This window comes from Somniosus microcephalus, chromosome 3 (genome assembly GCF_052327205.1).
Source record: "Somniosus microcephalus isolate GS21.2 chromosome 3, FLI_Smic_1.0, whole genome shotgun sequence".
NCBI lineage: Eukaryota > Metazoa > Chordata > Chondrichthyes > Squaliformes > Somniosidae > Somniosus > Somniosus microcephalus.
Window position 1 is genome coordinate 24,578,993 of NC_140989.1, and position 143,963 is coordinate 24,722,955.

The following is a 143,963-nucleotide window of genomic DNA, read 5'->3' on the forward strand; positions in this document are numbered from 1 at the left end:
CCTTTTCTCTTTTCTTTTTTCTCACTTTTCTTTTCTTTTTTCTCCCCTTTTCTTTTCTTCTTTTTTCTCCCACTTTTATTTTCTTTTTTTCTCCCCTTTTCTCTTTCTTTTTTTCTCCCCCTTTTCTTTTCTCTCCCCTTTTCTTTTTCTCTTTTTCTCCCTCCCCTTTCTTTCTTTTTCTCCCCTTTTCTTTTCTTTTTTCTCCCACTTTTCTTTTCTTTTTTTCTCCCCATTTCTATCTTTTCTCTTTTTTCTCCCCTCTTTTCTTTTTCTTTTTTTCTCCCCTTATCTTTTCTTCTTTTTTCTCCCCCTTTTCTTTTCTTTTTTCTCCCCCCTTTTCTTTTCTTTTTTTCTCCCCCTCTTTCTTTTTCTCCCCTTCTTTTTCTCCCCCTTTTCTTTTTCTTTTTCTTTTTCTCACCTTTTCTTTTTCTTTTTTTCTCCCCTTCTTTCTTTTTTCTCCCCTTTTCTTTCTATCTCCCCTTTTCTTTTCTTTTTTTCTCCCTTTCTCTTCTCTTTTTTCTCCCCTTTCTTTTCTTTTTCTCCCCCTTTTCTTCTCCCTCTTTCTCCCTTTCTCTTTTTTCTCCCCTTCTTTTCTTTTTCTCCCTTTCTCTTTCTTTTTCTCCCCTTCTCTTTTTCTTCTCCCCTATCTCTTTTTCTCCCCTTTCTCTCTTTTCTCTCCCCCTTTTCTTATCTTTCTCCCCTCTCTCTTTTTCTCCCCTCTTCTTCTTTCTACCCCCATCCTTTTCTATTTCTCCCCCAATCTATTCTCCCCCTCTCTTTTTCACCCCCAAACTCCCCTTACAAAACACCCCCAACCAAAACACCCCCCTACCCCAAAACACCCCACCCAAACACCCCACCACCCCAAAACACCCCCCACCCAAACACCCCCCACCCACCCAAAAACACCCACCACCCACCAACCCACACCCAAAACACCCCACCCACAAAACCCCCCCCCCACCCAAAACACAACCCACCACCAAAACCACCAAAACCCACCCCACAAAACCCCCACCAAACACCCAAAACACCCACAAAACCCCCACCCACCAAAACCCACCCACCCAAAACACCCACCCACCCCAAAACACCACCCCCACAACCCCACAAACACCCCAACCCACAAAACACCACCCCAAAACCCCCACCCAAAACACCCCCCAAAACCCCCACCCAAAACACCCCCAACCCACCACAAAAACACCCCCCACCCAAAACCCCCCAAAACCCACCACAAACCCCCACCCAAAACACCCACCCACCAAAACACCCCCACCCAAACAACCCCAAACACCCCACAAACCCACCCAAAACACCCCCCCCACCCAACACCCCAAAACCCCCACCCAAAACACCCCACCCCCAACCCCCAAAAACCCCCCCACCCCACCCCAAAACACCCCCACCCACCAAAACACCCCCCACCCACCCCAAAAACACCCCCCACCCAAAACACCCCACCCCACCAAACCACCCCCACAACCCCAACCCCACCCAAAACACCCCCCACCCCACCCAAAACACCCCCACCAAAACACCCCACCCCAAAACACCCCCACCCCACCAAAACACCCCACCCACCCCACCAAAACACCCCCACCCACAAACACCCCACCCAACACCCCACCCCACCCCCAAAAACACCCCCCACCCAAAACACCCCCCAACCACCCCCCCACCCCAAAACACCCCCCCAACCCCACCCAAACACCCCCACCCCACCCAAAACCCCCCACCCCACCCCAAAACACCCCCCACCCACCCCACACCCCAACCCCCACCCCCACCCAAACACCCACACCCACCCAAACACCCCCCACCCCAAAACCCCCCACCCCCACCCCAAACACCCCCCTCCCCACCCCAAACACCCCCCCACCCCCACCCCAAAACACCCCCCCCACCCCCACCCCAAAACACCCCCCCACCCCCACCCTAAACACCCCCCACCCCACCCAATTCACCCCCACCCCCCCCTAACACCCCCCCTCCTCCCCCCCACCCCCACCCTCCCCCCTTTCCTCCCCCCTCCCCACCCCTTACCACCCCCCCACCCCTCTTCCCCCCCTCCCCTTCCTCCCCCCCCTTTCCACCCCTCCCCCCCCTTTCTCCCCCCCTCCCCCTCCCCTTCCTCCCCCCCCCTTTCCTCCCCCCCTCCCCCTCCCCTTCCTCCCCCCCTCCCCTTTCCTCCCCCCCCTCCCCTTTCCTCCCCCCCCTCCCCCTATCCTCCCCCCCTCCCCTTTCCTCCCCCCTCCCCCTCCCCTTTCCTCCCCCCCTCCCCCTCCCCTTTCCTCCCCCCCCTCCCCCTCCCCTTTCCTCCCCCCCCTCCCCCTCCCCTTTCCTCCCCCCCTCCCCCTCCCCTTTCCTCCCCCCCCCCTCCCTCCCCTCCTCCCCCTCCCCTCCCCCTCCCTCCCCCCCTCCCCCTCCCCCTCCCTCCCCCCCTCCCCTCCCCTCCTCCCCCCTCCCCTCCCCCTCCTCCCCCCTCCCCTCCCCCTCCTCCCCCTCCCCTCCCCTCCCCCTCCTCCCCCCTCCCCTCCCTCCCCCTCCTCCCCCCTCCCTCCCCCCCTCTCCTCCCCCCTCCCCTCCCCTCCTCCCCCCCCCCCTCCTACCCTCCCCTCCCCCTCTCCCCCCCTCCCCTCCCCTTTCCTCCCCTCCCCCTCCCCTTTCCTCCCCTCCCCCTCCCCTTTCCTCCCCTCCCCCTCCCCCTTCCTCCCCTCCCCTCCCCCTTCCTCCCCTCCCCTCCCCCCTCCCCCTTCCTCCCCTCCCCCTCCCCCCCCCCTCCCCCCCCCCTTCCTCCCCCCCTCCCCCTTCCCCCTTCCTCCCCCCCTCCCCTTTGCTCCTCCCCCCTCCCTCCCCTTTGCTCCTCCCCCTCCCCTTTGCTCCTCCCCCCTCCCTCCCCTTTGCTCCTCCCCCCTCCCTCCCCTTTGCTCCTCCCCCTCCCTCCCCTTTGCTCCTCCCCCCTCCCTCCCCTTTGCTCCTCCCCCTCCCTCCCCTTTGCTCCTCCCCCCTCCCTCCCCTTTGCTCCTCCCCCCCTCCCTCCCCTTTGCTCCTCCCCCCTTTGCTCCTCCCCCTCCCTCCCCTTTGCTCCTCCCCTCCCTCCCCTTTGCTCCTCCCCTCCCCTTTGCTCCTCCCCTCCCTCCCTCCCCTTTGCTCCTCCCCTCCCTCCCTCCCCTTTGCTCCTCCCCTCCCTCCCTCCCCTTTGCTCCTCCCCTCCCTCCCTCCCTCCCCTTTGCTCCTCCCTCCCCTTTGCTCCTCCCTCCCTCCCCTTTGCTCCTCTCTCCCTCCCTCCCCTTTGCTCCTCCCTCCCTCCCTCCCCTTTGCTCCTCCCTCCCTCCCTCCCCTTTGCCCCTCCCTCCCTCCCTCCCCTTTGCCCCTCCCTCCCCTTTGCCCCCTCCCTCCCCTTTGCCCCTCCTCCCCTTTGCTCCTCCCTCCCGCTCCTCCCTCCCCTTTGCTCCTCCCTCCCCTTTGCTCCTCCCTCCCTCCCCTTTGCTCCTCCCTCCCCTTTGCTCCTCCCTCCCTCCCCTTTGCTCCTCCCTCCCCTTTGCTCCTCCCTCCCTCCCCTTTGCTCCTCCCTCCACTTTGCTCCTCCCTCCCTCCCCTTTGCTCCTCCCTCCCTCCCCTTTGCTCCTCCCTCCCTCCCCCTTTGCCCCTCCCTCCCCTTTGCTCCTCCCTCCCTCCCCTTTGCTCCTCCCTCCCTCCCCCTTTGCTCCTCCCTCCCTCCCCTTTGCTCCTCCCTCCCCTTTGCTCCTCCCTCCCTCCCCTTTGCTCCTCCCTCCCTCCCTCCCCTTTGCTCCTCCCTCCCCTTTGCTCCTCCCTCCCTCCCCTTTGCTCCTCCCTCCCTCCCCTTTGCTCCTCCTCTCTCTCCCCCTCCTCTTTGCTCCTCTCTCTACCCCTCCCCTTTGCTCCTTATCTCTCTCCCCCCTTTTTTTAATTTTTTTTTAATTTCATTTTTAATTAAATTAAAATTTGGTCATTTGGACCTATTATGCACTCCAGTCCCCGCGGCGCCCACCGGTCACGAAATTGCTCGAGCGTGCCGGCGGAGACCGCGTGCTCCATCTCCAGGGCCACCCGGGCGCGAACATGGCCGCGGAAGGGCGGGAGGCAATCAGGCCGGTCTCTCCCCCCTTTGCTCCTCTCTCTCCCCCCTTTGCTCCTCCTCTCCCCTTTGCTCCTCCTCTCTCTCCCCCCTTTGCTCCTCCTCTCCCCTTTGCTCCTCCTCTCTCTCCCCCCTTTGCTCCTCCTCTCTCTCCCCCCCTTTGCTCCTCCTCTTTCTCCCCCTCCCCTTTGCTCCTCCTCTTTCCTTTGCTCCTCCCCTCTCCCTGACGCCTGACGCCCGCGGTCGGCTGTGATTGGTGACTGGCGCCGGCCTGGGCTGCGGCCGACAGTAACCCCGCGGCCCAGCAGCGAGCGAGCGCCCTGCCCGGGGGTCGGGGCTGTGAGCGAGTGAGCGGCCGCGGGTCAGAGACACAGACCCAGAGCGCCAGAACCTTTTCACCCGGCGGGCGGGGAGGGAAGGGGCCGTGTCCATGGAGGCCGAGCTGCTGCCGATGGTGGTGATGATGATGATGGCGGCGGCGGTGGGGCTGGACGCGGCCGCCGCTGCTGCAGCTGCTGCCCAGCCGCTCGCAGTGGGCCCATGAGCGGCACTCGAGCCCCCGGCGCCGCGGTTGCCATGGATCCCTTGCAGGCCCTGTTCAGCCCGGAGGCTGCGGCGGCGGGCCGCCTGGGCTCGGAGCCCGAGCCGGACCTGGACCCCGGGCCCTTCTGGACGGCGGTCTTCGACTACGAGGCGAGCGCCGAGGACGAGCTGAGCCTGCGGCGGGGCGGCGTGCTGGAGGTGCTGTCGACGGACGCCAAGGTGTCGGGCGACGAGGGCTGGTGGACGGGCAAGCTGGGCGGGCGGGTCGGCATCTTCCCGGCCAACTACGTGACCCGGCCGCTGCCCACGGCCGTCGTCGGCGGCGGCGGCCACTCAATCGAGGCCCAGGCCCGGGCCCCGGCCACCGAGATCGAGTTCAGCCAGCTCAGCCTGCAGGAGATCATCGGCGTGGGCGGCTTCGGCAAGGTGTACCGCGGCAGCTGGCGCGGCCAGCCGGTGGCCGTCAAGGCGGCCCGCCGCGACCCCGACGAGGAGGCGGGCGCCACGGCCGAAAGCGCCCGCCGCGAAGCCCGGCTCTTCGCCATGCTGCGGCACCGCAACATCATCGCGCTGCGCGGCGTCTGCCTGCAGGAGCCCAACCTCTGCCTGGTGATGGAGTACGCGCAGGGCGGCCCGCTCAACCGGGCGCTGGCCGGCCGCCGCATCCCGCCCCGCACCCTCGTCAACTGGGCCGTGCAGATTGCCCGCGGCATGCGCTACCTGCACGCCGAGGCCATCGTGCCGATCATCCACCGCGACCTCAAGTCCAGCAACAGTGAGTAGCCTGAGGGACGGGTGGAGGGGTGCACATGCTTATAACCTGGTGTTGTGTATACAGTGTCGGGGAGAGTCGTACCTGTGTGTATTGGCCATGATGTGGAGATGCCGGTGTTGGACTGGGGTGGACAAATGTGAGAAGTCACACAACACCAGGTTATAGTCCAACAGCTTTATTTGAAATCGCAAGCTTTCGGAGCGCTGCTCCTTCCTCAGGTGAAGTGAAGAGATGCATATAGGCACAGCATATATATTTGTTCTCTGATTATATAGGCTGTGCCTATATGCATCTCTTCACTTCACCTGACGAAGGAGCAGCGTTCCGAAAGCTTGTGATTTCAAATAAAGCTGTTGGACTATAACCTGGTGTTGTGACTTCTCACACTGTGTATACAGTGTCGGGGAGAGTCGTACCTGTGTATAGAGTGTTGGGGAGAGTCGCACCTGTGTGTACGGTGTCGGGGAGAGTCGCGCCTGTGTGTACGGTGTCGGGGAGGGTCGTGCCTGTGTGTACGGTGTCGGGGAGAGTCGTGCCTGTGTGTACGGTGTCGGGGAGGGTCGTGCCTGTGTGTACGGTGTCGGGGAGAGTCGTGCCTGTGTGTACGGTGTCGGGGAGGGTCGTGCCTGTGTGTACGGTGTCGGGGAGAGTCGTGCCTGTGTGTACGGTGTCGGGGAGAGTCGCGCCTGTGTGTACGGTGTCGGGGAGAGTCGCGCCTGTGTGTACGGTGTCGGGGAGAGTCGCGCCTGTGTGTACGGTGTCGGGGAGGGTCGTGCCTGTGTGTACGGTGTCGGGGAGAGTCGTGCCTGTGTGTACGGTGTCGGGGAGAGTCGTGCCTGTGTGTACGGTGTCGGGGAGAGTCGTGCCTGTGTGTACGGTGTCGGGGAGGGTCGTGCCTGTGTGTACGGTGTCGGGGAGAGTCGTGCCTGTGTGTACGGTGTCGGGGAGAGTCGCGCCTGTGTGTACGGTGTCGGGGAGAGTCGCGCCTGTGTGTACGGTGTCGGGGAGAGTCGCGCCTGTGTGTACGGTGTCGGGGAGAGTCGTGCCTGTGTGTACGGTGTCGGGGAGAGTCGTGCCTGTGTGTACGGTGTCGGGGAGAGTCGTGCCTGTCTCTACATAGAAACATAGAAGATAGGAGCAGGGGTAGGCCATTCGGCCCCTCGAGCCTGCTCCGCCATTCAATGAGATCATGGCTGATCATCCAAATTCAGTACCCTGTCCCTGCCTTCTCCCCATATCCCTTGATCACTTTAGCCTTAAGAAATATATACAACTCCTTCTTGAATATATTTAATGAATTGGCCTCTACTGCCTTCTGTGGTAGAGAATTCCACAGGTTCACCACTCTCTGGGTGAAGTAATTCCTCCCCCCCCTCTTGTGTTAAATGGCTTACCCCTTATCCTTAGACTGTGACCCCTGGTTCTGGACACCCCGGCCATCGGGAACATGCTTCCTGCGTCCAGTCCTGTTAAAATTTTATAAGTTTAAATGAGATCCCCTCTTATTCTTCTAAACTCCAGCGAGTATAAGCCCAATCGATCCAATCTCTCCTCATACGTCATTCCTGCCATCTCGGGTATCAGTCTGGTGAATCTTCACTGCACTCCCTCCATGGCAAGAATATCCTTTCTCAGATAAGGCGACCAAAACTCCACACAATACTCAAGATGCGGCCTCACCAAGGCCCTGTACAACTGCAGCAAGACATCCTTGTTCCTGTACAGTGTCCGGGAGAGTCGTACCTGTGCGTACAGTGTCCGGGAGAGTCGTACCTGTGCGTACAGTGTCGGGGAGAGTCGTGCCTGTGCGTACGGTGTCGGGGAGAGTCGTACAACAACAACTTGAATTTATATAGCGCCTTTAATGTAATAAATCGTCCCAAGGTGCTTCACAGGCGTATTAGAAGGCAATAAATTTGACACCGAGCCACATAAGGAGGAATTAGGGCAGGTGACCAAAAGTTTGGTCGAAGAGGTAGGTTTTAAGGAGGTAGAGAGGCGGAGAGGTTTAGGGAGGGAATTCCAGAACTTGGGGCCTATGCAACAGAAGGCACGGCCACCAGTGGTTGAGCAATTATAATTAGGGATGCTCAAGGGGGCAAAATTAAAGGAGCGCAGATATCTCGTTGGGCGGTTGTGGGGCTGGAGGAGATTACAGAGATAGGGAGGGGCGAGGCCATGGAGTGATTTGTAAACAAGGATGAGAATTTTAAAATCGAGGTGTTGCTTAACCGGGAGCCAATGTAGGTCAGCGAGCACAGGGGTGATGGGTGAGCGGGACTTGGTGCGAGTTAGGACACAGGCAGCCAAGTTTTGGATGACCTCAAGTTTACGTAGGGTAGAATGTGGGAGGCCAGCCAGGCGTGCGTTGGAATAGTCAAGTCTAGAGGTAACAAAGGCATGGATGCGGATTTCAGCAGCAGATGGGCACCTGTATATACAGTGAAAGGGAGAGTCCTACCTGTATATACAGTGAAAGGGAGAGTCCTACCTGTATATACAGTGAAAGGGAGAGTCCTACCTGTATATACAGTGAAAGGGAGAGTCCTACCTGTATATACAGTGAAAGGAAGAGTCCTACCTGTATATACAGTGAAAGGGAGAGTCCTACCTGTATATACAGTGAAAGGGAGAGTCCTACCTGTATATACAGTGAAAGGGAGAGTCCTACCTGTATATACAGTGAAAGGGAGAGTCCTACCTGTATATACAGTGAAAGGAAGAGTCCTACCTGTATATACAGTGAAAGGGAGAGTCCTACCTGTATATACAGTGAAAGGGAGAGTCCTACCTGTATATACAGTGAAAGGGAGAGTCCTACCTGTATATACAGTGAAAGGGAGAGTCCTACCTGTATATAAAGTGAAAGGGAGAGTCCTACCTGTATATACAGTGAAAGGGAGAGTCCTACCTGTATATACAGTGAAAGGGAGAGTCCTACCTGTATATCCAGTGAAAGGGAGAGTCCTACCTGTATATACAGTGAAAGGGAGAGTCCTACCTGTATATACAGTGAAAGGGAGAGTCCTACCTGTATATCCAGTGAAAGGGAGAGTCCTACCTTTATATACAGTGTAAGATAGTCATACCTGTACATACAGTACTGTGGTGGAGTCATCGCTGTACAATAGGGAGTCAGCTAGATACAGTAGGGGTAGGTCAGAGCTGTATATATTGGGGCGTGTGAGAGCTATACAAGGTTTGGGGAAGCTATATTCATGGGGAGAGGAAGATGTATGTGGTGAATTACAGCTTTATGCAGTAGGTCATTTATACGTTGGGAGTAAGTTATATACAGCCACGTGGGTTATATGTTATAAATGTCTTGAGTTGTGAACAGTAATATTCTGAATGGGGCAGGGCTATGTACATGGACAAAGGGGTCATAGCTGTTAACCGTGTTATAAATGGGTGGGAGTCGTGTATAATATGTACAATAATGCTGTAAATGGTTTGGTGTTATGTACAGTGTTTTATTGGGCCAGAGCTGTATACAGGAAACTTTCGTTTAACCGGAGGTTAAATGTCCGGAAAGCTCTATCTACCGGCAAAATTCAGGAGCCGTTTCCTATATTTTTTTACTTCTCGTTGCTTTTTTTTCCCCAGTCAGGCTCTGCAAGGTCTACTTGAAGCTGTTGCTTAGCTACAGAGATGCTTTTAAGCTGCAGCCGACTGTTTTGAAGCTGTTGCTAAGCAACAGGGTTTGTTGATTCACACGGAGCTGAAAAGCTCCATATGTTTTAACATTAGCGCTGGTTTATACGGCCGTTTTGATGGGACGGCACCAACTTAGTCCCGTCCGTGCCGGATACCAGAAAGTTTCCTGTACAATTATAATTGGAGTTTTATACAATAATGTTATGACTGGGTGAAAGGTGTCTACATAGAACTTTACAGCGCAGAAACAGGCCATTCGACCCAGCAGGTCTATGCCAGTGTTTATAATCCACACAAGCCTCCTCCCACCTTACCTCATCTCACCCTTACTTTGTCTCATCCTATCAACATATCCTTCTATTCCCTTCTCCCTCATGTACTTATCTAGCTTCCCCTTAAACGCATCTATGCTATTCATCTCGACTACTTCATGCGAGCTCCACATTCTCACCACTCTCTGGGTAAAGAAGTTTTTCCTGAATTCCTTACTGAATTTACTAGTGACTATCTTATAATTATGCCCCCTAGTTTTGGACTCCTCCACAAGTGGCAACATCTTCTCTACGTCTACCCGATCGAACCCTTTCGTAATTTTAAACGGCCTACCATGTTAAAAATGAGTAGGAGTTTGATAGTTATAAATGGAACAGATTTACATAAAATAATAGAAATGGGTTCAATTTATATACAATTTTAGAAATGGGTCTGTTATATATAGTAAAAATTGAATAGCTTTATATATAACTAGTAGATCTAGGTGGGTGTTCTCACTCCTTGATCTTTGTATCTTAGTCATTCAGTCACCCTGAGCTGTCTATTGATCTGCCCTAATGGCCCAGAAATTCAGGTCGGGGGCTTCCCGTGGGTGCAAGCCCCCGACCTGCACTTACCTTGCGCGCCGGCCGTTGAGCTGTGAGCCCCTGTGGAATTGCGATCCTGGGCCTTCTCCCAACTGCCGGCGCGCAGTGCTTGCGTATCCCGGGGCGCAGTTAGTTCGATGTGTCCCCTGGGGTCACGTGGGCCATGGAGAGCCAATGGTAGCAGGGAATGCTTCATAAGTTAAACCTATAAATACTTATAAGCCCCAAAACATCACTAAATCTTCAAATAATTTTTTTTAATCACATTTTTAAAATAAACTATAAATTACATGAAATAGCTATTTTAAACAATAATTTAAATTTTTGAAAAAATGAATTACATTTTCTAACGGGGCTAAAAATAAACTTTTCTTTAAAGTATTTAAAAAATAATAAACCTGTGGAAAAAATGTTTCAATTTTAATTAATTCACCACTTACCTTGTAAAAAGCAGGCCTTGTGACTGCTTTTTACATGTCTAACTTCTGGAGACTTACCCTCCCGGGAAAACCTGTTTTAAAAAAAAAAAAGTAAGTTGGATGCGCACGCGCGTGACTTCCGTTCCCCTGAAAGAAGGGGTTCAGAAGTGCCGGTTTCCTGCGCATGCACGAAACCGGCACTTCCATTGGGCCTACGGGTGAGTACCCCATGCGTACTCACCTGTGGAGACATGAATTTCTGGGCCAATATCTTTTTCCCCCCACTTACGTGTGTGTGTGTGTGTGTGTGTGTGTGTGTGTGTGTGTGGTCTTGTTTCTAATAAATCTTTCTGTCTGATTTCTGTTTCTGCTTGTCCGACATTTCCTCCAATTAAACATTGGGAAGACTGTTATCGGTCCCGCCACAAACTCCCATCCCTAGCCACCGATTCCAACCCCCTCTGTGACCACTGTCTCGGGCTGAACCACACTGTTTGCAACTCGGCCTCCTATTTGACCCTGAGATGAGCTTCCGATCCTGTATCCTCTCCATCACCAAGACCGCCTGCTTCCACCTCTGACATCGCCCGTCTCCACCCCTGACTCAGCCCGTCTGCTGCTGAAACCCTCATCCATACTTTTGTTACCCCCAGACTCGAATATTCCAAGGCTCTCCTGATTGGCCTTCCGCCATCCATAAACGTGAGCTCATCCAAAACTCTGCTGCCTGTGTCCTAACTCGCACCAGTCCCATTCACCAATGACCCCTGTGCTCGCTGACCTACATTGGCTCCCCGTACCCAAACGCTTCAGTTTAAAATTTCTCATTCTCATGTTCAAATCCCTCCATGCCCTCGCCCCTCCCTACCTCTGTAACCTACAGCCCTCCGAGAAGTCTGCGTTCCTCCAACTCTGGCTCTTGTCCATCTCCAATTTCCTTCACCTCGCCATTGGCGGCTATGCCTTCAGCCACCTAAGCCCTGAAATTCCTTCACTAAGTTGAAGCTGGGTAGATTGGGAGATTTGCAGGGTATAATATTGATAGGTGTGTGAAATTTTCATGAAACTTTTGATTTATCGGCACCTAAATAACCGGAAATCTCGGTTAACCGGCAAAATTCAGGAGTAGGTTCAGGTAACTTTTATTACTTGCCTTCCTCCATCTGTTGCTGTGCAAGCGTGTGGCTGCAGCTGTTGCTAAGCTAGAGACGCTTGCAACTTGTGGCCATTGTTCTGAACCTGTTGCTAAGCAACAGGGTTTGTTGCTTTATACGGAGCTCTCAGCTCCGTGTTTTTTACTATAGCGTTCGGTTATCCGGAATTTTTGATGAACCGGCACCACGTCGGTCCCGTCCGTGCCGGATTAAAAAAAAGTTTCCTGTAACTGCACTGCGGGTGGATTATTTTGGTAAATTACAGTAAAGGTAGATGTGTTCGATTATTGCTGTTGCATTCTTGAACTGTGAGAAACACCTCGCAGGATGAATAGATTTTGCGTTCTATCTGGAGAGTGCATTTTGAGGTGTATAACACAACAGGAAAGTACCGGTCGTTGCAGGTTTGCTCCTGGTGGTGGGAGCAGGTTGAGATGGTAAATTAAAAGTAGCATAACACACGCGGTATTGAAGTGCGTTTGGTACAACTGCTTGTTTTCCAGTTGGTACCAATTTGTTAAATAAGCCTACTGAAGATGCACAGTGCTTCCTTGTGGTACACACTTGTAGCAAATAATTAAGCCGTCTGTTATTCGGGTTGGACCCAATAATTATGCCCATTACATGAATTCCCAAATTATGATTCAGCCCATTTTTTATGAACCAGGAACATCGACACTGCCACGCTGCAATTTTGTAGAGACGCACAGACTTATGGGCAGAGTCATCATTGAGTGCTTGCCCCACAAGTGGACAGCTGAAGGAAGCTTCATGGTGGAGGGGTGGGGGGGAGGAGGTGGTGCCGAGGATGCAGCTAATGATGCGCATCAACTCCTTTTGAACGTTATACTTTGAACGGCAGTTGTAATAAGAGTTTATATATTAACACATGCATAGAAGTTCGAGTAGAAACTGGCCATTCGGCCCAACCAGACAGTGTTGGCAATAAGCCTCCACACAGGTACATTGTTCCAATCGCATTTACCCACCCTGTTTCCCTATCCCTTCAACGCCTTTTCCTTCATCCACCTAGCCAATCTAATCTTGAATGTTGACACCGTTTCTGCCTCAACCACTAACCCTGGAAGTGAATTCCACGGCCTCACAACTTTCTGTGGCAAAGTTTTGCCTACCCTAAATTTCCTCAGTTCTAAATCTCTTGCATGTGTATATTTTTTTATTTTTATTTGTATAGATATGCAATTGTTTTGGATTTTCTATTGCGAGTTAGTGGATTTTCCATACCGATGCTTTATGGGCTGAGCTGAGGCCATAATGTGACCCAGGCGGGACTGGGTGCGGGGAGGCGGGACTGGGTGCGGGGAGGCGGGACTGGGTGCGGGGAGGCGTTGACGACCAGGTTAAGGCTGGGCTGCCGGTTGGGATGTGGGGTTGCTACAGCCAGGATGTGCACCTGGCAAGGTGGTTGGCGAGATTGGGGCTTTTGTTGGGGTGGTAGTAATGGGCTTTGATAATCGGGGGGCTGTACTGTGTGGCGGGGGCAGGTTGGTAGAGGACCTTTGTCTTATGGATGTTTAGTGTAAGGCCCATGCTCTCGTATGCTTTGTGAAGGTGTTGACGACGTGGCCGTGGACAACGTGGACGACTTTCCATACCTTGGGAGCCTACTGTCAACAAGGGCAGACGTCGACGACGAAGCCCAACACCGTCTTCAGTGTGCCAGTGCAGTCTTCGGTCGCCTGAGGAAGAGAGTGTTTGAAGACCAGGACCTCAAACCCGGCACTAAGCTCATGGTCTACAGAGCAGCAGTGATACCCGCCCTGCTGTATGCCTCAGAGACATGGACCATGTACAGCAGGCACCTCAAAGCACTGGAGAGGTACCACCAACGCGGCCTCCGCAATATCCTGCAAATCCATTGACAGGCTAGGTGCACCAACGTCAGTGTTCTTGCTCAGGCCAACATCCCCAGCATTGAAGCTTTGACCACGCTCGATTAGCTCCGATGGACAGGTCACATTGTCTGCATGCCCGATACGAGACTCCCAAAACAAGCGCTCTACTCTGAGCTCCGGCACGGCAAGAGAGCCTCAGGTAGGCAGAGGAAACGCTTCAAGGACACCCTCAAAGCCTCCTTGAAAAAGTGTAACATCCCCACCGACACCTGGGAATCCCTGGCCCAAGACCGCACAAAGTGGAGGAGAAGCATCCAGGAAGGCGCTGAACACCTCGAGTCTCTTCGCCGGAAGCCAAGCGCAAGGAGCGCACGTCAACCCAAGCACCCCACCCACCCGCCCCTTCAACCACCGTCTGCCCCACCTGTGACAGAGACTGTAGGTCCCGCATTGGACTCATCAGTCACCTGAGAACTCATTTTTCATGTGGAAGCAAGTCATCCTCGGTTCCGAGGGACTGCCTAAGAAGAAGAGTAATGGGCCAAAGTTGCAGGTCGGGGCGAGGCCCAAACTGAAGTTGGCTATGGGTCCCGTGGGAAGCTGGGTGTAGGTGGAGGCCGTTTACCAGAGCTGGGGTCATCCGCCCATTGTCTACAAAAGGAGCCAACTACAAAACAAATGTTTGTTTAGAGTGTGGCCAGATTGCACACGGCCCCACCTTGCAGGATAAATGTGCATTACATCCTTACAATACAACATTGTCCTCCGACTGATCGAAACATATAAGATTGTGAGGGGGCTTGATCGGGTGGATGCGGGGAGGATGTTTCCACTGATGGGTGAGACTAGAACTAGGGGGCATAATCTTAGAATAAGGGGCTGCCCTTTCAAAACTGAGATGAGGAGAAACTTCTTCACTCAGAGGGTAGTAAATCTATGGAATTTGCTACCCCAGAGAGCTGTGGAAGCTGCAACATTAAATAAATTTAAAATGGAGATAAACAGTTTCCTAGCAGATAAGGGAATTCGGGGTTATGGGGAGAGGGCAGGGAAGTGGACGTGAGTCTAGATTCGGATCAGCCATGATCCTATTGAATGGCGGAGCAGGCCCGAGGGGCCGTATGGCCTACTCCTGTTCTTATGTTCTTATCATGGGCATTTTACAGGAGAGAGGTATATATCTATTTTTTTTTTAAAGTGATTGTAAGCATTAGAATGTAAGGCTCGACACTAGTCTCCTGGTCCTTGACCAGTAAATTTAACAATCTCCCCTTCTTGGGCAGTCCCTCGGAACCGAGGATGACTTGCTTCCACATTAAAAATGAGTTCTCAGGTGACTGATGAGTCCAATGCGGGACCTACAGTCTCTGTCACAGGTGGGGCAGACGGTGGTTGAAGGGGCGGGTGGGGTGCTTGGGTTGACGTGCGCTGCCTGCGCTTGGCTTCCGCTTGCTCCCGGCGAAGAGACTCGAGGTGTTCGGCGCCTTCCCGGATGCTTCTCCTCCACTTTGTGCGGTCTTGGGCCAGGGATTCCCAGGTGTCGGTGGGGATGTTACACTTTTTCAAGGAGGCTTTGAGGGTGTCCTTGAAGCGTTTCCTCTGCCCACCTGGGGCTCTCTTGCCGTGCCGGAGCTCCCAGTAGAGCGCTTGTTTTGGGAGTCTCGTATCGGGCATGCGGACAATGTGACCCGTCCATCGGAGCTGATTGAGCATGGTCAGAGCTTCTATGCTGGGGAAGTTGGCCTGAGCGAGAACACTGACGTTGGTGCGCCTATCCTGCCAATGGATTTGCAGGATCTTGCGGAGGCAGCGTTGGTGGTACCTCTCCAGTGCTTTGAGGTGCCTGCTGTACATGGTCCATGTCTCTGAGGCATACAGCAGGGCGGGTATCACTGCTGCTCTGTAGACCATGAGCTTGGTGCTGGGTTTGAAATTTCGTCAATTTAACAATGGTTCAATGATAGCAGGAACAGGATGGCTCGAACAGAACAATGGGACCCCTGCAATCATTTGACAGGATCCCTGGAGTGATGAATGATTATTTCATGAATTTTGGGCCTAACCCAATGGACGATGGTGCTGTTTATTTTCATTCATAGACTGAAGGACCATTACATTAATGCTCTCCATACTGTACATTTTCAGAGTGAGGATCCCTGAGATCATCAGATTTCACCCCATCTGTCGTCTGATCTGAATTTTTCTGTATTTGTTAACTTGCTAGTTTCCCAATGAGAGACATTTTGTGCAGTGCTAACAGGAGATGCCTGATGGTGTTAGTGTTTGGGGGAAGCATGCCTGGATTTGCAGGAGGTCACTGAAAAGTTTGAAAGCGCTACTCCATGCCAGTGTTGGACTAAAGAGTCAGTAACACATGGGGGAAATAAAAAAAGACTTGCATTTATATCGCGCCTTTCATGACCTCTGGACGTCCCAAAGTGCTTTACAGCCAATGAAGTACTTTTGAAGTGTAGTCACCGTTGTAATATGGGAAACACAGCAACTATTTTGTGCACAGCAAGCTCCCACAAACAGCAATTTGATAATGACCAGAAGATATATTTTTTAGTGATGTTGATTGAGGGATACGTGTTGGTCAGGACACCAGGGATAACTCCTCTGTGCCTTGAGATTTTTTACCTCCACCTGAAGGGGTGGATAGGGCCTCGGTTTAACATCTCATCCGAAAGACGGCACTTTCTCAGTTACTGCACTGGAGTGTCAGCCTAGATTTTTGTGCTCGAGTCTCTGGAGTGGGACTTGAACCCACAACCTTCTGACTCAGACGAGAGTGCTACCAATTGAGCCACGACTGAACTGAAATGCACAGGGATTGGTTGAATAACCTGTTGACGTGCACCGTCCAGGTTCTCACGTGAAGAATAGTCACTCGGACCTGGTGCCTGTGGAAGAGTATCCTAGCAAGAATCAATACCTTAACAAAAGGACAAAGGACAAGTGTGAGATGATATACCTATCAATTCATCCAATGAAAAGCGACGAGTTAAGAAAGTAACTTTAGGTTTTTATTGGCTAAATAACAGAGCCCACCCTCATGGGTGATCGGATCCAACAAGGAGGAATACCAGCCAGTCGACCACCTTTATACCTGGGCAGGTAGGTGGAGCCATGGGCGGAGTCAGCAGTGGTCAGCCCAGGTATAACAGCGTGACAAGAGGCGACCTCGTATAGTGATACAACAGTGTGAACAGTGATAACCATAGAGTAACGATATAACAGTGATAACTATAGTGTAACGATAGTGAACGACAAAAGTGGTTTACCACATGAGATGAGTTGGGTTTGAAGACATTGGAAATTGTGGCAGTGTCTCTTTTACATTTTAATGTGACTTGCACTAAAATCTACTTTCTGGTTTCAGGTAGTCTTGTAGTGGAAAAAATCCTATTGGGCGACCTATAGATGAGAAGCTTTATACTAGAGCTATGATCTCTTTGTGCTTTTTGGAGGTATCTATGGTGATATTTGTTGATTGCTGGTTTTGTAAGGTCTCTGGCATCGCCTTGTAGCACGGTCCAGTGGGCTAGTTGAATGTTGCTGCTGGTTGTGACTAGAAATGTACAAAGCCATTCTTTCAGCCTTGATGCAACTCGAGGGATATTTATTATTGAGTCTGGTAGTCATAGTACATTGTGTCCCATTTAATTACATTCTAAATTGTGCATATAGAATTATGAATGGTTGGGAGTGAGTAATGGGTTGTAATTTAACCAGGGGGTCAAATGACTTCACAAAGCTGAGCAGTTTATAGATTTATTTTTTAAATGATCTGTTATGGACTCCAAATAAAATCTGAGCTAACGACAGTTCAAAGCAATGCCAGACTGACATCGTTGCAGAATAATGTGATGTGGTTCACAGGATGGTCTAGGGACACACTTTTTTTCCCCCCCCGCAGGTGGGAAGTAAAATGTAGTTATCGAGACTGTGATGCTGCAATAGAATCAAAATAGTCTGCACTACAGTTTAGTGACCTTTCCGTTTGTGTGCCAGGACCTTTCTTGTGCCCGGCTGCAGCAGTTTTAACTGCTGCTACCGGCTCTCGTCTCCCAACTCTGCCCAGTGCCTAGATCCTGTTCTGCACCCCTCTCCTGTTTTGCTACTGGAGGCTCCTCTGAAAAGCGTGGGTGGTTTATAATAGTCGTCTGAAGGCTGACGTGAGATTACAGCCCTGATGAGCTGTGGTAGACTCCCATGGTTCAGTACATGGCTGATTGGTTCATTGCCCAGGCCCACAAATGGAGAATGGTGACTTGGAGGAGGTGCCAGAGTCCTACTCTTGGGGAACCTTGAACCGACATGAGCCGCTGCTTTCGAGGGAGCAAGATGGCTGAGGGGGGGGGATTTCCTTTTGATTTATACTATGTTCCCTCTTCAACAAACACGTTGCTTTCTATGTTTGCCTTTCCTTGCTTCTAGCTGTCTCTCCATTTTCCTCCTGTTTGGATTGATAATGGCAGGTGTGTGTGTGTGATTGAAAGCATGGCATATGTCACTATACAGTGTCTTGGATTTTGCTTCACTCCTCTCTGATATTAAGTGTGCTTCTGGAGCGTATCACAGTCAAGCATGATTCTTTACTTATCCAATAACCCAGATAAGTACACTTCATCAGGGAACCCTGGCTGGATTTTCCCGATCCTTCTGTTTCTTGAACACTACACTGCCTGAGGTGGGCAATATCTTGATACTTTAAAAATGATCCTATAATTATTGAGGCAGGCGTGGGACATCTGAAATACTCTGTGCTCGGTAGTGCAAATTTACACCATAGTTTTCCATATATTAGGGTGCAGTTTCATGTTTTGCTGCATCACCTAATCCATATAACCACTAGTTGTGTTAATTAGGCTGTGCCTTATGTTTGATGCTATTTTGTTTTTGGATTGCGGCTTTGTAATGTCCAAAAGGTTTGTATTCAGCCCTTAACTGATTAATGAATTAAAATTGTTAATGAATTCAAATTATTTTGCCACTTCAGATTTTGTACAAGCTGCTGTCGCAGCTAATGCGCTCGCTTTCATTCACCTAAGGGGCAGAACTATTAGGAATAGGAAAATGCCATTCAGCTCAGCAATTCTGTCCCTTTTACAGAGATCAACTCCACCTACCCATCTTCTCGCCATAAGAGATATTGTACCATATCCTGTAAACCCTCTATCTCCTGAAATGCATCTACAGGAAACTTTTTTTTAATCCGGCACCGGCGTGGTGCCGGTTTATCAAAAAGTCCGGATTACAGAGAGGTATAGTAAAAGGTACGAGAGCCCCGTACACGGCCACAGATCCAGCCGTCCTTGTTGCATGGCAACAGGTGCCGGAACCCTGGCCACAGACCAAACGTCCCTGTTGCATAGCAACAGGTGCAGGAACCCCAGTTACACGGCCACAGATCCAGGAATGGCCACTAATATGAAGTAAAACTTACCTGAACCTACTCCTGAATTTTGCCAGTTAACAGATTTCTGGTTATTTAGGTGCCGGTAAATCGAGAGTTTCCTGTACTTGTTTCTTGAACCCTGCGTGTTTCCGTGGCCTTCCCGGTTAACTTATTCCATAGCTCTGCTGCCCTTTCGGTTGATCAAGGTTCTGCCTAGTTTTCCTTCTTGCTCCTCACTTCCTCATTTTTAACTCGTGTCCCCTGGTGTTTGAGCCTTTCACCCGAGTGAGCCATTGTCTTTGATCAGTTCCCGTCATGCGTATGGATTACCAGACATCTGGAAATGGCGCAAGATGCGTAAGTTGTTAATATTGGGAAATTGAAGTGTTGAACAAACTCGCTGTTGAAGTATGTCAGTGACTAATGAAGTCCATTCATATTGTTTGTTACACTGGTTCCTCTCCAAGTTATTAAAAATTCATAGTGAATTATAGACTAAATACTGGAGCCTAATCAGAACATTTTGTGGCCAAAAGTGTATAGATTTAAACTTCTTTGTGATACCCATTGATTTAGTGCAAATACATACCATTTAGTGTTTTTCATAGAATTTACAGCGCAGAAACAGGCCATTCGGCCCAACTGGTGTTCATGCTCCACATGAGCTTTCTCTGACCCTACTTCGTCTAACCCTATCTGCATAACCAATTCTTTTAGCCCTCTTGTACATATCTAGCTTACTCTTAAATGCATCTATCCTATTCACCTCAACCACTCCATGTAGAACCACTCTCTGGCTAAAGAGGTTTTTCCTGAATTCCTTATTGGATTTATATATATGTATATGTGTCCCCTAGTTTTGGACTCCCACCCCCCCCCCCCCCCCCCCCACAATCACAAGTAGAAACAACGTCTCTACGTTTACCCTATCGAACCTCTTCATAATTTTTAAATTAGCATATTGAGAAGATTTGCACTTAAGCCAGCGTGCTTTAATGCCACAACAACAGACCTTGCCAATGATGCTCTTAAGCTGCTTTAATATTTTGGGTTTAGTGCTGTGCTCGGTCTACCCGCTTATGTCGCATGGGTCTTGTGCAGCCAGCGGTAATACCAAAGTGAAGTTGCTGGGCTGACTAAGGCTGGTGGCTGGCAAGGCCTAGTAAAGGCCGTCTAAGCTGCCAGACAGTTTACTTTGGTGCAAGTTTACCTCGACCCAGGCAACAGGAGCCAGCAGCACGAACCTAGCACTCAACCCAGTATAACCGTGACTTCAATTCATCGCCTCAAATTACTGCCACCACTGCCATTAGTGAGAGAGTTTCAACCATCAGTACTTCATCTAGTGTTAAACAACTCAAAATACTTTCTCTAGGCACAGCCCAGCCTTGGACAGACAGAATCTGTAATAATACCATTGGATATTTTTTTTTTTTAACCAGTTTAAGCAGACAAGGAACAAAAATTTCACACGGCCGCCTTTTACAGAAATCTTATCAAGCAGGGAGTAGGCTGGTGCGGTGTTTTGCAGGGTAGTTAGAGAGCTGACATTAACTCTCTTTCATGTTTTTTTAAAAAAGGCAATGGTTCACCTGAGCCTAGTATAGATAGCCAAGTTTATTTTTTAAATGTTTCTCTGTTTATAAATTATTTCCCATGTTCGGTCAACCTGACCTGATGGTCTCCGCAGCCAAGTAAGCAGGTGGGCTGCCTTCTCCAAGTTGTTGCCAATGCTCCCATTGTTGGCTGTCTGGTGTGACTCTCTCCAATTTCTTCCCTGCCCCCACCCCAAAAAAAATCTGCATTAATTTAATGCTCATTGCCATTGTGCTTTGAGTCCCTTTTAATTTGGGTCTTTGTATTTCCCATCTCATGTTACAGTATTTTTCGCAATGCTATGTCAAATTCAGCTCCCAAATTAATTGGAGGGAAAGTGGATCACTTTGAAAGAAAAGTTGAGTTCCACTGCAGTTGAGTCTTCGTTTTAAATCTTAAATGTTTTTTTCTGTTTTCTGGTAATACTACATGTGAGGTCTGTCTCAGTGAACACCGTGGGAGTGGAGCTGCGTATGCAGAAATACTCTGCTCAGGCAGCAAGACCTTTTGCTGTCAAGCACGTGCTCCCATTGTTCGGATCAGGAAAATACTTAACAGGTGTGTTCTATTTGCCAAGACTGGATTCCAAGCCTTGCACATCAACCTTGGCTTCCACACTGCTCTAGCTTCTGATTGCCACACTTCTAAACACGCTCTGAATTCAAGATTGCTTAGTGCAACAGTCTACATTTTAACTCTTTTCATTTGCAAGGGAAGGCATTCTATAGGGGAACGTACTTGCACCTTGTGTCTTCTACTGTCTTTCCTCTTCGGTTTTTCTCTGCCCATCTTCGTGCGTGTCACTCCCCAGTTGATGTAGGTTGACATGTAACCTCTGTGACCTTTTCCTCCATTACAACAGTGACTACACTTCAAAAGTACTTCATTGGCTGTAAAGCGCTTTAGGATGTTCTGAGGTCGTGAAAGGCGCTATAGAAATGCAAGTCTTTCTTTATCAGTGCTGCTTCAAAACACCTCACTAGGATGTCTGGGATGACCTTTTTTTAGTTAAACACTCTCCCTCCCCCAATATGAACCCTTGTCCTACCTGTGCAATGTACATAAGAACATAAGAAATAGGAGCAGGAGTAGGCCATTTGGCCCTTCGAGCCTGCTCCGCCATTCAATAAGATCATGGCTGATCTTCTACCTCATCTCCACTCTCCTGCAATGTCCCCATCCCCTTGATTCCCTTAATATCCAAAAATCTATCGATCTCTGTCTTGAATAGACTCAACGACTGAGCCTCCACAGCCCTCTGGGGCAGAGAATTCCAAAGATTCACCACCCTCTGAGTGAAGAAATTTCTCCTCAACCCCCCTCTAATCCTTCTACTGATTACTTTAAATCTATGTCTCCTGGTTATTGACCTCCTTTCTGATTCCTATTCAGTAACTCCCCGTATTCCCCAGTTAGCAAGCGCACGTGTGTAGAAGTCAGCTGAGGACGAGGCTTGGCTGCGATGGCCTCCATAACTAAGTCTGTTGACAATCGTTGCCTCAGCTCATGTGAGGAATGGCAAATAGAGGGCGGTGCCAGAGGGCTGTTGGCACCCATTGACCCGGACCCCAGCAAGAGGAGAAAGAAAATGAGCAAAATAAGTTACAGTAATTTAAAAAAATGAGATTTAGTATTGGATCCACAGCGCACTTGAATTTTGTTTCCAGCTATAGTAATTTACGCCATGTTTTCTTGTGCATGGAGATGCTGCTGAGAGTGATTACCCTGGGCCTGGCTCGCTGAAAATTCTGTTGCGTAACTGAGCGTATTCAGAGTCATTTGGGGAGTTGCGGTTAGCCGAAAGTCTTGGGCAAATTGGACTAAATTCAGATACACAGATGTCACTAGTCAAAGGAAGAAGTGCGACTCAAACAGGAATTTGCTGCATTCTGAGGCATTGAAACCGCTGCTAAAATCGTCCTTTCAGTATTAATCACTCGGTGCACTTTTGTATGGAAAAAAAAAATGCATAATGTTCGCATCTGGTAAATTTATAGGGTCTTTTTGGAATCTCCGGGATGCAAATCTCAAGTGAATTGGAAGAACCATCCCTCCTCCATCTAGTTTAGGTAAAAGAAGAGAGCTCTTGTTAAATGCGTAATGAGAGTTGAAGCCAAGTAACCCGTGAGCTGCCGCCATTTGACGCACAAATGCCTATAACCTTGTCTTGGTGTACGGAGCTGCTGGTGTGTATGTGACTGCAAACTTTACTCCACCAAACCTCAAATGCCAAGAGAGAACAGCAGCTTTCATAGCAGCATTTTTGTGTTGCTCCCGTTAGCAGCAGGTACATGCTTCTCCCATGCCTGGCAGCTCACAAAGGATGTCCGCTCCATGCCCCTTATGTTCAGGGCCTGTTAGGGAGAGAATAGAATATTGACTTCCTATTGGGCCTCCAGTGGGAAAACTGGGAGAGCAACTTGTATACGCCGAGTCTGTGGATGAGCTCTGTGCTCTTGACAGTGTAAAACCACCCGCTAAGGTGAGCTTCACTGACCCTGATTTATAAAAATAAGAATATTTCAACACACAAGGTGGCCATTTGGCCCATTGTGACTGTGCCAGCTCTCTGAAAGAGCTATCTGCTTAGTCCCATTTCCCTGCTCTATCCCCATACTTTTTTTAACGTTTCCATTTCAAATAGTTATCCATTTCCCTTTCTACTTAAACCAATTTCAGGTAGGGCATTCCATATTCCAACATTGCTCTGCATGTAAAAATAACTTGGTGTATCGAGTTTGTGCGAGGGACAGATTTCCAGGTGGTAACACGAGGGAGCGTTCACCAGTCAGCAGAAGCAGTGTGTGAAGCTTTGCTGTTGGATTTGTGTTCAGACTTTGTGGATTGGCACAGAATGGTGACCATAAGAACATAAGAAGTAGGAGCAGGAGTAGGCCATACGGCCCCTCGGGCCTGCTCCGTCATTCAATAGGATCATGGCTGATCCGAACCTAGACTCACGTCCACTTCCCTGCCCTCTCCCCGTAACCCCTAATTCCCTTATCTGCTAGGAAACTGTCTATATCCATTTTAAATTTATTTAATGTTGCAGCTTCCACAGCTCTCTGGGGTAGCAAATTCCATAGATTTACTACCCTCTGAATGAAGAAGTTTCTCCTCATCTCAGTTTTGAAAGGGCAGCCCCTTATTCTTAGATTATGCCCCCTAGTTCTAGTCTCACCCATCAGTGGAAACATCCTCACCGCATCCACCCGATCAAGCCCCCTCACAATCTTATATGTTTCGATCAGATCGCCTCTCATTCTTCTGAACTCCAATGAGTAGAGGCCCAACCTACTCAACCTTTCCTCATACGTGAAGTGCAGCTGCAGAAGCTCTCGTGTTCCTGGCGTCAATGCGAGCTCTGATTTAAACGTTTGCTGCTTTTGTGGTGCTGCCGCAGATGTAATCTTGCTGCTGTTCCTCATCAGAACATCCTATTCGTGGGGTGTGATGATCAGCGCGACAGGAGATGGAGTGCACAATGCCACTGGCTCGTTCTGTTTTCAGGAGTCATTGACTAATCTTGCGCGGCACTTTCTCTTTGAGTCAGTGTTTCTTCTTGGGCAGTCCCTCGGAACCGAGGATGACTTGCTTCCACATTAAAAATGAGTTCTCGGGTGACTGATGAGTCCAATGCGGGACCTACAGTCTCTGTCACGGGTGCGGCAGACGGTGGTTGAAGGGGCGGGTGGGTGGGGTGCTTGGGTTGCCATGTGCTCCTTGCGCTTGCTCCCGGCAAAGAGACTCGGTGTTCGGCGCCTTCCCGGATGCTTCTCCTCCCTCCACTTTGTGCGGTCTTGGGCCAGGGATCCCCAGGTGTCGGTGGGGATGTTGCACTTTTTCAAGGAGGCTTTGAGGGTGTCCTTGAAGCGTTTCCTCTGCCCACCTGGGGCTCTCTTGCCGTGTCAGAGCTCCGAGTAGAGCGCTTGTTTTGGGAGTCTCGTATCGGGCATGCGGACAATGTGACCCGTCCATCGGAGCTGATCGAGCGTGGTCAGAGCTTCGATGCTGGGGATGTTGGCCTGAGCAAGAACACTGACGTTGGTGCGCCTATCCTGCCAATGGACTTGCAGGATCTTGCAGCGTTGGTGGTACCTCTCCAGTGCTTTGAGGTGCCTGCTGTACATGGTCCATGTCTCTGAGGCATACAGCAGGGCGAGTATCACTGCTGCTCTGTAGACCATGAGCTTTGTGTCGGGTTTGATGTCCTGGTCTTCAAACACTCTCTTCCTCAGGCGACCGAAGGCTGCACTGGCACATTGAAGGCGGTGTTGGACTTCGTCATCGATGTCTGCCCTTGTTGACAGTAGGCTCCCGAGGTATGGAAAGTGGTCCACATTGTCCAAGGCCTTGTCGTTGATTTTGATAATCAGGGGGCAGTACTGTGTGGCGGGGGCAGTTGTTAGAGGACCTTTGTCTTACGGATGTTTAGTGTAAGGCCCATGCTCTCGTACGCTTCGGTGAAGGTGTGGACGATGGTTTGGAGTCCGACCTCCGAGTGAGCGCAGACGCAAGCGTCGTCTGCATACTGTAATTCGACGACAGAGGATGGGACAACCTTGGATCTGGGCTGGAGGCGACGGAGGTTGAACAGTTTCCTGTTTGTTCTGTAGATTAGCTTCACTCCAGCGGGGAGCTTATTGAGGGTGCGATGGAGCATTGCAGCAAGGAAGATTGAGAAGAGTGTTGGTGCAATGACACAGCCTTGCTTTACCCTGGTTCGTACGTGAATTGGGTCTGTGGTGGAACCGTTGGTCAGGATCATGGCTTGCATGTTGTCGTGAAGCAGGCGGAGGATGGTGTCAAACCCTATAAAGGAGTTGAATTAAAACAGAAGCATTGAATCAACACCAGAGTTTTTTTTTTACTGTGATTTTTATCTCCTTGCCCTCTGCTGCTGATCCTCGTGCTGTAGTATGATCTGATGGATAGTCGAGGCCATGCAGTGCCTTAAATTTAAATCCTTGTGTTCAGATCCCTCTGTGGCCTCGCCCCCCCCCCCACCATCGCTAACCTCCTCCAGCTCTACAATCCTCTGAGAACTCTGCGTTCCTCCAATTCTGGCCTCTTGAGCATCCCTGATTTCCTTCGCTCCACCACTGGTGGCCGTGCCCTCAGCTGCCTAGGCCCTAAGCTCTGGCATTCCTTCCCTAAACCCCCCCTCCTCTACACCTCTCTCTCCATTAAGACACTCATTAAAACCCACCTCTTAGACCAAGCTTTCAATCACTTTTCCCAATATCTCCTTTTGTGTCAAGCCTTGTTTGATAACGCTCCTGTTAAGCACCGTGGGACGTTTTACTACATTAAAGGTGCTATATAAATGCAAGTTGATGTTAAATGGCTATTCCTTGGGTGTTAAACTGGACAGTGAGTGCTAACAGACTGATCAATCATGAAGTTAAATATTCTGTAGATTTTCATCATCTAGGCTCACAGATGAATAATGGCCATGTGAGGATATGTTGGTAGAACTATCCTAGCAAGGAGCTGGGGTGTGTGGGAGGTAATCATTTGTGTGTTTAGTGCTACCAGAGCTTTGCCATGTATTTGGTAAAAATGAGACTGAAGAAGGAAAATGTTAATACGAGAGTATGCCGTTAAGGTGGGAATAATTATGTCCAGAAAAGCCATATATTGTGGCATCCAAGATCTCGGCTTGATTCAGAGGACTTCGTGTTGTGGCTTCAAGCTCCACTACAGACATTATGGGTAATAACAGCTTGCCCCTTTGAAACTGACCGCAATGTCTGGGTTTAACACAAGCGCATCCTAACGCAAAACTCCTGAAGTTGCAGACAGTCATTCACTGCTCCGACACTGGCTGTGCTGTGGAAACCCTGCCTCTCCAGGGCAGTGTCCTAGGCCCAACCATCTTCAGCTGCTTCATCAATGACCTTCCCTCCAGCATAAGGTCAGAAATGGGGATGTTCGCTGATGACTGCACAGTGTTCAGCGCCATTCACAACTCCTCAGATAATGAAGCCGTCCATGTCCGCATGCAACAAGACCTGGACAACGTTCAGGCTTGGGCTGATAAGTGGCATGTAACATTCGCACCACAGAAGTGCCAGGCAATGACTAACTCCAACAAGTGAGAGCCTAACCACCTACTCTTGACATTCAAAGACATTACCATAGCCGAATCCCCCACCATCATAGAAACGTAGAAGATAGGAGCAGGAGTAGGCCATTCGGCCCCTCGAGCCTGCTCCGCCATTCAATGAGATCGTGGCTGATCATCCAAATTCAGTACCCTGTCCCTGCTTTCTCCCCATATCCCTTGATCCCTTTAGCCTTAAGAAATATATCCAACTCCTTCTTGAATATATTTAATGAATTGGCCTCAACTGTCTTCTGTGGTAGAGAATTCCACAGGTTCACCACTCTCTGGGTGAAGAAATTCCTCCTCATCTCTGTCCTAAATGGCTTACCCCTTATCCTTAGACTGTGACCCCTGGTTCTGGACTCCCCCGCCATCGGGAACAACCTTCCTGCATCTAGTCTGTTTCAATGAGACCCCTCTCATTCTTCTAAACTCTAGCGAATATAAGCCTAATCGACCCAATCTCTCTTCATACGTCATTCCTGCCATCCCAGGTATCAGTCTGGTGAATCTTTGCTGCACTCCCTCCATGGCAAGAACATCCTTCCTCAGATAAGGCGACCAAAACTGCATACAATACTCGAGGTGTGGTCTCACCAAGGCCCTGTACAACTGCAGCAAGACATCCTTGCTCCTGTACTCAAACCCTCTCGCTACGAAGGCCAACATACCATTTGCCTTCTTAACCGCCTGCTGTACCTGCATGCTTACCTTCAGCGACTGGTGCACAAGGACACCCAGGTCTCGTTGCACTTCCCCTTCTCCCAATCTATTGCCATTCAGATAATCTGCCTTCCTGTTTTTGCCACCAAAGTGGATAACCTCGCATTTATCCACATTATACTGCATCTGCCCAATCACCCAACCTGTCCAAATCATACTGGAGTTTCTCAGCATCCTCCTCACCGCACGCACACCCACCCAGCTTTGTGTCGTCTGCAAACCTGGAGATATTACATCTAGTTCCCTCGTCTAGATCATTAATATGTATTGTGAATAGTAGGGGTCCTAGTGCCGATCCCTGCGGTACCCCACTAGTCACTGCCTGCCACTCTGAAAAAGACCCATTTATTCCAACTCTTTGCTTCCTGTCTGCCGACCAGTTCTCTATCCAAGTCAGCACCTTACCCCCAATCCCATGTACTTTAACTTTGCACACTAATCTCTTATGCGGGACCTTATCGAAAGCCTTCTGAAAGTCCAAATACACTACATCCACTAGTTCTCCCTTATCTATTCTACCAATTACATCCTCAAAAAATTCCAGTAGATTAGTCAAGCACGATTTCGCTTTTGTAAATCCATGTTGACTTTGTCCGATCCTGTCACTGTTTTCCAAGTGCTCTGCTATTACATCTTTTATAATGGACTCTAGCATTTTCCCCACTACCGATGTCAGGCTTACCGGTCTATAATTCCCCGTTTTCTCTCTCTCACCTTTTTAAAATAGTGGGGTTACATTAGCTATCCTCCAATCTATGGGAACTGTGCCAGAATCGATAGAATTTTGGAAGATGACCAGCAATGCATCTACTGTTCCTAGGGCCACTTCCTTAAGTACCTTAGGATGTAGATTATCAGGCCCTGGGGATTTATCGGCCTTCAGTCCCGTCAATTTCCCTAACACCATTTCCCTACAAATACTGATTTCATTCAGTTCCTCCCTCTCATCAGACCCTATGTTCCCCGACATCTCTGGGAGGTTATTTGTGTCCTCCTTTTTGAAGACAGAACCAAAATATGTATTTAATTGGTCAGCCATTTCTTTGTACCCCATTATAAATTCCCCTGATTCTGACTGCAAGGGACCTACGCTTGACTCACCAATCTTTTTCTCTTCACATATCTATAGAAGCTTTTACAGTCAGTTTTATGTTCCCTGCAAGCTTGCTCTCATACTCTATTTTCCCCATCTTAATTAATTCTTTTGTCCTCCTTTGCTGCATCCTAAACTGCTCTCAATCCTCAGGTTTGCTGCTTTTTCTGGCCAATTTATATGTGCTCTCCTTGGATCTTATGCTATCCCTAATTTCCCTTGTTAGCCACGGTTGCGCCACCTTTTTTGTTTGGTTTTTATGCCAGACAGGGATGAACAAATTCTGTAGTTCATCCATGTGATTTTTAAATGTTTGCCATTGCCTATCCATTGTCAACCCTTTAAGTAACGTTCCCCAATCCATCCTAGCCAACTCACGCTTCATACCATCGTAGTTTCCTTTATTTAAATTCAGGACCCTAGTCTCTGAGTCAACTACTTCACTCTCCATCTTAATGAAGAATTTGATCATATTATGATCACTTCTCCCCAAGGGGTCTCGCACAACAAGATTGCTAATCAATCCTTTCTCATTACATAATACCCAGTCTAAGATGGCCTGATATCTAGTTGGTTCCTCGACATATGGTTCCAGGAAACCATCCCGTATGCACTCGAGGAATTCCTCCTCCACAGTATTGTTACTAATTTGGTTAGCCCAATCTATATGTAGATTAAAGTCACCCTTGATAACTGCTGTGCCCTTATTGTACGCGTCTCTAATTTCCCATTTAATGCCATTTCCAACCTCAGCATTACTGTTTGGGGGTCTGTATACAACTCCCACTAACGTTTTCTGCCCCATGGTATTTCTCGGCTCTACCCATACAGATTCCACATCATCAGCGTTAATATTCTTCCTTACTATTGTGTTAATCTCCTCTTTAACCAGCAATGCTACCCCACCTTTTCTTTTTTGCCTGTCCTTCCTGAATATTGAATACCCCTGGATGTTGAATTCCCAGCCTTGGTCACCCTGGAGCCATGTCTCCATAATCCCAATTATATCATATCCGTTTACATCTATTTGCGCAGCTAATTCATCCACCTTATTACGAATGCTCCTCGCATTAAGACACCAAGCCTTCAGGCTTGTTTTTTTTAACACTCTTAATCTTTTTAGAATTATTATTTACTGTGGCCCTGTTTGATTTACACTCTTGATTACTCTGCCTTCCACTTTTGCTTTTCTCCTTCCTGTCTTTTGCTTCTATCCTTGCTTCCCTTTCCTCTGTCTCCCTGCACAGGTTCCCAACCCCCCTGCCATTTTAGTTTAAACCCTCCCCAACAGCACTAGCAAACACTCCCCCTAGGACATCGGTCCCAGTCCCGCCCAGGTGCAAACCGTCCAGTTTGTACTGGTTCCACCTCCCCAAGAACCGGTTCCAATGTCCCAGGAATTTGAATCCTGGGGGTCACCATTGACCAGAAACTTAACTGGACCAGCCACACACATACTGTGGCAACAAGAGCAAGTCAGAGGCTAGGTATTCTGCGGCGAGTGTCTCGCCTCCTGACTCCCCGAAGCCTTTCCACCATATACAAGGCAGAAGTAAGGACTGTGATGAAATACTCACCCCTTGCCTGGCTGAGTGCACCTCCTACAACACTCAAGAAGCTCGACACCATCCAGGACAAAGCAGCCTGTTTGATTGGCACCCCATCCACCACCTTAAACATTCACTCCTCCACCACCGGCGTACCGTGGCTGCAGTGTGTACCATTTACAAGATGTACTGCAGCAACTCGCCAAGGCTTCTTCGGCAACACCTCCCAAACCCGCGACCTCTTCCACCTAGAAGGACAAGGGCAGCAGGCGCATGGGAACACCACCACCTTCAAGTTCCCCTCCAAGTCGCACATCATCCTGACTTAGAAGTATATCGCCGTTCCTTCATCGTCACTGGGTCAAAATTCTGGAACTCCCTACCTAACCGCACTGAGAGAGTGCCTTCACCACACGGACTGCAGCGGTTCAAGAAGGTGGCTCACCACCTTCTCGAGGGAAATTAGGGACGGGCAATAAATGCTGGCCTTGCCAGTGACTCCCAGATTCCATAAGCGAATAAAAAAAACTCTCCACCCACTCCCAACTGCCAGAAATCAGTGACAAACAAAAACCTGGGCTTTTCTGCAGTAATATCGTTGTTAAATACCCCATTAAATGTTAAACCCTTTTTGGTTTAGGTGTAACTGGGGCTTTAACAGCGCATTGAATGCTAAACAAATATTATGGCCCTGAAAATTTAATTTTAATTTTGTGCCGTGTCAAATTTATGCATTTTAATAAAAATTACAATAAAAAAAAAACTTTTTTAAAATTAAAAAAAAAAAGTTTTCATCTTCATTTCAGGTTTACCTTTTCCCCATGTGAGAGCCCCAATCTTTGTTTTGCTCTCTAACATTTTTAAAAAGTTCGAATAAAAGGAGCTTATTCACTTCCTGGTTCCGTGAGAATTCTGCTTTGTGGTTGGCTGCTTAGACAGCTTGTTGACATCACAGCAGCTGGTGTTGGGGATTCACCATTAACTTACACTGATCTCAACTGAATGTCGGAAAAGCCAAACTTCTCGCCACAGAGATCAGGAGATCTTTGTGGGCAGCTTACTTCGGGGCCGGTGGCGAACGCCTTTGCTTCACCGCTGGCCGCAAACATAGACACATAGAAGATAGGAGCGGGAGTAGGCCATTCGGCCCCTCGAGCCTGCTCCGCCATTCAATGTGATCATGGCTGATCATCCAAATTCAGTACCCTTTCCCTGCCTTCTCCCCATATCCCTTGATCCCTTTAGCCTTAAAAAATATATCTAACTCCTTCTTGAATATATTTAATGAATTGGCCTCAACTGTCTTCTGTGGTAGAGAATTCCACAGGTTCACCACTCTCTGGGTGAAGAAATTCCTCCATCTCAGCCCTAAATGGCTGACCCCTGGTTCTGGACTCCCCTGCCATCGGGAACAGCCTTCCTGCATCTAGTCCTGTTAGAATTTTATAAGTTTCAATGAGATCCCCTCTCATTCTTCTAAACTCTAGCGAATGTAAGCCTAATCGACCCAGTCTCTCTCCATACGTCATTCCTGCCATCCCAGGTCTCAGTCTGGTGAATCTTTGCTGCACTCCCTCCATGGCAAGAACATCCTTCCTCAGATAAGGCGACCAAAACTGCATACAATACTCGAGGTGTGGTCTCACCAAGGCCCTGTACAACTGCAGCAAGACATCCTTGCTCCTGTACTCAAACCCTCTCGCTACGAAGGCCAGCATACCATTTGCTTTCTTAACCATCTGCTGCACCTGCATGCTTACCTTCAGCGACTGGTGCACAAGGACACCCAGGTCTCGTTGCACTTCCCCTTCTCCCAATCTATTGCCGTTCAGATAATCTGCCTTCCTGTTTTTGACACCAAAGTGGATAACCTCGCATTTATTCACATTATACTGCATCTGCCATGCATCTGCCCAATCACCCAACCTGTCTAAATCATACTGGAGTTTCTCTGCATCCTCCTCGCAGCACACACACCCACCCAGCTTTGTGTCGTCTGCAAACTTGGAGATATTACATCTAGTTCCCTCGTCTAGATCATTAATATATATTGTGAATAACTGGGGTCCTAGCACCGATCCCTGCGGTACCCCACTGGTCACTGCCTTCCACTCGGAAAAAGACCCGTTTATTCCAACTTTTTAGCCAATTATGGGCCATTAGCACATAATCTAAACTGGCATTTTCATGTAGTGATGAGGGACTGCTGCACTGTCTTTTGGATGAGTCATTAAACGGGGTCCCCACCTGCCTGCTCAGGTGAATGTAAACAATCCTATTGAAGAGCCGGGAATGTTCCCATTGTTCTGGCCACAGCTCCCAGCAGGAAAAGTGGCCTAAACAGGTGGTGTTTTAAATCACATTGCTGAATTCTGGGGAAACCAAATGAATTAAGAGTAGAAGTCTAGGAACTTTAGACAACGATGTCAATGGTATAAAGAACTAAAGGGCACGGTGGCATAGTGGTTAGCACTGTTGCTTCACAGCGCCAGGGACCCGGGTTCAAATCCGGCCTCGGGCGACTGTCTGTGTGGAGTTTGCACATTCTCCCTGTGTCTGCGTGGGTTTCCTCCGGGTGCTCCGGTTTCCTCCCACAGTCCAAAGATGTGTGGGCTAGGTTGATTTGGCTATGATAAATTGACCCTTCGTGTTAGGGGATTAAGTACGTGGGGTTACGGGGATAGGGTGGGATATGTGTCGGTGCAGGCTCGATGGGCCGAAATGGCCTCTATCTGCATTGTGGGGATTCTGTGTGTCTGTCTGTGTGTGTAAATAACAAACGTATCCAGGTGCATTTAAAATCTTTTCCAATGTATTACTAATGAACTTACTAACTTTGCGAATATTATATCTTAACTTCATAGAACACCATATGAGATATTAAATTCAAGTATTGGACAGATTTATAGCCCTTCCACCTCAGTGCTATGTCAAAGAATTATCTGGAGATTTATCACTCGCGTCTAAGGGTTTTTAGAAGCTTAAAATTCTGGCTCACCTTATTACATCAACTAACCAAAGTATGTTAATAGTTAACTGAAAACAAACTAACCCCCTTGGGAACAGTGTGCACTGTTGCGAGCTAGTTAACCTCTTTCTAAAGTCATCAAAGATGTAGTCTGACACTACATCACTAACTTTGTCATGATAACATAATTATCCCTAAGCTCTGGAATTCCCTTCCTAAACCTCTCCGTGTCTCTACCTCTCTGTCCTCCTTTAAGATGCTCCTTAAATCCTACCCCTTTGACCAAGCCTGCCCTAAATTCTCCTCGTGTCTCTGTGTCAAATTTTGTTTCATAACACCCCTGCGATGCGCCTTGGGATGTTTTACTAAGTTAAAGGCAGCACGGTGGCATAGTGGTTAGCACTGTTGCCTCACAGCGCCAGGGACCCGGGTTCGAATCCGGCCTCGGGTGACTGTGCAAACTCCACACAGACATTCTCCCCGTGTTTGCGTGGGTTTCCTCCGGGTGCTCCGGTTTCCTCCCACAGTCCAAAGATGTGCGGGTTAGGATGATTGGCTATGATAAATTGACCCTTAGTGTTAGGGGGATTAAATACGTGGGGTTACGGGGATAGGGTGGGATATGTGTTGGTGTAGGGGTTACGGGGATCGGGTGGGATATGTGTCGGTGCAGGCTCGATGGGCCGAAATGGCCTCTATCTGCACTGTGGGGTTTCTGTGATTCTGTGAAAGGCGCTATATAAATACAAGTTGTTGTTGTTGTAATGCAATCACCGGCTCGGTATTTGGAAAATACACAGGATTTGGTGGACACTCTTAAATGAGAGTTTAAAATCATTGCAGGTACAAAGGTATCATGGATCACAATACCTTGGCATCAGCTGGGCCTTACTTGTATACAGTATAAAGTTATGTTGCCTGGAATAGTTTTTCTTATCTGGTACTGTCATGATTGATTGATTAAAATGAGAGAAAGAGGGACTTGTCATGACCAAAATCCAATTAGTTGCCGAGTCAACTCCTGTCTTTTTCTCTCGGGCTTTTTCAGCATGATCATAGTTTTTCTTATCTTGTACTGTTCCAGACAACCATTCAGTCAATGGCCCTGAGCAGTCTGGAAATCTTAGCTCAAGCAGTACAAGTGTTCTTTGTTCTCTCGAGCTTGTTATCTAAATTTCCCAGTATTCCAGCCGTATACTTTTGGGTTTATCAGAATTCAGCAGGGTGATTCAAAACACCACTTATTTTACTCCAAGATTTTTCCTACCATCAAAATGATTTAACCATTCATTCATGTACGTTGGCTCCCGGTTAAGCAATGCCTTGATTTTGAAATTCTCGTCCTTGTTTTCAAATCTCTCCATGGCCTCGCCCCTCCCTATCTCTGAGAGGGCTTTACTTGTATACAATATAAAGTTAAGCCCCACAGCCCTTTGAGATATCTGCGCTCCTCCAATTCTGGCCTATTGAGCATTCCTGATTTTAATCGCTCAACCATTGGTGGCTGTGCCTTCAGCTGCCTTAGGCCCTTAGCTCTGGAATTCCCTCCCTAAACCCCTCTGCTTTTCCACCTATCTTTCCTCCTTTAAGATGCTCCTTAAAACCGACCTCTTTGACCAAGCTTTTGGTCATATGCCCATATATCTCTGTGTGGCTCGGTGTCAAATTTTGTTTGCTAACGCGTCTGTGAAGCACCTTGGGACTCCTTACTATGTTAAAGGTGCTGTATAAATACAAGTTGTTATTGTGAGATCCTGCTAGGCACACACATTGGCTGCATTGTTTGCCTGTACAACATTGACTGCACTTCAGAAAGTAATCCACTAATGGTAAAGCACTTTGGAATCTCCTGAGGATGCGATGTGGTGCAATATACAAGTGCAAATTCTTTTTCTTTCTCAGTTACCCTGGATATATTATAAAGTACTCGTTAATATTGCTTACAGTTGAATGTTGCAATAAAATCAATACTGAATACTGTTATTCCATAACTATAGCAATACTACGGTCTCTCTTTGTTTACAACACACTTCCAGGCTAAAATTAAAATTCTGGAAATGCACAGAAGAGCAGCCAAAAGAGAAAAAGGGATTGTGACATTTTGGGTGGACCCTTCACTGGGACCCACCCGAGTTGGTTGCTGTTGTTTGTGACCATTCTTGAGTCGGATTCCACCCGAAATGTTAACCTATTATTCCTCTTTCCAGATGCTGACTGACCTATGATGTGCATTCCCACCACCGTGACTCTACATAGCGCTCCTCACCCAGGAGTAAATGTCTGCGTGCTTAACAGTTTGCATTTGTATAGCGCCTTTAACATAGTAAAACGTCCTGAGGCGCTTCATTGGACCAGCTGCACAGGACCTTAATCAGACAAAGATTGATACCGAGCCAAAGATGGAGACGTTGGTACAGGTGACCAAAAGCTTGACGAGGCAGGAAGGAGGAGGAAAATTTTAGGGAGAGAGAGCCTGAAAACACAGTGTTATTCAGAAGGCAGAAAAGGAGGCAGCAAGGCAAATTGGCTTTGGTGAATTCCAGAGGACACAGGGGTAATGACTGAAAGATTGGCTTCCCACAGTGGAGTGGGGAATAAGTAGGAAACGCGAGTCAGAGGGGCGTGCAGAGATCGAGGCCGTGGAGGGATTTGAAGACGAGGACCAAGATGTTGAAGGCTATTTTTTCTGGGCAGAAAGAGCCAGCGGAGCTCGATAAAGACAGAGGTGATGGGTGATTTGCAGTTTTTATTTTTAGCAGTGTTTAGTACCCCTGCTGAATACCCCTTGACACGTAGCACCATCATGTGCAGTGCTTGTGTTAGTCTGAATGTATAGATTTGCATACAAGTTCCCATATCATACCCAGTAATCAGCAGTTCATGGGAACCTGTCAGCATTTAGGCTTGTGTAAGTTGATGCGTCGAACTCCCTGAAATTCCTCTTATTAATACTGGTAGGATTTGCATTGCTAAAGTTTTCAAATGTCTCCACCTAATGCTGTCGTACATGTTGATGAACCAGTACTTTTTTAGTCGAGCTACACCTTTTGGTACCTTTCGTCCTTTTCAAATTGAATAAACTTTCAAACATTCTTCCAGTCTCCGTGCTGACAGATGGAGAACATTAGACTCATAAAGAAAACAATAATGTGTTTACGTTATATATTTGAGAGATCCGGTGGGAAAGGGGTACTTTTTTCTTCCTCCAGTTTTCTCCCTCCTGCAGTTGTTGACTCATGCTAGGGTAGAATGCTAGTCAGCATCTAGCACCTCTTCTAAGTAACCACTGAGCCTAGACATTGAGCGTCAATAGTCCATCACATCACATCATGCCCAAAAATAATACTGTCCAGTCCTCCCATCTACACACTTGGCACCTTTCAGTAGAGAACGCTACTCACCTCCTGACTCCCCAAAGCCTTTCCCCCATCTACAAGGCACAAGTCAGGAGTGTGATGGAATACTCTCCAATTGCCTGGATGAGTGCAGCTCCTACAACACTCAAGAAGTTTGACACCATCCAGGACAAAGCAGCCCGCTTGATTGGCACCCCATCCACCACCTTAAACATTCACTCCCTCCACCACCGGCGCACCGTGGCTGCAGTGTGTACCATCTACAAGATGCACTGCAGCGACTCGCCAAGGCTTCTTTGGCAGCACCTTCCAAACCTGCGACCTCTACCACCTAGAAGGACAAGGGCAGCAGGTACATGGGAACACCACCACCTCCAAGTTCCCCTCCAAGCCACACACCATCCTGACTTGGAAATATATCGCCGTTCCTTCATCGTCGCTGGGTCAAAATCCTGGAACTCCCTCCCTAACAGCACTGGGAGTACCTTCACCACACTGACTGCAGCGGTTCAAGAAGGCGGCTCACCACCACCTTCTCAAGGGCAATTAGGGATGGGCAATAAATGCTGGCCTTGCCAGTGACGCCCACATCCCATTAAAAAAAAACTAAGGTAAAGTTAGTATATGGAATAGGAGGTAAAGTATGGCACTGGTTATACAACTGGCTTAAAAACAGGAAGTGGTTAGCAATAGATGGACTCGAAGTCGGTTATAAGTGGAGTGTTTCAGGGGTCTGCCATGAGAGCCCACATTAATGACTTGGCCAAGACAATCGAAGGCAAATGCTGCAGGTTTGTAAATAACACACAAATAGAAGGAGGGCAAATAATGAGCAATAATGCAGCCAAATTCAGAAATATTTACCCACAAAGCAGCAGTGACTACCCTTCAAAAGTAATTAATTGCCTGTGAAGCATTTTGGGATATCCTGAGGATATAAAAGGTGCTAGAAAATGCAATTTATTTCACCTTCCCTTTTATTTAACCTTTTTAGCTAATTTAATCAGTTCAGTTTGGAGAACTAAAATAATCCATAATGGGAGTAAGGAATCACAAGAGGGAATGCGTACTAAATGGACTGGTGCGTTGATCAGGGAAGAGACCGAAGGATTAATATTAGCGAGTGGTTAGGATCTGGAATGCGCTGCCTGATAAGGGCGGTGGATACAGATTCAATAGTAGCCTTCAAAAGGGAATTGGATAAATACTTGAAGGAGAAAAATTGCAGGGATGTGGGGAAAGAGCGGGGGAGTGGGACTGACTGGATTGCTCTTCGAAAGAGCCGGCGCAGACTCGATGGGCCGAATGGCGGCCTCCTGTGCTGTACTATTCTAGGATTCTATTAGGCTTTCTGGATTTACATTTTTACTAAATTCGTCAAATAACTCCGTAAAGTCAGCTTTGAGCAAATCCATTCTTTTTCAAGCTTAAAAAAAAATAAGTGAAAAGTGTCCAAATTGGGGAGTCTCCTGGGTTTAATGAGCAAAACAATTTTGTATGGAGTGGTAGAATAACAAACACTTACAACTATCCTCGCAAAGTGTAATGCTAAAAGGAGTTGATGCGCATCCTCAGCGCCACCTCCCTGATGGAACGTCTTTCTGTCGTCTGTATGTGATGAGGATGACTGAAGGTGTGCTCTGTTTCTGCTGCCTGGTGGCACAGGAGATGATAATCAGGTCTCCATGCCAATGGGGAAAAGCTGCCGCTTGCATCACACCTTGCGAGCCTTCAGATTTTTGCATGTTGTGGATAAATCTACAGCAAGAAAGTCAAGGCACGCACTGGGGTGTATTTGGAGAAGAATACAGTACAGATGAAAAGAGATTGCATTGTTGCTGTATAAAGCGTTGATCAGATCTCTGTAGTTTTGCTCACCTAATTATTTGAAAGGATATCAATGTCTTTGAATAGAATACAGGGTTCAAATGAAAATAATAGAACAAGAAATACTGAGTAAGAAGGGAAGTTGGGCATAACTTTCTCAGTCAAATGACAGTAGAATATGTTACCCGGGAGCAGAAGGAATGAAGTTGCATTTCTGTAGCATCTTTCATGTCCTCCGGGTGCCTCAAAACACCTGGCAGCCAATTTATTTCCCGTGCGCAGCCCCTTTAAATTTGCTGCGTGGCCGTGCATGCATGCGCAGTATCTTTTCCAGCGACAGCAGCTAGTGAGCGGCTTGCGCTGGATCTCCTGATCGATCCGCGGCCGTGCACCTTACATGGAAACATAGAAGATAGGAGCAGGAGTAGGCCATTCGGCCCCTCGAGCCCGCTCCGCCATTCAATGTGATCATGGCTGATCATCCAAATTCAGTACAATGTCGCTGCTTTCTCCCCAGATCCCTTGATCCCTTTAGCCTTAAGAAATATATCCAACTCCTTGAATATATTTAATGAATTGGCCTCAACTGCCTTGTGTGGTAGAGAATTCCACAGGTTCACCACTCTCTGGGTGAAGAAATTCCTCCTCATCTCAGTCCTAAATGGCTTACCCCTTATCCTTAGACTGTGACCCCTGGTTCTGGACTCCCCCGCCATCGGGAACATCCTTCCTGCATCTAGTCTGTCTAGTCCTGTTAGAATTTTATAAGTTTCAATGAAATCTCCTCTCATTCTTCTAAACTCCAGTGAGTATAAGCCCAATCGACCCAATCTCTCCTCATCCGTCATTCCTGCCATCCCAGGTATCAGCCTGGTGAATCTTCGCTGCACTCCCTCCATGGCAAGAACATCCTTCCTTAGATAAGGCGACCAAGACTGCACACAATACTCAAGGTGTGGTCTCACCAAGGCCCTGTACAACTGCAGCAAGACATGCTTGCTCCTGTACCTTAGGGGGAATGTTGCTTGCAGCCAACTAGTTGCTTTTGAAGTGGACAATATATCAGTTCAGGAAAGAATTAGACATGTTTCTGGAGGGAGAAAGGATTGAGAGAAGCGGTGAGGTGGTGTGTACATGAAAAGGGATAGATTTGTTGGGCCAAATGGCCTTTTTAAAAAAAAAAAAAAAAAAATCAAATCTGATGCCCCCCCCTTTCTTCGGGTAAAAGTCGTAGGATGCTAGTCTTTTCTATGGCAGTGTCCCAGTGGGTAAGGTGACAAATTGATCCTCGTATAAAATGCAAGTGAGGTTCTGAGTTTTGGTGGGTTATGAGTTCCCTGTTTACGCTGTGGTCTTTTTTTGTGTTCTTTTGGTGGTACTTAAGCCAACAAGATGTATATTTTCCACTATTCACTAATTTTAGAGAAGAAGTGGATGTGAATAAAAAGGGACGGTGCCTGCTTTACATTTGCACCTACTTTTTTGTTAAATTAGCAAACTGATTAAACAAATGTCCGACGGGGAAATCAGCTGCTGTGATACAAATCCAGATGGGAATAATCAGTTTGGCTCTCTAATACACTGAGAAAATCCTGAGATGGTTATTCCTGGCCTACGGTAAATGTACCTCGTGGGCGAGGGGGTCAGCTGTGGCTCAGTCAGTCGCACTCTCGCCTCTGAGTCAGAAGGTTCAAGTCCCACTCCAGAGACTCGAGCACACAAAAATCCAGGCTGAGGGAGTGCTGCACTGTCAGAGGTGCCGTCTTTCAGATGAGACGATAAACCGAGGCCCTGTCGGCCCCCTCAGGTAGACATAAAAGATCTCATGAAGAAGAGCAGAGGAGTTCTCCCCAGTGTCCTGGCCAATATTTATCCTTCAATCAACATCACTAAAACAGATTATCTGGTCATTATCACATTGCTGCTTTTGGGAGCTTGCTGTGCACAAATTTGGCTGCCACGTTTCCTACATTACAACAGTGACTACACTTCAAAAGTACTTCATTGGCTGTAAAGCACTTTGGGACGTCCTGAGGTGCTATATAAATGCAAGTATTTCTTTCTAGTGACTCAGACAGTGCTGGATGGGAAAGAGATGGGTGATCGAGAAACAAAAGAGGAGCCAGTCGGAAGCAGAAACTTTGAGGCAGTGATTAAAACACTCTGGGATTGTTGTATTTTAAGTGTGAAATGAAATGGGTGCGTGCATTACGAGTTGCTGGTGAGCTCCAGGTTTTTTTTAATCGGACTTGCCTTAATACATAGTATTATTCCAACATAGTTGGAATGAAGAGAGTGCACTGAAGCATTCTCTTGAGGTCGGATAATTCTTGTACGCGCACAATGGCCCAGAAATTCGGGTCGGGGGCTTCCCGCGGGTGCAAGCCCCCGACCTGCACTTACCTAGCGTGCCAACCGTTGAGCTGTGGGCCCGCGTGGGATTCCGATCCTGGGCCTCCTCCAACTGCCGGCGCGCAGTGCTTGCGTATCCCAGGGGCGCAGTTAGTTCGATGCGTCCCCTGGGATCACGTGGGCCATGGGGAGCCAATGGTAGCAGGGAATGCTTCATTCAGAAGTTTGACAGGACCTGTCAAACCTATAAATACTATTAAGCCCCAAAACATCACTAAAACTTCAAATAATTTTTTTTTAAAAACATCACATTTTTAAAATAGCTATAAATTACATGAAATAACTATTTTAAACAATAATTTAAATTTTTGAAACAATTAATTACATTTTCTAACAGGGCTAAAAATAAACTTACCTTTCTTTAAAGTATTTAAAAATAATAAACCTGTGGAAAAGATGTTTTAATTAATTCACCACTTGTTAAAAGCAGGCCTTGTGACTGCTTTTTAAAAGTGTAACTCCTGGAGACTTACCCTCCCGGAGAAACCAGCAAAAAAAAAAGAAAGTTCGATGCGCACGCGCTGCCTCTCCGGCGCACGCGTTCCACCTGTCAACCCCTTCTTTCAGGGGAACGGAAGTGCCGGTTTCCCGCGCATGCACGAAACCGGCACTTTCGTTGGGCCTACGCGTGAGTACCCAGCGCGTACTCACCCGTGGGGACCCGAATTTCTGGGCCAATATGTTTTAAATGCCCCGTTGTTGTCACTAGGTTTATTGCAGCTGTTGGTATCATCATTATACTATAGCAAGCGTAACTAATTGAGGCAGTTTGTTTTTATAGTGTACTGCAAGCAGACAAACTGCTGGCTGTTTTCTGCAGTTCAAGCAGATATAGTGCAAAAATATTGCACACCTGCCGAAATATTTTTAAATTACTCTGGGGGTGTGGATGTTGTTGCAAGGACGTATTTATCAGCCATCCCTTGTTTTCCCGAGGGCATTTAGAGCCTTTGTAGTCTGGGACTGGAGGCATATTTAGGCCAGACTAGATAGGGTGTGGCAGGTTCCCAGTTGGGGTTTTTGTGACAATCTGGCACCTTTCCTGGTAATTTTGTTTGTGCTGATTTTTGCCATGGTGGGTTTTGAACTCCTGACCTCTGGGTCACTACACTACTATATGCCTCGTGGAAAAAAGGCCTAAAGTGTGGGAACGTGAAAATATTGTGTGTCGTCACTAAAGGACAAGCGAGGGTTTGCACTTGTATAAGCATCTTTCACATACTCAGGATCACAGGTAATGCAGTACTTCCGAAATGTAGTCACTGTTGTAATGTAGGCATTACAGAAATCAGAGTGAGAACATGAACACGAACACGCACAGACATTTTCCCTCAAATTACCTGATCTATCAAATAAATTTCAACATGTGGTCTTGCATCCGTGGGGAGAGGGCCAAGCAGAGAGCAGTTATGCAACAGTATTGCTGTAATGTTTTAACAATGGAGTGGGATTGGCGTGTGATTTTTAACAGAAACAGTTAGGCAGCCTTGCAACCTTAACGCATTGATGAGAAAAATAAAGTTTGATATGCACACACCGACTGCAGTGGTTCAAGAAGGCGGCTCACCCGCCACCTTCTCAAGGGCAATTAGGGATGGGCAATAAATGTTGGCCTTGCCAGTGACGCCTACATCCCATAAACAAATAAAAAAAACACTTGGTTACAGCACTCCTTGCATTTAAGATTTGGCTTTGAAATTAGGCCAGGCTAATGAGATTTTGTTTACTTGAGTTTGGAAAATAGTCTCCATTCCGTTCTCAAGGTCTATTACTCAAAACTGACTGACGTTTGGATGAAGTTAGCAATATCACTTTGACCTTGAGGGGGACTGGAACCAGCAGTGAATATGGTTGATATGGCAGTCGGGTTTGCTGTTCTGAGACTGAGATTAAGGCACGTTGTTGAGATAGAATAAAACTTCTGCTAGACTATGAGATGCTGGGTGCAATCAGTGAGAGAGTTCTATTCCTCAGTACTGATCATTAGCTTAATGTGTACAAATTTATTCTATTCCCCTTCCACTTGGGGGGGAAAAAAAGTTTGGGATATAGTTTGTTTTCCACATAATTGGTTCTCTTGTTCACACCAATTTGTCACTGAGTTCTGGTATTTTGAAATTCTTTTACAAACTTGAAAGAAGTCAAAGGTTTTCATTGAGTTTCAGCTCAATGAAATCAGCATTTCCTGGCCTTGAAAAATATTTTTTCACATTTAAGTTTGATTTAAGGATTGTTTGTTCGATTGACCGCAAATCTTGGTTACTTCCGCTTCAGCCAGCGATGCTACCCAAATTCAGGAATCCTTTCTAGTGATTGTGCGCCCGTATCATGCAGCGTTTGGAAATGTTCTAGGTGTAAAGCCTGTTCACGGTGAAGCAGCACTGGGGCTTGTAGTGAACATTAAATTTGTTGGAAAATCATGCAGTATACAGTGACTTCTTTCAACGTCCCACGCTCTTTGGAAATGAGCTTTCTGGAAAGAAGGCGATTTTGAGTCAGCCAAGGAATTGAGTGCAGGTAGGAGATGTTCCCAGGAATGGTCCGACTGTAAAGCACTATCTAAGTTGTGTTGTACAACTCCTTGTCTATATCCAACCTCTCCCAGCAAAATGTAGCAGTTCATTTACTCTGGAGCTACTTCAGTATCGTGGGGACTGGAGCAAAAGTCTCGAGACGTGACCTATGATGTCAATATTGAAATAACCTTTTATTGAGAATACATTGGCAATTTGCCAAACTGACTTGACTACCAAGCTGGCATCAACTGCCAATTCCGCTGCAGTCAGCATGTCACTGACCCAATATGCTGGTGCTTGCCAGTGCTGAACCGCAAGTGGAGTTTGTTAATGTCTCCTCTCCTTGTTCCCCAGACCCACAATTGGCCTTGATCGCCAATGTTTTCATAAGGGTTGAGACAAGTAAATCTACTGAAGTACACCTGGAGTACTGGGCACAGTTTTGGTCTCCTTATCTAAGGAAGGATATACTTGCCTTGGAGGCGGTGCAACGAAGGTTCACTAGATTGATTCCAGGGATGAGAGGGTTGTCCTATGATCAGAGATTGAGTAGAATGGGCCTATACTCTCTGGAGTTTAGAGGCATGAGAGGTGATCTCGTTGAAACATGTAAGGTTGTGAGGGGATTGACAGGGTAGATGCTAAGAGGTTGATTAATTAATTAAAGTACCCCAATTGCATCAGTATCTGGCAAGGTGTCAATTTATTCATTCATGGTTAATTCAAGCAGCAATTTTCAATCTCCCTATACTGCTTTACTCTTCACCTGTTTGTGACCCTCAAAAGTTGAGGGTTATTCCTACTTGTGTCATGTCACGTGCTTTTGTGATGTCCCGAATTGTATGGTGCGACAAGCAAACATTACTGTTGAGTTGTAAAGCTTCCTACCTTTGTTTTCTGTACTATTTTATCACAATTTGCATGTACGTGTAGGTTGAATGAGGCAGAATGTGAGGTGATTTACTTTTGAGGTCGCCTTCCTCCTCCCTGACATGTATTTTGACTTCAATGTGCAGCGCACTCTGCGACACTGATCTGGCTGTTGTCCTTTCAGAAGAACTCGGGTGTATTTCCAGACTGAAGCTCCATGTGTAATGATGGTGGAGAAAGAAAGTCCATGTGACAGATGTGGCTCCTGTGTGATGCCAAACTCTTAAAAGGGGCCGTGTCCAAGTGACGCCTTCTCTCGACGTTGTCCTCCCTCCGGTCTGCTGCCAGGCTATTTATCTGCATGTGGAGGTTGAGTGTGCAACGATGGGTAATTTAACAGTTCCACTGGAAAGCTCAACTGAAAGCAATAGGTTGGTTCCTTTACATTGAATGGACTTCAGTTGGAGGTGTAAGGGAAAATATCCATGATCCAAGTCTTTAATAGATCTTTCACCTCTCTTCCCCCGCGTGCCTCCTCCCCTCCGGACCAACCTCTGGATAGAAACTTAAGTAGCAATACAAGTGGTTTTTCAAAAATCCGTTTGTGTAATATTTTAACAAATTTAGTTGCTACTTTGTTCCTGCCTCGTATTCCTTATAGTACCTCTGAGCTCACCTGTGCTATAAATCTTTAGATGATGCCATCTTCACAATGCAACATAGTGACCTGCTTCAGATCGAGGAACCTTTGTGTTAATTTAAATTATAACTGCTTTGCTCGGCAACGACAATAACGCAGATCATTGACCATGTAGAGCATTAATTCTTAGTTTGGCAGTTAAGTAAATCACCCCCCGGAATGCTGTCTTGCTAGCGTGTAATGCTAATGTATGCAATTAGCAAGTAACCTTAAGATACCTATTTGGAATACACTTTTTCATTGGCTGTTACCCCAAATGTTTAGGAGTTTGGGGTTCATAGAAAGGTCATCCAAGTATGTATAATATGTGAAAATAGGTTGTGACATTAAAGCTTCTGGCTTAAACATACTAATGCAGGTTTTTTTATTCGTATTTTGAAGACCTGTATTATATACCACCTTGGAATGTAATGTGATCTATACAATGGCCCAGAAATTCAGGTCTCCACGGGTGAGTACGCATGGGGTACTCACCCGTAAGCCCAATGGAAGTGCCGGTTTCCTGCATGCACTGTGCGTGCGCGGAAACCAGCACTTCCGTTCCCCTGAACGAAGGGGTTCAGAGTTCGAACGCATGCACGGGAGAGGCAGCGTGTGTGCATCGAACTTCGTTTTTTTTTTGCAGGTTTTCCCGGGAGGGTAAGTCTCCAGAAGTTAGACATGTAAAAAGCAGTCGCAAGGCCTGCTTTTTACAAGGTAAGTGGTGAATTAATTAAAATTAAAAGATTTTTTCCACAGGTTTATTATTTTTAAATACTTTAAAGCAAGTTAGAAAATAAAATTATTTTTTTCAAAAATTTAAATTGTTTAAAATATAAATTTCATGTAATTTATAGTTTATTGAACAAATGTGATTTTTAAAAATTTATTTAAAGATTTAGTTATGTTTTGGGGCCGTAGTATTTATAAGTTTTGACAGCTCTTGCTGTCAATTTTATGAATGGAGCATTCCCTGCTACCATTGGCTCCCCATGGCCCACGAGATCCATGGGGACGCTTCGAACTAACAGCGCCCCTGGGATGCGCAAGCACTGCGCACCGTCAGTTGGAGCAGGCCCAGGATCGGAATCCCACGCGGGCCCACAGCACAACGGCCGGTGCGCAAGGTCAGTGCAGGTCGGGGGCTTGCACCCACGGGAAGCCCCCGACCCGAATTTCTGGGCCATTGTGTTCTATCCCTCTATAATGTATTCAGTGTTTTCTCTGTAACTTGCATTGAAACAAAGCTCACGAGCACTGAGCAAGTTGCTGTAGAATCATACAGCGCAGAAGGAGGCCAATTGGCCCATCGTGCCTGTGCCGGCTCCTTGAAAGAACGATCCAATTAGCCCCACTCCTCTGCTCTTTCCCCATAGCCCTGCACATTTTCCTTTTCCTGTAGTTGCATTAGTCTGCTCTGTCTGAAGTGGGTGACTGGCCCATTTTCTTTCTTTCCCATTATTTAAGGATTAAGGATAATGGAAGTGTGCTTCCAGGCAGGAACTGGGTTTAGATGGTTAATCTACTGGGAGAACATAGACGTTAACCTGAATTCCCCTTTGATATGTTACTCGCTGGCAGCACATTCCAGCCAGTTTTTGTTATGCAGACTGTCTACATGCTCTGTTGGTAGATCCGAGATTAGACTTTTTGCTGCACTGGTCATTAAATTAAACCCCCAAAAAAGTCTGTTTTTAACGAGTTGAGAAAACCTGCGGTAGCAAAACCATTGGGTGGTAAGCACCGGAGATCAAACTATTGAGCAGTACACTTACTGTTAAAGTATAACTTCATCATTGTACTAAATCATTGCACTTGATGGGGCTGGGCTGGGCCGGGCTAACTTATCAGAACTCTCACGTAAACATAATATTGGAGTAGTTCCAGACCTGATATGTGCAGTCTGCAGAAGAGAAAAGCCTCAGGAATTAGTGAATAATCAGATAATTGGACTAGGAAAGTCTAAAGGTTGATCTGTCGTCTGTGGTGAGGTAGCTCATTTCAGTTGAGGGCAAAAGTAGGAGTACTACAACCAGCCTCGGTGCGCCTTGAGCTGGGTGGTGGTCGGGGTGCTACAATTTGCCCAGTGACCAGGGTTTAGGGAGGAGATATTCAGCCAAGTGTCTGGTTATCCAGTGACCCTTGCTAAAAAGTGAACAGCTGAAGGCAAGATGGGGGCTTAAATCGATCGCTCTCCGTGATCAAATAACAGGCTCACGCATGAAGAATGGTAACTCGGGCGAAGGGTGCAAGGCACTGTAGAATCATACCCCATCATGAGTTGGAGTTTCAGGAGCGGAGAGGGGAAATTGAAGATTTAAAAAAAAAAGTTAATTGATGCCAGAATTGTAATTTCTAAAATGTTTCCTTTTTCAGCCGTGGTTCAGTGGGGAGCACTGTCGCCTCTGAGTCAGAAGGCTGTGGGTCTGAGTCCCACTCCAGAGAGTTGAGCACAAAAAGCTAGGCCTGATACTCCAGTGTAGTGCTGAGCGAGTGGTGCTGTCTTTCAGATGAGCCGTTAAACCGAGGCCCCGTCTACGCTCTCGGGTGGATGTGAAAGGTGCCGTGGCACTATTGCGAAGTTATTCCCGGTGTCCCGGCCAATATTTATCCCTCAATCAACATCACAAAAACAAATTATCTGGTCATTATCACATTGCAGCTTGTGGGAGCTTGCTGTGCGCAAATGGCTGCTGCGTTTCCCACATTACAACAATGACTACACTCCAAAAGTACCTCATTGGCTGTAAAGTGCTTTGGGATGTCCTGAGGTTGTGAAAGGCGCTATAGAAATGCAAGTCTTTTTTATAAATCTGTTAATTTTTTATATACAAAATTCTTTCTGGAACTTTAACAATTATAACCTAGTTATCTGGTTTTTGTGTTGCACTGTAGTTCTCTTGTTAAAATCTTGGGCTCCCACTTTGTAAAGTGCATTCATTATCACTCTGTACCATGTACAACAATGCATTATAATCAAGGAACATATCTTAAAAAAACATAGCCCCACTCACACTTGCACTTTCACACCTATAACTTTGCTTAGCTGCATATCTTGGGCTGGGGCTCATATAATGTTTTATATATGACAGCTGCCAGGGCTATGATGTAAATGAGGCACCTCCGGCAACCTCGAGGGCATTTTCACGGTTAGAAGACACAGGAGCAGACCATCATCCCATTAGTCTGGACTGGAGATAAACCGGGGGGTGAAAGGACAGTATCAAGCCCATTGCACCAGGCGGTGACCTTTGACTTGTATAGTTTCTTAAGGAAAAGAACGTTGTGGAGCATGAATTACATGCATATGAAATCAAAACAAATGCTGTGCCTGTGCGTGATGCTTCACTTAGTTGGGTATATTCAAGACTGAGATCGATAGATTTTTGGACACTAAGGGAACCGAGGGATATGGGGATCGGGCGGGAAAGTGGAGTCGAGGTAGAAGATCAGCCATGATCTTATTGAATGGCGGAGCAGGCTCGAGGGGCCGAATGGCCTACTCCTGCTCCTAATTCTTATGTTCTTAATTGGATTTAGATGTTGACTTATATCCACACGATATGTTCTAGATTGGGATTAATTTTCCTTTTCTGTCTACTGTACTCCCACCCACCCTTTGCTAATGGTTTGACAGCATCTGGTCCAATGTTAAACCAGATTTACAGTATGGAGCTAATTTCTACCTGGAGTTCAGTATATGTGGATTTGAGCAGGGCTAGTGAAACTTTGCCTGAATATGTTCTTTATTAATCCTACAGACTATACATTGTCTTAAGAATGCACATCATTCAAACAGATGGAACTGGGTTAGGCCAGGCTAACTTACCTGGACCAGTCACACAAATACTGTGGTACAAGAGCAGGTCAGATGCTGAGTATTCCACAGCGGGTGACTCACCCAACTCCCCAAAGTCTTGCCTTCTGACTCCCCAAAGCCTTGCCACCACCTACAAGGCACAAGTCAGGAGTGTAATGCAATACTCACCACTTGCCTGGATGAGTGCAGCGCCAACAGCACTCAAGAAGCTCGACACCATCCAGGACAAAGCAGCCCGCTTGATCGGCACCCCATCCACCACCTTAATAATTCGCCACTGGTGCACCGTGGCTGCAGTGTGTACCATCTACAAGATGCACTGTAGCAACTTGCGAAGGCTTCTTCGGCAGCACGTCCCAAACCCGCGACCTCTTCCACCTAGAAGGACAAGGGCAGCAGGCGCATGGGAACACCACCACCTCCAAGTCGCACACCATCCTGACTTGGACATACATCGCTGGGTCAAAGTCCTGGAACTCCCTCCCTAACAGCACTGTGGGAGTACCTTCACCACGCGGACTGCAGCGGTTCAGGAAGGTGACCCACAGCCACCACCTCGAGAGCAATTAGGGATGGGCAATAAATGCCGGCCTTGTCAGCAATGCCCACATCCTGTGACTGAATAAATAAAAAGATCTCTGATTCAGTTACAAAGAATTCTGATTCAATGTTCAGTTGTGTTTGGTAGCCATGTTCTGCTAATGCAGCCTAGGGAGAGACGATTTAATGCAGCAATACTGTGATCAGGCCGGGGAAAGGATCGTGGTTTTGGTTGTATATAATGTCAGAATCATGCTTGATTTTCATTCATTTTCACACTTGGAAACATCAGCTTTTAGCAGAATGCATGGACGTGTTATTTTTGCTTGATTTGTTTTTTTTTATACTGCTCCTGCATAAATGCTGAAGGGGCATGACCCCCTCCTTTGCTATTTGTCGTGAAATTGAAAATCTCTTTTATAAATAATACTGTTACGATTTTACAGCTGAGAGGGAATTTTCTCTTCCCCCTCCCCACCAGATATTGGGAAGAAAGCTCTAGAAGTTCTTTAGCTACCGTCTACATGTGATTATACAGATCGAAACCTAGTTAAATTGATTATGCACCCTTTGTTCTCTGGTCTTGCTCTCTTCCCTCCGCTCCACCGTCGGCAGCAGACCCTTTCAGCCACCACGCCCCTGCACTCTGGAACTCACTGCCCACACCCCTTCGCCACGCTACCTTCAAAAGTATGCTTATACCTTTTTACTGACTGAGACTTCCGTTTGCTTCTGTCTTACTTTCCTGGTCAGTGTCCACCATTTCCCCATAAAGTGCCTGAGGAAGACACCCTATAAATCTGTTACACATCTAGTTTAGTTTATCATTCGTGAAGGTTATACATTAAAAGTGGTGTTATTTGGTTCATTTCGTATAGTGGTACCAAAACTGGAGGAAAAGTTACTCTTGGGCTAATATGCTTGCAGTGTAGGGTTACCACCGTGTTCAGTGGGGAGACAAGAATCCTAAGGGCACCGACGTATGCTAAGGCGCTGTTCCATGGGTACGCTCTGTTATCTCCCCCAAACAGCCCTTCTCTTCATATGAGTTTAGACAGTGAGTGTTAAAAGGCTATTTGATTGTGCGGAGCCTCACAGCTGAGCTCCATCCTGTTCTCGCTCAGTGTCTTAGACACGCACGCAGGCCACTGGGCACCGATCAGGACCGGGAATGCTGGCTGATTTTCTCTCTCCACTTTCTAACCCAGGGGCACGAAGGCCAGGTGTGGCATTCCTACTGCTGGTGCAGTGTAGATAAGCTAATTCAGCACTGAAAGAAATGCAGGCGGACATTGGGCTGGGTGGTTGCAATACTAGAATAAAGATTGATGGGCCAAATGGCTTTCTGCCCCTTAAAATCGTTTGCATTATATTAGGTGGAAGGTTAGAGGACTTGTTTCCCAACACACACACAATCAACCACACAACTGTCTGCCTGGGGTCTAAATATAATTTTCTTTCTCTCCCTTCTCTTTCCCCCTCCCCTTTTCAGGCTAGTGGTGTGGGTAATTGTTGAATATTAATGAAAATAAATAATAAATGATCTCCACTGGCACCCCAACCTTGTGTGAACTTATTCCGCAGCAACCTTTCAGATGTAATGTGTGTCATTATGCTTGAACAACTTTTATTGAATTGGCACCATTGTCCATGTCCAGCGCCTCAGAAATCCTGGCAGTACACAGTGCTAAAGCTGCCCAATTCAGCCAGCCAGCCTGGAAACAATGGCTTGTTATTGTAGCACCAAGCGTTCCAGGCTGATTCTGTGACTGATGACATTTGTTTGATTCACTGTTTTGAAGGACCGTTCTTTTACCAGTCGTAGCTCTTTTCTCCAGGCCCCTGTCCAGTAGGAGTTGTTGTATTAGGATGACACAGCATATTCAGATTATTGCTGAATAAAGAATCTAGGCTGCTTCCAGAGGTGAGGCAACCGTGGGTGACCTAAAAAGAAACATCGAAACATAGAAGATAGGAGCAGGAGTAGGCCATTCGGCCCCTCGAGCCTGCTCCGCCATTCAATGCAATCACGGCTGATCATCCAAATTCCGTACCCGGTCCCTGCTTTCTCCCCATACCCCTTGATCCCTTTAGCCTTAAGAAATATATCCAACTCCTTCTTGAATATATTTAATGAATTGGCCTCTACTGCCTTCTGTGGTAGAGAATTCCACAGGTTCACCACTTTCTGGGTGAATAAATTCCTCCTCATCTCTGTCTTAAATGGCTTATCCTTAGACTGTGACCTCTGGTTCTGGACTCCCTGACCATCGGGAGCATCCTTCCTGCATCTAGTCTGTCCAGTCCTGTCAGAATTTTATAAGTTTCAATGAGATCCCCTCTCTTCTAAACTCCAGCGAGTACAAGCCCAATCATCCCAATCTCTCCTCATACGTTATTCCTGCCATCCCAGGTATCAGCCTGGTGAATCTTCGCTGAACTCCTTCCATGGCAAGAACCAAGAACATCCTCAGATAAGGCGACCAAAACTGCACACAATACTCAAGGTGCGGTCTCACCAAGGCCCTGTACAACTGCAGCAAGACATCCTTGTTCCTGTACTCAAACCCTCTCGCTACGAAGGCCAACATACCATTTGCCGCCTTAACCGCCTGCTGCACCTGCATGCTTACCTTCAACTGGTGCACAAGGACACCCAGGTCTCGTTGCACTTCCCCTTCTCCCAATCTATTGCCGTTCAGATAATCTGCCTTCCTGTTTTTGCCACCAAAGTGGATAACCTCACATTTATCCACGTTATATTGCATCTACCATGCTTCTGCCCAATCACCCAACCTATCCAAATCATACTGGAGTTTCTCGGCACCCTCCTCACAGCACACACGCAGGTTTCCTTTTCTTTTATACAGTGTACCATAATTTGCTTTTGACCATTTGAAATGAAATATGAAATCGCTCTGCTGCAAGGGAGCTTGCTAAACTGATTAAGTGTTGATTGACCTGTAGGTTTAGGGATGTTCTGGCTCATTGCAATCTCTCAAATTGTGCTGAACAGGCCCGTTGCATTTAATACGTTTCCTTTGTTAAATGTTTTTGACCGAGCACGGCAGATCTATTGCGAAATTATTCAGTAAATAGGACCCTGAGATGCTTTATCCTGAACATAACGTCAACATTTGTTTAAAAGGGAAGGAAGGGCTGGGCAGGTTTATTGTTCATCGAGATAGGGACAAACCCTAAAGTTAAAACTGAGCCTTTTAATTGGAGGCAAAACTTCCTGCAAACATTCATTCATGGTGTCTTGTGTGGGACATTGTATATCTTGAATAACATTTTACGGAGAAGTATACCTAAGATTTTCTATCACATTTTCTGAGTTGCATTGCAAGTTTATCTTATTTCCAGGTTACAGGGCATGCCCCTGAACATTGGGAACATAACAGGGCTGTGACTTCTGACCAATTTGAGAACGGTCTGGATTCTGGAGCTCTTGGATGTCACTCTTACTCGCTGCGGGGATACATTTAATTCCTCAGAAACTGTCCTTTCCTTTTAAGCTTAAGATATTTGTGTTGTGCGAGTGCCTTATTGGTTTTCCTGCTGCTTCCTGAAGCTATCTTATTTGGCTGAGAGTTGAGTAAAGGCTCTTTGGCCTAAATATACTTGATCCACAACTGCTCCAGCTCACCCTGCCTACCATATAACTACGTTTCAGTCTGTACGTACTGAGTTAGCTGTTTTCAGCAACAATTTCTTGCATTTATGTACCACTTTTGACATAGTAAAACGTCCCATGGCGCTTCACAGGAGCGTTATCAAACAAAATCAGACATTAAGGCAGGTGACCAAAAGCTTGGTCAAAGAGGTAGGTTTAAAGGAGCGTCTTAAAGGAGGAAAGAGAGGTAGCGAGGCGGAGAGGTTTAGGGAGGGAAGTCCAGAGCTTGGGGCCTAAAGAAAGAAAGACTTGCATTTATATAGTGCCTTTCACGCACACCGGACATCCCAAAGCGCTTTACAGCCAACGGAGTACTTTTGAAGTGTAGTCACTGTTGTAATGTAGGAAATGCAGCAGCCAATTTGCACACAGCAAGCTCCCACAGACAGTAATGTGATAATGATCAGATAATCTGTTTCAGTGATGTTGATGGAGGGATAAATATTGACCAGGACATCGAGGATAACTCCCCTGCTCTTCTTCGAAATAGTGTCATGGGATCTTTTACGTCCACCCGAGAGAGCAGACGGGGCCTCAGCTTAATGGCTCATCCAAAAGACGGCACCTCCGACAGTGCAGCGCTCCCTCAGCACTGCACTGCACTGGAGTGTCAGCCGAGGTTTTTGTGCTCAAGTCTCTAGAGTGGGACTTGAACCCCACAACCTTCTGACTCTGAGGCCAGGGTGCTGCCAACTGAGCTGCAATTCATTAAATATATTCAAGGAGTTAGATATATTTCTTAAGGCTAAAGGGATCAAGGGCTATGGGGAGAAAGCAGGGATGATCAGCCATGATCTCATTGAATGGCGGAGCAGGCTCTAGGGGCCGAATGGCCTACTCCTGCTCCTATCTTCTATGTCTATGTTTCTATGCAGCTAAAGGAATGGCTGCTGGTGGTCGAGCGATTAAAATTAGGGATGCTCAAGAGGCCAGAATTGATGGAGCACAGAGATCTCTGGGGATTGTAGGGCTGGAGGAGGTTACAGAGATCGAGATGGGCGAGGCCATGAAGGGCTTTGAAAACCAGGATGAGAATTTTAAAATCAAAGCGTTGCTTAACCGAGAGCCAATGAAAATCAGCGAGCACAGGGAAGATGGGTGAGTGGGACATGGTGCGAGTTAGGACACGGGCAGCAGAGTTTTGGATGATCTCAAGTTTATGGAGGGTAGAAGGCTGGCCAGGAGAGCGTTGGAATAGTCAAGTCTAGAAGGTAACAAAGTCATGGACGAGGGTTTCAGCAGCAGATAAGCTGAGGCAAGGGCAGAAACGGGCACTATTATGGAGGTGGAAATAGCCGCCATAGTGATTCAACTGAACCAGTGTTGGAATGCTGCAATTGGCCTCAGCACCACTGGGTTAAGGATGGGAGACATTTGGCCCTTCTAATTGCAGGGCAGCACGGTGGCATAGTGGTTAGCACTGTTGTCTCACAGCGCCAGGGACCCGGGTTCAAATCCGGCCTCGGGTGACTGTCTGTGTGGAGTTTGCACATTCTCCCCGTGTTTGCGTGGGTTTTCTCAGGGTGCTCCGGTTTCCTCCCACAGTCCAAAGATGTGCGGGTTAGGTTGATTGGCCATGATAAAAAAATTGGCCCTTAGTGTTAGGGGGGATTAAATACGTGGGGTTACGGGGGTAGGGCTTGGGTGGGATGGCTGTCGGTGTAGGGACCGGGTGCTAGGGTTTGGATGATCAGCCATGATCTCGTTGAATGGCGGAGCAGGCTCGAAGGGCCGAATGGCCTACTCCTGCTCCTATCTTCTATGTTTCTATCCACTTATCTGTGGTGGAACTGGCTGAGTGTTGATTTCTGATGAAGAAAAAAGACTTGCATTTATATAGCGCCTTTCATGACCTCAGGGCGTCCCAAAGTGCTTTACAGCCAAGGAAGTACTTTTGAAGTGTGGTCACTGTTGTAATGTAGGAAACGTTAAATGTAGACAGAATTGGATTTGGCTATGCTTCCCCCTCATGGTCAAATAACCTGCTGACCCTTATTGAGGCGCTTGCATTGCAAGAAAAATTCAGATGCAGAATGCCCTTCAGCCCATTTGATCTCATCCTTTCAGAAGACCAACCCTATCATCATCCCATTGCACTGCCTAGTTGCTGAATGAGCTCAGTCTTGACTTCAATCACTAACCTCAACCACTCTTCCTGCCAAGTTTTTGATCATTGGTGTAAGGAAATAGTCTCTGGCTTCTACCCTAAACGTACCCTTCACAGCTCTGACTATGCGGGTCAGACACTGGGGTCGTATGACCCGAGTTTGACTCTCGGCCAGGCTAATGCAATCAAAATCTCCTCTTCTCTGCTGGCTGTCCATATCTCAGTCTAATTCCTAGCGGGCATGTGCCTACAAAACGCTCCCTAATTTGGCATTAATCTGCAATCTCAAGCAGCTTCATTTGTCTTGAGGTTGGTGCCCCGTATCCTAATGTCAAAGTTTCATTGTAGGTCAGTGTTGCTCAGTGACGTTTTATCAAGGGCCACAATCCCAACTGACGTTGTGCGTCAGGGTCACTCTGGAGAATGCTGTAACCCGCAGCGATCTGGGTCTGAACCTGCAACTCCCTCGACGGCCAACTTTTGATTTCATTCATTCCACTTCGGCTGCTTGATGCTTGAATGCCGGGCAATTTCCCGACAGGAAGAGCTAATCATTCCTGTTTTAATAGTAGCTGCCACCAAACGCATCTTCCCCTCCCCTCCCCTTTCAGCATTCTGTAGGGACCGCTCCCTCCGCGACACCCTAGTCCACTCCTCTACCACCCCCAGCACCCCTTCCCCTTCGCCCGGCACCTTCCCGTGCAAGCGCTGGAGATGCAACACATGCCCTTATACCCCCCCCCCCCCTTCCCACTGTCCGGGGCCCCAAACACCCCTTCCAGGTGAAACAGCAATTTACTTGTACTTCTGGCAATCTAGTATACTGTGTTCGCTGCTCACGATGCGGTCTCCTCTACATTGGGGAGACCAAACGCAGATTGGGTGACCGCTTTGCGGAACACCTCCGCTCAGTCCGTAAGGCGGACCCCGAGCTTCCGGTGGCCTGTCACTTTAATTCACCGCTCCATTCCCACTCGGACCTCACTGTCCTCGGCCTCTTGCATTGTTCCACAGAAACCCAGCGTAAGCTCGAGGAACAGCACCTCATCTTCCGATTAGGCATTTTACAGCCTTCCGGACTCAACATCGAGTTCAACAATTTCAGATCATAACCTCGGCCCCCATCACATATATATATTTTCCCTTTTTTAATCTACACTTTCGTCTGGGCTTTTTTCTTCCCTCCCACATGGCAGCTGTCCTTCGTTCTGCCAGCGCCATTCACACTTCCTCCAGAACCATCCTTTGTTCCTTGAATATCTCAATGTCTCTTAATCGCTCCTGCTTTCTATCCTATCTCTGATCGTCCCTTTTGTTCTTTCATCCCAGCCCCCACTTGCTTTAAAATCTAGCCCTTTTCCTGCTTTTTTCCCCCCAGTTCTGACGATGGGTCTTCGACCTGAACCGTTGACTCCGTTTCTCTCTCCACGGATGCTGCCCGACCTGCTGAGTTTTTCCAGCGTTTTCTGTTGTTATTCCCTGTTTTAATCGTGTTCCTGCACCTGCTGTGTGGGGACTGGGATACCCGTGCCTTTTTCTGCATAGCACAGCGTGCCGAGTCTGCTGAGGCCCACAGCTGAAGGGGGAGGTGGGCTGCAAAAGGCTCCCAGGCCATATTAAGAGTACAAGTGGTACACACAATCCCAAGTAACGTGGTTCGGTATTGTTCCTCATTCATTTTCCAACCCTGTTTGTTTCTTACTGAAAAGGCTCTTCAAGAAAAAAATTGTTTGGAGGCTAAGCAGCTGCCAGGTTGTTTTTCTTTCTTTATTCCAACTTTAGGTTACCCGCGTTCTATGTGTTGAAATAAATGGTGTTGGTTATAGATTAACAAAGCAGTTGTAAATTAACTTTTATCAGAATTGGTAATCTTCTTCATTCCATGTTTTCCCATGGATATCGGAAGCTTGTACCATTTGAGTTACTGCCAGTTTTTGTTTTCCTTAGGGAGGAGGTTTCCATTTTGGCAGTGTTTAAAAAGAAATTGAAGAGCAAATGATTGTGGACTAGCTAATCCTTATCACGTAGCTGGATATCGCACACGATGAGGCCTGAATGGCCTCTCGTCACGGTTTGATTCTGGAAAAGTCACGTCACATGCTCCACCTTCAGTGCCCACAAAGGAAATGTTTGGTCAGAGCGTGCAGATAGCCCTTTTAACTTGGACTCTTGAATATCTATGGCAAGTGTTTGCCCCACAGTGTTGCTGCCTTGCGGTGCACTCTGAACCAGCTATAGTCTGCTATTAATTCAACACTACTTCATATGAGCTGTTGAATAATTCTGATTTTTCTTAATACTCCATTATTTACATTGCTCAGTTTGAATTACTAGAGAATTTGGGGTTTTGTTAGTACAGAAGGTGACTATGATTTATCATGTATTACATATCCTTCGGAGGTGTTGTAATGGGCGTTTGGTCACTTTAAAAGGCCAAAACCCATAATGCAGAGTAACACCAAGATACGAAAGAGTAAAAGGAAACACCGGGTAAATCAGACAGCAATGATTACACGCCACAAAGCCTTGGGCTTTCGAGCGTGACGGTTGGTTGGAGGAAAGAAAGACTGAAGGGGCATTCTTGCATTATAAAGATGCAGCTGATGGCACGCAAGCAGTCAGCTGCACGAGCAAGTATAAAACGGCCAACTTTGCCTGGTTCTAGAAAGCAGAGGCAGGTGTGAATGTAAGGGAGGGGAATCCTTTGTGCTGCTCTCCCGATATTGGAAACTGCAGAGTAAAAGCACCTCGGGAGGTGGGGAATGACGGTGTAGGGTTCCAGGGAAAGAGTGAGTTAGCGTAGGATGATGTGCAATGGGTCTTGATTTCAGCACAGTGATAATTCAGGGAGGAAAAAGAGGAATTTTCAGCTTACAGGAGCTGTAAGGTACTAGGAACTGGAGGTGTTTTGGCACTGTTGGGGCTATATCTGAAAATGTTTTTAAAAGATTAACTTGACCTATTTCCCCCCCCCGTCCAAAAAATGACCTTTTCTGCCTCAAAGTATGTTTAATATTAAATCAACGGTGTGATAAATGTCCTTTGCTTAGACTGAACCTGATGCCTTCAGACATGTTTTGCAATAGTCCCTAAATTTTTGCATTCCGAGTGTTCATTACTACAAGTTTAGTCAGGTAGCTATCATACTTGTAGTGTAATGTATTGGTTGTAGGCTGTCTTAACTTGGCAGTCAGAGCTGCTGAGTCTGGGATTCCGTATTCTCTCTTTCAATAGTGTTGTCTCACTCCTAAATGCTTTGAAGAGCAACGCAATTTAAATTGGTAAAAGGCCGTTGTGCAGCCGAGTCATTCAGGCCAGCAAGTCCTGGGTCCAATTCCTAGTCTCTGGTCAGTCTTAGCCAGGATGGCAGTTGGCCTCAGCACCCAAGGATGAAAAAATAAATCGGCCAGGGTTCCTATTTCTGATCACTATCCAGTGACACCTCCTTGAAAGATCAGGTTCAGCACCTGATACCTCCCAGGTTTGGAATAAGCCTTTTTAAGCTCCCACATGAAGAATCTAGCAGGCGAGCTGCCAGCGCCCATTGAAGTGCAGCCCCGCAGAAGTCGGCACATTCAGAAGAGGAAAGGGAGAAAATTAGGAGGGTGGAGCAGAATTAAATAAAATTCCTCCTGGCCTCTGGGACTGTGAACAATAAGATTCATTTGTTCTTGGGTTGTGGATGATGTTGGCGCGGTCGTATTTATCGCTCATCCCTGCTTCAACGCTGATGTTTGCACAACTGGCTTCCCAGGCCACTTCAAAAGGCGCGAAGAGTCGTCGCGCAAGGATACACTTTCTTGCGTCTAGTAGTGGCATTCTTGTTTCAGTTTCTGCATTGTATAACTTCATTCTGAAATTCAATATTTTAGAGTTAGAGTTAGTCAAAATTTACCAGTAGGTAAGATTTTTCATTCCATTGCAAATTCATTGGTTAAAAATTGTCATGCATTATAAAGAAAGAAAGACTTGCATTTCTATAGCGCCTTTCACATCCTCCAGGCGTACCAAAGCGCTTTACAGCCAATGAAGTACTTTTGAAGTGCAGTCGCTGTTGTAATGTAGGAAACACGACAGCCCATTTGCGCACAGCAAGCTCCCACAAACAGCAATGTGATAATGATCAGATAACCTGTTTCTTTATTGATTGAGGGATAACTCCCCAGCTCCTCTTTGAAATAGTGCCATAGGATCTTTTACGCTCACTTGAGAGAGCAGACGGGGCCTCCGTTTAACGGCACCTCCAACAGTGCCGCACTCCCTCAGTACTGCGCTGGAGTGTCAGCCTAGCTTTTTGTGCTCAAGTCTCTGAAGTGGGACTTGAACCCACAACCTTCTGACTCCGAGGCCAGGGTGCTACCCACTGACGCATTCTAAATTCACATTATGAAAGTGCATTGGGAATTTTCCCCCATTCCCGGGAATGTTTGTTTTTTGTCGGACAGTTGCCACAGTAGAAGTGATTCTGCCTAGTTCTTACTGCAACGCCAAGTTGAATATAGCATTTCTCTCCCTTTCACAGTCCGGCTAATTATAGCCATCCTGCTCCAGATGCAGCCTGGCTGAATTGAGCTAACTCAGCACAGCGCAAGGATCAAATCTGCTAGCTTCCTGATTTTACACGGCTTGGCTAGTTACTGGATACACTTGCTGTGCCATCGGGGGAGCTATTTTTAATTAATCTTCGATTCTGAAGCTGGGAGATCTTTGGTCTTTTAACACTACACTCTTGTATGGTACTCTTGCCGTTCTGCTGTGTGACTAAGATTGTGTGAGGATACAACAATGATGCATTGATTCATTTTTGGTGCATCAGCCTTTGTTTGAAGAAATCTATCCCATCTCTTGGGTATGTTCCAAAGTACATCAATTTACATTTTTTAGGGAATAAGTTTTCATTTTTACTTTTTCAATTTTTTTCCCCCTTCAGGACCATTCTTTGTAGTTTTTCACTTAAACAGAAATGTTCCGTACACCAGTTTACATCTTGGTACCGTTGTAAATGTAGCATTAGAAAAATTTGCCAGAGGAGAAATATGTTGATGCGAGTCTGTCGGCATTATTCTGCTTGTTGGTACTATCATTTTCTGTGCTTCAGGGTGGCTCTGCGAAGAAGGTAGTCGGACAGTGGTTGTCCTACCTTTCCTGGAGATGTGCTTGAGATATTCTGGTGCCCGAAGCAGGTGGTCTTGTGTCAGCCTGTCCCTCACTCTGCAGGATTGTGTGGAGTTGATGAGGGGAGGGGATGCCAAACAGCAACAGCAATAGGGAGTCAAATTCAGCCAGATATGATCAAGTATGATCCAAGATTAAGGTCCATTTTTTACATTGATGATGTGCTGTCAGCAATTGCTGACAATACAAAGGGAAGGGACTCTGACCACATCCTGGACCTGCCTTTCCGTAAGTCCTAAGATCTTCTGTCAGAGATACAGCAAAGCCTGGGCCTCCTTCCATTTGGCCCTATCTCTCTGACCTAACTCTCAGTTCCCATCCCCATCAGTCTTTCCCGTCTCCTGCTCTGTATCCTCCTATACACCTCGCACCCTTCTCCCTTACCCCGCCCCCCCCCCCCCCCCCGCCACACCCCATTACCCTTAAAGCGCCCCATGACATTCTTCCACACGAGAAGTGATACACAAATACAAGCCATGGGTTCCCGCCCAAGTGTCGCTCTCCCATCTGGATAATATAAAAACGCCATTTAAATTCCAGCATGCCATTAGCATTCGTATAGAAGTCCTGATCGCAGTGTACAGTTACTTGGCAGATCAGTTGTGCGTTTGTCAGGGTTCAGCAGAATTCCACTTGACTGGAAAGTAAACAAAACGCTTCAGTGGAATGTGGGTTGCTAGGCACTTGTGCCACAAGAATGCTTCAGTCACCGGCCCTTAAGCCTGAGCTTTTGTTCCGTGCAGTGCATGTTGGCCGGCTGCTTGAAGCACTGTGCCTTACTGGCAGAAAGTGGAAGACCGAAGTGCTCCCAGAAACCTGGGACGCTGGTTCAAGTGAAACCTGGCTTATTGCCAGGCTAGTCCTTGGTGCTTTATTTTTAGTTTCGGCCAGATCTACGTACGATAAGAAATTTCAGGAATGTCTCTGTTCACCTTCGGATCAAAAGCACTCCTGTTGATTCTAGCACAACAGCTAATGGGACTGCTCCTGTCAAAAGACTTTCTATGCCAGCCAGCTCGCTGGCCACAAAACACCTTGCACATCTTGTATTTCTCTAAAGCTGTCTGGGAGCAACTCCTACTAATTAGATGACAAGCAGTAAACTGTTTAAAAGATTTTATGATTAACCGTTTAACCCGTGTTAATAGTTTTTGATGGACTTTTGCTTCTTTTCCACCCTGACGATTTTCTCTCCTTCTCCTCTGCCAATGACGCTGGCGTAGCCACTTTTCCTACGTGTGAGTCTAGACAATGAATGGTGGCAGACTGACTGCGGGGGGTGGGTGGGACAAGTCTGATCTTGTTCGGCAGTGGGAGTTGTCTAATTGGTCTCTCTGCCCTGAGTTGGGGATGGGGGAATCAGCTTCTCCCGTTCGCAAGATCACCGCCAGCGCCTGTGGATTCAAAACCCAGGAAGACCGAAGCCCTTGTCTTCGGTCCCCATCACAAACTCCGTTCCCTAGCCACCGACTCCATCCCTCTCCCCAGCATCTGGTCTGAGGTCGAACCAGACTGTTCGCAACCTTGGTGTCATATTTGACCCTGAAATGAGCTTTTGACCGCATATCCATGCCATAACTAAGACCGCCTACTTCCACCTCTAACATCACCCACCTCTGCCCCTGCCTCAGCTCCTCCGCTGCTGAAACCCTCATCCCTGCCTTTGTTACCTCTAGACTTGACTATTCCAACACACTCCAGGCTGGCCTCCCACGTTCTACCAAAACTCTGTTGCCCGTGTCCTAACTCACACCATGTCCCAAACACCCATCACCCCTGGGCTCGCTGACCTACATTGGCTCCTGGTTAAGCAACGACTTGGGCTTGACTTTAAAATTCTCCTCATTGTTTTCAAATCCCTCCATGGCCTGGCCCCCCTCCCCCCCGAGATAATCTGCGCTCCTCTAATTCTGGCCTCTTGAGCATCTTTGACTTTAATCGATCAACTATTGGTTTCCCCCTCAAGAATTTATCTAATTCTCTTTTGAAATTTACTATTGAATCCGCTTCCGCCATCCTTTCAGGCAGTACGTTCCATATCACAACAACACGATTTGTTAAAGGTTTCCTCATGTCGCTTCTGGTTCTTTTGCCAATTATCTTAAATCTGTGTCCTCTGGTTACTGACCCTTCTGCCGCTGGAGGCAGTTTCTCCTTATTTACTTTATCAAAATTCTTCATGATTTTAAATGCCTCTATCGAATCTCCTCTTAACCTTCTCTGCTTTAAGGAGGATAGCCCCAGCTACTCCAGTCTCTCCACATAACAAAAGTCCCTCATCCCTGGTACCATTGTAGTAAATCCCTTTTGCACCTTCTCCAAGGCTCCAAAATACTAATGAATGCATCGAGTGAGGTGTCAAAATTGAAGTGTTCTGAGGGTGCCGCATGCCCCCATAGATAATTAATCTCTTCTTCAGCACTCTCGTCTCTCATCTGTCATTTCAAAATCGCCACTGCTGCCAGTGGGCCTTTTTTGTACTTCAGTGCATTCATGCAGCTGGTATCGACCCACTATCCAGATGGACAGAATCGCGGGACGCATACAACATAAAGAACCAACACCTCATCACTGACCCAACAGCAGAGGTCCCTGGCTTCGACCTTCCTCGAGACAGTGGGCGGCGCTCAACCGAATCCGCAGAGGACATGGATGATGCGGCCTCCTGCTCCACAAGTGGAAGATGAGGGACGACCCAAAGTGCGACTGTGGCCACGAGTACCAGATCATGGAACACATCACCTCAGCCTGCCCACTGAGATCTGCTGCAGGAGGCACCTCATTTCTCCACTCAGTATCTCAGGAGGCCACTGAATGGAAAGCCAAACTAGATATACCATTATGAGCTTTTCCCCTCATAAGTAGAAGTGAAAAGTGTTGGGGATGGACAATAAATGCAGCCTTGCCCACATCATCCACATCCTAAGAACCCATTAAAAAAAAAAAGTACCTGCTACAGGAAACTCTCGATTTAGCAGCACCTAAAATAACTGGAAATCTCTGTTAACCGGCAAAATTCAGGAGTAGGTTCAGTTAAGTTTTACTTCATATTAGTGGCAGTTCCTGGATCTGTGGCTGTGTAACTGGTGTTCGTGCACTTGTTGCTAAGCAACAAGGATGCTTGGTCTGTGGCCGAAGTTCCTGCACATGTTGCTAAGCAACAGGGAAGCCTGGATTTGTTGCTGTGTACGGAGCTCTCGTACCTTTTAACTATACCTCTGTAATCCGGACTTTTTGATAAACCGGCACCACGCCGGTCCCGTTGGTGCCGGATAATAGAGTTTCCTGTACGTAGGTAATGCCAAGCCCGTGTCCCACTGCATTTTCAGTCTCACTCCCTTGTCTTGGATGTCACAGGTCTGTATTTTACAGCTGTCAGCCTTTTTGAAGCTGTTAGTCAGCTTTTTTGCTAGTTTGCCAGAGTGGCATATATAAGCATTGGATATAAAGTGCTTTGGGGCTGTCTGAGAATGTTGCAAGGCATTATATAATTTATTTTATTTTAGCTGAGCATGGTTATTGAAACTAATGGTGTCTACAGAAAGCGAAGTACGCAAACATCTGAATCGAGTGAAAACAGTGACCAATCTTCCCTCTAATTTTTTGGGAGCCGTGCGGCACTTTTAATGGGCTGCACAGCCCATTCAAAATTCCGCGCATGCACAGTTTTTTCCATTTTAAAAGCCGGTGAGCCAGCTGCGCAGGTGCTCCAGAGCGCCGCGCAGCTTAAAGGGAACATTGACGGTGACAGAACAGTAAGAAGAAGCAAGACTGTAAATGTGAGTGGACTGATTAAGCCTACATTACAGCAGTGACTACACTTCAAAAGTAATTCATTAGCTGTAAAGCGCTTTGGGACATCCTGAGGTTGAGAGGGGCACTGTATAAATACAGGTCTCCCATTCTCCCTGGTTTCCTTCCTTCCGTCCGTAGCTTGATTTTGGAGACTCTTGAGCATCGTAATGGATTTCTGTGGTTGTTTGATTTGGTTAAGCAAAAGAAAATCCAGTACGATTTGGACAGGTTGGGTGATTGGGCAGAAACATGGCAAATGCACTATAATGTGGATAAATGTGTGGTTATCCACTTTGGTGGCAAAACCAGGAAGGCAGATTATTATCTAAATGGCAATAGATTGGGAGAAGGGGAAGTGCAAAGAGACCTGGGTGTCCTTGTGCAACAGTCGCTGAAGGTAAGCATGCAGGTGCAGCAGGCGGTTAAGAAGACAAATGGTATGTTGGCCTTCGTAGCGAGAGGGTTTGAGTACAGGAACAAAGATGTCTTGCTACAGTTGTACAGGGACTTGGTGAGACCGCACCTTGAGTATTGTGTGCAGTTTTGGTCGCCTTACCTGAGGAAGGACGTTCTTGCCATGGAGGGAGTGCAGTGAAGATTCACCAGGCTGATACCTGGGATGGCAGGAATGACATATGAGGAGAGATTGTGTCGATTGGGCTTCTACTCACTGGAGTTTAGAAGATTGAGAGGGGATCTCATCGAAACCTATAAAATTCTGTCAGGCCTAGACAGACTAGATGCAGGAAGGATGTTTCTGATGGCCGGGGAGTCCAGAACCAGGGGTCATAGTCGAAGGATAAGGAGTAAGCCATTTAGGACTGAAATGAGGAGGAATTTCTTCACCCAGAGAGTGGTGAACCTGTGGAATTCTCTACCACAGAGGGCGGTGGAGGCCAGTTCATTAAATATATTCAAGAAGGAGTTAGATATATTTCTTAAGGCTAAAGGGATATGGGGAGAAGGCAGGGACAGGGTACTGAATTTGGATGATCAGCCATGATCTCATTGAATGGCGGAGCAGGCTCGAAGGGCCGAATGGCCTACTCCTGCTCCTATCTTCTATGTTTCTAAAAAATGCCCAGCTTTATTAATTTGGTCAATTGTTCCCCCTTCCCCTCTGCAGCTCCTGGTGGCAGTGACTCTTTGGGATACCGTGGGCACTCTGATGACTTTATTCTAGTGTCGGCAAGCTGTTCCTTTGCCCGAGCCTCGCAAGCATTTATAGCAGTACTCTCCGGTCAATTGTCCCTTCCCTAACCCACGTCCAGTTTTAGCCTCCTACCATGGCCCCAGCTGACATCAGCGAACCCGGCACAGACTGAGAATCGAACCTGGGGTCTTCTGGCCTGTGTGACCACAGCAGCAACACTGCAGTTGTTTAAGCACGACCTCCGTGTCCATCGCAGGCACACGTGGGCTGCTGCAGCCGCACCTCGACCTTTTGTATCCAAGAATCAGCACAGAATGCCAGCAGCAAAGCTTTATGCACTTAGACTGTGCCCATTGTATGAAGTGCTCCTTTTATATGGAGCAGCTCAAACACAGTTAACCATCACCGACTGAGCCAAGGTTTGTTGGAGCATGTATCAGGTTACACTGAGACTCCGGCATTGCCTCTTGACACTGCAGTATAAGTCCTCTGGGCTTTTCTGTACGCTTAGCTGGGTTCATTTCACGGGGCATTTGTACTTATTACAGTTCTTCCGAATTGTATCCTGTTCTGTCCTCTTTATTTTCTTTTCATTCAAAAAAAGAAAATACCCCCACTAAATGATGAGCTTTTTTTTAATGAGGTAAATATTTTCACTGTCAGTCAAGTCGGTAGCTAGAGGGCATTCATTTCTGCTCATAAAAGAGGACAGGGAGAGGTTGGGAGAATTTATTTTAAACGCGGCGGGCTGTTCAGGACATGGAATGCCCTACCAGAAACAGTGGTGGAAGCAGAATCCATAACCGCTTTATAAAAGGGAAGTGATTTAAATGATTGCAAAAGAAAAAATTAAAAGGGGAAAGGATATGGGGAATGTAACTAAATGCATAACTCTTTCAGAAAGCCAGCGAATGATGAGCTGGATGCCTTCCCTTTTGTGCTGAAAAATTCCACACTTAACCAAAAAGATTTTGCCAGTCTTGATCCTGTATGAAGGGCAACGTTTCAGCGTATAAGAGGCAAGAGTTTATGGAATATGCAGCTTGCTAAATATTTGGCCCCTCTGAATTGATTTTTGATGCCAAGGCGTCTAATGTTGCGTTATTGTTGTAAAGGAATTGATACATAGAAACATAGAAGATAGGAGCAGGAATAGGCCATTCGGCCCTTCGAGCCTGCTCCGCCATTCAATGAGATCATGGCTGATCATCCAAATTCAGTACCCTGTCCCTGCCTTCTCCCCCATACCCCTTGATCCCTTTAGCCTCAAGAAATATATCCAACTCTTTCTTGAATATATTTAATGAACTGGCCTCCATCGCCCTCTGTGGCAGAGAATTCCACAGGTTCACCACTCTCTGGGTGAAGAAATTCCTCCTCGTTTCAGTCCTAAATGGCTTACCCCTTATCCTTAGACTGTGACCCCTGGTTTTGGACTCCCCAGCCATCAGAAACATCTTTCCTGCATCTAGTCTGTCCAGACCTGACAGAATTTTATAGGTTTCGATGAGATCCCCTCTCAATCTTCTAAACTCCAGTGAGTATAAGCCCAATTGACCCAATCTCTCCTCATACGTCATTCCTGCCATCCCAGGTATCAGTCTGGTGAATCTTCGCTGCACTCCCTCCATGGCAAGAACGTCCTTCCTCAGGTAAGGTGACCAAAACTGCACACAATACGCAAGGTGCGGTCTCACCAAGGCCCTGTACAACTGTAGCAAGACATCTTTGTTCCTGTACTCGAACCCTCTCGCTGCGAAGGCCAACATACCATTTGCCTTCTTAACCGCCTGCTGCACCTGCATGCTTACTTTCAGTGTCAGCTGTGGCTCAGTGGGTAGCATTCTCGAACCCAGAACGTTCTGAGTCAGGGCAAGTCCGAGGTCCCGTCTGCTCTCTCAGGTGGACGTAAAAGATCCCATGGCTCTATTTCGAAGAAGAGCCAGTGGAGTTATCCCCAATGTCCTGGCTAATATTTATCCCTCAATCAACATCACAGATTATCTGGTCATTATCGCATTGCTGTTTGTGGGAGCTTGCTGTGCGCAAATTGGCTACCGGGTTTCCTACATTACAACAGCGACTCCACTTCAAAAAGCACTTCATCGGTTGTAAAGCGCTTTGGGACGTCCGGTGTTCGTGAAAGGCGCTATAGAAATGCAAGTCTGTCTGTCTTTCTATTACCAAGAGACGTGCCAAATTACTAATTACGTTAGCAACTTTTACGTGGGTCAGTGGTTTAGTCTGGAAACATTGCTAAACTGACAGGATCCTGAAAAACTAGGGGTTCCAATTAAACCGAAACCACAGATTAAGCAGCGGGATAAAAATTCACAAACTGGCTTTTAAAAAGGTCGGGGCGGCGGAAGGAGCAGAAGTTAACAGAATATACTACTTCTACTTAGTTCTTTTGAAAACGAGGCTTTCTCGATTAAAATTCCATTAGAGATCAAATTCCTCCTGAGATGTTGACTGCTCCTGGGTAGGTTGCGATGTGCAGTCTATGCGATCACAGTACCCATTGGGTCATGCTTTTGTCGGCTCCATGCAGAGGTCAGGGGATCAGTCGGTGGCGGTAAAGATCGAGGATCAAAAAGGGGGGGGAGAAAAGGGAGGGAGGGAAGAAAGGGGAGAGGGAGGGAGGGAAGAAAGGGAGAGGGAGGGAGGGAAGAAAGGGAGAGGGAGGGAGGGAAGAAAGGGAGAGGGAGGGAGGGAAGAAAGGGAGAGGGAGGGAGGGAAGAAAGGGAGAGGGAGGGAGGGAAGAAAGGGAGAGGGAGGGAGGGAAGAAAGGGAGAGGGAGGGAGGGAAGAAAGGGAGAGGGAGGGAGGGAAGAAAGGGAGAGGGAGGGAGGGAAGAAAGGGAGAGGGAGGGAGGGAAGAAAGGGAGAGGGAGGGAGGGAAGAAAGGGAGAGAGGGAAGAAAGGGAGAGGGAGGGAAGAAAGGGAGAGGGAGGGAGGGAAGAAAGGGAGAGGGAGGGAGGGAAGAAAGGGAGAGGGAGGGAGGGAAGAAAGGGAGAGGGAGGGAGGGAAGAAAGGGAGAGGGAGGGAGGGAAGAAAGGGAGGGGGAGGGAGGGAAGAAAGGGAGGGGGAGGGAGGGAAGAAAGGGAGAGGGAGGGAGGGAAGAAAGGGAGAGGGAGGGAGGGAAGAAAGGGAGAGGGAGGGAGGGAAGAAAGGGAGAGGGAGGGAGGGAAGAAAGGGAGAGGGAGGGAGGGAAGAAAGGGAGAGGGAGGGAGGGAAGAAAGGGAGAGGGAGGGAGGGAAGAAAGGGAGAGGGAGGGAGGGAAGAAAGGGAGAGGGAGGGAGGGAAGAAAGGGAGAGGGAGGGAGGGAAGAAAGGGAGAGGGAGGGAGGGAAGAAAGGGAGAGGGAGGGAGGGAAGAAAGGGAGAGGGAGGGAGGGAAGAAAGGGAGAGGGAGGGAGGGAAGAAAGGGAGAGGGAGGGAGGGAAGAAAGGGAGAGGGAGGGAGGGAAGAAAGGGAGAGGGAGGGAGGGAAGAAAGGGAGAGAGGGGGGGGGAAAGGGAGAAGTCACCTGAGAACTCATTTTTAATGTGGAAGCAAGTCATCCTCGGTTCCGAGGGACTGCCTAAGAAGATGACGACGATGCGATCGGAACTTTCATTCCACCAGTCTGGACTGAATTTGAACCCGGGGCCAAGGGGTGGAAGGTCAGAATCTAATCACACTGGACCACCCAAGCCTCCCTGCCTTGTTGACTATTTAATCTAAGTGCAGAGTCAGTTTGTGTTTGTATGGAAACTGAGCTAAGCACCATTTTATGGCATGCGGCACTAGTGTCATTGATTTGGGAGGCAAGTTGCACATCTGGAATGATTGGGAGACTTGTGCTATGATTTTTTCCCCACAAAAGCAGGCTGTAATTTCATAGTATTCGTGACCGACCGTTTCATTATCAGCTGAGTATATTGGATAATTGGGAATTGTTTCACTACAAATGTAGTCGCACATCAACCAAGTTTACGTAGCTGTATTTTGAGCCAAATTATATTGACAGATGACATTCTGTAGGAATCATATTCTCAGCATCTTGAGGCAAAAAAGATGCAGCGGAGATCAGAATATAGGGCTCAGAATGGGATAAAGACAAACCATGAGAACCCGGTGCAAAATTCTGGAAATACGCAACACTACTGCATCTGTAATGTTCTGACCAAGGATCTCCACTTGAAATGTTAATCCCTCTCTTTTTTTCAAATATGTATTTCCAGCAATTTCTCTTTCTGCTTCTGAATGCCGAGGCATTCCTGCCCGTGCCTGTCCCCTCGTCGTTCCGTGCCCTTCGAGACACTTTCTTTCGTGTCTTTTTCCATTAAACTGAAACCAGAAAGTGTTGCTATGCTGCCCCCACTCAGCAGAAGGCAGTATTGCAGATGTTTGTACAGTTTGAGACGTGTTTTTGTATTTTAACTACATTAATGTCAGAAGTTGTATTTTTATCATGCCTTCTTGTGTACGTGGCATCGAATGAATTAGTGTTGTGCAACGGGCAGCAAATCAACTGAGCAGCTGAACTGTTTTGATGGTGTTCACTATATAGAATAAAGGTCTCGTGCAAATTATTGAAAACCGTATAGCTAAAGAAAGACTTGCATTTATATAGCACCTTTCATGTCCCTGGGAAATCCCAACCCATTCACTTCCATTGAATTGTTTTGAAATGCAAGTCATTGTTTTTGTGGGCAGACATGGCAGGCAATTTGCACACAGCAAAGTCCCCTAAATGGCAGCAAGATAAATGACCAGATAATCTGTTTTGGTGAGGAATGTTGGTCAGGGAACTGGGAAAACTCCTGCTCTTCTTGGAAAAAGTGCCATGGGATCTTTTACATCCACCTAAACCAGCAGACAGGACTTCCGGTTTAACAATTCATCTGAAAGATTTCATCTGCGACAATGCAGCACTCCCACAGTAGTGTACTGAAGTGTTGGCCTGGATCATCGAATGGTTACAGGACAGAAGGAGGCCATTCGGCCCGTCGAGCCCGTGCCGGCTCTCTGCAAGAGCACTTCAGCTAGTCCCACTCCCCCGCCCTTTCCCCGTAGCCCTGCAAAATTTTTTCCTTCAGGTACTTATCCAACTCCCTTTTGAAAGCCGTGATTGAATCTGCTTCCACCACCCTTTCAGGCAGTGCGTTCCAGATCATAACCACTCGCTGCGTAAAGTTTTTCCTCATGATACCTTTGGTTCTTCTGCTAATCACCTTAAATCTGTGTCCTCTGGTTCTTGACCCTTCTGCCAATGGGAACAGTTTCTCTCTATATACTCTGCCCAGACCCCTCATGATTTTGATCACCTCTATCAAATCTCCTCTCAACCTTCTCTGCTCCAAGGAGAACAGCCCCAGCTTCTCCAGTCTATCCACATAACTGAAGTCCTTCATCCCTGGAACCATTCTTGTAAATCTTTTCTGCACCCTCTCTAAGGCCTTCACATCCTTCCTAAAGTGCAGTGCCCAGAATTGGACACAATACTCCAGATGAAGCCAACCCATGTTTTATAAAGGTTCTTCATAACTTCCTTGCTTTTGTACTCTATGCCTCTATTTGTGAAGTCCAGGATCATGTATGCTTTTTTTAACCGCTTTCTCAACCTGCCCTGCCACCTTCAACGATTTGTGCACATGTACCCCCAGGTCTCTCTCTTCATGCACCCCCAGATTAAGCTGCTTAAGTCTTGGACCTGAAACCACAACCTTCTAACTCTTTGAACCATGCTGACTTGAAAAGTGATCTCCTTCCATTCATTTTAAGCCAGTTGTCTTCCCTTTCCTCTTCTCTGTTGCTGAAAGTGGAAGCAATTGAAGGTTAAACCTGGGTATGTATACGGAATGGAGCAAGGGAAAGGAAGCTTAATAGGAGAGTGCTGCCAGGGTGGAGGAGGTACGGAGTTGAGTCCTCAGTAATCGGTGCCCAGGATCCTATCCACGATTTGATTCAGAAAAGAAGAGGGAGGGAGGAGATTATTAAAAGGAAGAGAGTTTTTTTTTTTTCTTTCTCTCCTCTTAAGGAATTAACTTTTTGGGGGGTTTGACTCTACTGACCCCAGAATGAGCCAACTGGGAAAGCAGAGGAGCGAGGTGCCTTGCCTCAATGCCCATTCTTTATGTATGAGCCTAGATGTCAAATTACACGACAACGCAGCCACAATGGTGTGTTTTTCCTGACTTGTGCCTCCACTGCCTGACGGGCCAGTTGGAGGAGGCTGATTTGCAAAAAGGAAACTTGGGTGGTTTCCTGCATGTGCACAGAAGACTGGGTCCCCGTTTCCCAAATCAGCCTAAAAAACCCTACAGAAGACTGGAGCAAAACTACAGGCCATCAATATAAGATAGTCAGCAAGAAATCCAACGGGGAATTCAGAAGAAACTTCTTTACCCAGAGAGTGGTGAGAATATGGAACTCGCTACCACAGGGAGTGGGTGAGGTGAATAGTATAGATGCATTTCAGGGGAAGCTGGATAAACACGAAAGAGAAGGGAATAGAGGGGTTAGATGAGGAAGGATGGGAGGAGGCGCGAGTGGAGCATAAACGCCGGCATAGACTGGTTGGGCCGAATGGCCTGTTTCTGTGTTGCATATTCTATGTTACTCTATGTAAAGACTGATGTACGGTTTAGTGTCATTTTCCCAAAACATAGAATAAAATGAAAAGTGCTTGTTGTGTCTCGGTTTTATCTGAGAGTGCCAAACAGTGACACACGGGACAACTTTGGGAAATGCTGCAGCACCTAGCAGTGATCAACTATCATTCTAATTCTTCAGAAACTCTTGCAATCAACTATCATTCTACCATTAGTCTCAAGCTGCTAATTAAATATTTTGAGATTCAACAACATGCTGGGATGGAATTCGAAACTCACCTTAATGGTGTTGACTGCTGAGATAAGGGTTACAATACAGACGTTGTTTGCAGTTTAAACACCGGTAAATGGGAGCTAAGAGTGGCATTGATCTGAGAAGATCGATAAAAGTGAGAGATTAAATTTGTTTGGTTCTACTGTTGACAGAGTGTATCGTTATCAGGCGTGCTAGATGGTGCACTTCACCTTTGCATTTAAGCTCACAATACTATGGGTGACTTTGGTTTTTGGCATCTCTATAAAAAAAAATAAAAAAAATTTTTTTAATTAAAAAGAAATCCTGCTGTAAAACTCTGGACAATTTTAGTTCAGTTTTTTTGGGGTGGGCAGGGTTATGCTTCTGGTGCAATTAATAGGAACTTGGATCTTGCTGCGTACATGCTCCAGTGCTTTCAAGTTGAAGTCTTTAGCAAGCCCAAGTGCTGGTAGGAATTCACTTGTAAGGGTGTTTTCTTGTTAAATTAAATTTTCAAGCAGTTATATGCAAATATGTATTTTTGTGAAACTTGTACATTCTTGTTGTACAAGCACGGTGGCATAGTGGTTAGCACTGTTGCCTCACAGCGCCAGGGACCGGGTTCGAATCCAGCCTCGGGTGACTGTGTGGAGTTTGCACATTCTCCCTGTGTTTGCGTGGGTTTTCTCCGGGTGCTCCGGTTTCCTCCCACAGTCCAAAGATGTGCGGGTTAGGTTGATTAGCTATGATAAATTGACCCTTAGTGTTAGGGGATTAAATACGTGGGGTTACGGGGATAGGGTGGGATATGTGTTGGTGTAGGGGTTATGAGGATCGGGTGGGATATGTGTCGGTGCAGGCTCGATGGGCCGAAATGGCCTCTACCTGCACTGTGGGGTTTCTGTGATTCTGTGAAACTTTCGTTTAACCGGAGGTTAAAAGTCCGGAAAGCTCTATCTACCGGCAAAATTCAGGAGCCGTTTCCTATAAGTTTTTTTTACTTCTTGTTGCTTTTTTTTTCCCAGCCAGGCTCTGCAAGGTCTAGCTGAAGCTGTTGCTTAGCTACAGAGATGCTTTTAAGCTGCGGCTGACTGTTTTGAAGCTGTTGCTAAGCAACAGGGTTTGTTGATTCACACGGAGCTGAAAAGCTCCGTATGTTTTAACATTAGAGCTGGTTTCTCCGGCACTTTTGATGGGATGGCACCAACTCGGTCCCGTCAGTGCCGGATACCAGAAAGTTTCCTGTACTGTGCTTGTGGGATCAGGTAGATTACACTGACACAAAAGCAAAATACTGTGGATCATTGTTCCCTCTTATTCTTTTGGGTGGGCAGCCCCTTCACAGTTTCGTGCATACATTGAAAAAGCCGGTCGCGGGCTGCATGGGACCGGCAGACCCCGTCACGCACCTTACGGGAACATTGCTGCGGATGCTGAACTCCGAAACAACTCCGGAAAATGCTGGAAATACTCAGCAGGTCAGGCAGCATCTGTGGGGAGAGAGAAACGGAGTTAACGTTTCAGGTCGATGGCCTTTCATCAGAACAGGCTTTTTACATTTTGGCCCAGAAATTCGGGCCGGGGGCTTCCCGCGGGTGCAAGCCTCTGACCTGCACTTACCTAGCGCGCCGGCCGTTGAGCTGTGGGCCCGCGTGGGATTCCGATCCTGGTCCTCCTCCAACTGCCGGCGCGCAGTGCTTGCGTATCCCAGGGGCGCAGTTAGTTCGATGCGTCCCCTGGGATCATGTGGGCCATGGGGAGCCAATCGGAGCAGGGAATGCTTCATTCATAAGTTTGACAGGAAGGGCTGGCAAACCTATAAATACTATAAGTCCCAAAACATCACTAAATCTTCAAATAAATGTAAAAAAAAACACATTTTTAAAATAAACTATAAATTACATGAAATAACTATTTTAAACAATTTAAATTTTTGAAAAAAATAATTTTATTTTCTAACGGGGCTAAAAATAAACTTACCTTGCTTTAAAGTATTTAAAAATAATAAACCTGTGGAAAAAATGTTTTAATTTTAATTAATTCACCACTTACCTTGTAAAAAGCAGGCCTTGCGACTGCTTTTTATATGTGTAACTTCTGGAGACTTACCCTCCCGGGAAAACCTGCAAAAAAAAACGTAAGTTCGATGCGCACGCGCTGCCTCTCCCGCGCACGCGTTCGAACTCTGAACCCCTGCTTTCTGGGCCTTTAAGTTCTTTGGGGTAGCTGTGCCTGCACTGGAAGCTGCGAGTCTTTAGGGGTTCAAGCAGACTGTTTTGTCTTGGTCCCCCTCTGTTCAACTGGAGGTAGAGTTTCATATTCATGTTAACGTCCATTACGGCACAAACCAGAATTACAACTGGGACTTGTTTACTGTAAAAAAAGAAAAAAACATTTTTTTTTAATCACCTGATAATGAAATGAGTATCCTGTTGTTAAACACTTGGTATTGTAATTCTGGTGTGTGCTGTAATTGGATTCTAACTGATGAGAATTAAATAGGTTTTTTCTTTGAATAGATGGGCTCCTGAGATCTGAATTCAATGTAATTATTTCCTTTGGTCCTCTCTCAGGATTCACAGAAGCTGTAGAGACCAGAAGTTCTCTTTTGGAGTGCTACAATTGGCCTCTCTGCCCCATGGTCAGGGAGGGCCGAAATCAGACAGGGTTCCCACTCCAGCCCCGGCATAAAATGTTCACGTGTGACCACCAGATGCAGCCTTCCGGACTCAATATCGAGTTCAACAATTTCAGGTCGTAACCTCGGCCCCTACTGCACATTTTTTCTTGTAATTTTTCCACTCCTTTCCCCCCCCCCCCCCCCCCCCTTTCCTTTTGTTTCTCTCTCACACCTGGCAGCGATCTCTTGCCCTGCCAGTACACTTTACACCTAATCTCAGCCTATTACCATCTCACCTAGCTCTCTTGTTTCTTTCACTTCTTTTGTCCGATCACAGCCCTGCCTTCGATCTATTTTCTTTTCTTTCCAGTTTTGAAGAAGGGTTCGACCCGAAACGTCAACTCAAATTTCTCTCCACGGATGTTGCCTGACCTGCTGAGTTTTTCCAGCATTTTCTGTTGTTATTTCGGATTTCCAACATCTGCAGTATTTTGCTATCGTACGAGGGCAGCATTGGGTTCAGCTGTGATTGTCCTCCAGGATCATAATGTTGGCATTCGCTGTCTAGACTCAGAATAGACACTTAGGCTCCTGGGGCATCTACAATCTTATGGTACCTCGCCCACCACCTTGGGGAGAACTGCAGAACAATACTCTTCCCCCCCATTCCCCTATTCGCAAAGAAGAACTGGACCATACTTAAAGGATTTGTCACCGTCCTTAAAAATCCATTGGGCTCAGTTCCAGTTTTGTTGAAGATCAGCCATGATCATATTGAATGGCGGCGTAGGCTCGAGGGGCTGTATGGCCTACTCCTGCTCCTAATTCTTATCCTCTTCATTACACATAGCAGCCTGGTCAGTTGTTTATGGAACTGGGATTTGTGATGGGGCTGGTACAGGCTGTGACTTTAACGGGTATTCGTGTACTTAAAAAATGTTCCATTTTGGTGGTAATATTGATCATAAAGTATAGAGGTACATACATTTGTTTCAGACTATATAAACCAATGTGACACCTTGAAAAGAATTTAAGTAATAGTAATTTACCTTGAATATAATTTAAATAAATAATAGTGGGATTTATCTTCTGAGCAGGTGACAGCAAGGTTAAATATCATTTACAAGATGATGCTTACATTGCCTTTCATATCTTTCCCCCCCCCCCCCCCCCCCCAGTTTTGTTACTCGAGAAGATTGAAAATGATGATATAGCTAACAAGACGCTGAAGATCACGGACTTTGGCTTGGCCAGGGAGTGGCACAAAACGACCAAAATGAGTGCTGCCGGAACCTATGCTTGGATGGCACCCGAGGTTATCAAATCGTCCATGTTTTCCAAAGGCAGTGATGTCTGGAGGTAGGTGTGCTCTTGAACTGTCTAACACTAAACTGTGAGTTATTATGCTGCAATTACAAAGTACTTGCCAGAAGCGCTTTTTTGTGAACACAGAATTAATTTTGAGTAAGGTAACAGCAGGTACTTTCTTCGGTGATTAAGCCAGTGTGCTGGCTTGATAGCTGCTGCCCCTTTCCGTCCGCCCCTTTCCGTCCACCCCTTTCTCTCTTGGGGCCACTGACTCTTGTGGTGACTCGGGCAGATCTCTGGTACATTGCCCAGGTGGCCATTTCCCCGCGTGTTTGAGCCTAGGTGGTAAGCACAGTCCCCACCGCTCATTATGGGCACATTGGTGTTAACGCGATTTCCCCGCTATAGGCAGTGGGAGCTAAAACAAGTGGCAAGAGGCAGCCGTGCGACTGTAGCGCTGATATTTTGTCCAACCGAGCGGGAGAGTGCCGAAGTGGCACAAGAAGAAAGGAAATGAGAGGAAAACAAACTCTCGAGCAGCTGCAGGAAGATAGGAAATGGGTGAAGGATGGAGATCTGCAGTTACAGAAGCAGGAAAATCTGTTAAAAGACTGGTCACGAAAGTAAAAGCCCATGGGATCCAAGGCAAGATGGGCTGAATGGCCTCCTTCTGTGCTGTAAATTTCTCTGATTCTATAAAGGATTCTATGACAAAGTATGGTTGAACTAGTCGGTGTACTTCATACGTTATAAGTGATGCCTTCGTATTTGACTTCTATGGTAGTGTCAAATGGGTAGCACTATTTTCCCAATATAGTGCGGGCAGTATAAGTGGTGGAGACTGTATTGCCGGGCTATTAGAATATGGAGAGGCCATCACTGCTGATCCTGATCCTATCCTCATACTTAACGTAAGAAATTGGAACAGGAGTAGGCCATACGGCCCTTCGAGCCTGCTCCGCCATTCAATAAGATCCAGTGAGTGCCTAAACCTGCTGTGCGATTTGCTGCTTACTCACTGCAATTTTGCATTAAAAGTCTAGGAGATGATAAGATACTGGTTTCTGACAATCTGAGCAGTAACAATTTACTTCCACAAGAATCCATGATGGGAATAAATTTCTTCCCTACCTAGAAGCACCAAGTCCAATTGTCGCACGGAAACTGTTGCTGCAAATAAGATCAGTTAACTGGAACATAAATGGATAATTGAATGATGTCCATTTTTGATCCATTAATATCACCAAAGGGATGGACTATAGTCTACTGCAGGCACAGTACGTTGTGCAGAAGGGAGCACGATGCTACAAAGGGACATAGACTAAGCGAGTGGGCAGAACTCTGGTCGATGGATTCAACGTGGGGAAGTATGAGGTCATCCACTTTGGATTTGAGAAAGACAAATCAGAATATTTTCTTAATGGTGAGAGACTAGGAGCTGTGGAGGAGCAAAGGGATTTGGGTGTCCACGTACGCTTATCACTAAAAGCTAGTGCACAGGTACAAAAAGTAATCATAAAGGATAATGGAATGCTGGCCTTTATCTCGTGATGCTTGATTTGGAAAGAGCCTTGGTTAGACCCCTACTGCGTTCAGTTCTGGGTACTGCACCTCAGGAAAGATATACAGGAAACTTTGTGCTATCCGGAGGTGAGCTATCTGGCAATCTGGAGCCACCGGCAAAAATCAGCAGCCGTTTTTTATTCTTTTTGTTTGTTTTTTTTGCTTTGTTTGAACAGTCAAGCTGTGTAAGGTCTGTAGCTATAGCAACAGCTTCAGCTACAGAACTTTAGGGCCACACCCGAGTGTTTAGAAGCTGTTGCTAAGCAACAGTGTTTGTTGTCAAATACGGAGATAAGAATCTCCGTATCTCTCAACATTAACTCTGGAGAGTACGGCAGTTTTGAGGCAACGGCAGCAGCTCGGTCTCGTGGGTGCCGGATAGCACAAAGTTTCCTGTATTGGCTTTGAAGGGGATTCGGTGCAAATTTGCCAGAATGCTACCGGGACTGAAAGGGTTAAATCATGACGGGTTGCATAAACTTTGTTTATATTCCCTGGGGTTTAGAAGTTGAGGCGTGATCTACTCATGGTGTTTAAATTGTTAAAAGGATTCGATAAGGCAGATACAGAAAAACTATTTCCTCTGGTGGGGGGAGTCCAGAACAAGGGGACGTACTCTTTAAAATTAGAGCCAGGCCGTTCGGGGTGAAATCAGGAAGCACTTTTTCCACACACAGGGTAGTGGAAATCCAGAGTTTTCTTCCTCCAAAAGGCTGTGGATGCTGGGTCATTTGAAATGTTCAGGACTGAGATTGGTAGATTTTTTGTTAGTTAAGGGTATTGAGGGATATGAAGCAAAGGTGGGTAAATAGAGTTGAGGTACAGATCAGCCGTGATCTAATTGAATGGCGGAACAGGCTCGAGGGGCTGAATGGCCTACCCCTGTTGCCGTGTTCCCACTGTCGATGTTTAATAAGTTGGGTGTCCTCTCTTTTTTACGTGCAGCTACGGAGTGTTGCTGTGGGAGTTACTGACTGGAGAAGTGCCTTATCGTGGGATTGATGGCCTGGCAGTAGCGTATGGAGTAGCTGTCAACAAATTAACCCTTCCTATTCCATCTACCTGTCCCGAGCCATTCACCAAGCTAATGGAAGGTAAGCAAGTGGCCTTTTTGTAAAATGAGCTCTTTGAAAGGATAGGCCTCTTTGTTTTCTTGGATAATGTTTCATTCTATGAATTATTTAAGGTCAGTAATTTTGATTTACGAGCAAAAATCTGCTGGATAGTTTTTCTCTTTGCTGTACATTTTACCTGCTGAATTTGCATTCACACTGCGTGAAGTATTTGTAGCCAATGTTGTAGTGGAGCGATAGTGCATTCACGTACTAAGCCAACTGAATCCAGTGCTGGGTTGCTGCAGAATGCACGAAGGAGCAGAGCTCAGCAAATGCATCTTGACTGAAGGGTTGGGCCAGTTGTGGTATCCCTGGTGTGCCCCCTGGCTGATGGCGTCTAACTCGGGAGAAACCAGCAATTCAACCTGGGACCTTCCTGTACAGCTCCATTGCACGTTGGGCAGCTAGAATCCAAATAAATCTACTCTGCAACTGACTTGGATCAAATTTATTAAATGTCAGAAGTTCCATTTTAAAGTAACGAGTCAGCGGTGATGTCATTTTCATGCCCTCACTTCCTTAACAACAAAAACCTTTCTGTATGAGCCGTGGCAATGGCTTACCCTATTTGCGTCTTGATGTTTCTTTGTTGTTGACTTGTAAAGGGAAAATAATTAATCACAAGATAATGTTATGGATGGGCTTTTCACTTCAAAGTCACTCTGCTTTTATTCCATGTTTAAGCGGCTTTATTGCTCTTGGGCAATAGATTTGGCCCAATGGCTGGTCCACACAATCCAGATGGATCGCGGTGAGCATTTTGTAAGGCAGGAGCGCAGCTGAAAGATCACAGTCTGGAACTGCAGCTTGATCTTGGCAAGCGCAGAAGTAATTTTGCCAAGAAATGGATCAGTACTTCAGCATAATGGGAGTGAGTGGAAACAGTCGACTATGTGTTTGCCCATGCTTGAGACAAAAACACAATCAGTCACCCTGAACCCCAAATCCACTTCTACGTTTGGGCTTCCATAACCCCTTTCCCTCCCTCTCCCCCTCCCCCTGTAGTGCAGTTTTTCTGTGTGGCATCCACCCTGGTTTGTAATGGGATTACTCTAGCTTCCTTGGAAGAGGGAACAGAATGCATTCTAAGACTCTGGTCGATATCGTGGGTCCTCTGGAGCAGTTACCTCTCTTTAGGCATTGCTAATTCCTAGAAGGAGATCCTGCAAATCTATTGGCAGGATAGGCGCACCAACGTCCATGTTCTCACTCAGGCCAACATCCCCAGCATCGAAGCTTTGACCACGCTCAATCAGCTCCAATCGACGGACCACGTCGTCCGAATGCCCAATACGAGACTCCCAACACAAATGCTCTACTCGGAGCTCCAACAGGACAAGAGAGCCCCAGGTGGGCAGAGGGAACGCTTTAAAGACACCCTCGAAAAAGTGCAACATCCCCACCGACACCCGGGACTCCCTGGCCCAAGACTGCACAAAGTGGAGGAGAAGCATCCGGGAAGGCGCCGAAAACCTCGAGTCTCTTCGCCGGGAGCAAGCGGAAGCCAAGCGCAAGGAGTGCACGTCAACCCAAGCACCCCACCCCCGCCCCTTCAACCACCGTCTGCCCCACCTGTGACTGAGACTGTAGGTCCCGCATTGGACTCATCAGTCACCTGTGAACTCATTTTTAGTGTGGAAGCAAGTCATCCTCGGTTCCGAGCGACTGCCTGAGAAGAGAAGAGAAGATTCTGGTGTCCTTGTTTTGTCTTTTGCTCAGTTATAATCAATACCTTGTTTTCTCGCTTACTCTTTCAGTCTTGGTGATGCCTGCACTGTGGGCCTTGGTCCTTCACCTTAGCCTCTTAATTTAAAAAAAATAATTAATCGTTTAACTTGGTTACCCTGTTCAGCTCATCACTTTGCTAATCTAGAACCAGGGGTCACAGTCTCTGAATAAGAGGTCGGCCATTTAGGACTGAGATGAGGAGAAATTTCTTCACTGAGGGTGGTGCATCTTTGGAATTCTCTACCCCAGAGGGCTGTGGAGTATATTCAAGGCAGAGATTGATAGATTTTTGAATATTAAGGAATCAAGGGATATGGGGATACTTCAGGAAAGTGGAGATGAGGTAGAAGATCAGCCATGACCTTATTGAATGGTGGAGCAGGCTCGAGGGGCCAAATGGTCTACTCTTGCTCCTGCTTCTTATGTTATGTTTGCAGTAGAATTAAAAAATTTATAAGTCTGGTTCTGAAGTTGTGTTGCATGGCATCTGGAACATAAAATGTAGGCTTTTTACAGCAATTCCTGCTCTAGTTTCTCTTTAAACTAAATTTTACAGTCGTCTTGTTCGATCAAAGTCTGTATGCAAATGAACAGGTGGTAACCCAGCTCCAGATTGGCATAGACTGTATACGTTGACTTCTTGTTGGCGTACAGTTCTATGGGTGGAAAAAGTCCTCTGTTCTTTGTTCAAGTGGCCATTATTTGTGTGTGAACCGAGGCAGCAAGGCGTCAGTAGGCTATTCAAGTATGGGAGTGGGGGGCATCCCAGCTGAGCACATCTTGTCCTCATTCGATATTGCACACAGGCACTTCTGGCAGGCATGGCTGGATAGGGATCAGGAGATCTGCTCTTCTCCGCACTCCCTAACACTGCGTATTAGGGCCCAAATGTAGTGCCTGGCTGTGATTAGCTACTGTGCTGCAGTAGCTCAGTTAGTCAGCAGTCAGGGAGTGAATTTTGTTCTTCTCCAAGGTGAATCTGCATTGCAGCTAGATGGCAAGAAAAAATATCTGTGTTTAAGCTTATAATGTACAAATGATTGCAATAAAATTTCTATTTGAACAAAAGACCTCCCCAAACTCTCTGACCAACATTTTCCGCTTTTATAGTTCTGTTTGTGTGTGTGTGTGTGTTTTTTTTTTTGCTGTTTCTGTAAAATTGAACAACTCAATTCCCCTGGTGAGCTACTGAGTAAAAAAAATTATCAGGTGTAGCACCAAGCCATACAGCCCAAAAGGATCTACAGGAAACTTTTTTTTATCCAGCACCGACGGGACCGACGTGGTGCCGGTCCATCAAAAATTCCGGATAACCCAGCGCTATAGTAAAAGATAGGGAGAGCCGAGAGCTCTGTATAAAGCAACAAACCCTGTTGCTTAGCAACAGGTTCAGAACAATGGCCACAAGTTGCAAGCGTCTCTGTAGCTTAGCAACGGCTGCAGCCACACCCTTGCACAGCAACGGATCGATGAAGGCAAGTAATATGAACCTACTCCTGAATTTTGCCGGTTAACCGAGATTTCCGGTTATTTAGGTGCCGGTAAATTGAAAGTTTCCTGTAGTTTTGAGTCATGGTCTGTGCTGCAGTGGCTCACCTCAGTTAGGCAGCAGTCCGAATGCTACAGTAGACCTCAGCATACCTGGACTAGAGAAGAAAAGAAAGATCTGCCAGGATTCTCACTGCTGATTGTTTTCCAGTGACCCCTGCGGGACTTGGGCCTGGCTGTGATGCTCTCCAGCCTGACGCCTAGCCTCAGACATGAAGTGGCCACTTAGGCAAGGCACTAGAGGGTTGCCATTATTTGCGGAACCAAACTCCAGGAAGAGTTGATGCTTTAGGGAGAAGTGGGGAGAAAATTGGAGGGAAAAAACAGTACATAAGAGGTTTTTTTTTCAATAATCCTGTTGCACATTTCAGACTGCTGGGACCAGGATCCTCACGTCCGTCCAACATTTGCTACCATTTTGGAGCAGCTCACTGCTATTGAGGCGACAGTCATGACCGATATGCCCCAAGAGTCCTTTCACTCCATGCAAGATGATTGGAAGATGGAAATACAGCAAATGTTTAATGAGCTGAGGACAAAGGAAAAAGTGAGTCCAGTGTTTTACTACTTTGGAAGTATATCGTGCAGTTTTTAAAAATCTTGTTACGCCAAATGTTTTTAGCTCCAGTCGCAATGCAGAGCAGGAACAGATAATCTAGATTGACGTTCCAGTGTAGTTACTGAGAGCACTGTATTGCCAGAGGTACTATTCTTCAGATGAGTCTGAGGCCCTGTCTGTCTGTTCCGCTGATTCAGGTGAACATTAAGAAGCCCCCCCAATTTAAGGAAGAGTAAGAAGTTCTCCCGGTGTCCTTTCCCATGTTTCTTCCTCAACTAGCACCAACAAAAAAATAAATAAATAGAGACCAACTGGTCAGTCACCGCATGTCAAATATATATAGGTGAAGTGCAACGAGACCTGGGTGTCCTTGTGCACCAGTCGCTGAAGGTAAGCATGCAGGTGCAGCAGGCGGTTAAGACGACAAAAAGCTGGAAACTATAGACCAGTTAGCCTAACATCTGTGGTTGGCAAAATGTTGGAGTCCATTATTAAGGAAACAGTAGCAGAGCATTTGGATAAACATAATTTAATAGGACAGAGTCAGCATGGTTTTACGAAGGGGAAGTCATGTTTGACAAATTTGCTCGAATTCTTTGAGGATGTAACATACAGGGTGGATAAAGGGGAACCAGTGGATGTAGTGTATTTGGACTTCCAAAAGGCATTTGACAAGGTTCCACACACAAGATTACTGATCAAGATAAGAAATCACGGGATTGGGGGTAATATACTGGCATGGGTGGAAGATTGGCTATCTAACAGAAAACAAAGAGTTGGGATAAATGGTTCGTTCTCGGGCTGGCAATCAGTAACTAGTGGTGTTCCGCAGGGGGCAGTGCTGGGACCCCAACTCTTTACAATCTATATTAACGATTTGGAGGAAGGGACCGAGTGCAACATATCCAAGTTTGCCGATGATACAAAGATGGGAGGGAAAGCAGTGAGTGAGGAGGACATAAAAAACCTGCAAAAGGACATAGACAGGCTAAGTGAGTGGGCAGAGATTTGGCAGATGCAATATAATGTTGGAAAGTGTGAGGTTATGCACTTTGGCAGAAAAAATCAAAGAGCAAGTTATTACTTAAATGGAGAGAAACTGCAAAGTGCTACAGTACAAAGGGATCTGGGGGTCCTGGTGCATGAAACACAAAAAGTTAGTATGCAGGTGCAGCAGGTGATCAGGAAGGCCAATGGAATCTTGGCTTTAATTGCAAGGGGGATGGAGTATAAAAGCAGGGAAGTCTTGCTGCAGTTATACAGGGTATTGGTGAGGCCACACCTGGAATACTGCGTGCAGTTTTGGTTTCCATATTTAAGAAAAGATATACTTGCTCTCGAGGCGGTTCAGAGAAGGCTCACTCGGTTGATTCCAGAGATGAGGGGGTTGACGTATGAGGAAAGGTTGAGTAGGTTGGGACTCTACTCATTGGAGTTCAGAAGAATGAGAGGCGATCTTATCGAAACATATAACATTATGAGGGGGCTTGATCGGGTGGATGCGGTGAGGATGTTTCCACTGATGGGTGAGACTAGAACTAGGGGGCATAATCTTAGAATAAGGGGCAGCCCTTTCAAAACTGAGATGAGAACTTCTTCACTCAGAGGGTAGTAAATCTATGGAATTTGCTACCCCAGAGAGCTGCGGAAGCTGCAACATTAAATAAATTTAAAATGGATATAGACATTTTCCTAGCAGATAAGGGAATTAGGGGTTACGGGGAGAGGGCAGGGAATTGGACGTGAATCTAGATTCAGATCAGCCATGATCCTATTGAATGGCGGAGCAGGCCCGAGGGGCCGTATGGCCTACTCCTGCTATTTCTTATGTTCTTATGTTGGCCTTCGTAGCGACAGGGTTTGAGTACAGGAACAAGGATGTCTTGCTGCAGTTGTACAGGGCCTTGGTGAGACCACAGCTTGAGTATTGTGTGCAGTTTTGGTCGCCTTACCTGAGGAAGGATGTTCTTGCCATGGGGGGAGTGCAGCGAAGATTCACCAGACTGATACCTGGGATGGTAGGAATGACATATGAGGAGAGATTGGGTCGATTAGTTAGGCTTATATTCGCTAGAGTTTAGAAGAATGAGAGGGAATCTCATTGAAACTTATAAAATTCTAACAGGACTAGATGCAGGAAGGCTGTTCCCGATGGTGGGGGAGCCCAGAACCAGGGGTCACAGTCTAAGGATAAGGGGTAAGCCATTTAGGACTGAGATGAGGAATTTCTTCACCCAGAGAGTGGTGAACCTGTGGAATTCTTTACCACAGAAGGCAGTTGAGGCCAATTCATTAAATATATTCAAGAAGGAGTTAGATATATTTCTTAAGGCTAAAGGGATCAAGGGATATGGGGAGAAAGCAGGGACAGGGTACTGAATTTGGATGATCAGCCATGATCGCATTGAATGGTGGAGCAGGCTCGAGGGGCCGAATGGCCTACTCCTGCTCCTATCTTCTATGTTTCTATTACCGAAGTTTAATCTAAGATAAATAAGAGCCACAATTATATTTTACTGCCGAGAGCACTTACCATCCTACTCTCAGTTACGATGTGTTGGAACAATTTGTTTGGATTCACTAATTACTTTTTGATCATTTAAAAGTAGGAACAAATTTATATCTGGGCATAGTGCACACCTGTGTAGCGTACAAGCTGGAAGCTGCTGCTAGGACATAACCTGTGATGTTAAAAGGGTTCTCTCTAATAGCACAAGGGTTCGGCATAACATCTTGATGGCCTACATCCTTAAAGCACTGATGCCTTGGATCCTGCTCATCTCATTTTGAGGGCGATGTTGGACAACTCCCAGTTCAAAAATAAACTATCTGCACGGTAGTTATAAAATTCACGCCCTCCCTTATTTGTCGTCTGTGTCTTGCAAGCCCAGATTGTAATCTGGGGATGGAGACCAAAGAGGATTCGGAGTAAAGTCCCCGCCCGTGGCTATCTGTCATAAAGGCAAATGTGGCAGAATTCTGCGGCTGAAATGTCCCACAATCTCACTACTGCAAAGTAATTCATGGTGTAAAAAGTTGTAAGACAGTTTCTCTTGACTTAGTGCCGTATAAATGTGACATGGTTTTCTGCTGTCCATACTCTATCATTGGCATTCAGTCAGTGCTGATGTCTAAAATACCTGTCATCTGCACATGATATGAATTTGTAAGTTAAAGGCATTATCTAATTGGTGTGGATTTATGGATTAGAAACTGGATTGAAATAATGACATTCGAGCTACTGTACGTAGTTTTAAGATGTTCTTTGCACTTTATAATTTGCACTATGGGTGGGTAGAAGTTTTTAATCACCGTTCTCACTGATGTGTTTTGTTGTTGTCGTGACCAATCCAGACTCGGCAGTTGCCCCTTTATAGCTTTGTCCTGTTGTGCTTCCTAGGAGTTGCGATCACGGGAAGAGGAGCTGACGAGGGCAGAGTTGCAGCAGAAGTCCCACGAGGAGCTGCTGAAGCGCCGGGAGCAGCAGCTGGCGGAGCGGGAGATTGACGTGCTGGAGCGCGAGCTGAACATCCTCATCTTCCAGCTGAACCAAGAGAAACCAAAAGTGAAGAAAAGAAAAGGCAAGTTCAGGAAAAACCGGCTAAAGCTAAAAGATGGAAACCGAATCAGTTTGCCTTCAGGTATGGAGTTAGAAACTAAGGTGTCTGGGTGGGCACGGGGAATACCCGTGTCAAGCTAAACTGGAATTTTGGTCTGATGCAAGTGTGTACAGGAAACTCTTTTTTTTTATCCGGCACAGACGGGACCGGCATGGTGCCGGTTTATCAAAAAGTCCGGATTAGAGAGTTATAGTTAAAAGGTACGAGAGCTCGTACACAGCAACAAATCCAGGCTTCCCTGTTGCTTAGCAACAGCTGCAAGAAGCCCGACCACAGACCAAGCGTCCCTGTTGCTTAGCAACAAGTGCAGGAACCCCCGATTACACAGCCAAGAATCAAGAAACGGCCACTAATATGAAGAAAAACTTAACTGAACCTACTCCTGAATTTTGCCGGTTAACCGAGATTTCCAGTTGTTTGGGTGCCGGTAAATCGAGAGTTTCCTGTATTAAGAAATGTGTTTAAATAAAAAGCCACGAGGCACTAAGTTATGCAATTTGTAGCCCAATTTCCGGTCCATGCAGAGTTGAATCTCAGTCAGGTGGGGAATGGTAAAATTGGTTTCAACCTTCCTGGGTCAGGAAGCGGATAAATCACCAGAGTGTTCGATCCTGATCGCTATCCAGTGACCCCTGCTGGAAAGTCCACTTGTTTGGATGTTGGGCGAGGACAAGATGGGTTTGACTGTGACAGCCTGCCAGTCAGACACTCTGGACATTCTTCTTGTAGAAGTCTGGAGAGATACCAGAGGTTTACCAGTGCCCATGGAACTGTATGCCAGCAAGGAGTCAGCACCTTCAGAAGGAAAGGCATGAAAAGTTGCCAGAAATAAAACAAACTAAAATTACATTGCAGAGTTGCTTTAACTCCGAGAATGTGACCGAACAGAAACAGGCCATTGGGCCCATCAACTCTGTGCCAGTAATTTTTCCACATGAGCCAAGTAGTCACTGTCCTCGCTCCACAAGCCCAATACTATTCCTCTTTTTCAAGCAACTATTTAATTAATGACCTCTGTGTCAACTATGGATTGTGGCAGAGGATTCCACATTCTTTGAACATAAGAAACAGGAGTAGGCCGTTCGGCCCTTCGAGCCTGCTCCACCATTCAATAAGATCATGACTGATCTACCTTCACTCCAACTTCCCGCTCTATCCCCGTATTTCTTTATTTCCTTCGTATCCAATTTGCGCACAGCAAGCTCCCACAAACAGCAATGTGATGATGACCAGATAATCTTTTTCCAAGTGATGTTGATTGAGGGATAAATATTGTCCATGACACTAGGGATATCTCCCCTGCTCTTGTTCAAAATAGTGCCATGGGATCTTTTACGTCCACCTTAGTGTGGAGAAACTTTCTAATCTTGCCTTTAATTCTTTGTGCTTATTTTAAAATATATGCCTTTGTGTTACCGTCTCATCAACAGTTGGAAACAATCTATCACTATCTACCTTCTAATCAACCTTCCTGGTCTATCAGTTCACCCCTTAAATGTCTCTGCTCTCGGGAAAGAAAACTCTAACTACTCCAGAGTCTCATCATAAATGTAACCCCTCATCCCCAGTAACATTCTAGTGAACCAATGTTGCACCTTCTACATTGTTTTTATGCCCTTTCTATTAATGGGGTGACCAAAACACAATGCTGCTGTCTTGTCTCTGTCTTTCAGATGAGACATTAAGCCGAGGTCCCGTCTGCTCTCTCAGGTGGACGTAAAAGATCCCATGGCACTATTTCGAAAAGCAGGGGAGTTGTCCCCGGTGTCCTGGACAATACTTAGCCCTCAATTAACATCACACAAAAAAATTATCTGGTCATTATCACGTTGTTTGTGGGAGCTTGCTGTGTGTAAATTACAGCAGTGACTACACATCAAAAGTAAATTGGCTGTAAAGTGCTTTGGGACATCCTGAGGTTGTTAAAAGGTGCTACATAAATGCAAGTCTTTTTGTTGAACATGTACCTCCTTGCTATTGTATTCAGTGTCTTGAGATGCAGAATTTAGAATCCCATTTGCCTTTTGTTTTGGCCTTAGCTACTTGGGCCGCCACCATTAATAAGGTAAATTGTGCTTGACTAATTTACTGGAATTTTTTGAGGATGTAACTGGTAAAATAGATAAGGGAGAACCAGTGGATGTGGTGTATTTGGACTTTCAAAAGGCTTTCGATAAGGTCCCGCATAAGAGATTAGCGTGTAAAATTAAGGCACATGGGATTGGGGGCAAGGTATTGACTTGGATAGAGAACTGGTTGGCAAACAGAAAGCAAAGAGTTGGAATAAACGGCTCTTTTTCCGAGTGGCAGGCAATGACTAGTGGGGTACCGCAGGGATCGGTCCTTGGACCCCAGCTATTCACAATATATATATTAATGATCTGGACGAGGGAATTAGATGTAATATCTCCTTTTGCAGACGACACAAAGCTGGGTGGGCGTGTGTGCTGTGAGGAGGATGCCGAGAAACTCCAGTATGATTTGGACATGTTGGGTGATTGGGCAGAAGCATGGCAGATGCAATATAACGTGGATAAATGTGAGGTTATCCACTTTGGTGTCAAAAACAGGAAGGCAGATTATTATCTGAATGGCAATAGATTGGGAGAAGGGGAAATGCAACGAGACCTGGGCGTCCTTGTGCACCAGTCGCTGAAAGTAAGCGTGCAGGTGCAGCAGGTGGTTAAGAAGGCAAATGGTATGTTGGCCTTCGCAGCGAAAGGGTTTGAGTACAGGAACAAGGATGTCTTGCTGCAGTTGTACAGGGCCTTGGTGAGACCACATCTTGAGTATTGTGTGCAGTTTTGGTCGCCTTATCTGAGGAAGGATGTTCTTGCCATGGAGGGAGTGCAGCGAAGATTCACCAGGCTGATACCTGGGATTGCAGGAATGACGTATGAGGAGAGATTGTGTCGATTGGGCTTATACTCGCTGGAGTTTAGAAGAATGAGAGGGGATCTCATCGAAACTTATAAAATTCTAACAGGACTAGACAGACTAGATGCTGGAACGATGTTCCCGATAGTCGGGGAGTCCAGAACCAGGGGTCACAGTCTAAGGATAAGGGGTAAGCCATTTAGGACAGAGATGAGGAGGAATTTCTTCACCCAGAGAGTAGTGAACCTGTGGAATTCTCTACCAAAGAAGGCAGCAGAGGCCAATTCATTAAATATATTCAAGAAGGAGTTGGATATATTTCTTAAGGCTAAAGGGATCAAGGGATATGGGGAGAAGGCAGGGACAGGGTACTGAATTTGGATGATCAGCCATGATCTCGTTGAATGGCGGAGCAGGCTCGAGGGGCCGAATGGCCTACTCTTGCTCCTATCTTTTATGTTTCTATAACCTCTGTATTTGCACATCAACATCCCTCTACACCATTTAAAATCTTAAGATGTATTTCCGTTTCCTATACATACTTCAAAATGTATTATTTCACATTATTTTACATTGTACTGCATCTACTACCTATCTATCCATTGTGCTAGCCTATTAATGCCCTCCTGTATCCTGTAACCATCCTGGTCATGGTTTGCTGTTATACCAATTTGGTGCCATTCCACTATTGTTGTCTCAAGCCCCAAGTCTAGATTGTTAATAAAAATGACTGTTAAACAGACCTCAGTGGAGGATTACTCACATCTTTCTAGCCCTTTTAGCCTTCCCTTTACTTTCAGTCCTCCAACAATCTGTCCTAGTAGCCACATTCTTTTTAAATAGGATTACATAGAATATACTGTACCGTGCAGAAACAGGCCATTCGGCCCAACCAGTCCATGTCAGCCTTTATGCTCCACTTGAGCCGCTGCCTCGTCTTTCCTCATCTAACTTTATCAGTATAACCCTCTATTCCCTTCTCCTTCATATGCTTATCTAGCCTCCCTTTAAATGCATCTGTGCTATTTGCCTCAAACACTCCGTGGTAGAGAGTTCCATGGTCTCACCATTCTCTGGGGAAAGAAGTTTCTTCTGAATTTCCTCTTTGATTTCTTGTATTTGATGGCCTCTAGTTTTGCTCTTGCCCACAAGTGGGAACACACTCTGTGTCTACTCTATCAAAACCTTTTTCCTTGCCATAAGTCTCTTATTTAGTTATCTTACCAATTACTTTCTGATAACGCATTAACCACATCCACTGCATTTCCATATCTACCTCTATTATTTATCTGAAGAATTTTAGAAGATTGGTCAAGCATGACCTATATTGACTGGCCCTGATATCAACTCGTGTTGCTCCAAGCGCTTGATTATTTCACCTTTGTAATGTGAATCGGACTTCTAACTGTGATGGATCATGTCCTGTGCGTACTGTGACATTTCAGTTATTTTAAATTGATAGATTTTCAGCACAAGATCACTGTTCAAGCCTCCCCAACTCTCGACAAGCGGAAAAGCTTGAATGGCAGCAGCTACAGTCCGCCAAGCAGCCCCACCATCATCCCACGACTCAGAGCTATACAGCGTAAGTGCAATTTCATTTCTGTCATTCAATCCTGTGCTTTGCAACTGCTTTGTAGTGCTTGGCAAGTAAAGTATATGAAAGAGAAGTGATTGAAATGTGATTCTTTATTTGTTCATTTATACTCCACGTAGAATTTTCCTGTGTTTATGGGGCAGGAATAAAATGACCTCCGGCTGAGGGAATTTGTATCTTTACAGTACATTTTGTCCTGACAACCTTCCTCAGTCTCCTCTTCTGGGCCAAAATCTTGCTTTTCATTTCTCATGGCAGTCTTGACTGTTCCAAGAAGATCTAGACAAAAGTTTTTTTTTTTTGCTGCCTCCCTCCATCCCCTAAACTGATGTAATTCACTAAACTACAGTTTTAGTGATAGTCTCCGATTTGTTTTAAAGGGTCAGTATAATTCTGTTCACTATTTGATTTGAGAAGTTACCAATCCCATCTTTTTGCCTGCTTTAATTTGGCCACGTGGCCTACCTTGACTGAACAAGTTCTGGTTAGCCTCTGATCGATAACTCCATTTTGGCCTCCCTTTGATGTCGGCTTCTGGTTTTGGAATCTACATTACGGCTGAACCACACAACTGATACTTTTCATAGGCTATTTCTGCCATCATCTTGCTTTCAGCTGTGCATCAAAAAGCGTTCATATTGGAAGAACATTCAAAACTTGACCCCCAATATGGTTGCAACGTAATTCTTTTATTGCGCTTGACCAAGTCTGATGCACACAATGTCTTTAAGCAATAGACATACTGAGAAATAAACGCATTTACCCTGTTTTTCCTCTGGGTGGAGACGTAATCTTTGTTGATCCTTTCGATCCTGATTCTCTACAAATTGTGACGGAAATCTTGAGATCTTTATAGGTCTCTAGTCACGCACACTGTCCTTGATGATTCATTATATCCTGATAATAGTTATTGTGAATAAGACCCCAGAAGTGAGGTAGTTCCTACAAAACACCAGATGCCAACTTGATTGCCATCTAGTAACTAATTATCTTGGCCCTATTGCCCTGCTTCCTATCGCTATCTTGGACCGATTGTATTGAGAAAAATAAGTCAACAGGCACGAACTGCACTTTCAGCAGAAGCTAAACAGCACAGTCAGTTAAATTGTACCCTGACACATTAAACCCCTATAGCATCCCAGGAATGAACACCTTTAAGCATTTCATTATTTCTAGCTACAGTACAAATCCACACGCCATTTACAAGTTCAAAAAACCTTAATTATATGAGATTAAACCAAATCCTAATCCTGCCTACATATGTATACACGATAAGGGTATCTTTTACAATATGCTGATTCACTGGAAGGATATCCCACTGACCATGCCCCATTTCGATTCTTCCCAATGCAAAGAGGCCTTCAACTCTGCTTCTTCCAGGGTGTAAGCCTACAGCTCCAGGCCAGGTAAGGAACTGAGTTTAGATAGAGAGTGTTGTAGGAAAAGCGCACCGAGCAATCTGCATTCTCTGCAACTCATTTGGCCAGGAAGACGGCATCTTGGTTTGGGTCTTGTACACCCTCCTCCAGCATTAGTCACACACTTGATCAGACTCTTCGTTCTGGCGCTGGACTAACACCAGTAACCAAATGTACTGATGCGCAGGAACTTGAGATGTTTTTGAAGCTGATGGTCGACTGGGTAAAGGCAGCACCTGATGTAGAGACATGGCGATCGGGGGGATTTCTGTTTATATCTGTGTTGATTGAGTTGATCTCAGCCTGGTGGGGAAATCACCCAGGGCGCTCACGGCCCTGACTCCTCCTGGAAAGTCTATGCGGGAGGATGGGAATCGGGCTAGGCTTCCGTAACCGAATACAGGAAACTTTGTGCTATCCGGAGGTGAGCTATCCGGCAATCTGGAGCCACCGGCAAAAATCAGCAGCCGTTTTTTATTCTTTTTGTTTGTTTTTTTTGCTTTGTCTGAACAGTCAAGCTGTGCAAGGTCTGTAGCTATAGCAACAGCTTCAGCTACAGAGCTTTAGGGCCACACCCGAGTGTTTAGAAGCTGTTGCTAAGCAACAGTGTTTGTTGTCAAATACGGAGATAAGAATCTCCGTATCTCTCAAAATTAACTCTGGAGAGTACGGCAGTTTTGAGGCAACGGCAGCAGCTCGATCCCATGGGTGCCGGATAGCACAAAGTTTCCTGTACTGGGATGTATTATCTAGACACACTGAATTTAGAAGAGTTGGCTGAGAACTGCTGGTGCCTGTGGGACTGTAAGCCAGAGTCTGGGCCTTTAGAGAAAGGGACAAGATGGCAACAAAATTGTCGCAAAGAAACTTGAGTGCTGTATTGTTTTTGTTACCGGTGGTTATCATAATCTGCCTTTCTAAATACCGTTTCTCAACAAAATCTGCACACAGATAATAGAGCTTCATAAACAATTGTACTTAAACTAAAACAGACAGCTTTTCACCCTCCCCCCACCCTCCCCCATTTTGTTTATTTTCCTCAGTGAGCGCCAAAACCGATGCTGCCAATTCCAGCGGCCACCGCAACAGCATATATGTATACCAACAGGATGTGGATATCGCGAGTGAATGTGCAAGCAAATCCCTCAGTAGGGCTAAGACAAAAGGCAAGATTTTTGTGTTAAATCATGAGCAGGCAATAAATCATCTTGGTACTCCCGTAATGTACTGTTCAGTGGTGACCCTCCTGAAGCAATCAAAACAATTCCTTCGGTGATCGAATGTTTCCGATGTGTTTGTGCATTCGCTTTAGAGACCGTGGGGATAAGTTTGACTGTGCGATAGTGTAAAATGAGTGAATCGGCAGACAGTTTTACATCTCTTCCCGATTTTGTATTTCCACCGGCACAAAGTCAAACTCTTTCTCTCCCCCCCCCCCCCCCCCCCCCCCCCCCAACACACACACTGTGCGGTCTGAAGTTGTCGACTTGTAATGAGCTAACTGACTTGACTGTGTGCTAGATTCTCCGTTTAAACAAATGGTTCAACGGGCCTCCCCTCACCTCTGTCGAGGTGCTAGATGACGCTGCTTTCCTTTCCTTCCCCCTATCCCCAGTCCTTGGATGTCAGGCCGGCCAGCCTTGCAGTAGCCGACTATCTGGTAAGTTAAGTCGGTGCCGATGGCCATCGAGCCTAAGGCCTATGTGCTCCCAACTCTGGATTCAAACATCAGAATTATCCACGCAGAGAGGGAAAGTGAAACAAAACAAAATGTCGTCAATATTAATGACTAAAGTTTTATTTTAAATTCCTCTCGCGGTTTGCTCTGTGCTGCTTCACATGGTCTAATTATTTTAATAGATGTAGATTATAGGCCGTCTGTTTTTCCATCCCCCTTGAAGGGTGATGAAAGCTTAGAATGATCTACCAAGCAAGGTAATAGAGATTTAAAAACATTGGGGTTAATCAAAGCCCAATTAGATACCATGCTGAAAGTTAGTACAAGACGAATGGATTGCATGAACTGACCTTTCTTCACCCTCGACCTCTTCTTTTGAAGTGAATGCTTTCATATTTTGACAGCCTGACTCTAGGCAGTCACCACTGAACAGTGCAATTAAGATTAAATCTGCCTGTTGTCCGACGTCTGTCAATCGACGAACCGATCCATCTTTTCCTCTCTTCAGCGGGTTCTGCTCCTGTCGCCCCATCGGCTTGCTGCTGGAATTTGGCTGTTTCTCCTCGGCTCTCGGGCCTGTTTAGCAAACACCGAAGCAAAAGTGCTTTAACTTTTAGGATCTTTTCTGCTGGGATTTGGTGGCCTTAATGACGCGCTGTTGCTTTGTGTTGCCTGGCTGTCTGAGCCTTTTTCTTATGTTTTGCTTTCTATTTGGTTTAAAATCCAGCTGACAATTGCTGTAACCCTGCAGGGGGTAAGTCCACCTTCTTAAGCCTCTTGGAGTACTCGTGTAACACATTTAGTGTTCTGACTCTGTTTTGTGCAGTTACCCTTGATGAGAGCAATAGAACCTGGGGTAAAAGCACAGTCTACCGACATGAAGATTATGACGAAGAGGTGCAGAAAGCTTGCAGGAAGAAAGGGCGAACTTGGGGACCCAGTTCTATGCAAACCAAGGAGCGAGCCAGTTGTGAGGAAAGGTGAGTGCTGAAAGATGGGACTTGTTTCCCCACTGTGGTAGGGTCCAAATTCTGTGGGCACCGGCAGGCCTCCAGTAGCCATTCTTCATTTGTGAGGCAAACCTGTGAGTGTTGGCAGACTGTTTGACTGTGGAGGGCATCACAGTTGTGCCTGAACCCCCACACTCCCAATGTTTACGCACTTTTCAGCAGGGATTGTCGAATAGGAATGGGAACCCGTGCTGATTCAATCCACACCCCCACCTCCCTCTCTTTTTTACCCCCTCCTTCTCACTTCCCCCCCCCCCCACCTCCCTCTCGCCCCCCCCACCCACCTCCCTCCATATACCGCTCAGCTGATTAAAGAGTGAACAAAACTTGTAATGGTATCCAAAATGGATTATCTTTGCCCTGTTGTACAGAAAACTTTCGATTAATCGGCCCCTAAATAACCGGAACGCTCTATCCACCGGCAAAATTCAGGAGTCGGTTCCGTTAACTTTTATTACTTTTTTTTTTTACTTCATTTGTTGCTGTGCAAGGGTGTAGCTGAAGCTGTTGCTAAGCTACAGAGACGCTTGCAACTTGTGCCGATTTGTTTTGAAGCGCAACAGGGTTTGTTGCTTTATACGGAGCTCTGAGCTCCGTAACTCGTTTGGTCGTCCGGCATTGTTGATGAACCGGCACCACGTCGGTCCCGTCCGTGCCGGATACCAGAAAGTTTCCTGTACTTTGAAACTGTATGTAACTAACTGGGAAGCAAACCAGTGTTCCTGGCCTGTGAACCGGAGGAGAGCCAGTGTTCCTGGCCTGTGAACCGGAGGAGAGCCAGTGTTCCTGGCCTGTGAACCGGAGGAGAGCCAGTGTTCCTGGCCTGTGAACCGGAGGAGAGCCAGTGTTCCTGGCCTGTGAACCGGAGGAGAGCCAGTGTTCCTGGCCTGTGAACCGGAGGAGAGCCAGTGTTCCTGGCCTGTGAACCGGAGGAGAGCCAGTGTTCCTGGCCTGTGAACCGGAGGAGAGCCAGTGTTCCTGGCCTGTGAACCGGAGGAGAGCCAGTGTTCCTGGCCTGTGAACTGGAGGAGAGCCAGTGTTCCTGGCCTGTGAACTGGAGGAGAGCCAGTGTTCTTGGCCTGTGAACTGGAGGAGAGCCAGTGTTCCTGGCCTGTGAACTGGAGGAGAGCCAGTGTTCCTGGCCTGTGAACTGGAGGAGAGCCAGTGTTCCTGGCCTGTGAACTGGAGGAGAGCCAGTGTTCCTGGCCTGTGAACTGGAGGAGAGCCAGTGTTCCTGGCCTGTGAACTGGAGGAGAGCCAGTGTTCCTGGCCTGTGAACTGGAGGAGAGCCAGTGTTCCTGGCCTGTGAACTGGAGGAGAGCCAGTGTTCCTGGCCTGTGAACTGGAGGAGAGCCAGTGTTCCTGGCCTGTGAACTGGAGGAGAGCCAGTGTTCCTGGCCTGTGAACTGGAGGAGAGCCAGTGTTCCTGGCCTGTGAACTGGAGGAGAGCCAGTGTTCCTGGCCTGTGAACTGGAGGAGAGCCAGTGTTCCTGGCCTGTGAACTGGAGGAGAGCCAGTGTTCCTGGCCTGTGAACTGGAGGAGAGCCAGTGTTCCTGGCCTGTGAACTGGAGGAGAGCCAGTGTTCCTGGCCTGTGAACTGGAGGAGAGCCAGTGTTCCTGGCCTGTGAACCGGAGGAGAGCCAGTGTTCCTGGCCTGTGAACTGGAGGAGAGCCAGTGTTCCTGGCCTGTGAACTGGAGGAGAACCAGTGTTCCTGGCCTGTGAACTGGAGGAGAGCCAGTGTTCCTGGCCTGTGAACCGGAGGAGAACCAATGAACCTGGCCTGTGAACCTGCATGTAACTCACTCTGAAGCAAGCCAGTGCTGCTGAGCGGCGATTGTTGACGAACCCATCGTTTTCCTTTATGATGGCTATGTTTTCTCAGAAGAGGCTGTGTGATTGGCTGCGTGGTCAGCTCCGGGCCTGGATGCTCTTCTCTTTCATTGTATATGTTGGATCACTAGGGAGAAAAATAGAACACAATGAGATGTAAGATGATCTAAAATGATTTTTGTTTTAAATTTTAGGACAAGGCCTTTGTCAGATGGCAACAATCCATGGTCTACAAGTTTATTGAAGACTCCAACTTTACCTCTAACCTCAGTTTTTGCAAATGTTGCAGACCAGGGTATGAATTTTTACCTATATTGTTATTAAATGCCTTTAATTCCAGGTCTATTGAAGTTCCATGAGGAGTTTAACCAGCTACTTGCAGTCTAGTCAAGGAAATTTATGATTCATTGATGCGACAATGGATGATTTGTGAATGAAAACCAGTAGGGAGATGCCAGGGTTACTGACCCGTTTTAATTCACAGTCTGTGATGAGTTAGTTGATTTTGTGTTGGAGGAGGTACAATTGGCGATGGTGCTCCTGGGCTAGGAAAGGGGAAATCTGAGTCTTCCTGCTCCTGTTCATGATTGTATGGTTACCTGAACGTTGAGATCCTCTGGTATTGCATCCAGGTGGCCATTATTCATATCAGCAACTCGCCAAGGTTTCTTTGGCAGCACCTCCCAAATCCACGACCTCTTCCACCTAGAAGGACAAGGGCAGCAGGCGCATGGGAACATCACCACCTCCAAATTCCCGTCCGAGTCACACACCATCCTGACTTGGAAATATATCGCCGATCCTTCATCGTCGCTGGGTCAAAATCCTGGAACTCCCTCCCTAACAGCACCATGGGTGTACCTTCACCACACGGACTGCAGCGGTTCAAGAAGGCGGTTCACCCCCACCATCTCGAGGGCAATTAGGGATGGGCAATAAAAGCGACGCCCACATCCCATGAATGAATTTTTTTTTAATCTGAGCCTTGACGGTGAGATCCAGCAGGCTGTTTGACCACATGGCAGCGGCAAATCACAACTAAGCCCTATTTTTTCCTTAGCTGATGTCTACCCGTCCATATTTGGAGCAGGCAATCTGACCACCTTAGCCCGGGGTCACTGAAACCAATTGTAGTGTCCCTACAACAACCTTGGCTGAAATCAGTTAACATCGTACGGTTTGTATGGCCGGATAGACCCTTAGTGCCATGTGGGGAAGCGGATGGAAGTGTATTTTTTTCATGTTTCCATACTATAGTACTGTAGATGTTTCAAGCTGAGGAAAGGAATGTTTCTTTTTCATGCAATTGTGTATTCATTGGGAAATTGCATAGATTTAGGCCCATTGTTGACCTCAAATTTGGGCACACGTCTCAAGAAAATGTTCCCGGTGATTACTCTGTTCATTATAACGGAAGCGTTGTGTCCCAAGACCTGGATCCCAGCCATTGATCGCAATGAGATAAATATAAATGCAAATTATTTCTTTTTAAGGGTATTTGAACTTGCCAAATAGTTTAGCTTTCAAATGATCTCGCATTCAGAGATCTGGTGGCCTGATGTTTTCAAGTCATTGTCCTGTGTAGAACTGATCTGAGATTCCGAGGTTAGATCCCTGGATTGTGCTGATTTGGTTCAAGCCCATTAGGGACCCCGGCAACCAGCCAGGGTTCCTACTCCTAATCACTGTCCAGTGTTAAATGTGCGCATGTCCAGTGTGGACCTGAATGAGGGGGGAAATTTCTCTCCCCCTTTCCCCCCCATCCTCAGATTTGTGCACACATCTGAAGAAAATGTTCCCAATGATTACCCGATTCATTATTATGGAAGCGTTGTGTCATGAGACCTGGAACCCAGCCATTGATCTCTTTTTGCAAACACGTACCTTTTAACTTCAGTGTTGGTGTATAACAGGTGCTGGTTGAGGTACTGAACTGTCTGATTGTCTTATCCACAGGGAGCGCGTCCGAGCAGACACGAGCAGCTGAAGACTACGAAAACCGACCAAAGCAGTCCAAATTACCTAATCAGGTGTATATTGATCTACCTCTTCGTAAAGATCATCAGGGAGAGGGAGATGGTGGCAGTGAAAGCCAGGAGGAGGCGACGCCCGTCAGTTCTGCCAACAGCACCCCGCAGGTCACTCCCACAAACAGCCTGAAGCGATTAAATCAGAGGAAGAAAACTGATGTGGTGCTGTACGGGTGTGCTGTGCTGCTTGCATCTGTGGCCTTGGGGTTTGACATCCGAGAAGTGAACAAATCGCAGGTTTCGGAGGAAATTGAGGTCAAGGAGGAGAAGAAGAAAAGGGAGGGCCTCTTTCAGAGAACCAGCCGGTTCCGCAGAAGCACGAGCCCCCCAAACCGGACGGTCTCCAAGAAGGACGAGACAAACATTCCCTCGCTGAACTCGCACGCTGTTAATCTCTTGTCAATGTCTTCCATATCCGAATGTAATTCCACGAGGTCCTTGCTCCGGTCGGACAGCGAGGATACATCCGTTTGTAACACGCCCCTCACTCCTGACGGCGTCGTCCACAAACCAGAATTCTTGACTGACAATCCTTTGAACAGTTCAGTAAACGGGACGCACAGGAATCTGGATGATTTGTCACCTTTGTCGGACGCTGATGCACCTGTTTCTGTGAGTCTGAGAGAATCCCGTGCAGTGCCAGCAAAGGGAGCTGCTAAACACAATGTCACCCACCAGACGCCATCTGAAGGAAGCCCAGCCAGTAAGTTTTTTGTCAAAGGCCACAAACCCAACCAAGTGTCTTGCTCGGGGGCCACTCTCTGGAAGGCTGCAGCATGAGTGAGGGGATGTCGATTTGCACCTGGAATTCCCCACTCCGCACCTGATTTCAATCGCGCCACTGTAGGCCCGTTACCAACTGGAGGCCAGGGTACGTCTCTCACCGGAAGAGGCACAAAAACCTCCCCCCGTAGGACCAATACTTTATTAAACCTTTGTATTTCAGTAGAGCTTTGTCACTTGTATGGAACCCGCGATAAACCTGTAAGATCCGCACCCTTGCCTTCTCTTGCTGGAGAGCAAGAAAAGGAAAGAGAATAACACTCGAGTCAACAGCCACCATTGCTCAGAAGACAATGAATGCAGGGCCAGAGAAATAAGGAACAGCACATATGGTGAGAGTCACAAACAAAGAGGAGGTGGGCTACAAATAGCCATGGGTCATATTATGAGTGCTACTGCACTACATGGAAGGAGGCTGGTGCTGTTAAGTACAACTATTTCCAGAACCGTTGTCCTATTTATTGGGCAGTATGATTTTCAGTTTGGGGTAGTATACTCTCGGTTATGTGCCAGCCTGGTGTAGGCACAGAGTCAGCTTGTTGACTTCATTGCATTGTATGATTGTTGCTATTTATTTGGATGCAGGATTTTAGTCTTTCAGATGGATGTGAAACCATTGATGGTTTCTTCTTTGTGTTAATTTTCTCTTAGCTAATGGAGTTGCCGACTCCAGTCCACGCAGAGAGTCATCAGAGTTCCCGCGTCTTCCAGATCCCAAAACCATATACCCGGCGTCTGCAAGACGGAGAGCTCCAAACAGGGACGCTACGCCCGAGAGACCAAAATCTGGGGACATGGTGCCTCGGCCTCGGCCTTCCATGCCCCGAATCAGAACAGACCCCTGGCGACTCGCGTCTCACTCGATCAGCCAAACGGAGTCCCCAGACGGTTCAGGAGATGCCACAGTGCCTAGTTTGGACGTACTCCTCACTGCCGAACGTTGGCCCAGTTTGCCCTTTGGTGCCTGCTCTCTACTCGACATGGACATGGAAGGCCAAAGCCAGGATGGCACAGTACCCCTCTGCAGAAGTGAATCCAAGTCCAGCCGACCAAGTGGCTTTGAACTGGAGAAGGAGTTTCCGTCTTAGCACTCACTGCCTTGGAGACTGGACCGTGCAAACGTTCCCTTTTTATTATTTGGGAGAGTAATTATATGAATGCAATGAACCTTGTTTGGGGGGGGGGGGGGAAATGTGAACAGAATGTAATTTTCTTTCTAGGTATTGTGTGACACTTTTCTACTGTAGGCCCATGGGGGTCCCATCTGATCAGAACAGATGAAGAATGTCATCTCGCTACTTAACTCTCTTCGTTAACAGCCCACCCTCTCAATCCTGGATCCGAGCTGGATTTGATCTTGGGTCTCTGGTACAGAAGGACTGTTTATCCTGCACCTAGCTCTGGCTGTCAGATTTTGGGAAAGGAAGTGCATCTTGTTTCTGGCAAACTCGAGATCCAATCTACTGCACGTGAAACTGGAGGATCAGTTTTGCTTAGGCCCGTGGTATATTGCACTTAGATGAAATTTTGTTGTTCAAAAATATTCAAAGGTCATTACAACGTGCCCGTTTCATACTTAAATTGCAAGGCTAGTTGGGTTTTTTGGGCTGTCTGCTTGTAAAAACTTGATTAGTCTTTTATGCATTCAACCTTTTACTGTGGCCTAAGAACTTTGACACTCTCTATACATGTAGTTGACCGGTATATCGACTTGATGCAAGCTACATTCTCTTCTAGCTCACGATCTTAATTTCAGGCAGAGTCAAAACAGTTCTGTGTAGAGACAGTATCCCTTTTACTGTGGTTCCACCTAGTTATTGTCTGAAATGCCAAAAGGAGCCACCTCGCTCAAAGGTTTTCGTGGTAGTCACCATCAGTGTTCCTTGTAAGCTGCGCTTCGTTCTGCGTGGCCTGTTTCTTTTAATGCACGGTCCTTTTAAATTTCTGCGTGCGTGTAGTATTTACAATGTAAAAGCCGGTGAGCGGCCTGCGCGGGACCTTGCAGAGCGGGCGGGAACATTGGTCACTATGCAAATTCAATCTGCAGGCTGGTGAAGCAGCCATATTGCACAGATTGTGAATGATTTTATTTTTTTTTAAATAAATCACGAAACTCCCCACAATGGCTCACGTGCAGAGGTTCCATCGTGTGAGCCATACAGCCCAGGAATGTCCCCCCAATTCATTCCCCGGTCTGTGCTGAGTTAGTTGATCTCAGGCGGAGGAGCAGTTGGGGGGGTGCTACAATGGACTGTAGCACCCCTGCCTTTGCACTTGTGATCACTATATAGCAGACCCTTGCCGTAAGTGTGGACGTTGTGAGGAGAGAATTGGACCGGAATATAATGTCCTTGCAGTCAGATAACCAACCGGCACTAACAGTCGAGGCTCACGCATGAATTGTGGCAATTTGGGTGAAGTAATAGAGGGGGCCAGGTGCACAGAGGACCGTACTCCAGTGAGGGAGTCGACACCTTCAAGAAAGGATGAGCGGAGAGATGGGCGAACAAAAGCTGTAACTTGCACTGTGTAAACCAACAGAAGGGATACTGTCTAAAGTTTTGTTGCAATAATATATACGTACTTTAAAATTTGACCATTAAATAGAACCTTTTGGAAAAGGAACTAAAATACTGAAGACATTGCCACTTAGATCTGAAGCCTTAATGTAGAATCATTCCTGTGAACTATAACTTTCTGAAGTGTTTCAAGAGGGCTGTCATTTAAATGAAAGAACTCTGGGATTAATGGCTCACTAATTTTAGAAGTTACATTTCTGAAAATTGTAGCTAAGATTATGTACATTAAGTATAGGGTCATAAAACTCCACCGCCAAGGATTTTTTAAAACTGCAATTTTACCTTGGGAAGCTACAGTAAAACCCACTCAAACACTGGAATTAGTTGATCAGCTGTTTTTACAGTGCTTCCTCAATTTATTTTGTGAGGGGTGGAAAAAACGGCTAGGAAGGCTTATGTGAAAAGCTTGTCGAGTGTGAATCGCTTCAGCTTTAGTTTCCACTTACCTGCCGCCGCCTTAACTTATTCTATTCCAATCCAGGCTGCAATGGTCCACTAATAGCATATTTAAAATATTCTGCTGCTCATTCTCAACATTGTGACAGGCCTTCTCAAAACGTTAGTCTGTGTAAAACGTAGTCCGAATGCCGAAGATGGAATTTTTACAGGTCTACTGGCCAGTTCAAACACTGATCTCTTTCGTACTGTATAGCTGTGGCTATCATAGCTTTGACTGACTTGTGTATTTAATTTGTTCTGACTTGTAACCCACTGCTCTCCAGATGCGTCCCTTTACCCAGTTTGCCTTATTGATTATTGCTTTACACTAACTAGATGCTTTTCGGGTACAATCAACTATCACTCCCAAGACCTTTTAAAAGCTGCAGTCCCTCACAAAGTTGTGTGGTTTTCATGTCGATGTGAAAGTTATTCAAAGAAAATTTGCACATTTTGAAGATGTTTCTAATTTTTTTTGGTAGCTGGTTAACTTTGATTATCACACAACCAAGAGCTGAATTATAAGTAAATATTACATTCCACAGTACTGAACAAAGGCCAGTCCTTAGTTTTCAGTATCAAATGCAGCAAAACTCTGGAATTGGCTACGTCCACTTGTTTTTTTTTTAAGCACTGGACATGTAAAATCATAAAAATTTGTGGGGTGTTGTAACTTTCAAATGTGTAATTATTTCTCCACATACTAATGTTTCTTTGTTACGGTTGGATTTATACTGAATTTGATAAGTTAATAGGCATTTTACATCACAGCAGTGCAGCCAGTGGGTACATGCGCAGTCGACGCCACGGCCAAACTTACCGATCCACGTTCGTATTCTTTTGCTGTTGTGGATGTACATGGGGACGCTCCAGCCGTTTTCAATGTTTCTAAAATGAAATGATGGTATTACGGCAGTGCGGTTTGAGTTTGAAATGGGTCATAAAGGATATAGTTCCTCACAAGTTAAAGGAAAAAGGGACCAGTGGGAGGACTTTGTACCCCTGCTGATTGTGCCTGTTTTTTTATTGCAAGAATCATTTTGTTTTAAATTGTACCTTTTTTGTACTTGTACCAGCGGCCAGTAATAATCAGGGAAAAGCAAGAGGATCCAGTGAAGATTCAGAGTTTTCTAAGGGTGATTTTTTTGTTTTAAGTTGTCCAATAAGTACTAAACTTTAATGTAGAAAATGGAACATTGACCTGTAATCCAACTGATTCATCTTGCCAGTGTTATTGTGTACTTTAAAACTAGCTAAGCTTTTTTGAAATAACTGGTTGTTGATGGAGTATCATCGCCTTTTACCTCTGTTCAAATACAATCTTAGTTTTTATTTTAAAAGCATTAATTACTGTACATTGAGAGAGAGACTGATTCTGACTCTTGCTACTCGAATCATACAATATATTTGTGCGATGATTTTTTCAGTAAAATAAGGAAGCTATTTGTACCACTATGTAAATCATCTGTCAAAGGTCTTTCACTTGAAGATGCTGCTTTATATATTTGTTTAGTTGTATTTTTACTGCAGTTTGAGACTTTGAATAATATTTATGTAAAATCTTAGGTATTAAATAAGAACTTGTTTTATATTTTGCCAAGCGGGCTTGGTCCATGCTGAATCCCAACAAAGGCTAATGGGAATCCTTTCTGAGAAGCTCAGCATCAGTACGTGTATAGCCCATTTTGTTTCCCTCGTCTAAACGTATCTTTTTGATATGAAAGCCCTAATGAAAATCTCTTATTTTGATTTCGTAATTAATCATGTGTTAACAGAACAAAAATTGCAGAAACGAATTCTGTTGAACAGTTCAGCCTAAACTTAAACCATGGAAACAAGAATTGTTGATCACTGATCAGTGCCACTCTTTCCTATTGGGTGAAGTGAAATCTCGTTTACTTACAATGTACGCTATCAGTCATAGGAACATGGGAACAGGAGGAGGCCATTCCGTCCCTCGAGCCTGTTCCGCCATTTAATCAGATCATGGCTGATCTGTACCGCAACTCCATTAACCCGCCCTCGATCCATAAAATTGATAATAGATCCATATAAAAAACTCACAAAATCGGTCGATCTTAGTCTTAAATTCCAATTGACCCCAGCAACCGCAGCCTTTTAGGGGAGAGTTCCATATTTCCACTACCCTTTGGGTGAAAAAGGTGCTTCCTGATTTCTCTCTGGATTGGCCTAGCTCTAATTTTAAGATTGAAGGGGGAACAAAGAGGGCACATTCATTTAATGTTAATTGTCTGAATCTGACCAAGTGTAAACTATACAATAAATAGATCAGTAATGCCCATTTTAAATTTCCTTCCTGGAAAAAAAACCTAATTTTAATAAAGCATTTTTTTTTTTGCTTCAGCAAAATGATTTATGATTGTTAAATAAAGTTTTTTTTTAAATAATCCGTATTATGGGATTCTCTCGGCTGTGTGTGCTAACTTTGAGTGCACGTGTAGAGCGGGTGAAAACACAACCGGGCTTGGTTGCCGTGCCCTCTGTTTAACCAGCCTGCCGAAGCTCACTGTGTAAGCTCCCATACGCAAGATCCAGAGGGCAGCTAGAACCTGTGGAGTTATACCCCCAGGAAGATTCAGTGCCTACATGAGAGCAGGGGAAGAGGCTACTTTGTTTTAACATTTTCATTCCTTTTCTTTCCCCCCATTAAAACCAAAATCTAATTTTCCCCTCATCAAGTCCTGGGCATTAGTCCAGTCTGTCACCGTTTACATTATCCAGTCATCAATCCATCGTCATAATAAGGCTGTCCTTCAGCCAAGTCCCTATTCAGTATTCAAATGGGATGATTAGTATCTGGTGCTCATGGGGTAGTTACATAGAAACATAAACATAGAAAAATAGGAGCAGGAGTCGGCCATTCGGCCCTTCGAGCCTGCTCCGCCATTCAGTATGATCATGGCTGACCCTCTAGCTCAATACCATATTCCCACTCTCTCCCCATACCCCTTGATACCTTTTTGTGCCTAGAAATCTATCTATCTCCATTGGTGAGAAGTGCAGGAAAATTTTGGTATGGACAGTAATTTCAAGCCAAAACAAAAGGATCTCCCGCAGTGTCCTGCTGCCAAGGGGAGTGAAAATTCTACTTGATTACAATGTCCTTTTGATACGTCTTGGACTTTCTATTCCCCTGTAGACACTGGCTAGAGTAAATCTAGCTCCAGCATATTCTCTCTCTTGTGGAAATGACACTTGTGTTCCCCATCCCATTTGAGATAATTTCAAGGTGGAATCCTCCATCCTGCATGTTCTCTTTGCGCTACACTAGAACCCTGGCAACGTAGAAGCAAATAATACGAGATCTTCACTATTTTTAAAATTGTAAATTAACTCCCTGAAGCCAGCTTGTTTCCTTATGGATGAATTATGTTTGAATGTATCTGTTTTCAACAGGACAGAGAAACTAAAGATTGTATTGCTGTTGAGGTCACCCGCAAAATGCATTTTTTTTAAACTAAGTTATTACTGGAAAGCAGTGCACTTCTGTATTGGATTTTAATTTGTTTTAAATCTGTATCAAGTGTTTACAATGGTGTCTGAGTGGGGAACAAGGCAGTCTACAGTGAATTACACCTCATAGCCAATACCTTAAAGTAACTGGCATTCCTATTTTGAATTAAAAATAGTGGTTTCAAACAGCTTGAATTAAAGCGGATTTATTAATGGGATTTTTGATCCCTATTACAGGAAACTTTGGTTTATCCGGAGGTTAACTGTCTGGAATGCTCGAGCCACCGGCAAAAATCAGGCGCCGTTTCGTTAGGTTTTTTTTCTTTTCGTTGCTTTTTTTTCTCCCACCAGTCAGGCTCTGCAAGGTCTCGCTGAAGCTGTTGCTAAGCTACAGAGACGCTTGCAAGGTATGGCCGACTGTTTAGAAGACAGGGTTTGTTGCCAGATACGAGCTCAAAATCGTATGTTTCAACATTAGCTGGTTTGTCCGGCACTTTTGATGGGACAGCAACAGGTCGGTGCCGGATAGCACAAAGTTTCCTGTATTATCTCCTGCCTTTCAAGTCAAGACGCATCCCCACCCCTAACAGAAAAACAGTGCTATTCCTCAGCTTGACATCGGCAGTCTGATTTCTGACCTAATGCTAATGTCTAGAAGGTTTGCGATAGCAACTTAAGAGCAAGATTCAAATACCTTTTCTTCCCCTCCCAACACCACAGGAAATCCCCATGCACCCCTTTAGATTCTCCTCTTCTAGCCAGACAGGCAACATTAGGAACAATAATGCATCCTTCCACTGCATGGGGAAGCCTTTTCTCACCTATGAACACAAAGTTGGAGTGAGGAAATGTCATTTGGCCCATCGACTCCACGCCAATCAGAATCCATCTCCACCGTCTGATCACCTACTTCAAAGAACATCCTTCCCCTGTCTCCCTTGGGCCGGGAGGGAGAAAAATCGGGCATTGCTATTAATATCTAAACCTCAATTTCCCTTCTCAACAATTCAAGTAAAATAAATTACTTTAAGTGCTAAGAGACTTTAAAGCAATACAGTATTAACCACGTGTTTAACTGCTCTGGGTGTAACTCCTCCCTGATGCTGGGCTGGTGTTGTGAAAGGTTGATGTATAACTGCATTGTTTCTGTGCCTTAAAATCTATTTTGCATTAAATGCGGTGGGTCAGAACAAACAGCCCACTGATCTTTGTAATTGATTGCAAAGGATACTGTATTGGGTGAAGCTTTGATTACTGCACGTTACCGCTCATAGACAATAGACCAAATGTTAGAATGTACTGTTGTATTGAAGGACCCTGTATCCCGCTGCCATATTGCTGTGTGCATACCCTGATTGACTTCGACTAAGAGTTAAACTGATTGCACGTTCCAAAAAAGAAATTGATTTAAAAAAATGTGCTAAAGTAACACAAATACTGCTAATTATTTGGGTTAAACGGCCTACAACATTTGTATTGTAATTCGTAACTCTTTCACTCCTCTTGTTGGGTTTCTGCATTACAATACACAGCTGCACACACCTCAGCGTGGTCAAGATGCCCATGTATGTTTTGCCTTAAAGGAAAGGTTGTTAAATAGTGAGGGGAGTATTCCTTTTCGAGTGGATTGTGTAAACTGAACATGGATAGGATGGACATGCTCTGCTCGTCAGTTTTACTTGTATCACGGGTGCTCTTTGGACTCGAGTGTTAACACTGTTCTAGTACCAATCTACAATGGATGTGTGTACTACTGGATATTTTACTGTAGCTATAAATTGGTTTTGTATTTTAAGTTGTAGTTGGCACCCATGGTACTGTCGAGGAAAATCACTGCATCCCTTTTCTGCAAAAGAGGTTATTTGTACAAGATAATTGTGCTGTACAGAGAATTCTGGCACTTTTTTTGGCCAACACCAGATGCATCTCAGTTTTAATAAAACCCCAGTTTTTCAGTAAGCTGTTGTATAGTCTTTTATTGCTTCTGTATTTTCTATGAAGATACAGGGCCATGGGGAGGGACTGGAATTGTTTTAGATTGCTCTAACAGACGGGCACAATGGGCAAATGGCCAAGTGTGGTGTAAACTTTTATGGGTATGATAAATAAGGCATGTTGCTTTAGAATAAAGTCCATTTAAAAAAAAATTAAATGTGAAGTGGTTGAAGTTTGGCTTTTTCTTTCCGTGAGGCCAGGATAAGACTTGGCTGTGATCGGATGGTCACTAGTACCCGCGCGCCCCCCCCCAATCCAAGGCGGACTTGTGAATAATACCTCTTGACTGTTAAAAACCTTCCCCCCCCCTTCCCATATTTTTATAATAACTGATAAACAAAAGTGTTAAACAAAATAAAAACACAATTTTTATGATGATTTTTTTGCCATGTGTGTTGCCCGCAGCTGTGTCCTGGAGATTAACCTCCAATTCCTGGGGACTCCAGGCCTATCCTTAAACCTAGTTGAGATTGTCATTTAACGCCCAATGGACAGGGTGCTTTGCGGCCAAATCTCTAGGCCAATTAATTACTTTTGGTGTGACTGTTGTTCACTAGACAAACACAGCAGCCATTGTGCGCACAGCAAGATCCACAAAAAAAAAAGAGATGCATGACCAGTTAATCGGTTGTTGTGATGGTATTGTTCGAGGAAGGAATCTTGGCCGCGACAGTCGGAGAATTGCCGCCTTTCCTTCAAGTAATGCCGCTGGATCATCGAGGCCTTTTCCGAGAAACGACACCTTCGGCACCGTAGCACTCCCTCCCCACTGCACTATCCTTCCCCACGCTATGTTGTGGGGCATTTGCACTGGACTATCCTTCCCCACGCTATGTTGTGGGGCATTTAAAGCTTAAAGCCTTCGAGCAACACCTTGAAAACTTGTGAGAAGTATATGAGAGATGCGGAAAGCGTGATTTGAGATATAAACTGGGAAACTGCAGTGCGCCAGCAAAAGATTTCTTGGACCCATTTTTTTTCAGTGGCTAGAATTTCAGCAGCTCCTCCACCATCTGCTATTGCTAAATATCTACAATCAAAGTGAGAAAATAAAGGAAGTACAGCCAGGCGAACTGCTATGATGAAGCATCTATAGCTAACTGAAGTATTGACCCTGAGTACAAAGCTACCTACAGTACAAGCTGAGTGATTAGCTGTCCCTTTGTATATTTACAGGTTCATTTCCACTAGGACTATATATACATATAGTGATATACTGCATAGTTTATCATAGAATCATACAGCACAGAAGGAGGCCATTCGGCCCAACGTGCCTGTGCCGGCTCTTTGAAAGAGCTCTCCAATTAATCCCACTCCCCCGCTCTTTCCCTATAGCCCTGCTACTTTTTTCCATTTCAAGTATATTTTCAATTAGCTTTATAAAGTTACTATTGAAACTGCTTCCACTGTACTTTCAGGCAGTGCATTCCTGAAATAAGGGACTTATATTTATATAGCACTTCTCATATCTTGGAACGTCCCAAAGCCAAAACCACTTTTGCATTGACACTGAACCAGCAGTGTGAATCTACTATTAACAGTCTCAACCAGCACTCTGTTCTGGATTCTGGTCATCTTAGGAGTGTAGAAATTGCTGGACAAAAACGTCTACAGCCCATCTAGTTCGCCTTCTGCCATCCTGGTAGTCGCATGATACAACGATAATAGTTAGTGACTAATCATAGCAATCAATCTCTATCAAGCAATCTTCATCTAATGACACATTGGATAACCCTCAGTGTAGATGCAACTTAGCTGGGCTCTTTCAGTCCATTATCTGTGCCAGTGGCAACTGGCCTTTTGTCTATATAATGTTTGGCACAGTGCTGTGTTATGTATGGGTATGTTTATCAGCAATCCTGACATATCTTGGCTAGCTTATCTTACACGCTGTACTCTCCTATCTCTCCACTCCTGCCAATTTCTGACACTTACGATCAGTTCTTTCTACCTTTGGCTGATCTCCATAGTATTGCTGTCAGAGGTTTCTGGATTTGAGTTTCTCAGTACTGCATTATTTAGCCCTCCACCCTTTGTTGTCGTGAGGATTTTCTTCCAGTCTCTTGCCCCTTTGCACTCTTCTACCACACATTATCAGGAGCACTTGTGAAACATCGAAAAATAGGAGCAGGAGTCGGCCCTTCGAGCCTGCTCTGCCATTCAATATGATCATGGCTGATCCTCTATCTCAATACCATATTCCTGCGCTCTCCCCATACCCTTTGATGCCTTTTGTGTCTAGAAATCTATCTATCTCTTCCTAAATGTATTCAGTGACTTGGCCTCCACAGCCTTCTGTGGTAGAGAATTCTACAGGTTCACCTCCCTCTGAGTGAAGAAATTTCCCCTCACCGCAGTCCTACCCCATAGCCTGAGACTGTGACCCCTCATTCTAGACCCCCCAGCCAGGGGAAACATCCTCCCTGCCCCCAGTCTTGTCTAGCCCTGTCAGAATTTTATACGTTTCTCTGAGATCCCCTCTCATTCTTCTAAACTCTAGTGAATACTGGCCTAGTTGACCCAATCTCTCCTCATACAACAGTCCTGCCCATCCCAGGAATCAGTCTGGTGAACCTTCGCTGCACTCCCTCTATGACAAGTATATCCTTTCTTCGGTAAGGAGACCAAAACTGCACACAGTACTCCAGACAGAAAGCAGACAGGAAGCTTGGGTTGGGGCAGGAACATGGTGAAGACGTATTTGGGGCTGCGGAAAGAAGCTTTACAAACTCATGCAGAGCTTGTCCCAAATGCGCTGAAGGTGCAGACGCTCCAGTTAAAGCTTCGATGGCCGATGTCAGCCACGGCTCAGTGGGTAACCTCGGAATCAGAAGGCCGTGGATTCAGCTCCCACTCGAGAGACATGAGGACACTCTCTAGCCTGACGCTATCGGGGGTCCCATCTTTCAGATGAGATGTTAAACTGAGGCCCCGTCTTCTCTCTCTCAGGTGAACGTAAATGATCCCATTGCACTATTTTTAAGGCAAGCCAGGGAGTTCTCCCCGGTGTCCTGGTCAATATTTATCCCTCAACCAACATCAGCAGAACAGATTATTTGGTCATTATCACCTTGCTGTGCGCAAATTGACTGCCGCGTTTCCCATCGTGGCTACACTTCAAAAAGTACTTCATTGGCTGTAAAGCGCTTCGAGATGTCCCGACGTAATGAAAGGCACAATATAAATACATTTCTTTCTTTTTAATGTCTTTGAGCAGAGCTCACTAAATCAGTACAAGTACATGTGCACTGGGCTCTTTCCTAGCCAGGAGAACTTAAATTGGAACCAGGCTAGCTGCAGCCTTTACTATAGCTACAAGTCTCATATTTATGCTGAGTGTCAGTTTGGCTCAGTTAGTAACACTCAGAAGGTTGTGGTTTCAAGCCCCTGTCCAAATGCTGAGCACATAATCCAGGTTGGCACTCCTCGGTGGTACAGCGTCAACCATGGCTCTGTTGGTAGCACTCTCCCCTCGGAAGGTTGGGGTTCCATGAGACTTGAGCACAGAAATCTAGGCCGACACTCCAGTGCAGTACTGAGGGAGTGCTGCACTGGTCAGTAGGGTGAGATGTTAACCTGAGATTCAGTCTGCTCTCTCAGGTGGATGGAAAAATCCCATAGCACTATTCAAAGAGCAGGAGTTCTGCCTGGTGTCCTGGCCACTATTTATCCCTCAATCAACATCACTAACAAAAAACAGATCATGTGGTGATCATCACATTGCTGTTTGTGGGACCTTGCTGTGTGCAAATTGGCTGCTACATTTCCTAAATTGCAGCAGTGACAATACTCCATAGCACTCTCACCTCCTGTGTCAAAGTTGTAGGTTCAAGTCCTACTCAGAGACTTGTACACAATCTAGGTTAGCACTTTTGTGCAGTAGGGAGAAAGCACTCCACAGGCAGATGTGCCGTCTCTCAGATGAGATGTTAAACCGCAGCCCTGTCTACCTCCTCTGGTCTCATGGCACTATTTCAAAGACCAGGGGAAGTTTCCCCACTATCCTGTCCAACATTTATCCCTCAATCAACAGCTAAAACACATTATCTGGTCATTATTTCATTGCTGTTTGTGGGAGTTTGCAGTGTACAAATTGGCTGCTACATTACAACAGTGACTACACTTAGGACAGCCTAAAAAAAGGTGCTATATAAATTCACCAGCCAATATTGGTCAGCAGGATTCAGATTGATGGGTGAGTGGATTTAATGGACTACAAACTGCTAGAGTTGAGATGGCAGGTCAACTATTTGAAGTGATCAAATATGAAGGCAAGAGGTTTAGATGAGATGATTAGTAGTGGAGTGGCCAAGTTACGGTCAAAAGGAGATGAAGTCTACAACAGAGCTAGATATTGGGGGGGGGGGGGGGGGGGGGGAGGAAAGGGGAAAAAAAGATACAAATAGGAAATGGGACACCAAATTTACTGAACACAACTCACTGAATGTGCCAGTCGTGTAGTGTTTTGTCTTTTGGATATGTAAACATTTTTGGGGAGTCCTGTTAAGCAGAATATAAACTTGCTTCATAAAAGTTGGAGTTTCAGCTTAAATCCCAGTGCAGATTCATTTTATTAAATAAACATGAAGGCACATTGATCTTGCTGTGCAATTTTCCCTCTGCCCCCTTTGGAATTGATTCAGTGGGGATCTTTCCAACCCTCTGCAAAATTTAAACAGGAGAAGCTACTGCATAAAAAAGGGAAAATTGAATCTTGCCCGGATTTCAGATATCCTGGGCTGTACTGGTAGTGATCATCTTTTGCTACATTTTAAAGCATACAGACACCCAACACTAGTTAGAACATCACTGCTACTGTTACCCCCTGCATGCGGTCACTAAGTATTAATGGTAATGAACCAGACTTTCCTGCTCTGGTTCAGTTAACAAACTTAAGGGAACTTGTTTTTACAAAAAGTGTTTACAATACAGAAGGGCCATTTGGCCCAATAGGTCCAAGCCAGTGTTTGTGCCACACAAGCCTCCTCCCACCCTATTCCTTTCCTCGCTCATGTGCTCATCTAGCTTCCCTTTAAATGCATGTCTGCAATTCCCTTCCTCAACTCCGTGAGAAAGTTTCACATTCTAACCCCAATTAAAAGTTTCTCTAATTCCTTACTGGATTGATTAGTGACTCAAGTGGAAACATCTTCTCTATCAAAAATTGTTTCATAATCTTAAGACCTCACCAGTCACCCCTCAGTCTTTGAGAGAAAAAAGTCCCTGTCTGTTCAGCATTCTGAATCAGGAATATAATTTAGCATTACTAGGGAGTGACAAGTCATTGCACCACCTCAAGCACAAACTCCACAGGACCCGTGTATCCTTTCACCTGCTGCCCGTTTAGACTATGGCTCCTGCAATCAGTCACAGCACTGAACATTGTGCCAACGTCTTGGTTGGTTTTCACTGATTAAAGCACAAATTTTATGAAAATCATTGTTGGTCTTCAACTATTGATTAGTGAATTGGATTCCTTATTCTATTGAAATTTATCTAAAGAAAACATGTTTAAGGCACTGGACTCAACACAGTAGTGATGCTGGAAAAACTCAGCAGGCCAAGCAACATCCGTGGAGAGAGAAAACAGTCAATGTTTTGGGTCAAAACCCTTCTACAGAAACATAGAAGATAGGAGCAGGAGTAGGCCATTCGGCCCTTCGAGCCTGCTCCGCCATTCAACAAGATCATGGCTGATCATCCAAATCCTAGCACCCGGTCCCTACACCGACAGCCATCCCACCCAAGCCCTATCCCCGTAACCCCACGTATTTAATCCCCCTAACACTAAGGGTCAATTTTTTTTATCATGGTCGATCAACCTAACCCGCACATCTTTGGACTGTGGGAGGAAACCGGAGCACCCGGAGGAAACACGGGGAGAATGTGCAAACTCCACACAGACAGTCACCCGAGGCCGGATTTGAACCCGGGTCCCTGGCGCTGTGAGGCAACAGTGCTAACCACTATGCCACCGTGCTGAGAGAAAAGGCAGGAAATGAAACAAAAGGCAGTTTGGGGGCTGGGAAATGGGGGAGGGGATGAAAGAAGAGACATTAAGAGATATTCAAGGTGAGACAAGATAGTAATAGGACAGGTAAAGAAACAAACAATGGCTCTAGATGAAGTGTGAAATGCGCTGGCAGAGTGAGACAGCTGCCGTGTGGGAGAGAGAGGAAAAAAGGAAAAGTCACAAACCAAGTGTGGATAAAAAAAATAATAGGGGCCGGGCCGAGGTTATGATCTGAAGTTGTTGAACTCGATAGCGAGTCCGGAAGGCTGTAAAGTGCCTAATCAGAAGAGGAGGGTTCAACGCGAAGCGTTGACTATTTCTCTCTCCCCCTGGATGCTGCCTGGCCTGCTGAGTTTTTCCAGCATTTTCTGTTATTTTGGATTTCCAGCATCTGCAGTATTTTGCTATCACAGTAGTGATGCTGTGGTTTTCAGGGAAAGCTTAAATTCTCCTGCCAGTCTAGCCTGGAGGCAGACTTGCTGGCATGATAACACCAAGGCAGCCCTCCAGTCAGCACAGGTGGCCAGTCTTAGTGAGCCTGGGTACAGAGACAAAAGGCCAGACTTGAAATGTTAACTTTCTCTCTCCAGCTGCTGCTAGATTGACTATGTCCAGCTTTTTCAGATTTCCAGCATCTGCACTATTTTGCTTTTGTACACAGTTGTGCAATGGTAGGTAGGCCACATGTAGAGACCAGTGCAGGAGTGAAATGTCAGAGACAGTCATCCTGAGCTGCTCGGAAGTGCAAGTAGCTAGCCCCACACTCCAGGGTTGAGATTGTTCAAACATGACATCCATACGTCTAAACTGGATTCAAACCAGGTCTCAAGCACTGGAAGAATATACCAACAGCATGCAATCAATATCCCCTGTATACATTGTGCCAACATCTGTTCAGTGACAAGTCGATTTACATTCAGTCTGCATGTTGGGAAAGGAATACCTCAACACTACTGAATGGCTCACTTACACCCAAGGGCTTTTCACCCCATAGTGTAGCCCTGGCCATCCATTGGAATTGTAACACTTCATCTTTGGAATATTCTCTGCAAAAATGTCATTCCATCTCCACTCACTGTTGAAGCCAAGATCATTTTTGGACAGTAACTAGTATTTTATCATGGGATTAACCCCATTCCGCCCAAGCTTGAGTTGAGTGGAGTGGACTTACATAGAAACATTCCACCTTGCCATCACTAATCCACTTCAGGGCATCAGTTATTCATAACGACAGGTGCACTGGTTTAAGAGGCTCTTGCCTTAACCTGGTTATTACAACAGAGCTGGATTAATATTTGACAATAAAAAAAGACAATGACAAAGGTGGTTAGTAGATAAACTGCCTTTATGACCAACAATCATCTTAAAAAGTACAAAAGATATCTATGACTGAATATCAAACTGAATTGTGGATGCAGGTTTTTTCCCCCCCCCTCTGTTTGAACTGTTAAGAACATCCAGCAATGCAAATAGATTTTGCCCTTCCAAACATGGGTTAGGTCTCAAATGCTTCGAGGTACACAAACAATGGGGGTGGGGCAAGGTAAAGCAGTGAAATACATGTCAGGAAATACACTGTGCAATTGTTAGCCCTCTAGTGTACAATACCAATACTATAAATAAACCCAATGACCGCATGTTATCACCAAGTCTGAACTAGAACTTCAAATCAGAATTGTATTATGCAACCAATAACAGGCTCCAAACTATTGCATTTTGCAACAGAACGACAAGTAGATGGACCAGGACCTAAAGGGGCAGCACATCAGAAACTACTCTGTAGAATGCTCCAATACTATAGCTCCGTTTGACTTGCTCTATTCGTCACTGAGCTCGTTGCTGGTGGGCCTTGTGTTGACACAAGATAGATCTGCCAAACTGAGGTTATTAAACATGGGCATTGTTTGAAGTGACGTGCACCACTTAGCTCTACATAACACAAGAGTCAGCAACACAAGACTGGCCAGCTTTAGAAGGATATGCTGTATCCACATCTGAAATTTGATGACCACCCATCGGCAGCCCCTTTGTATACCCTACCCAGCTTTTTTTTTTTTTTTTTTTTGCTATGAAACCAGTTGTGTGTTACCAAAGTTGAATTTCACCACTATGTCATAGCTTAAAGGGGTCTCTATCTAGATCTACTTTCCAGAGCTTTGGATTATTTCATTAGTGCTACCACCTCTTCCCTAGATTAAAGGAAAGTACATCACTGGTTCTGTAGATTCAATCTGTTGATTTTTTTTTATAAAACAAAGTGAAAAGTTTAATAACAAGTGGTTTGATGAAAAGTCAGTCAAGTGTCCACCACAAATTAATTGGGGGGAAAAGTTTGATTTTCACCTTCAAGAGACCAGGCAACCCTTTAGACTTCGTAGTACTTTAGGAATGACTTCTCGATGAGCCAGAGATAGATACTCTGCCAATGCAATCCAGGAAGAGTCTTTCTCCAGGCTCCCACCTCGGAATTCACTAGGACCCTGACCAACTTGCACCAAACATCTCCTGGGATGCATAGTACATGTAGAGGAAGCCATCAGAATCCCTGAATTCTTGGTCCAATTCAGCAATGGTGGCAGTCATATTGGAGAGACTTCTGTTCTTCACCACAAGGTAGAAAGCTTGAGTAGGTGACAGAGCCAACCGGTTCCTGAGGAAAGGACAACCCCCCATTAGTAAGAAAACTTCATACGTATCAAAACAAAATCACATCCAAATCCAGTGGGATGCAGATTTTTTTAAAAACTGAACAAATAGACCCTAGGAGTACAGGTAGTGCACCGGTAATCCAGCACCCGACAGTCCGGCACGAGGAAGGTCCTGCGGTCACATTCCCTCCCTGGGATGGGTCTGGCTCAGGTCCCCCCGCCGGGTCAGGATCAGCGCCTGGACGGCTCAGCAGAGCAATGGAGCCCTAGCAGCCAGTGGGTGGCAGCGGCACAGGGAGGGCAGCAGGAACAGGTGGTGGCGGTGTTCGTGATGACTTTTGACACCTTCAGTGGTTCAGAATTTTCAGTGGTCTGGCACCAGGGTGCCGGATTACAGGGTTGTACCTATAGTATTATATAGAATAATACAGCAGTCAACCCAACTGGTCTATGCCAATCAGACATTTACAGCACAGGAGGCCATTTGGCCCATCTTGTCCATGCCAGCCGACAAAGCTATCCACCCTAATCCCACTTCCCAGCACTTGGTCCATAGCCTTGTAGGTTACTGTACTGTTAATGTCCCACACACACCTCCTCTTTCTTCCCCCACCCCATTCATCTAACATACCAGCCCCCTCAATGGGACAACATATATAGCACATTTATCATAGTAAAACATCCCAAGGTACTTCACAGGAGAGAGTTATAGAACAAAAAATGGACACCGAGCCACAATAAATTAGGGCAGGTGACCAAAAGCTTGGTCAAAGAAGTAGGTTTTAAGGAGCGTCTTAAAAAGAGGAAAGCGAGGTAGAGAGGGAGTTCCAGAGCTTAGGGCCTTGGCAGCTGAAGGCACGGCCACTGATGGTTGAGCGATTATAAAATCAGGGATGATCAACAGCGAAGAATTTGAGGAGCGCCGATATCGGTGTTGTGGGGCTGAAGGATAACAGGGAGGGGAGAGGCCATGGAGGGATTTATAAACAAGGATGAGAATTTTGAAATTGAGGTGTTGCTTAACCAGGAGCCAATGTAGGTCAGCGAGCATGGGTGATGGGCGAACAGGACTTAATGAGTTAGGACACGCTGAGTTTTGGATGACCTCAAGTTTATGTAGGGTAGAACGCAGGTCGCCAGCCAGGAGTACGTTGGAATAGTCAAGTCTAGAAGTAACAAAGGCAGGGATGAGGCAAGGAATGTTGGAGGTGGAAATAGGTGGTCTTAGTTATGCCACAGATATGTGGTTACAGCTCATTTCAGGGTCAAATAGGACACCAAGATTGTGAACAGTCTGGTTCAGCCTCAGACAGATGTTAGGGAGAGGGATGGAGTCGGTTGCTAGGGAACAGTTTGTTGCAGGGCCAAAGACAATGGCTTCAGTCTTCCCATTAGTTAATTGGAGAAAATTTCTGCTCATCAGTACTGGAGCAGTCTGACAATTTAGAGACTGTGGACACCGACCCTCTGCACCCAAACAAGTCAACATTGGAGATGTTGGGGGCAGTAATTCCTCCCCAAACATGTGAGTACGGAAGGGGTACTCACGCGTCTGGCTGGAGGAAATGCCGGTTTTCAGCATGCACAGCGCATGCGCTGAAAACCGGCATTTCCTCTCCTCTAACCCAAGAGGTGAAGAGGAGAGGAAATGCCGGTTTTCAGCATGCACAGCGCATGCGCTGAAAACCGGCATTTCCTCTCCTCTAACCCAAGAGGTGAAGAGGCTAGCGCGTGCGCTGTAGGGGGCAGCGCGTGCGTCTTGGATTTCCTCTGTTTTGGGGGATTTGCACATGTGTAAAGGCCTCCGGTCTTTACGCTTGTAAAAAGCACACGTAAGTATTTATTTAATTTTTTTTTTTTTTTTTTTTAAAACAGGCAAGTGGTGTTTTAGTGCAATTTAGAATTTTTTTTTCCCCCCCACAGGTTTATTATTTTAAAGAATCTACAATGTAAGTTTAGTTTTAGACCTTTTTATTAAAAATGTATTTTTCTCAAAAAAAGTTTAAATTATTTTTAAACTTATTTATACTTAATTTAATGATTGGGATGTTTTAAAATTTTTATTTAAAGTTTAAAGTGTTTTGGGCCCCCGTAGTTTTCGTGAGTTTGACAGTTCTTACTGTCAATGAACCTTCCCCTCCCCTGATTGGTTGTGCAGTGTTCATTGATCCCAGCCAGCACATCGCACTAACTACGCCGCTGGATCAGGTTAGCACATCGCGCCGACAGCTGAACTGGGCCTGTGACAGGAAATGCAAGCAGGCCCGGGCTTCAGATGTCAGCGCACAGGGTGAGTCCACATCGGGGGCTTGCACGCGCGGCAAGCACCCGATCCTAATTTCAGGGCCAATGTCCATAAATGAGTGAGTTAGCAAAAAAAAATCCAAGACAAATGGGATGACTGTCATTTCATCACAGTCCCCAAATCCAGAGAAGCAGGGGGGGATGAAGAACTGTGCCACATACACAAGGCAGGGACAATTTACAAATGATCATTTTACACATGCATCAATCCCCATGTCACACAGAACCAAACAAATCCACTGGCTCAACAGCAACAAAAAAAATCAACTTTCTCAAAGCCAGATATTGACAAGTAGTGACTTTAAACTTTTTTTTTGTGGAAACACTGGCCTGATTCAACAGGCTATTCGTGGCCTGGTCAATGATACCTGATGACGGTACTGAAATGGCTCATGACCACATCCTGAGGAACCAGGAATTTGGTTTTATCCAGTGAATGCAGATACCTCTCTCCAGGATACCGTTCCACAATAACCTGTAGAAAGAAACAAGGGTCTTCATCAACTCTTGGGGAGAGAGAGCGCGAGAGTGCGAACGACTGAGTCAATCCCCAATTGCACAGACCAACAGGACCACTCACCGGTAATTTCTGTGGGTACTTGGACCGAATAAGCGCAGATTCCTCCTTCCGTGCAGCTAGTTAAGAGAAAGAGAGATGGAAAGCAAACAGTTCAAGCTCCCAGACCCAAGCGAGTCTCCTCCTCTTAACACAACAAATAAAAGTCAAAAAAAGGTGATTCAGCACAAGTAAGACTCACCAAAGGACCTAAAAAAACTCACCAAAGGTCTTTCTGTGTTTGAAGCGTTGAGCTCCGGGACTCCGGTGCACCACCGCCATACTCAACACTCCAACTTTTCCAACCGACTCTCCGGCCAACGCTTTGTTGTGTTTTGGGTTTTAAAAAATTGGAGTGGCCGCTAGGCTCCGGACCGGATTATTCCCGGGTGCCTGGAATGAACTACTAGGTGGGTAGAGTGCAACTTGTTGGCGGTCCCACGAAGTCTCTGCACCCTAGTCTCCCATCAGCAACTGAGAAGAATAAAAGTGGCTCAATATATATATATATTGATCCGTATTAATTCCAATCGACTTCTGACCTCTTTCAATGATTGAAATTAACACGGATACAGAACAAACCAGGACAGCAAAATAGACAGTGTGCCTCTATGTAATTGCCAATTAGGATGATTGTTCTTTTGGTCGAAACAATTTAACTGTAACCAGGATCATCACTCAAAGGCCATTTAGCAAAAGTGCCCCTTTTTAAAAGTTGCACAAACTCCAAATTATAAATAAAACAAAGGAAAACTTATTAAATCATCATATTATTCCTTGTTCCCCGTGCACTCCAATCCCCTTTTGCACCTTAGAAAATGCATTGAAATGGCGAGACTACAGATGAAAGTCATCAGTTTTTAAGTGTGGCTCCTCCTGAAGGCCTCCTGGGTAAAGGCGCTGCTTGATGCAAGATTTTTTTTGGAGTCAAACATATTTATTTAAATATGGTAATACTTGTTACAACTCACCAATTACATAATAAATCCATTACATTCATTAGCCTTAAAACCAGCTTTAGGGTTAACAGTATAAATGCAGTGGTAAATTTTACAGATAAATCAATAATATTAACAGTACAGGTACCCATAGTAAAAAAAAACTATTTTACGCCAGTCCTATTGGCAATCTACAGTACTTGGTATTATCTAACCATGCTGATGCAAGATTGAGGCCTCACCATTCCTGGTTTGTGCTGATTGCAGGATCACAAGATCATTACAAAGGAGCAAAGCCAATTGGCCTTTTTTTGGATTGACCTCTAATGTTTGGCACTAAGTTATCCCAGGGTCACCAACAGGAGACATAAAATCAATATGGTAAGTAGGGCCCCATTAATATAATAAATAAGCGAAAAAATCCAATTAAATAATATGCTTGATAAGCAACAGAGAAAAGGCCACCAATTAAATTACGATATTGTAACTTACGATCGAGCGAGCGAACGAACGAGCGGATGATTGAACGATTGAATGGGTGAACGATGTCAGTAGGACTGGCGTGATACGGGTTTTTTCTTGGTAATTAAAATAGTGGTAGTTTGTACTGTAAATATTATTGATTCATTTGTAAAATTTATCATTGCATTTATATTGTTAACCATAATCAAATCAAAATCAAATCAAATCAACTTTTATTGTCATTGTTAGTGCACAAGTGGAGTACAACGAAATGTAGGCTTGCGGCTCCCGAGAGTGTACATTTAGATTAAGACATTTAAACATTCAACATTCATTTGGCTTGTAATACATTAACATAAACATAACCATAATAAAGTGCATTGGCAGATGTGCAGGCTTTAGAGTTTATTTGTGGAGTGCAGTAGGATGACAGCCCTGGGAAAGAAGCTGTTCCTAAATCTGGTCATACGGGTGCGAATACATCTGTAGCGTCTCCCAGATGGCAGGAGGGCGAACAGACTGTGGCTGGGCTGTTCCCAAGGCTTTATCTTTTTTTCTTATTGCGGTCAATGGATGTAATGGATTTACTATGTAATTGATGCGTTGTATAAGTACTGTTGTACTTGAATAAAGAGAAAAAAAAATTACGATATTGTAATTGGCGTCTACAATACATTCCGTACGGTCGGGGAAGGCATCAAGCATACCGGTGGACACTGCGTGCTCCTTCTCTAAGGCCACCTGGGCCCGGATAATGCTGTGGAAGAGAGGCAGGCAGCCAGAGCAAACCACCACTCACCCCATTGGGCCCTGCCCATCCTGGACCTACAAATTGTGTCTTAGCAAGGCCCAGGAGCAGGCCCACAAGATGACCCTCCGGCTTACCCGCACCCTCTCCGCACCGGGTGGCCAACCACTAGGAGCGTGGGGCTAAAATTCATCCAGAGTCGGAGGAGCAGCCCCTACAAATAACCACAGAGGGGCTGCAACCTCTCGCACTGATGTGGGGCAAGGACCCCTCGAGGCCGCAAAAAAATCGCACGCGGCCTGTGAGTCCTTGAAGGTACTCGAAAAGCTATTGCGCACGACTGCTCTGTGTAGCACTCTGCACCCCAGGTCCCCAATGGTGCAGGGGAGGACCCTTGCGTTGATGCCTCCTTTCAAGGCTGAAAAGCCCAAACCTCTCCAATCTTTCCTTATTACTCAGACCGCCAGCACTAGGGATCGACCTCGCGACTCTTCTTCCCATTGCGTCCAATGATTGAATGTCTTCCTTCTGTCTCGGTGCTCAGAACTGGACACGTTGCTCAAGGTGCGGTCTGGCCAGAGCACGGTGCAGTTTGATCAAAACATGTTATGACTCGAATTCTGCTGTTTGGGCTATGTGGTCCAACATTCTATTGTGTCAGCCCTAGCTCAGTGGGTCGCACATCTCGCTCTCTGAGTCAGAAAGTCGTGGGTTCAAGTCCCACTCCAGAGACTTGAGCACAAAAATCTAGGCTGACACTCCCAGTGCAGTACTGAGGGAGTGCTGCACTGTCAGAGGTGCCATATTTCGGACATTCAACTGAGTCCCTGTCTGCTCTCTCAGGTGGATGTAAAAGATCCCACGGCACTATTTTGAAGAAGAGCAGGGGAGTTATCCCCGGTGTCCTGACCAATATTTATCCTTTAACCAACATCACTAAAACAGATTATCTGGTCATTATCACATTATGTTTGTGATAAAGTTGGCTGCTGCATTTCCTATATTACAACAGTGACTAGAAAAGTACTTCATTGGCTGTAAAGTACTTTGGGATGTTCCGATGTTGTGAAAGGTGCTAAATAAATCCAAGTATTTTCTTTCTTTTACCTAGAGGGGCCCAGCATTATTCACTGACAGATATTTATGATGCTGAGTGCAGGAGCAGACATCACACAGTTTAATTCTCACCTTCTGAGTTATCAACCATCACCAAAGCAATAAGGAAGGCAAATGGCATGTTGGCCTTTATTGCAAGGGGGTTGGAGTATAAGAGTAAGGAAGTCTTGCTACAATTGTACAGGGCCTTGGTGAGATCACACCTGGAGTACTGGGCACAGTTTTGGTCTCCTTATCTAAGGAAGGATATACTTGCCCTGGAGGCGGTGCAACGAAGGTTCACTAGATTGATCCCTGGGATGAGAGGGCTGTCTTATGATGGGAGGTTTGAGTACATTGGGTCTATACTCTCTGGCGTTTAGAAGAATGAGAGGTGATCTCATTGAGACATAAAAGATTCTGAGGGGGATTGACAGGGTAGATGCTGAGAGGTTGCTTCCCCTGGCTGGAGTGTCTAGAACTAGGGGGCGTAGTCTCAGGATAAGGGGTCGGCCATTTAAGACTGAGATGAGGAAGAATTTCTTCACTCAGAGGGTTGTGAATCTTTGGAATTCTCTGCCCCAGAGGGCTGTGAATGCTGAGTCTTTGAGTATATTCAAGGCTGAGATCGATAGATTTTTGGACTCTAGGGGAATCGAGGGATATGGGGATCGGGCGGGAGTGGAGTTGAGGTCGATGATCAGCCCTGATCTTATTGAATGGCGGAGCAGACTCGAGGGGCCGAGTGGCCGACTCCTGCTCCTATTTCTTATGTTATTATTTGGAGCCTGATGTCTCCTTCGTTCTTGTGCCTGTCGAGTGATCAGGGCCCTTTATTATTCAGATGGTTCAGAAGGATCTCGGCAAACGTATTCCCAGAAACCGTCCCAGGAGTGAGCCGCCATGACTGTTCCCGCAGTCACCTTTACCCCCCCATACAATGTGACAACGGAGTGCCGTTTAACTCTAGGGGAAACCCCCTTCTCATCTGATCAGCTGAAAGATTCATAGAAGCGTTTTGCAAAGGCTGCACCACCCGTCCAACAACAACTTGAATTTACCCAGCATCTTCCGTGTAGTAAATCGTCCCAAGCAGCGTTCCCGTTAAGCTGCGTGGCCACTGCGGCCGCACAGGGGTCTGGAGGTCCCACGCAGGCCGCTCACCGGCTTTTACACGGGAGAAACCATGGGCGCGCAAAAAATTTGCATTGGCCGTGCAGCCGGTTAAAGGGACTGCGCGCGAAAAAAATAGAGGGAAACATAGAAGGTAGGAGCAGGATTAGGCCATTCGGCCCCTCGAGCCCGCTCCACCATTCAATGAGATCATGGCTGATCATCCAAATTCAGTACCCTGTCCCTGCCTTCTCCCCATATCCCTTGATCCCTTTAGCCTTAAGAAATATATCTAACTCAACATTGTAGAGAAGTTATGCTGAACCTTTTATAAAGCGCTGGTTCGGCCACAACTGGAGTATTGCGTCCAGTTCTGGTCACCACACTTTAGGAAGGGTGTGAAGGCCCTTGAGAGGGTGCAGAGGAGATTTACCAGAATGGTTCCGGGGATGGGGGATCTTAGCTACAAGGACAGGTTGGAGAAGCTGGATTTGTTTTCATTAGAGCAAAGGAGGTTGAGGGGTGATTTGATAGAGGTGTACAAGATTATGATGGGTTTGGACAGGCTAGACGGGGAAAGGCTGTTCCCACTAGTTGATGGTACAAGGACTAGGGGACACAGATTTAAGGTTTTGGGCAAGAGATACAGGGGGGATGTGATGAAAAACTTTTTTACGCAGCGAGTGGTGAGGACCTGGAACTCGCTGCCGACGGAAGTGGTGGAAGCGGAGACACTCGATGTTTTCAAGGGGAGACTGGATAGGCACTTGAGGGAAATAAACTTGCACGGCTACGGGGATAGAGCGGGGGAATGGGACTGACTGGATTGCTCTGCAGAGAGCCGGCACGGACTCGATGGGCCGAATGGCCTCCTTCTGTGCCGTTATGACTCTATTGGTCCCAAGGTGCTTCACAGCAGCGTTTATCAAGCAAAAATTTGACACCGAGCAACATAAGGAGATATTAGGACAGGTGACCAAAAGCTTGGTCAAAGACAGGTGCAGGCTCGATGGGCCGAAATGGCCTCTATCTGCACTGTGGGGTTTCTGTGATTCTGTGTGATAGTAAGGAGCATCTTAAAGGAGGAGAGAGAGGTAGCGAGGCGGGAAGGTTTAGGGAGGGAATTCCAGAGCTTGGGGCCTCGGCAGCTGAAGGCACGGCCGCCAATGTTGGAGCGATGAAAATCAGGGCTGCGCAAGAGGCCAGAGGATGGTACATTTGGGCTCGGAGACCTAAGGTTAGGAGGGGAAATTGACCATGTTCCCCTGTCCTGCTCACTAACCAGTAACAACTGCTGGAAATATACCTGTGCGGACAAGGGGTGAGGACAAAGTTGGGTTCACTTATGATGCCCCCCGCCCCCCCGCATACTGACCCAGACCGACACATGAATAACCACTGAGGCGAGGCCTCTGACTGGTGCCGGTGGAACTATAACCTGGCAAGCAGTCAGTGTCTTCGCAAGAGTATTGGGACGTTTTACTACGATAAAGGCGCTATACAAATTCAAGTTGCTGTTGTTCAGAGGGAAGAAGGAGGGGAGCAATTGGGCGAGAAAAAAACACAGAAAAAGAAAACGAAATGCCAATGCATGGTGCTTTGAGACTTAAACAGGCATTATGAAGGTGACGCATTTTAAATATGGTGTTTTTTAAAAAAAAGTGAAATAACTGGATCCACCAGGTGGCAGTATAACATCATCTTGCTTTAGAATCAGGACTGTGTTTATATTCAGGAAGAGGATAGAGGGATAATGTTTTGAGCTGTGCTCTCAGCGTGGAGATGGCCCTATAAATGCTATAGGGCTGAATCAGCGACCCGTGCTCCTGTGTAGCGAGGTTCCTCCCTGGAGTGGAGCCTGCCAAAATGACCCTTTACAGGGAGAGGCAGGGATATTTTCATCACATTTAAATTAAGCAGCTAATTTGTGCAAGACAAGGGTCCTCACAAGCAGACTCATTGGTAAAAGAACCAGAGGTGAGATGAGGAGAATTTTTATTTTAACGCAGCGAGTTATTGTGATCTGGAATGCGCTGCCTGAAAGGGCTGTGGAAGCAGATTCAATAGTAACTTTCAGAAGAGAATTGGATATAGACTTTAAAAATAGAAAAAATTGCAGGGCTATGGGGAAAGAGCCGGGGGGAGTGGGACTAATTGGTCATAGAGTTATACAGCACAGAAAGAGGCCTTTCGGCCCATCGTGTCCGCGCCGGCCATCAAGCCCCGTCTATTCTAATCCCATTTTCCAGCACTTGGTCCGTAGCCTTGTATGCTATGGCATTTCAAGTGCTCATCTAAATGCTTCTTGAATGTTGCGAGGGTTCCTGCCTCTACCACCCTTTCAGGCAGTGAGTTCCAGATTCCAACCGCCCTCTGGGTGAAAAAGTTTTCCCTCAAATACCCTCTAAACCTCCTGCCCCTTACCTTGAAACTATGCCCCCTGGTTATTGACCATTACTAAAGGGAAACGTTCCTTTCTATCTACCCTATCTATGCCCCTCATAATTTTGTACACCATACATTGTGTACATGGTAGCTTTATCAAAGAGCCGGCACAGGCACGATGGGCCGAATGGTGCTATATAAATGCAAGTTGTTGTTGTTGCAGACCCCAGGTGCTGGGTAGGCTGAGCTCAGTCAGGTAGCGGTAAGGACAATACAGACAGTACTCTTGGCTCAGTGAAAGGCAAGCCGCCCAGGGTTATAAAGCGTTATCCAGTGGCCACTTTGCCTGTGGACATTGGATGAAGCTCACGTGGCCGAATGGCCATTTGGGGTAAGCACAAGCAGAGGTACGATTGGCCTGGGATAGGGAGGGTGGGGGGGGGGGTTGCGGTTTGGTGAGGAATCAGCGAAGGGGTCTCGCCCCCCCCCCCTCTCATCTCTATCCAATGAGCCCTCTCACCGGGGTGACCATCAGGTCAGGACAGAGTTGGACCAGACTGCAGTGGCCCCCACCCCGCCCTGTGCCGGTCGAAGAGCCCGATGGCAGCCACTGTCGAGGCTCGCACGTGACCAGTGGCCATGGGCAAGGCACTGGAGGCTGAACGAGTTTGCGTCTTCGGGAAGGGAGTGGAAGGAAAATCCACGGAAAACAAAACAGAAAGCGGAAGGTTGAGACACGTGCCGGCTGGAACGTGAGCAGATTGTGGCAACAACGCCTCACCGCTCATAGTGAGGAAACCATCAGCAGGGCAGAGATAAGCAAAACAAATCGTCCTTGTGTGTAACTGATTCCTTCTCCTCCCCTTTCTCTTCTGAAGACATTGACTGTAAGAAAGACTTGCATTTCTATAGCGCCTTTCATAATCTCAGGACTGTCCCAAAGTGCTTTACAGCCAATGAAGTACTTTTTGAAGTGGAGTCACTGTTGTAAATGTAGGAAACGCGGCAGCCAATTTACGCGCACAGCAAGCTCCCACAAACAGCAATGTGATAATGACCAGTTAATCTGTTTTAGGGATATTGGTTGAGGGATAAATATTGGCCCCAGGACACCAGGGATAACTCCCCTGCTCTTCTTCAGAATAGTACCATTGGTTCTTTTAAACATAGAAACATAGAAGATAGGAGCAGGAGTAGGCCATTCGGCCCCTCGAGCCTGCTCTGCCATTTAATGCGATCATGGCTGATCATCCTAATTCAGTACCCTGTCCCTGCTTTCTCCCCATATCCCTTGATCCCTTTAGCCTTAAGAAATATATCTAACTCCTTCTTGAATATATTTAATGAATTGGCCTCAACTGCCTTCTGTGGTAGAGAATTCCACAGGTTCACCACTCTCTGGGTGAAGAAATTCCTCCTCATCTCTGTCCTAAATGGCTTACGCCTTATCCTTAGACTGTGACCCCTGGTTCTGGACTCCCCCGCCATCAGGAACATCCTTCCTGCATCAAGTCTGTCTAGTCCTGTTAGAATTTTATAAGTTTCAATGAGATCCCCTCTCATTCTTCTAAACTCCAGCGAGTACAAGCCCAATCGACCCAATCTCTCCTCATACGTCATTCCTGCAATCCCACCTGAGAGAGCAGACGGGGCCTCGGTTTAACGTCTCATCCGAAAGACGGCACCTCAGACAGTGCAGCACTCCCTCAGTCGTCAGGAAGCTGACAGCCCTCCTTACCCCGAGGGCACTGGGGTAAATTGTAACACCCTCAATTCCGCCTTGGCTGTGCTAACTCAGCACTGAGTTATACTCAGTGACCTCCTCGCCTGTATCGTAGAATCATACACCCCGACCTTCCGACTCAGGAGCGAGAGTGCTGCTACTGGGCCACGGCTAACACCCTGTGTAAACTTCGCCACAGTGACTGTTCCACTCCCGCTAGCAGCTCTGGGTGTCAGTGGCTGACAGTAGTGAACAAGCGGGCGTGCTATTTACTAAAAAAAAAATGAAATTTCAATTGAAAGTGACAACCCAACAGGAAGTATTGAAAATCCTCTCGTACTTTACCTAGATAGCCATTCTTCACCCTCTGAGTGAAGAAATTTCTCCTTATCTCAGTCCTAAAGTCCCCTACAGCACAGAGCACAGAAGGAGGCCATTCGGCCCATCGTGCTGCCTGTGCCGGCTCTTTGAAAGAGCTCTCCAATTAATCCCACTCCCCCGCCCTTTCCCCGTAGCCCAGCAGATTTTTTTCTTTCACGTTTTTACCCAATTCCCTTTGGAAAGTTGCTATTGAATCTGCTCCCACCGCCCTTTCAGGCAGCGCATTCCAGATCACAACAACTCACTGCGTAAAAAAACAATTCTCCTCCTCTCCCCTCTGGCTCTTTTGCCGTATTGCCCTAGAATGCTAAATTTACCAGTAAATTATGTATTAGTGGCTTGACTCAATTGGCCACCCTGTGGCCTCTGCCTCAGAAGGTTACAGGTTCAAGCCCCACCCCTGGACTTGCTCACACAATCTACATTGATGCATCAGTGTTGCGCTGAGGGGCTGCTACATTGTCAGAGGTGCTGCCTGACGTAAGAAAACTACTAGGCACTTGGTCTCAGTATTAAACAAGGCTTTAATCAACTGTTTTTCAACATGGAGATCTAGTTGTGTCCTTCACTAGTTCCTGTTAAAGAATGTCCTGAGCAAGCTGGGCCCATGCCTGAGTATTTATACTCTCCCTGGACAGCGCCACCAGCAGGCCACCCAGTATCATTTCATAAGTCATTTCCACATGAATGACAAGATTCATGTCACTGCCTTTCAGCGGAAAGGTAAGGAAGGCCCTGTCTGTTCAGGTGGATATAAACGATCCCATGGCACTACTTGATGGAGTGCAGAGAATTTGGAGCGCAGCCGTGGCTCAGTGGGTAGCACTCTCGCCTCTGAGGCAGGAGGTTGTGGGTTCAAGTCCCACTCCAGAGACTTGTGCACAGAAATCTAGGCTGACACACCCAATGTTGAGGGAGTGCTGCACTGTCGGAGGTGCCGTCTTTCAGATGAGACGTTAAACCGAAGCCCCGTCTGCTCTCTCAGGTGGATGTAAAAGATCCCATGGCCCATGGCACTATTTTGAAGAAGAGCAGGGGAGTTATCCCCGGTGTCCGGGGGCCAATATTTATCCCTCAAACAACATCAATAAAACAGATTATCTGGTCATTATCACATTGCTGTTTGTGGGAGCTTGCTGTGCACAAATTGGCTGCCGCGTTTCCCACATTACAACAGTGACTCCACTTCAAAAGTACTTAATTGGCTGTGAAACATAGAAGATAAGAGCAGGAGTAGGCCATTCGGCCCCTCGAGCCTGCTCTGCCATTTAATGCGATCATGGCTGATCATCCTAATTCAGTACCCCGTTCCTGCTTTCTCCCCATATCCCTTGATCCCTTTAGCCTTAAGAAATATATCTAACTCCTTCTTGAATATATTGATTGAATTGGCCTCGACTGTCTTCTATGGTAGAGAATTCCACAGGTTCACCAATCTCTGGGTGAAGAAATTCCTCCTCATCTCTGTCTTAAATGGCTTACCCCTTATCCTTAGACTGTGACCCCTGGTTCTGGACTCCCCCGCCATCGGGAACAGCCTTCCTGTGTCTAGTCCTGTTAGAATTTTATAAGTTTCAATGAAATCCCCTCTCATTCTTCTAAACTCTAGTGAATATAAGCCTAATCGACCCAATCTCTCTTCATACATCATTCCTGCCATCCCAGGTATCAGCCTGGTGAATCTTCACTGAACTCCTTCCATGGCAAGAACATCCTTCCTCAGATAAGGCGACCAAAACTGCACACAATACTCAAGATGTGGTCTCACCAAGGCCCTGTACAACTGCAGCAAGACATCCTTGCTCCTGTACTCGAATCCTCTCGCTATGAAGGCCAGCATACCATTTTGGGATACCAAAGCACTTTGGGACGTCCTGAGGTTGTGAAAGGCACTGTATAAATGCACATCTTTTTCTTTCTTTCTAACTCTCCCAATTTCCTGGTTAATGCTCCTCCCTCAACCAGCACCACCAGAAACAAATGAACTGGTCATTCACCTCATTGCTGCATGTGACTTGACTGCTGGGATTCCCAAAAAACAGCAACTTGTATTTATATAGCAGCTTCAACATAGTCAACCATCCCAAGGCCCTTCACAGGGGGAGATTATCAGATAAAAACACAGAGACAAAGAAAGAGACATTCGGAGAGGTGACCAAACACTTGGTCAAAGAGGTAGACTTTACGCAGCGTCTTAAAGGAGGAGAGAGAGGTAGAGAGGCGGAGAGGTTTAGGGAGGGAATTCCAGAGCTTTGGGCCTAGGCAGCTGAAGGCACGGCCGCCAATGGTGGAGCGATTAAAATCGGGGATGCCCAAGAGGCCAGAATTGGAGGAGCGCAGAGATCTCGGAGGGTTGTGGGGCTGGAGGAGGTTACAGAGATAGGGAGGGGGAGCGAGGCCATGGCGGGATTGGAACACAAGGATGAGAATTTTAAAATGGAGGCGTTCGACAACAATGATTGCATTTGAAGAGTGATTCATTGGTAGTGAAGCATTTGGGGATGTGATAAATGTAGATTCTTACTTCATTGGCAGGGAAGCACCTTTGGGACTTCCTGAGGTTGTGAAAGGGGGGCTAGATAAAGGCAAGCTCATGCTTTCTACATGCTTAGTAAAAGATGGCAGGTGACTACTTAGAGATGAGGGTGAGTTGGAAGTGTCGGCACATCGTGAGAGCGGGACAGGCTTTGGCCCATTTCTAACAGCTCAGGATTGGCAACAACATCCTATTGCAGCCCTGCGCTGCGCACGCTAAAGACAGGCAACCAGGAGCTGCTGTGAATTCAGAGCCTGAGTGGGGGGATGGAGGGAGGGGGCTTCAGTTTACTTTACAGCTTCATCATTAGACAACAAATCACAGATATAGTAAATAAATTCTTGTACTGCGGAAATCATGGGACAATACTGATGTAAGAAAACTACTAGGCACTTGGTCTAAGCGTTAAACAAAGCTTTAATCAACTGTTTCACAACATGGAGGTCTAGTTGTGTCCTTCACTGGTTCCTGTTAAAGAATGTCCTGCGCAAGCTGGGCCCATGCCCGAGTATTTATACTCTCCCTGGACAGCGCCACCCGTAGGCTGCTCAGTATTATTTCATAAGTTTTTCTTTCACGAATGACTGATTCATGTCAAATACTGTTCACTGAACACACGCGCAAAGACTTTTCATTAATTTATTTAACTATTGATATGCAAAGCGTATATATATATGTGTGGTAAAACCACCAATGAACTCCTGTACAAATGAATAACTGTCTTTAAAGCAATGTTACAGCACCTATGTCTGTTTGCTGAGTGTAAACAAGCTTTCTATAAAAACCCTGAAACAACGCGATGACGTCATCACGTTGGTCACGTGGTGCCCCGAGTGGCGGGAAACGTGATGACGTCATGACGTCAGAGGTGGGAGGTTCTGAGTTCAGACCTCGTGGAACTAGTTACTGTGTAGACCTGTTTGCTGTTGCTCCTGCATGTTTTTGTTTTGTTCACCAGTTTAATTAAATTCGGTTAATTTACTGAACTGCCTCGACCTCAGTGATTTAGATAGGAATCTGTTGATTCCTACATATGAATATATTAAATAGATAGATTTAGATTTTAGTGCTAAGCACTAGGACTCATCCCTGCAGTGAATGATTGCATTTAGTACCAGTTCTGATTGCCCACTGCAATGGGCTGGGCACCACTCCAAGTGTGTTAGCAGGAGCTGCCAACCGCTATCAGAGAGTGTACTCTTTTGTGGTTGTACAATTTATCTGCAACTTAAGAAAACGTCAAATAAAGTTTATCAACTTAAATTAAAATAACATCGGCCGGGGATCTGTTGTCCCTCTTTTGGTTGTACAATTTATCTGCAATTTGAGGAAAAACGTCAAATAAAGTTTATCAACTTAGATTAGAATGACATCGGCCGGGGAGATGATGCACTCCAGTCCCCGCGGAGCCCACCGACCTCCTGTCAGAGATTGTGCAGGGATCTGGCACTGCACAATGTAATGTAGAGCGGGGACAAGTGAGCATGGAACAGATTCCGATCAAGGAGAGTGTTGCTGATCGTAACTCCTGATCTGTAGCCCCCCCCCACCCCCCCGCCACCCCACTCCAGGTCCAAGGCACGGTGTTAGCCGTGGCTCAGTGGCAGCACCCTCGCCGCTGTGTCGGAAAGTTGTGCTGTACGATTCTACGACACGAGGCTAGGAGATCCCTGAGTATAATTTAGTGCTGTGTTAGCTGATATCAGCCAGGGCAGAAATAAGGATGCTACAATTGACATAGGTGGATGTAAAAGATTCTATGGCACTATTTCAAAGAAGAGCAGGGGGAGTTCCCCCCCGGTGTCCTGGGGCCAATATTTATCCCTCAACCAACATCACTAAAAACAGATTATCTGGTCATTATTACATTGCTGTTTGTGGGATCTTGCTGTGCGCAAATTGGCTGCCGCGTTTCCTACATTACAACAGTGACTACACTTCAAAAAGTACTTCATTGGCTGTAAAGCGCTTTGGGGTGACCCAAGGTCGAGAAAGGCGCTATATAAATGCAAGTTCTTTCTTTCTTTATTGTGCAATGTGTCCACATAGAACCAGCTCCAGAGTGATGGAAACTCTACAGACCAGATTCATCAGGAGCTCTTACGGGATGTCGGTGCAACCAACTCCCTCCACGTGGTCTCCTGACCCCACTGTCATGGCAAATGTGCTGATCGGGGGGGGGTGGGGGGGAACGGATTAACGCACGGTCACACGGGCCTCATACCCAGGGACCCTGGCCAAATATGGGCCCCCCACCAGGGCAAATGTGAAGGGCCTGGTAAAACTCAAGGTAACGCAGAAAAACAGCGTTAAATCACTGGACAGAAGCATTCCAGCATTTAAAAATACTCTCAGAGCGGGGCGAAGCAGAGCCGGGAGATTCATTACAATATAAACACCGACACTTCCCGTTACAGTGCACAAGTTGCAAAACATTTGTTCAGACAATCCTGCAATTTTGCTTTTACTTTCGCTATGTGAGTGCAGCACGTTTGTATGGAGTCTCTGTCAGCTGTGGCTCAGTTGGTAGTACAGTCAGGAGGTTGTGGCGCTTCACAGGAGCGATTAACAAACAAAATTTGACACCGAGCCACATAGGGAGATATTAGGGCAGGTGACCAAAAGCTTGGTCTTCGAGGTAGGTTTTAAGGAGCGTCTTAAAGGAGGAGAGAGAGGTAGGGAGGTGGAGAGGTTTAGGGAGGGAATTCCACAGCTCAGGGCCTAAGCAACTGAAGGCATGGTAGGCAATGGTGGAGCGATTATAATCAGGGATGCTCAAGAGGCCAGATTTGGAGGAGCACAGATATCGCGCGGGGCGGGGGGATTGTGGGACTGAAGGAGATTACAGAGATAGGAAGGGGCGAGGCCCTGGAGGGATTTGAAAACAAGGATGAGAATTTTGAAATCGAGGCATTGCCAATGTAGGTCAACGAGCACAGGGGTGATGGGCGAACGGGGCTTGGTGCGAGTTAGGACACGGGCAGCCAAGTTTTGGATGACCTCAAGTTTAATATTGCAGTTGTATTCAGTTCGAAGGGCTTGTAGCTCACCCGACAGCTTAGTTGGTGTAGGCAGCTATTAACTGAGTTGCAAGGTCCCAGGATCGATTCCGGTCTGTGCTGAGTTAGTCGGAAGGGGCAAAATCAGCCACAGTTCTACCTGGTACTCCCTGCTGAAAAGTGTTGGAAAACGGTTTGCCTCCCGTGAAGTTTCCTAGAAGTACAGGGAATTAAGGGTTACGGGGAGCGGGCAGGAATTTGGACATGAATCACAGAAATCACAGAATCACAGAAACCCTACAATGCAGATAGAGGCCATTTCGGCCCATCGAGCCTGCACCGACACATATCCCACCCGATCCCCGTAACCCCTACACCAACACATATCCCACCCTATCCCCGTAACCCCACGTATTTAATCCCCCTAACACTAAGGGTCAATTTATCATAGCCAATCAACCTAACCCGCACATCTTTGGACTGTGGGAGGAAACCGGAGCACCCGGAGGAAACCCACGCAAACACGGGGAGAATGTGCAAACTCCACACAGACAGTCGCCCGAGGCCGGATTCGAACCCGGGTCCCTGGCGCTGTGAGGCAACAGTGCTAACCACTATGCCACCGTCTAGGTTCGGATTGGACATGGCCCTGTGGGTAGCAGAGCGGGCCCAGGGGCAGTGTAGCCTGATCCTGCTCCTATTTCGTGTGTCTAATTCTGTTAGATTCAGGAGATGGTTCTGTGATAGTAGATTGGCGGTTAGGATCAGATCAGCCATGATCTTATTGAATGGCGGAGCAGGCTCGAGGGGCCGATTCTCCTGCTCCTATTTCTTATGTTCTTATGTTCTTAAATGGCATGCCAATACTGCACTGTCTGGTTTCAACAGGTGAAGAATGGCCACTCGGGTGAGGTACCCGAGGGCGAGCAGAAACCGTTGAAACTAACACCAGCGAGGAATCGAGTTAATGTTTCAGGTCGACCCGAAACGTTGACTCTGTTTATCTCTCCACGGATGTTGCCTGGCCTGCTGAGTTTTTCCAGCGTTTTCTGACGTTACTTCGGATTTCCAGCATCCGCAGTATTTTGCTATCGTACCAGCGAGGAATCAGTGCCTTCAGGAGGACAGGATAACAGGTCGTGTTGCATTGTTATTCTCCAGGCTCAGGCACTGGCTATAACTGCAGAAGTGTCAATGACTCCAACACCCCCACCCCTCCCCACCCCCAACCTCCTTTCCCATTACTGTGATAAGGGCCATTGTTATTGCTGTAGATAACTTGAGTGTGTAAAGACAATCAAAGAACATAATTGGTTCCTGCTATGTCCTGGATCACCAGACGGAATCTGTGAAAATGCTGAAGGGCCCCTTATAGCTTGGGTATATAAGAACATAAGAAACAGGAGCAGGAGTTGAATGCTCCACCATTCAATAAGATCATGACTCAACTCCACTTTCCCGCACTATCCCCATATCCCTTGATTCCCGTAGTATACAAAAATCTATCAATCTCAGCCTTGAATATATATACTCAACGACTGAGCCTCCACAGCCCTCTGGGGTAGAGAATTCCAAAGATTCACCACCCTCTGAGTGAAGAAATTTCTCCTCATCTCAGTCCTAAATGGCCGAGCCCTTATCCTGAGACTGTGACCCCTGGTTCTAGACTCTCCATCCAGGGGAAACATCCTCCCCGCATCTACCCTGTCAAGCCCCTTAAAATGTTATATGTTTCAATGAGATCACCTCTAATTCTTCTAAACTCTAGGGAATATAGGCCTAGTCTACTCAATCTCTCCTCATAGGGCAATCCCGCCATCCCCAATCCCAGGAATCAGTCTTGTAAACCTTCGCTGCACTCCCTCTAAGGCAAGTATATCCTTCCTTAGGTAAGGAGACCAAAACTGCACACAATACTCCAGATGTGGTCTTACCAGGGCTCTATATAATTACAGTAAGACTTCTTTACTCTTATACTCAATCCTCATGTAATAAAGGCCAACATACCATTTGCGTTCCTAATTGCTTGCTGTACCTGCATGTTAACTTTCAGTGATTCGTGTACAAGGACACCCAGGTCCCTCTGAACACCAACATTTCCTAGTCTCTCACCATATAAACATATTCTGCTTTTCGCATTTTCCTACCAAAGTGGATAACTTCACAAAAGCAAAATACTGTGGATACTGAAAATCTGAAATAAGAACAGAAAATGCTGGAAATACTCAGCAGGTCAGGCAGCATCTGCGGAGAGAGAAACAGAGTTAACGTTTCAGGTCGATGACCTTTCTCTGATGAAAGGTCATCGACCTGAAACGTTAACTCTGTTTCTCTCTCCGCAGATGCTGTCTGACCTGCTGAGTATTTTCAGCATTTTCTGGATAACTTCACATTTCCCCACATTATACTCCATCTGCCACCTTATTGCCCACTCACTTGACCTCTCGATCTCCCTCTGCAGCCTCTTTGCGTCCTCCTCACAGCTTACTTTCCCACCTAGCTTTGTATCGTCAGCAAGCTTGGATACATTGCACTTGGTCCCCTCATCTAAGTCATTGATATAACAACAACAACAATGTGTATTTATATAGCGCCTTTAACATAGTAGAATGTCCCAAGGCGCTGCACAGGAGTGTTATAAGACAAAAAATTGACATAAGAAATTAGGGCAGATGACCAAAAGATTGGTCAAAGAGGTAGGTTTTAAGGAGCATCTTAAAGGAGGAAATAGAGGTAGCGAGGTAGAGAGGTTTAGGGAGGGAATTCCAGAGCTTAGGGCCGAGGCAGCTGAAGACCCCAAAGGTCAGGGAAGCTCAAGAGGGCAGAATTGGAGGAGCGCAGATATCACGGGGGTTGTGGGACTGAAGGAGATTATAGAGATAGGGAGGGGCGAGGCCATGGAGGGATTTGAAAACAAGGATGAGAATTTTGAAATCGAGGCTTTGCTTAATTGGGAGCCAATGTTGGTCAGTGAGCACAGGGGGTGATGGGCGAACGGGACTTGGTGCGAGTTAGGACACGGGCAGCCGAGTTTTGGATGACCTCAAGTTTACATAGGGTAGAACATGGGAGGCCGGCCAGGAGTGTGTTGGAATAGTCAAGTCTAGAGGTAACAAAAGCATGGATGAGGGTCACAGCAGCGGATGAGCTGAGGCAAGGGCGGAGACGGGCGATGTTACAGAGGTGGAAATAGGTGGTCTTTGTTATGCTGCAGATATGTGGTCGGAAGCTCATTTCAGGGTCAAATATGACACCAAGGTTGCGAACAGGGTGGCTCAGCCTCAGACAGATGTTAGGGAGAGGGATGGAGCCGGTGGCTAGGGAACGGAGTGTGGTAAACCACTTTTATCGTTCACTATCGTTACACTATGGTTATCACTGTTTATATCGTTACACTATGGTTATCACTGTTTACACTGTTGTATCACTACACAAGGTCACCTCTTGTCACGCTGTTATACCTGGGCTGACCACAGCTGACTCCGCCCATGACTCCGCCTGCTTGCCCAGGTATAAAGGTGGTCGACTGGCTGGTATTCCTCCTTGTTGGACCCGATCACCCACGAGGGTGGGCTCTGTTATTTAGCCAATAAAAACCTATAGTTACTATCTTAACTCATCGCTTTTCATTGGATGAATTGATAGGTATATCAATTTTATTGGCTAAATTTTGAAATGAGTGGATCGGAGCAGCCAAACGACCAGCCAAACGGCCAGCTACAACAGCCACAGCAGCCGGCCTGGCTGCGAGCCCTCCGACCGCCGTACCTGGATCTAAACCCACAGGCAGCGAACTCAGCCCTCGACTTCAAACACTGGCTGAGCTGTTTCGAATCCTACCTGGGAGAATCCGGCGTGCCTCCGGGATCCAAACTAAGAGTTCTGACCGCCCAAGTGAGCCCTAAAGTATTTGCAATCATCCAGGACCTTACTACATACGAGGACGCCCTCAACCTGCTGAAAGAGCAGTACCGGAGCCCGGTAAACTCTATGTATGCCAGACATCTCCTAAGATCCCGCTCGCAACAGCCAGGAGAGTCTGTAGATGAATTTTTACGGGTGCTACAAACACTCGGCAGGGACTGTGACTTTAAAGCTGTAACGGCTGCAGAAAATACTGAAGGGAATATCCGCGATGCCTTCGTGAAAGGCCTTCGGTCCGACTACTCACGGCAAAGACTGCTCGAATCAAAGGACCTCGACCTGAATACAACTGCAGCCCTCGCTCGCTCTCTGGAAGTGGCCCATCGGGACCTCGAGGCGTATTCCAGGTACTGTGCTGCGCGACCCTGGGACTCCGGCCCGACCCCAGCCGCAATACCCCTCGCACCGCCGCCTCTGGGACCTACCTCAGCGTCGGCGTCCCAGAACCGATCGGGACCGCCACCCCCGGTACCGGCTGCAACATCGGAGCCCCGCGATCGGGCCGCCGGCTGCTTCTTCTGTGGCCAGGCGAAACACCCGAGGACGCGCTGCCCTGCAAGAAACGCGACTTGCTCCGATTGCCATAAGAAAGGCCACTTCGCTAAGGCCTGCAGGGGGAGAGCCACAGACGCCAGCAGTGCCTCATGCGAGTTGTGGGGGCGGCCATCTTTCATCAAGGCCACAGATGCCAGTATCCCCTCGTGTGAGTCGTGGGGGCGGCCATCTTTGATCAAGGCCACCGACACCAGCAGTGCCTCATGTGAGTTGTGGGGGTGGCCATCTTCTCCGCCATTTTATTCAACTTCGTGGGCGCCGCCATTTTGTCCACCACACTCGACCGCCACCTTGCCTCCAGACCCGACCACCGCCTCACCCGCAGACTACAGCAGCTCGCTCAGCCATACACTAGCCTCCGTCACACTGGACCAAGCTCGCCCGCATCACCTGTCCAAGTCCATGATGGACATCAAAGTAAACGGCCACACCACGACCTGCCTGTTCGACAGCGGAAGCACGGAGAGTTTCATCCATCCAGACACGGTGAGCCACTACTCCCTCACTGTCCGGCCAACGCGCAACCGGATCTCGATGGCATCGAGGTCCCATTCTACAGACATCAGCGGCTACTGTGTTGTGACCCTGTCGGTTAGGGGCACGGAGTATAAAAATTTTAAACTCCTCGTCCTGCCCCAGCTCTGCGCTGCCATCCTCCTAGGGCTGGACTTCCAATCCCACCTTCAAAGTGTCACTTTGGCATACGGTGGACCCCTCCCCCCACTCACAGTCGACAACCAGCAGCCTTTAAACCGCCCACCGCATACCACCTGCGGCCTATCCACCCTCAAGGTCCCGCCCCCCTCCCTGTTCGCTAACCTCACCCGCGACTGTAAACCCGTCGCCACCAAGAGCAGGCGGTACAGCGCCGGGGACAGAGCTTTTATTAGCTCTGAGGTGCAGCGTCTCCTGAAGGAGGGCACCATCGAGAGGAGCAACAGCCCCTGGCGTGCCCAGGTCGTAGTCGTTAAGACCGGCAATAAAAACCGCCTGGTCATCGACTACAGCCAAACCATAAACCGGTACACCCAGCTGGACGCATACCCCCTTCCCCGCATATCTGATATGGTCAATCAGATTGCACAGTACCGGGTATTCTCTACCATCGACCTTAAGTCGGCCTATCACCAACTCCCTATCCGCCCTGAGGACCACCAGTATACCGCCTTCGAGGCGAATGGCCGCCTCTACCACTTCCTTAGGGTTCCCTTCGGCGTCACCAACGGGGTTTCGGTCTTCCAAAGGGAGATGGACCGGATGGTTGACCAGAACGGGCTGCAGGCCACGTTCCCTTATCTAGATAACGTCACCATCTGCGGCCGCGACCGGCAGGACCACGATGTTAATCTGGAGAAATTCCTCCGTACGGCCGAACGGCTGAACCTCACTTACAATAAGGAGAAATGTGTGTTTAACACCTCGCGTCTCGCCATCCTCGGCTGCGTAGTAGAGAACGGGGTCATCGGCCCCGACCCCGAAAGAATGCGCCCCCTCATGGAGCTACCCCTCCCCCACTGTCCAAAGGCGCTGAAGAGAACCCTGGGGCTCTTCGCCTACTATGCCCAATGGGTGCCGAATTATGCGGACAAAGCCAGACCCCTCGTGAAGTCCACCTCCTTCCCCCTGACGGCAGAAGCGTGCGCAGCCTTCTCCCTCATAAAGGGAGACATTGCTAAGGCCACAATGCACGCGGTGGATGAGTCTATCCCTTTCCAAGTGGAGAGCGATGCATCCGACTTCGCCCTAGCAGCAACCCTTAACCAGGCGGGGAGACCTGTGGCCTTTTTCTCAAGGACCCTCCAGGGCCCTGAGATCCGACACTCTTCGGTCGAGAAGGAGGCCCAGGCGATCGTGGAGGCAGTACGACGCTGGAGGCATTACCTGGCAGGCAAACGATTTACCCTCCTCACCGACCAGCGTTCAGTCGCTTTTATGTTTAATAACAAGCTGAGGGGCAAAATCAAGAACGACAAGATCTTGAGGTGGAGAATCGAGCTCTCCACCTATGATTATGATATCTTGTACCGACCTGGTAAACTGAACGAACCCCCAGATGCTCTATCACGAAGTACATGCGCCAACGCGCAAATTGATAGACTGCAGACCCTCCACAACGACCTCTGCCACCCCGGGGTCACCAGACCTTACCACTTCATTAAGGCCCGCAACCTGCCCTACTCCATCGAGGAGGTCAGGACCATGACCAGGAACTGCCAAACCTGTGCCGAATGCAAACCGCATTTCTTTAGGCCGGACAGAGCAAGCCTGATCAAGGCCACCCGCCCCTTCGAGCGCTTGAGCATCGATTTTAAGGGGCCCCTCCCATCCTCTGACCGTAATGTGTACTTCCTCAACATCATTGATGAGTACTCTCGTTTCCCCTTTGCCTTCCCCTGCCCAGGCATGACCAGTACCACGGTCATCAAATGCCTGAACAACCTCTTCGCCTTGTTCGGGTTCCCGAACTATATACATAGCGACCGGGGCTCATCCTTCATGAGCGAGGAACTTCGCCAGTTCCTACTAGCGAGAGGCATTGCTGCAAGCAGGACCACCAGCTACAACCCCCGAGGGAACGGCCAGGTGGAAAGAGAGAACGCGACTGTCTGGAAGGCCGTTCTCTTAGCCTTAAAGTCTAAGGGCCTGCCAACCTCTCGCTGGCAGGAAGTCCTCCCGGCAGCGCTGCATTCCATCCGGTCACTGCTTTGCACGGCCATTAATGACACCCCCCATGAACGAATGTTTGTTTTCCCCAGGAAGTCGACTACGGGAACCTCGCTACCAACATGGCTGACTTCTCCGGGGCCCGTCTTGCTGCGAAAGCACGTGAGGGCCCATAAAACGGACCCCCTGGTTGAGAGGGTGGACCTCCTGCACGCCAACCCCCAGTATGCCTATGTGGCATACCCAGACGGGCGGGAGGACACAGTCTCCTTACGAGACCTTGCACCCTCGGGCACCCCTGAGACACCACCGTTACCCCCCACCACCCCCCCAAATCCACCCCAGGTAGACGGCATGCCGGAACCCCACGAGCCTTCGCCGACCACGCAGACACCAGCATTAACATCGGATACTGCACCACCGCCGCCGCTGCTGCGCCGATCAGAGAGACTTACGAGGCCTCCGGACAGACTGACATACCCGAACTGGTAGCACACGTCACCCCGCCGGACTCAAATCTAAACAAGGGGTGAATGTGGTAAACCACTTTTATTGTTCACTATCGTTACACTATGGTTATCACTGTTTATATCATTACACTATGGTTATCACTGTTTACACTGTTGTACCACTACACAAGGTCACCTCTTGTCACGCTGTTATACCTGGGCTGACCACAGCTGACTCCGCCCATGACTCCGCCTGCTTGCCCAGGTATAAAGGTGGTCGACTGGCTGGTATTCCTCCTTGTTGGACCCGATCACCCACGAGGGTGGGCTCTGTTATTTAGCCAATAAAAACCTATAGTTACTATCTTAACTCGTCGCTTTTCATTGGATGAATTGATAGGTATATCACGGAGTTTGTGGCGGGAACCGAAAACAGTGGCTTCGGTCTTCCCAATATTTAATTGGAGAAAATTTCTGCTCATCCAGAACTGGATGTCGGACAAGCAGTGTGTCAATTTAGAGACTGTGGAGGGGTCTGGAGAAGTAACGGAGAGGTAGAGCTGGGTGTCGTCAGCGTACATGTGGAAACTGACGCTGTGTTTTCGGATGATGTCGCCAAGGGGCAGCATGTAGATGAGAAATAGGAGGGGGCCAAGGATAGATCCTTGGGGGACACCAGAGGTAACGATGTGGGAGCAGGAAGAGAAGCCATCAGGTAATTTTCTGGCTACAATTAGATAGATAAGAATGGAACCAGGCGAGTGCAGTCCCACTCAGCTGGACGATGGTGGAGAGGCGTTGGAGAAGGATGGAGCGGTCAACTGTGTCAAGAAGGAAGAGGAGGGATAGTTTACCTTTGTCACAGTCACAAAGGATGTCATTTGTGACTTTGAGGAGAGCCGTTTCGGTACTGTGGCAGGGGCGGAAACCGGATTGGAGGGATTCAAACATGGAGTTCCGGGAAATATGGGCACGGATTTGGGAGGCAACAACACATTCAAGGACTTTGGAGAGGAAAGGGAGGTTGGAGACAGGGTGGTAGTTTGCAAGGATGGAAGGGTCAAGGGTTGTTTTTTTGGGCATGGATTTGGGAGGCGACAACACGTTGAATGACTTTGGAGAGGGAAGGGAGGCTGGAGATGAGGCGCTAATTTGCAAGGATGGAAGGGTCAAGGGTTGTTTTTTTGGGCATGGATTTGGGAGGTGACAACACGTTGAATGACTTTGGAGAGGGAAGGGAGGTTGGAGATGAGGCGGTAATTTGCAAGGATGGAAGGGTCAAGGGTTGTTTTTTTGGGCACGGATTTGGGAGGCGACAACACGTTGAATGACTTTGGAGAGGGAAGGGAGGTTGGAGATGAGGCGGTAATTTGCAAGGATGGAAGGGTCAAGGGTTGTTTTTTTGAGGAGAGGTGTGATGACGGCAGATTTGAGGGAGAGAGGGACAGTACTTGAGGCGAGAGAGATCCGTTAACAATGTCAGCTAACATGGGAGCCAGAAAAGGAAGTTGGGTGGTCAGCAGTTTAGTGGGAATAGGGTCGAGGAAGCAGGAAGTGGGTCTCATGGACAAGATGAGCGTGGAGAGGTCAAGAGGGGAGTTTGTAGAGAAACTGGAGAAAGATGCGAGTTCAGGGCTAGGGCAGGGGGATACTCAGAGGAAGTTTGGCCCAGTGGGCTAGGGGAAGGAAGTGAAGTAGCAGAGGCAGCTGATTGTAATAGATTGTAATATAGATTGTGAATAGCTGAGGTCCAAGCACTGATCCTTGTGGTACCCTACTCGTCACAGCCTGCCAACCCGAAAATGGCCCGTTTATTCCTACTCTCTGTTTTCTGTCCGTTAACCAATCCTCAATCCATGCTAATATATAGCCCCAATCCCATGAGCCCTAATTTTGTGTAATATCCTCTTGTGTGGCACCTTATTGAATGGTTTTTAAAAATCCAAATACACCACATTCACTGGTTCCCCCTTATCTACCTTGCTGGTTACAACCTCAATTGCCTCTGGGTCAGAAGGTTGTGGGTTTGAGTCCCACTCCGAGGACTTGAGCACATAATCCAGGCTGACACTCCAGTGCAGCACTCAGGGGGCGCTGCACTGTCGGAGGTCTTCTGAGACGTTAAACTGAGATCCTGTCTCCTCTCAGGTGGATGTCAAAGATCCCATGGCACTATTTCAAAGTGTTCTGGCCAAATATTTATCCCTCAACTAACATCTAAGACAGATGATCTGGTCATTTATCAAATTGCTGTTTCCGGGACCTTGCTGTGCGCAATTTGGCTGCCACGATTCCTACATTACAACAGTGACTACACTTCAAAAAGCCCTATTTGAGGAAGGATGTTCTTGCCATGGAGGGACTGCAGCGAAGATTCACCAGACTGATACCTGGGATGGCAGGAATGACGTATGAGGAGAGATTGGGTCGATTGGGCTTATACTCGCTGGAGTTTAGAAGAATGAGAGGGGATCTCATTGAAACTTATAAAATTCTAACAGGACTAGACAGACTAGATGCAGGAAGGATGTTCCCGATGGCCGGGGCAGTCCAGAACCAGGGGTCACAGTCTAAGGATAAGGGGTAAGCCATTTAGGACAGAGATGAGGAGGAATTTCTTCACCCAGAGAGTGGTGAACCTGTGGAATTCTCTACCACAGAAGGCAGTTGAGGCCAATTCATTAAATATATTCAAGAAGGAGTTGGATATATTTCTTAAGGCTAAAGGGATCAAGGGATATGGGGAGAAAGCAGGGACAGGGTACTGAATTTGGATGATCAGCCATGATCTCACTGAATGGTGGAGCAGGCTCGAGGGGCCGAATGGCCTACTCCTGCTCCTATCTTCTATGTTTCTATGTTACTTCATTGGCTGTGAAGCGCTTTGGGATGTCTGGTTAGTCATGAAAGGCGCTATATAAATGCAAGTTTTTTCTTTAAAAAAAATCTATTTCCCATCTATGTAAAAGCTACTACACTAGCAAAATAGCGAAAGGTCTTCGACCTGAAACGTTAACTCTGTTTCTCTCTCCACGGATGCTGCCTGGCACGCTGAGTTTTTCCAGCGTTTTCCTGTTGTTATTCTGTAAAAGCTACCACTGATTCTGCTTTCAGCCCTGTCGGGCATTCCATATCCTAA

General features: G+C 46.8%; 2 protein-coding genes across 5 annotated transcripts; one reads left to right on the top strand and one right to left on the bottom strand.

Annotated features, from left to right (window-relative positions):
- Positions 1 to 4,380: 4,380 nt before the first annotated feature.
- On the top strand, positions 4,381 to 100,056 carry map3k21 (mitogen-activated protein kinase kinase kinase 21). Of its 3 annotated transcripts, XM_085979470.1 has the most exons (11): positions 4,381 to 5,420; positions 75,357 to 75,537; positions 77,995 to 78,143; positions 81,812 to 81,987; positions 85,400 to 85,640; positions 89,959 to 90,081; positions 92,555 to 92,677; positions 94,016 to 94,169; positions 96,227 to 96,327; positions 97,989 to 98,765; positions 99,497 to 100,056. In XM_085979470.1, exons 1-11 carry the CDS (start codon positions 4,643 to 4,645, stop codon positions 99,931 to 99,933), a joined length of 3,240 nt encoding a protein of 1,079 aa, XP_085835596.1. In that variant the 5' UTR covers positions 4,381 to 4,642; the 3' UTR covers positions 99,934 to 100,056. The 3 variants fall into 3 exon arrangements, 2 of the variants coding, with proteins under 2 accessions (XP_085835596.1, XP_085835588.1); XM_085979462.1 differs by lacking the exon at positions 92,555 to 92,677 and having other exon boundaries at positions 99,497 to 100,055; XR_015075843.1 differs by lacking the exon at positions 92,555 to 92,677 and having other exon boundaries at positions 4,382 to 5,420; positions 97,989 to 98,933; positions 99,497 to 99,585.
- Positions 100,057 to 114,670: 14,614 nt separating this feature from the next.
- Positions 114,671 to 119,612, bottom strand: LOC147120914 (microtubule-associated protein 1 light chain 3 gamma-like). Of its 2 annotated transcripts, none has more exons than XM_085979486.1 (4): positions 119,077 to 119,612; positions 118,877 to 118,932; positions 118,743 to 118,771; positions 114,671 to 115,994 (listed from the first exon to the last, which is right to left on the bottom strand). In XM_085979486.1, exons 1-4 carry the CDS (start codon positions 119,132 to 119,134, stop codon positions 115,817 to 115,819), a joined length of 321 nt encoding a protein of 106 aa, XP_085835612.1. In that variant the 5' UTR covers positions 119,135 to 119,612; the 3' UTR covers positions 114,671 to 115,816. The 2 variants fall into 2 exon arrangements, with proteins under 2 accessions (XP_085835612.1, XP_085835607.1); XM_085979481.1 differs by having other exon boundaries at positions 118,665 to 118,771; positions 119,077 to 119,503.
- Positions 119,613 to 143,963: the final 24,351 nt, after the last annotated feature.

What these genes read in the sequence shown, in the direction of transcription:
- map3k21 (XM_085979470.1), top strand. Translation starts at nt 4,643, where the DNA reads ATGAGCGGCACTCGAGCCCCCGGCGCCGCGGTTGCCATGGATCCCTTG. An exon ending in CCGAATCAGTTTGCCTTCAG is followed by an intron (nt 85,641 to 89,958) that starts GTATGGAGTTAG and finishes TTAAATTGATAG; the next exon opens with ATTTTCAGCACAAGATCACT. An exon ending in CGAGCCAGTTGTGAGGAAAG is followed by an intron (nt 94,170 to 96,226) that starts GTGAGTGCTGAA and finishes TTTAAATTTTAG; the next exon opens with GACAAGGCCTTTGTCAGATG.
- LOC147120914 (XM_085979481.1), bottom strand. Translation starts at nt 119,134, where the DNA reads ATGGCGGTGGTGCACCGGAGTCCCGGAGCTCAACGCTTCAAACACAGA. An exon ending in CAAACACAGAAAGACCTTTG is followed by an intron (nt 118,933 to 119,076) that starts GTGAGTTTTTTT and finishes TCTCTTAACTAG; the next exon opens with CTGCACGGAAGGAGGAATCT. An exon ending in AGTACCCACAGAAATTACCG is followed by an intron (nt 118,772 to 118,876) that starts GTGAGTGGTCCT and finishes TTCTTTCTACAG; the next exon opens with GTTATTGTGGAACGGTATCC.